Below are 144,179 nucleotides of genomic sequence, written 5' to 3'. Positions count from 1 at the left end.
CTGCGAGCGGGCTTTCTCTAGTTGCGGCGAGCGGGGGCTACTCTTAGTTGCGGTGCGCAGGCTTCTCATTATGGTGGCTTCTCTTGTTGCGGAGCACAGGCTCTAGGCGAGCGGGCTTCAGTAGTTGTGGCACGTGGGCTCAGTAGATGTGGCTCGCAGGCTCTAGAGCACAGGCCCAGTAGCTGTGGCGCACGGGCTTAGTTGCTCCACGGCATGTGGGATCTTCCGGAACCAGGGCTCGGACCCGTGTCCCATGCATTGGCAGGCAGATTCTTAACCACTGAGCCACCAGGGAAGTCCCCCACTCCTAACTTTGAACCAATGAAACCCTGAAGTTAATGAGGTTGCTCCACAAATCACAACAGGAAGGAGAAACCACTTTTAATACAGAAACTGACAAGGCTGAATAGGAAAGGAAAGGACTACAGAATGAATGAATGAGCAGAGCAATGAATTAATGGTTTGATGCTACATGCTTGAAGTTTGGGAAGTTAAAAATACTTCTCCTGGACGTGCCCAAGCTTCCAGTCTGTCTCAGTGTTTTCTGTTTTAAATATTTAGCCTTTGGCACACAATAGTTGGACTTCTTCTTAAAGAGCTCTGGAAATTGGGATGTATTTCATTTAACCCTCTCCAGTTTAAACATCCAATCCAGCCTAATAAGTTACACCACTGCACAGAGTTCACATCTGTCGGCTGGCCTTAAAGACAAAAAGGAGTCTTATGAACCGGTCCTAATTTCCATTAAGGTCAAAAGTGTGGCAAAAAATCATCAGTATAATTAATTTTTGTAAATGTAATTTTGCACAGCAGACAAATCTGTGAGGAACAACATCTCCATCTGTGATGTGCATACATCTCTCTGGGGATCACCCAGGTGGTTGTTACACACACAGTCATATAACTTGAACTTGAAATGCTCAAACACAACTCAGTGAGATAAATCTGGCCTCTGTTTATTTCATTCCATTTCATTATTTCCAGTTCTAGAGATAATCACCGGAACATTTTACTAAAATCCTCCTAAAGGAATTAGTGAATAAGAGGGTTGGGAGGGAAACCACGGCAACGTGAAGTGTCAGGAAAGGCATTTAACCCAGGGATTTAGACGGGAAATACTCAGAAGAACTGCAGACCCCCTGATGATGTGCAGTAACCTTATCTAAAGCTGGTCAAATTCAGAGTCAAGAAATTATTCTTATTTCAATTCTCTGGGGAAAAACAAAAAAGAAATCCTAACATAAACTACTAGGCAAGTGTTCAGTTATCCTGTGGGTAGTTCAATGCTATCACCATCTGCCAAGGGAGTCTCTCTAGACCCTGAAGGGGACACTGAATTACCCAGATCCCCTTTCAAAATGAAGACATCAGAGTGACAAGAATAAGACCTAGAGTCCCATATACAAAATGTGGTGCAGGTATACTAACCTAACTTACATAAGGGCTTCTCATCACCAGACCCAGCTTCATGTATAAATCAGACAGCTGAGCCCCACTTAACGATGCAAAACCAGTTTCCACCAAATCTTATTTTCTCTTGTTCTTTTTTCTTTCTTTCTTCCTTCCTTTCTTCCTTCCTTCCTTCCTTCCTTCCTTTCTTTCTTTCTTTCTTTCTTTCTTTCTTTCTTTCTTTCTTCTTTCTTTCTTTCTTTTTCTTTCTTTTTTTCTTCTGTTGTTGTTAATCAGGCTTATTACTATAAGAATAATCAAAACGAAATGAAAACTGGGTGGTCATGAGATATTTAAAATCCTTGCTCCAAGTTCCCAACCAGTGTCTTTTTGAGAGCTCTCAAAGCTGTGCCCTAAATGTTGCATTTCATCAACATCACTCCTTCCAGACCCAAGCTCTGAATTTACACACCAGGCAGAAGTGTTTCTTCGCCTGGGGATTCTCAGAATGCCAGGCTCAGCCAAATGGGAGCAGCTTTCCTTCTAGACCACAGTCTTGCGGCCCACCTTGGAGGCTGAAATAAAGCTACTGTACTCGGCCTCCCCACCTCACCCAATGCCCACTAATAACATCTGCTTTATAGCCGTCATTCCTGCAACCTGCTCTCTCCTGGCTCTCTCGCCCTCTCGGAGAGGATGTGCTCTACTATGCGGCAGGTCTGGTGGAAAGTTGACAGTCTCCAAGCCAAGAGCAAAACCAGCCAGCGCTGGATAAATGACTTGAAGTGCTTTCTCAAGGGACCCTTTCCAGGTACAGGAGCGCTTCTTAACCAGATTTGGCCTGTGCTGGCAGACAGCCTTGTTCAGGAGCACATTAAAAATCAAAATACAGACACCGTTTGGAAAGCATAGAAAGCTTGACTCTAACATCTTATGTATTAAAACACTGTTACATAAAAATGACCGCAAAGCTCCAAATTCATACTTTCCTACCTTGTGAGACCAGTTGCCACCAGGAATAAACCCGGGAAAAGTGTGAGGCCTACTGTGGAGCCTCACGAGGCCTGGGGAGAAGGCTGGAGCCACATTCCAAGCCTTGGGGGCAAGATCAATGCCCTGGCCCTTGAGGGCTGCCTCCATCTCACCACGCGAGTCTGGGGGCGAACACCCACCCGAGCCACGATGGAACCGATAGTCTCTTCCGAGGCCCCCTTTCATCCGCCTCATAAAGCCCCAGACAAACTGGCACAGCTCACAGTTTTTAATGAAGCTCCGGCTCCAGGCTGGAGCCAAAGGGGCATTACAGACTCAGAATGAGGTTCTTTCATAACCTCTGAGATGGTGATACAGAAGGCCACACTTCTGCAACAGCTTTCTGCTGCAGAACTCAGTACTGGTCATGTAATTCATTTCATTTTTCCTCATCAAGTCTTGGTAGCATCCAGAATGGATCACTTCCATCTTTGTTTTGAAGCAGACCTGAAGCAGGGCCTTGAGTGGTTGAGGTGACCAGACAGTACTAGGGCTAGGGTGCAAATCTCTTGAGTACTGACCTCGTGAGGACATTTATGGAAAGCTTACAAGAAGGCCAGGCACTGCTAAGCTTTACATGCATTGACTCATTCAATCACAGCAATATCCCTATGGGAAACCTACCATTTTTCTTTTTTATGGATGAGGGGCCCCAAGTACAGAGAATGTAAGGACATACAGTTAGTTCCATTTTGTCCCTCCTTCGTAAACATGGTGTCTTTCACATCGTTCAAATATGAATGAATAAGGCGTGATGTGCATGGTTGGACACTTGGAGGATAAAGTATTTTGAAGTCAGTTGACCCTTGTTTAAATCTTGACTCTAATACTTCTCAGTTTCTTCATTTATAAAATGAGGCCCTCTATAGACTCAGGGTCTCTGCACTGGACAGTATGAAACAATAGAATACAATCTAAATGGGGGCACTTAGAACCATGTAATTTGATGTTCCTGTCAAGACTTCAGCAACTCCAAATTATTTATAAATTGTTTGCCTTTTTTCCTCAAGAGAAAGCACGGTATTGGGAGGGTGGGGGAGGGAAGGGTGATGCACTTTGATTATTCTTAGGTTTGAGTCATGATTCATCCACATACTGGCTGTGTGACCTTGAGAAAGTCACAACCCCTTGAGTTTTCATATCACAGTCTGGAATTGGGAATAAACTTTTTCATCTGGAATAATTGTTATAAAGATTTTGTTACCTGGAAGTGGAGTACCATAACAGAAACCTAAAATGTGAGAAGAGCTTTGGAACAAAGCAGTGGGTGGAAACTGGAAAAGCTGTAAGTGTTCTGAGGAGAGTGTTTGTGAAACATTAAGGACCCTTGAATACACTGTTCACATAACTTTGGACTTTGAGGAAACTGCTAGGGGAAGACTTAAAGGACACTGAGGAAAAACTTACTGGAAACTAGGTGAAAGGAGATCCTTGTTGTGAAGTGGCAGAAGGTTTAGCAACACCATCACCTGCAGCTATAGGAGAAAGTAGAAAATAAATATATCCAATGAACTCGGGGATCCAGTTGATGATATTTCCAGCCAGAGTGTTAAAGTGGTACCTGTTTTCTTCTTGCTGTTTATAGGAAATACGGCTATCACATGAAAAAACTGTTAAATTGAACATGCCAGGAAACCATTAAAACCACTAAAAAACAGTGGTTTTGAATATTTTCAGCCTTCCAAGTGACAAACAATGATTAATTTTAGAAAGGGCTTTCGAGCAGAGATCAAATACAGGACACTTCCAGGAAAACACTGTCCCTCAGAGTACTATTCATTTAGATTAAGGCCCTGTAAAGATTTTAGGAGTTTTACTCATGTTCAAACAGCGAGACTTTTAAGATGTTTAGGGACATTGTCACTTCGTAGAAGCTTAAGCCTTTAGGAGGGCCTCTCTCAGAGATTTACGGGTTTTTATCTAATGGAGTAAACCCCAAGAGGATTCACAGAAAGCCCATAAATTTTTTTAAAGAATTATTTCAGCTTTGACGGAAAATTACAGAGTAAAGGATAACATGAAAAGAGGCCATTGGGTCCCAAACACTCTACTGACAAGAAGCAGGTTGAGAAAAATACTCAGCGGCAAACACATGCTAATTTTCATAAAAGAGTAAGGATGACCCAGGGGACAGAACCAAGAGTGATGCAGAATAACTCCTAGTCAGGAGTGTGACCGAGTCCTAATCAAGGAACTTCCATGTTGGCCCAACTGGGGTTCAGAACGGCTAAGGATTCCTCTGTGCCTCTTAATTTCCCCATTTTTGAGCAGAAATTTCTATGGTGGTTATCCCACGCCTACCTAAACATTGCTTGTTGAGTGTGAGTGTCTTTTTGTCCACAGGTCTACAGAGGGAGAGGAGCCATACTCAAGGTAACTACACCTGACAAGCCTCATCTGCACCTAGACCTAATTTAGATGACAATATTCTAGACTTTGAGCTGATGGTCTAATGGGATGAGATTTGGGGGACTTTGAGAAAGGGATGAGTGTATTTTGCTTGTGGAAGGGAGATGAATCATTAGGACCCAGAGAATGGACTGCTGTAGCCAGCTTCCAAGATGGCACCCTATCATTCACACCCATGTATTACCCTTCTACATTGCACCAGGATTTTTCTGTGTAATAGAATATGGTAGAAGTGGTGTTGTATCACTTCTGAGATTAGTTTATAAAGGACACTGTGGCCTCTGTCTTGTCCTCTCTCTCTTGGATCCCTCACTCTGGGGAAAGCCAACTGCCCTGTTGTGGGCAGCTCTATGGAGACGCCCACATGGTAAAAAACTGAAACCTCCAGCCAAGAGCTGTGAGAACGAGCTTGGGATTGGATTCTCCAGCCCAGTCAAGTTCTCAAAGACAACTAAAGCCCCAGCCAACATCATGATGGAAACCTCATGAGAAATTGTGAGCCAGAATTACCCAGCTTAGTTGCTCCTGGATTCCTGAACCTCAGAAAATGTGTGAATAATAATGTTATTTTAAGCTGTTTTAGAGTAATTTGTTATGCAGCAATAGATAACAAATATAGATAGCTAACACAGAAAAACTTCTTTAAAGTGTTGCATTAATGTGGTTAAAAACAACAAAGGTCGGAAACAACCTAAATATCCATCGACAGATGAATGGATACAGAAGATGTGGAATGGAATGGATGTACAATGGAATACTACTCAGCCATAAAAAAGAACAATGTAATGCCATCTGCAGCAACACGGATGGACCTAGAGATTATCATACTAAGTGAAGTAAGTCAGACAGAGAAAGACAAATATTATATAATAGTGCTTACATGTGGAACCTGAAGTATGACACAAATGAACTTATCTACAAAACAGAAACAGAAAACATAAACAGACTCACGGACATAGAGAACAGACTTGTGGTTGCCAAGGGGAAGGGGGGTGGGGGAGGAATGGATTGGGAGTTTGGGATTAGCAGATGCAAACTATTATATACAGGATGGATAAACAACAAGGTCCTACTTTATAGCACAGGGAACTATTTCAGTAACCTGTGATAAACCATAATGGAAAAGAATATGAAAAAGAATATGTATATATATATATATATATATATGTATAACTGAATCACTTTGCTGTACTGCAGAAATTAACACAGCATTGTAAGTTAACTATACCTCAATAAAATAATTTTTTTTAAAAATGTCTGTGTGGTTAAAAAGATTTATTACCTAAAGATGCATTTTACTAAAAGACATGGAATATAATCATTAAGACCCATTTGCTACATGTCACTCTGTGTATGTAAAGAACATGAACATAAAGAAATGCTTTCTGGAGCCAAGGTGTCATCTCTGGAGAAAGGAGCACAGACCTATAACCTATGAGTCTTCAGGTTGGTAAAAATCCTTGGCTTTTACCAATGTGCCAAGAATGTCTTCTGAATAAACTCCTATTGATATACTTTTGGCGCCAGAATGGCTCGATAATTGAAAAAAAAGTTAGTGTTTACTGATCTGCATGCTCCCCACCTGGGGGTATGAGGGGGACTGGATTTTAATCCACTTAAAAGGGCTCAAGAAGACATAGGCTTGGGTGCGAACAGGGGCTGGGCATTCTAATTACCACAGCACAAACTCTGGATCCCTACCCACTCTCAGGAAAGGGTTTTCAAATCCAGTGTGACAGACAGTCAGGGTGGAGCCTGCAAGGAGAGACATGGGGCTGGAAGAGCCTAAAAAGAGTAAATTCTGTGAACCAGAAGTTTCCATCCTATTGAGGATAACGGAGGCATCTCCCTAGCGCCTGACTGTGACACAACAAGCTGGAACTGGCTGTCACTAAATAAAGCAACAGGAAAGGGAGGACATTCTTGTCAGCGGTCCCCAGTTTCAGCGGGATGTTTTGACTACAGAGTAGCACTCGTCACAGCGAACTGACAGCAGCTAACCTTCTACATGTCAAAATACATCTCCTTGGGTTCTTTTCTTTCAGAAACCTCCATCTCCTGCCTTCTTCTGACCACATGAAAACCTGGGATCGTAGGACCAAATCTGTTTTTGAACCTATCCATGGAGCCCTTTAGATGCCTTTCTCTTTCATTACTCTCTTTCTCTCTTTCTTTTCCATGTGAGTTGAGTGCCAGTGAGAGAAACCAGATGGAAACTAAAGCTCTCTGTTGATGACTGAACAGGTACACCACAAACAGCAGTGTAAATGTTCCAGCCCGCCGTCTCCCACACACCCAGACTGCCCCAAACCCCACCTGGAAGGACCAGTTTCGAGCAGAGGGATGATGGTTCCATTTCTATGCTTATTGAGCCTGGTAATATTTGCTTAAGAACAACATTTGAATAGAGGCCCCTCAGAAAACTCACATTTCCACATTTACTGGGGGATTTTTGTTTATTACAAATGAGGTTCAGAAACCATTCTGTATACTTGCTAAGTGAAAATATGCAGCCTACAAAGGAGCAGGCCAGGAATCATAATATTAATAACCCTTCGTGAGCATTTACTATACATCAGGACCTGTGGCGGGCACATCAGGTCCGTATAGATGAATGTATGTGAGATGAGTTCAACATGCCCATTTCACAGATGAGAGACTGAGGTACAAAAAAAGGCGAAGGAACCGATCCGACTGAAGATGACTACCTCTGGGGAGGAGGGTAGAGGTGCGGTGGAAGAAATCTTGTACTCCTGTCTACTCTTAGAAATTATTTACCATTTTTTATCATTTGATGCATTTTAAGTGACAAGAAAATAATTTCATTTTTTTATAAAAAGCATTTGCTGAAACTCACAGAGCTGGTAAGCGACCCAGGAACTCCAGAGCCAGTTTATCAGCCCCCCAGCACACAGGTTCTTTATCGCTCTGCCATGTGACCCTACGGTTGCAAAAAGGAATCTGTAGACCACCGTATGCACGTTATTGCCCTCTGGGAGGGAGCAGTAGGACAGAGTGATCACATAAACGATTGTTCCAAAGAAATACTTGAGAGTGAAAGGAGCTGCTAGCAGGACTGGGTCTGTCCTGGGGGCACTGGTAGGTATGGTCTAACTGGGGGCGATTACAGTTTTTATTATGATCCACACATACCAAACATTCTGTCTTGAGCCTGGATCATTTTAATAAGTAGAGGGAAAGTGTTGTGCACCAGTTTTCTAAACAAAGACACTTCTAGTTCTGACTCTTGTGGATATACATTTTTTTCTTTCGAAGCACAAAACTCACATAATTCAGATTATTCACCACCATAATCCCAGAGCAACGGGATCAGCTACCACAGCCATCAGTGTGGCAATCATTATGATTGAAAGGCTAATATTTAATCAAAGGGCTTGGGAACGTCTCCGGAAGGCAACCCTCACCAGCAACAGGGCAGCGACCCTGGGATAATGGCTTCCACAGTACAGGTGGCCAAGCCAGAGGTTCTGGAGCACCTCCCAGAGGTTGCCGTGCAAGTTAGTCAGCCCCTGCCCCACCCAGCACCGACTTCCGCTGTGCCTCTGAGCTGGAAGACAGTTTCCAGTCCTCTGCGGCTATTCATAACTTTCTCCAAAGAAATAAAAGCCAGCTTTGGAAGAACATATGTGTTACCTTGGCCACATCATGCACCAATACACAAACACCCTTTCCATCTAGCCAAGACTATCAGTAAATAATGTCATTTGACTCAAAACAGGGCATGAACGTTTCTCAGTAGGGGCAGCCTCGTCTGGACCAGTTCAGATGACTAAGGAACCTCAGGAAGTGGAACCATGAATCAGAAAGCGACCTCCTTTCCTCTGACTCAATGCTGAGCTCATGAGCCCAGGTGGTGCTGACGGTACTGTGCTCCTGGAGGTGCTAACTCCTTGCAAACATCTGAAAACCAAGGAAAAACTTATGATCTTCACTGCTGCTCCCTAAACTAGGCTCTAAGATCACACTGTACTAAGTGCGGAACATGTATTATTTAATCTCATAACAGTATATGGTCCCTGTTATCTTCCCGTTTTAAAGATGGAGAAACAGTTTCCGAGAGCTTGCCAAAGGCTTCCAACCAAGTTCGTGCCTTACCAGTGGTCTTTCTGTGCTATGACGCTGCCTCACAATAAGAAGCAATAAGCAAGAATTAAAATGGTGTAAAACATCCTGCGAGCCTCTTACTCGTAATTTTGACTGTGATCTTCGTCACTTCAATTTTGATAAGCTCTATCAGTAGTAACATAGTTTAAATACTTACGTCATTTCTTCCATTCTATTCACAAACTTGGGAAAGTACTACTTAACTTTGCGTGCGGTTATGATAATTAGAGCATTACCTATTTTTCTCTCATATACCAAGAGGTCTAACATGTATTAATAAATTCTTAAGAAGGAACTAAGCAGTGAACTTTTCCAGGAGGTATTAGCACCAGCCTCAAAGGCAGTGCGTGAGTTGTCCACACCTTTGGGGGGTCCACTGAACCCCCCTAGGAATGACAGAGCCACAACTGACCTCACGTGGGCCCTGTGGTTACAGAGCCTGGGTTTTGTGTGCCTAACCCCTCAAAAGCAGTTTGAAGCCTCTCAACGTATGCACAATGCTTGCAATTCAGATTTTTCCCACTAGGTGGATGGTAGTGCTTTGTATACCTATTAATGGTTTTGCTGAATAACTAGTAAGCTTTCCCCAGGATCTGATAAACATTTAAGTTTATAAAATCAGTTATACCAGCTTTAATTAAGACAGTGAGCTCCACTGAAAAACAAGATTTTATCATTTAAAAGGGGCGAGAGAACAATAAAACCATGTGGTATAAAAAAAATCTCATCTATAATACCAAATCCCACTTAATTATGCTATTTTGTAAAAATAACCTTTTTGAAATAAGCATGAGAACTAATTAACCTGATTTGGGACAAAGAGAAGTCTTCAAATTGCTATAATTTGGTGCTTATCTCACTAAAATTCAATTACTGCTAATTATTACTGAATCTAATTTTGGCTTTACTTTTTCTAATTTTTAAAATAAATTTATTTATTTTTATTTTTGGCTGCATTGGGTCTTTGTTGCTCCACGCGGGCTTTCTCTGGTTGCTGCGCACGGGCTTCTCATTGTGGTGGCTTCTCTTGTTGCGGAGCACGGGCTCTAGGCACGCGGGCTTCAGTAGTTGTGGCAAGTGGGCTCAGTAGTTGTGGCTCGCAGGCTCTAGAGTGCAGGCTCAGTAGTTGTGGTGCATGGGCTTAGTTGCTCCACGGCATGTGGGATCTTCCCAGACCAGGGCTCGAATCCGTGTCCCCTGCGTTGGCAGGCGGATTCTTAACCACTGTGCCACCAGAGAAGTCCTCTCTATTTTTTTTTTAAATGAATGCCTCACCACCACACCTTTTTTTTTTTTTTATATTTATTTATTTATTTATTTATATTTATTTGGCTGCACCCAGTCTTAGTTGCAGCATGTGGGATCTTCATTGCCTAGTTCATGTGGGATCTAGTTCCCTGACCAGTGATCAAACCCAGGCCTCCTGCATTGGGAACACAGAGTCTTAAATACTGGACCATCAGGGAAGTCTCTACTTTTTCTATTTTTAAGAAGACAACTTTAACTTTTCTTCCCCCATATGTGGAACCTCAGTTGTCAGGAGAGTCTCAGGCTGCAAATACAACTGAGGTTAGAAGCTACTACAGTTTCTCGTGTTGCAGCTAATCCACATCGTAAAAACTCCTCGAAAGATTTTACTTCCCAGGTCCTCCTCAGTCTAGTTTTCACACAAGACTTAAGGAAGACGTAGGTGGCTCTTTGATTTGTTCCATTTCCTGGTGACTATCCCCATGACTGTCCTTTATAGGAAAGATTTAACTTCTCCAAGAAACTCCTTTCCATTTTAATTCCTAGATCTTTGAATCCTAGAGTCAGCATTAAACTATAATAGTGATACTAATAATAAATATAATAGTTAATGTTTAGGTTGTGCTTAAAATAGACCAGTCACTATACAAGCATTTTATACATTTTAACTCATTTTAAGCTATGACACATGAAATATTAAAGATTATCTATAAAACACTCCTAAAGAGCTCCATACCTCCTTTTTAAATGTTTATGCCAAATGTCTATTGAATGATGCCATTTTTAAACAGAGTTTATATGTTCATATAAATCTTATACCTTCATATACATAGATACATAATCACATATATGCACCTCTTCTCACCGCTTCCTGTAGCTTACTTTCCCAGGTGGTTTGTGGATCTCTGAAAGGTAATCTTCCCTTCTGACCCCACCTGTCATTCCTCCACTATACCTTTCTATTCAAGAGCATGGCTCTCTGATCAGCTACATCTACATTTACTAGGAGCTTGTGAGAAAAACAGAACCTCAGGCTCAATCTCAATTTACTGAATCAGAATCTGCATTTTTAAAAGCTTCCACCAGCTTCCCAGGTGGATTGTAAAGTAGAATCTGCATTTTTTTTTTTTTTTTTTAGTTTTTCTTTTATATTGGAGTATAGTTGTTGTGTGAGTTTCAGGTGCACAGCAAAGTGACTCCGCTATACATATATCTATTCTTTTTCAGGTTCTTTTCCCATATAGTTTATTACAGAATATTGAGTAGAGTTCCCTGCGCTGTACAGTAGGTCCTTACTGAGAATCTGCATTTTCTTTTTCTTTTTTTTTTTTTTTTGCGGTACGCAGGCCTCTCACCGTTGTGGCCTCTCCCGTTGCGGAGCACAGGCTCCGGACGCGCAGGCTCAGCGGCCATGGCTCACGGGCCCAGCCGCTCCGCGGCATGTGGGATCTTCCCGGACCGGGGCACGAACCCGTGTCCCCTGCATCGGCAGGCGGACTCTCAACCATTGAGCCACCAGGGAAGCCCTCTGCATTTTCATAAGATGCCCAGGTGAACTGAAAACACATGCCCATTCAGAAGCACTGCCCTTCACGATACATCTGAATAGGAAGACGATCACACAGTGAAGGAGTTATAGGCATTAGGAGGGACGGCAGGGACAAGGCCAGAAGTTAATAAGTGATGCAAGGGCTTCCCTGGTGGCGCAGTGGTTGAGAGTCCGCCTGCCGATGCAGAGAACACGGGTTCGTGCTCCGGTCCGGAAGGATCCCACATGCCGCGGAGCGGCTGGGCCCGTGAGCCATGGCCGCTGAGCCTGCGCGTCCGGAGCCTGCGCTCCGCAACAGGAGAGACCACAGCAGTGTAGGGTCCTGCGTGCCGCAAAAAAATAAATTAAAAAAAAAAAAAAAGTGATGCAGGATTACCAACTTAGCAGCCTAAAATGTTCCTAGCGCACTAAAAAGGAATCATACTTCACAGAGAATAGTAAATAGGGCAGGTAAGGCCTTTTTTTTTTTTTTTGGTCTTGGGGGTAAAGCAAATCTCCTTGTCCCAATGCAAATGAAAGCATAAAATTAATAGCCGAAAACAAGTATTTTCCTCAAATATTTGATCCTATGGACAAAATATTACATGTTAGCAATTTACCTCTTTTCAAAGATGTCTAATCAAAGTTATTCAATCATCTCCCCTTTTCCGATCCATTCATAACTACATGAAGCAGGAACCATCCATAAGTAATCATGTCTCATGAGTGGCATTTACTTCTGTGAAGGCCCCCATGGGCACCCTGTGCTTAAATCTGAAAATGTGGAACATGGGGCTGGGCACAGGAGAGGGTCACTCGGGTTCTGGGCTCTGTCTCATTGGCAACCTCAGCAAACTGCTTCAATATTTGAGAGTTAATTAAAACTGAGGAGCACGCAAAAGCATTCTTTAGATGCCGAGGAGTGATGGGTGTTTCTAGCAGCTGTGGAACTATGTGTTTGTGAAATTAAGACTTGGAAGAGGGGGTGAAGAGAAAGGGAATGTTCAGCTAGTTCCAGCCCCACCTTAAGTTAAGAATAGCAGCCCGCGGGTCTCCAATACTTTGTTGAGGGAATATGTCTCTGGAATTCCTGTTTGATGTTCTGTCTTAAAATAATTAAACATATATAAGAAAGTTAATGACAGGAATTAAATACATGTTTTTGATATTCTCAATTCTTGTTCAAGGAAGGAGAAGAAATTAAGTGAGTGAGAGACATCTGCAACAAATACCTTTGCCTTCTTGACTTTGTGTATGTGTGTGATTGGATTTTAAACAATAAGCTTGCATTGTTATTATTTTGAATTTTTTAAAGAATTTTTTTGGCGGCGTCGTGAGACAGGCTTTCACTCGGCAGTGAAAGCGCCGAGTCCTAACCGCTGAGCCTCCAGGGAATTCCCTAAAGAATGTTTTTTTAAATCAAGTCCTTGAGGTTGCTACCAAGGACTCAACTTTTTTTTTTTTTTTTTTTTTTGCGATACGCGGGCCTCTCACTGTTGTGGCCTCTCCCGTTGCGGAGCACAGGCTCTGGACGTGCAGGCTCAGCGGCCATGGCTCATGGGCCCAGCCGTTCCGCGGCATGTGGGATCTTCCCGGACCGGGGCACGAACCCGTGTTCCCTGCATCGGCAGGCGGACTCTCAACCACTGCGCCACCAGGGAAGCCCAGGACTCAACTTTTGAAGGAGCAAACTATCTTCCAAGCTATGATCCTTTGTCTCTTCTTCTTGGCCAGCTGACCTGCAGATCCACTGCCCCCAGTTCTCCAGAAATTGAGAGGTGTCCATACAACATGGTTAGTGCCGTCTGATATCCTAGTTCCGCTGCTTTTTTACCACAAAACCACTGAGCACTGAGTAAACCAGAGTTCTCCCTGGGATTAGAACTGCCCCCTGCGGGGCATTTTGGAAATTGGCATGGCATTTTGGTGGTTATATTTCCTACATTTAGTGCACAGTATTTCCAGTGTTATATATTCTGCAATAAATGGAACAGTCCTATGCAATGAATTATCCAGCATTCCATGCAACGTTCGTGTGGCCCAAAGACATTCAGAAAATTCTGTTTATAATTTTTCTTACCTAGAACCCAAGTCCATTTTATATACAGGCATCAACTATTTTTTTGCATAGTATGACTATATGCTGAATTTTCCAGAAATACAACTACTGTGTAAATCAAGAGCTGCTTGTCTTGATTTTTGAATTTTGCCAAGAGATGTGTAGTATTGTGGAAATCCACATCACCCCTGGCAAGGCCACAGCAGGTACTTGAATCACTAGTACAACACAGCTTTACCAGTCTGCATTTGTAGCCGTCACGTGCACAGTGATTCCTTGTAGGTACAAGTATCTGAGTACTTCATTGTCTCTTTTAGTATAACTGTGCCCAAACATGTACATATTGGTAAACATATTATCTATTTATAGATTATTTTCCTTTTATTTCTCCTTTCACCATCAGAGCATCATGATTTGTAATGAAGTGTGTAGGGAGGCTACATTATTTATAAACTACATCTCAAAGTAGAAGAGGGAACATTATAAAATACAATAAAAAGAAAGTGTTGAGTCTAATAGGCTTGAGGCACTAGTATAAGCAATTTTCTTGGAACCTAAGGTCCAAAAGGAGGGCAAAAGACCAAAGAGATGTCCAGCAGAAATGCAAGAAGGAGGACTTGAAAATTAGGAGGTGTTTCGGTTTTATGGACTGATGGCTCTTGACTTCTCAGATTCTCCTTCAGTGCCCTCTTCTCCTGCCTGCTTCTTGAACCTAGGTGTTCCCAGTGTTCCCTCTGTTGCCCTGTTTTCTCACTCTGATCCTCATCCTTGGAACATGTGTCCACTCATAAAGCTTCAGTCACAGCTGATTCCAAATCTACACACCAGGTCAGCCAGATCTGAGCATCTAACGCAGGCATCAATTTTGTTTTTGGATGAGACATATCCATGTTGTGTTATATCCCAAATTCATGTAGCAAATCACATTCATCATCTTTTCCCCAAAACTTAGTCTCCCACTGATGTTTCCACTATTGGCTCTAACAACATCCTTATCCTCCAGGTCACCCAGAGTTACAACTTTTGATAAGAAACTTCAGAAACATCTTTAACAATTTTTCAACCCCACACCTGCCCCAACCAATCATCAAGGCCTGTCATTTCTACCCAGATGTCTCTCTGAAATCTTTCTCAGTGGTGTGCTAGTAAAATGACATCAAAAAAAGTGGGGCTTCCCTTGTGGCGCAGTGGTTGAGAGTCCGCCTGCCGATGCAGGGGACACGGGTTCGTGTCCCGGTCCGGGAAGATCCCGCGTGCCGCGGAGCGGCTGGGCCCGTGAGCCATGGCTGCTGAGCCTGCGCGTCCAGAGCCTGTGCTCCGCAACGGGAGAGGCCACAGCAGTGAGAGGCCCGCGTACCGCAAAAAAAAAAAAAAAGTGAGGGAATTCTCTGGCGTTCCAGTGGTTAAGACCCAGCCCTTTCACTGCCATGGGCCCGGGTTCAACCCCTGGTTGGGGAACTAAGATCCTGCAAGCCTCATGGCGTGGCCAAAAAATAATAATAATAGAGGCTTCCGGGAAGACGGCAGAAGAGTAAGACGCGGAGATCACCTTCCTCCCCACAGATACACCAGAAATACATCTACACGTGGAACAACTCCTACAGAACACCTACTGAATGCTGGCAGAAGACCTCAGACCTCCCAAAAGGCAAGAAACTCCCCACGTACCTGGGTAGGGCAAAAGAAAAAAAGAAAAAACAGAGACAAAAGGATAGGGACAGGACCTGCACCAATGGGAGGGAGCTGTGAAGAAGGAAAGGTTTCCACACACTAGGAAGCCCCTTCGCGGGCAGAGACTGCGGGTGGCGGAGAAGGAAAGCTTCAGAGCCACCGAGGAGAGCGCAGCAACAGGGGTGCAGAGGGCAAAACGGAGAAATGCCCGCACAGAGGATCGGTGCCGACCGGCACTCACCAGCCCGGGCGGGCGGGGCTGGGAGCTGAGGCTCGGGCTTTGGTCAGAGCACAGGGAGAGGACTGGGGTTGGTGGCGTGAACACAGCCTGAAGGCGGCTAGTGTGCCACAGCTATCCGGGAGGGAGTCCGGGGAAAAGTCTGGACCTGCCAAAGACGCAAGAGACTTTTTCTTACCTCTTTGTTTCCTGGTGCGCGAGGAGAGGGGATTAAGAGCGCCGCTTAAAGGAGCTCCAGAGACAGGCGCGAACCGCGGCTATCAGTGCGGACCCCAGAGACGGGCATGAGACGCTAAGGCTGCTGCTGCAGCCACCAAGAAGCCTGTGTGCGAGCACAGGTCACTAGCCACACCCCGCTTCCGGGGAGCCTGTGCAGCCGCCACTGCCAGGTTCCCGGGATCCGGGGACAACTTCCCCGGGAGAACGCACTGCGCGCCTCAGGCTGTTTCAACGTCACGTCGGCCTCTGCCGCCGCAGGCTCGCCCCGCACTCTGTGCCCCTCCCTCCCCCCGGCCTGAGTCAGCCAGAGCCCCCAAATCAGCGGCTCCTTGAACCCCGACCTGTCTGAGCGAAGAACAGACGCCCTCCGGCAACCTACACGCAGAGGCGGGGCCAAATCCAAAGCTGAGTCCCTGGGAGCTGTGAGAACAAAGAAGAGAAAGGGAAATCTCTCCCAGCAGCCTCAGAAGCAGCGGATTAAAGCTCCACAATCAACTTGATGTACCTGCATCTGTGGAACACCTAAATGGACAACGAATCATCCCAAATTGAGGAGGTGGACTTTGAGAGCAAGATTTATGATTTTTTTCCCCTTTTCCTCTTTTGGTGAGTGTGTATGTGTATGCTTCTGTGTGAGATTTTGTCTGTATAGCTTTGCTTCCACCATTTGTCCTAGGGTTCTATCCGTCCATTTTTTTTGTTGTTGTTTTTTTAATTTTTTTCTTTTTTCTCTTAATATTTTTTTTATTTTAATAACTTTATTATATTTTATCTTACTTTATTTTATTTTACTTTATCTCCTTTTTTCCTTCCTTCCCTCCTTCCTTCCTCCCTCCCTCCCTCCCTCCTTTCTTTCTTTCTTTCTTTCTTTCTTTCTCTCTTTCTACTTCTACTAATACTTTCCTTCTACTTTTTCTCCCTTTTATTCTGCACCATGTGGCTGAAAGGCTCTCCGTGCAGTAGCCAGGAGTCAGTTCTGTGCCACTGAGGAGGCAGAGCCAACTTCAGGACACTGGTCCACAAGAGACCTCCCAGATCCACATAATATCAAACGGTGAAAATCTCCCAGAGACCTCCATCTCAGCACCAGCACCCAGCTTCACTCAACGACCAGCAAGCTACAGTGCTGGACATCCTAAGCCAAACAACTAGCAACACAGGAACACAACCCCACCCATTAGCAGAGATGCTGCCTAAAATCATAATAAGTCCACAGACACTCCAAAACACACCACCAGACGTGGACCTGCCCACCAGAAAGACAAGATCCAGCCTCATCCACCAGAACACAGGCACTAGTCCCCTCCATCAGGAAGCCTATACAACCCACTGAACCAACCTTAGCCACTGGGGACAGACACCAAAAACAACAGGAACTACGAACCTGCAGCCTGCAAAAAGGAGACCCCAAACACAGTAAGAGAAGCAAAATGAGAAGACAGAAAAACACACAGCAGATGAAGGAGCAAGATAAAAACCCACCAGACCTAACCAATGAAGAGGAAATAGGCAGTCTACCTGAAAAAGAATTCAGAATAATGATAGTAAAGATGATCCAAAATCTTGGAAATAGAATAGATAAAATGCAAGAAACATTTAACAAGGACCTAGAAGAACTAAAGATGAAACAAACAACGATGAACAACACAATAAATGAAATTAAAAATACTCTAGATGAGATCAATAGCAGAATAACTGAGGCAGAAGAACGGATAGGTGACCTGGAAGATAAAATAGTGGAAATAACCACTGCAGAGCAGAATAAAGAAAAAAGAATGAAAAGAACTGAGGACAGTCTCAGAGACTTCTGGGACAACATCAAACGCACCAACATTCGAATTATAGGGGTTCCAGAAGAAGAAGAGAAAAAGAAAGGGACTGAGAAAATTTTTCAAGAGCTTCTAGTTGAAAACTTCCCTAATATGGGAAAGGAAATAGTTAATCAAGTCCAGGAAGCACAGAGAGTCCCATACAGGATAAATCCAAGGAGAAATACGCCAAGACACATATTAATCAAACTGTCAAAAATTAAATACAAAGAAAACATACTAAAAGCAGCAAGGGAAACACAACAAATAACACCCAAGGGAATCCCGATAAGGTTAACAGCTGATCTTTCAGCAGAAACTCTGCAAGCCAGAAGGGACTGGCAGGACATATTGAAAGTGATGAAGGAGAAAAACCTGCAACCAAGATTACTGTATCCAGCAAGGATCTCATTCAGATTTTATGGAGAAATTAAAACCTTTACAGAAAAGCAAAAGCTGAGAGAGTTCAGCACCACCAAACCAGCTTTACAACAACTGCTAAAGGAACTTCTCTAGGAAAGAAACACAAGAGAAGGAAAAGACCTACAATAACGAACACAAAACAATTAAGAAAATGGGAATAGGAACATACATATCGATAATTACCTTAAATGTAAATGGACTAAATGCTCCCACCAAAAGACACAGATTGGCTGAATGGATACAAAAACAAGACCCATATATTTGCTGTCTAGAAAAGACCCACTTCAGACCTAGAGACACACACAGACTGAAAGTGAGGGGATGGAAAAAGATATCTCATGCAAATGGAAACCAAAAGAAAGCTGGAGTAGCAATTCTCATATCAGACAAAATAGACTTTAAAATAAAGACTATTAGAAGAGACAAAGAAGGACACTACATAATGATCAAGGGATCGATCCAAGAAGAAGATATAACAATTGCAAATATTTATGCACCCAACATAGGAGCACCTCAATACATAAGGCAAATACTAACGGCCATAAAAGGGGAAATCAATAGTAACACATTCATAGTAGGGGACTTTAACACCCCACTTTCACCAAAGGACAGATCATCCAAAATGAAAATAAATAAGGAGACACAAGCTATAAATTATACCTTAAACAAGATGGACGTAATTGATATTTATAGGACATTCCATCAAAAAACAACAGAATACACATTTTTCTCAAGTGCTCATGGAACATTCTCCAGGATAGATCATATCTTGGGTCACAAATCAAGCCTTGGTAAATTTAAGAAAATTGAAATTGTATCAAGTACCTTTTCCAACCACAATGCTATGAGACTAGATATCAATTACAGGAAAAGATCTGTAAAAAATACAAACACATGGAGGCTAAACAACACACTACTTAATAATGAAGTGTTCACTGAAGAAATCAAAGAGGAAATAAAATATACCTAGAAACAAATGACAATGGAGACACAACGACCCAAAATCTATGGGATGCAGCAAAAGCAGTTCTAAGAGGGAAGTTTATAGCAATTCAATCCTACCTTAAGAAATAGGAAACATCTCGAATAAACAACCTAACCTTGCACCTAAAGCAATTAGAGAAAGAAGAACAAAAAAACCCCAAAGTTAGCAGAAGGAAACAAATCATAAAAATCAGATCAGAAATAAATGAAAAAGAAATGAAGGAAACACTAGCAAAGATCAATAAAACTAAAAGCTGGTTCTTTCAGAAGATAAACAAAATTGATAAACCATTAGCCAGACTCATCAAGAAAAAAAGGGAGAAGACTCAAATCAATAGAATTAGAAATGAAAAAGGAGAAGTAACAACTGACACTGCAGAAGTACAAAAGATCATGAGATTACTACAAGCAACTCTATGCCAATAAAATGGACAACCTGGAAGAAATGGACAAATTCTTAGAAATGCACAACCTGCCAAGACTGAATCAGGAAGAAATAGAAGATATGAACAGACGAATCACAAGCACTGAAATTGAAACTGTGATTAAAACTCTTCCAACAAACAAAAGCCCAGGACCAGATGGCTTCACAGGCAAATTCTATCACACATTTAGAGAAGAGCTAACACCTATCCTTCTCAAAATCTTCCAAAATATAGCAGAGGGAGGAACACTCCCAAACTCATTCTATGAGGCGACCATCACCCTGATACCAAAACCAGACAAGGATGTCACAAAGAAAGAAAACTACAGGCCAATATCACTGATGAACATAGATGCAAAAATCCTCAACAAAATACTAGCAAACAGAATCCAACAGCACATTAAACGGATCATACACCATGATCAAGTGAGGTTTATTCCAGGAATGCAAGGATTCTTCAATATACACAAATCAACCAACATGATACACCATATTAACAAATTGAAGGAGCAAAACCATATGATCATCTCAATAGATGCAGAGAAAGCTTTCAACAAAATTGAACACCCATTTATGATAAAAACCCTCCAGAAAGTAGGCATAGGGGGAACTTTCCTCAACATAATAAAGGCCATATAGGACAAACCCACATCCAACATCAACCTCAATGATGAAAAAATGAAACTATTTCCTCTAAGATCAGGAACAAGACAAGGTTGCTCACTCTCACCACTCTTATTCAACATAGTTTTGGAAGTTTTAGCCACAGCAATCAGAGAAGAAAAGGAAATAAAATAATCCAAATTGGAAAAGAAGAAGTAAAGCTGTCACTGTTTGCAGATGACATGATACCATACATAAAGAATCCTAAAGTTGCTACCAGAAAACTTCTAGAGCTAATCAGTGAATGTGGTTAAGTAGCAGGATACAAAATTAATGCACAGAAGTCTCTGGCATTCCTATACACTAATGATGAAAAATCTGAAAGTGAAATTAATAAAACACTCCCATTTACCATTGCAACAAGAAGAATAAAATATCTAGGAATAAACCTACCTAAGGAGACAAAAGATGTGTATGCAGAAAATTATAAGACACTGATAAAAATAATTAAAGATGATACAAATAGATGGAGAGATATAACATGTTCTTGGATGGGAAGAATCAACATTGTGAAAATGACTCTACTACACAAAGCAATCTACAGATTCAATGCAATCCCTATCAAACTACCACTGGCATTTTTCACAGAACTAGAACAAAACCTTTCACAATTTGTATGGAAACACAAAAGACCCCAAATACCAAAAGCAATCTTGAGAACGAAAAACGGAGCTGGAGGAATCAGGCTCCCTGACTTCAGACTATACTACAAAGCTACATTAATCAAGAAAGTATGGTACTGGCACAAAAACAGAAAGATAGATCAATGGAACAGGATAGAAAGCCCAGAGATAAACCCAAGCACATATGGTCACCTTATCTTTGATAAAGGAGGCAGGAATGTACAGTGGAGAAAGGACAGCCTCTTCAATAAGTGGTGCTGGGAAAACTGGACAGGTACACGTAAAAGTATGAGATTAGATCACTCCCAAACACCATGCACAAAAATAAGCTCAAAATGGATTAAAGACCTAAGTGTAAGGCCAGAAACTATCAAACTCTTAGAGGAAAACATAGGCAGAACACTCTATGACATAAATCACAGCACGATCCTTTCTGACCCACCTCCTAGAGAAATGGAAATAAAAACAAAAATAAACAAATGAGACCTAATGAAACTTCAAAGCTTTTGCACAGCAAAGGAAACCATAAACAAGACCAAAAGACAACCCTCAGAATGGGAGAAAATATTTGCAAGTGAAGCAACTGACAAAGGATTAATCTCCAAAATTTACAAGCAGGTTATGCAGCTCAATAACAAAAAAACAAACAACCCAATCCAAAAATGGTCAGAAGACCTAAATAGACATTTCTCCAAAGAAGATATACAGACTGCCAACAAACACATGAAAGGATGCTCAATATCATTAATCATTAGAGAAATGCAAATCAAAACTACAATGAGATATCATCTCACACCAGTCAGAATGGCCATCATCAAAAAATCTAGAAACAATAAATGCTGGAGGGGGTGTGGAGGAAAGGGAACCCTCTTGCACTGCTGGTGGGAATGTAAATTGATACAGCCCCTGTGGAGAACAGTATGGAGGTTCCTTAAAAAACTACAAATAAAACTACCATATGACCCAGCAATCCCACTACTGGGCATATACCCTGAGGCAACCATAATTCAAAAAGAGTCATGTACCAAAATGTTCATTGCAGCTCTATTTACAATAGCCTGGAGATGGAAACAACCTAAGTGCCCATCATCGGATGAATGGATAAAGAAGATGTGGCACATATATACAATGGAATATTACTCAGCCATAAAAAGAAACGAAATTGAGCTATTTGTAATGAGGTGGATGGACCTAGAGTCTGTCATACAGAGTGAAGTAAGTCAGAAAGAGAAAGACAGATACCGTATGCTAACACATATATATGGAATTTAAGGGAAAAAAATGTCATGAAGAACCTAGGGGTAAGACAGGCATAAAGACACAGACCTACTAGAGAATGGACTTGAGGATATGGGGAGGGGGAAGGGCAAGCTGTGACAAAGCAAGAGAGAGGCATGGACATATATACACTACCAAACGTAAGGTAGATAGCTAGTGGGAAGCAGCCGCATAGCACAGGGAGATCAGCTCGGTGCTTTGTGACCACCTGGAGGGGTGGGATAGGGAGGGTGGGAGGGCGGGAGATGCAAGAGGGAAGAGATATGGGAACATATGTATATGTATAACTGATTCACTTTGTTATAAAGCAGAAACTAACACACCATTGTAAAGCAATTATACTCCAATAAAGATGTAAAAATAAAAATAATAATAATAAAGTGAGATTTTTTTAAAGCCCTAATTTATAGTGTTTGCCAGTTTCTGTGGTGTGAATATACCCACTATGACCAATTTTAAATTACCAAAACTTTAACATCTGGCTCATAAAATTCCTGAAATTTACAGTTAAGTCTTGAGAGCTGGTGCTCTTTTCTATTTCTATTGCTGCCACCCTGGTTCAGTTATTTGTTATTTATTTTCTGAACTGTTTAGAAGCTTATAAGTTAGTCTGCCTACCTCTCACTCCAATTACATGTGTGCATAAAGTACCTTTATATTTTTTCATTGCATATAAAATAAATGTCAAGAACCCTAGCCTTGTGTGCAAAGTCTTCCACAGTATGGCCCTAGTCTACCTTTTCCATTTCATTTCTACTAGTCCTCCCACCTACCATCACATCCTACACATTCACTCACAGACACACACACACAGCTCTTATGTTCCAGCCCCATAGGGGCACTTAGTATTCTCTGAAAAACAAGGCACAGTGCAGTTCAGCTCATTAGACATTTACTAAATGTCTACTATGTGCCAAATACTGTGCTAAGCTGAATAAGACATGGTCTCTGACACTCCAGCAGCATAGAATCCTATGTATTTCAATTCTCTTGTGGTTATGCTTGTACTGTTGCTTTAGTCAGAAACTCTTATCTCTGTCTTTATTCAAAAAGCCTTTACTGAGTGCCTAATAAGTGCCAGACTGTGCTATCTTCTAGAAATACAAAAATGAAAAAGATGGAGTGCCTACCTTCTAAGTCAGATAAGCATAGTGTGATGTGCAGGTATAGGGGTGAGACATCAATTGTCTTGCCCTGTTGGGTTCAAGGAAGTCTTTGCTGAGAAGATAATGGTAGAACTGAGGATGAGCATAGGAAATATGGCTCAAGAAAGAGACAGAAGTCAGATTGCTAAGGGCTGGGTATGCCATGTTTCCTAGTTGGGACTCCTTATACGTGTCAGAATCTACCTTGCTCAAGCAAAGAAGAATTGATTCTGAGGATATAGATGTCTTTCATGGAATCCAATGAAAAACTGGACAGCCAGCCCTCAGAAAGGGCTGGAACTAGACAGCTCCAAGACCTCAGCTGCAGAAGATGACAAACCCTTATTTCAAAGCTCTGAAATTGATGTGATTCAGCTCCCAACACCCTTTTCTTGTGTCTCTCAGTTTAAATGCTAAAGAAAATCTGACTGGCCCAGTTTTGGTCAAGAGTTCACTCCATGTCCAACCAACTATGACCAGAGCCAAAGTCACAAACCAAAATTCTCAGTCAGAGAACAGAGATCTCAGCCTTCACGGATATCTTCAAAATTGTCTACTTTAGTCAAAAACATAATTACTTAGGGCTGAGGGCAGAAAAATCATGGGCAGTTGTATTAGTTAGGAATGCTGTGGGCTGCAAGTAACAAAAAACAGGGTACAGTGGCTTAAACAAATGAAAATGAATTATTCTGACATCCCAAGAAGTTCAGTTATAGGCATCACTAGCCTTAAGACTGGTGCTCTATGATTCTTTTGGCCTCCCTTCGTGGCCCTGTGCTGTTGTAGTTCCAGTTATCATAGACTCATTTGAAAGTTAAAAGGAGAAAGAGTGGTACCATCTGTAACCGTTCCTGTTTATTAGGGGAGCCCAAAAGATTTCCCTGGACCTCCCAGGAGACTGTTGCTTAGTTGCCACTGCCACACCTGATTCATATGACCACTCCTCACAGGAAGAGAGGTCAGAAAATCAGGAAACAGTATCACAGTTAGCTTAGATCAACTATGATGTAGAACTAGCCACACAGAGACCCCGAAACAAAATTGAGGTCAAGTATGAGAAACAGACTCCAGACTCCACTTTCTGGTTTTCACACTCTTGTTCAATTCATTTTCCTTCAGTGTGGGAGGGACCTGTGACTTGCTTCTAGCCAACAGCATATGGCAAAAATGATGGAATGCCACTTCCATGATTATGTAAATTAGCAAACAATTCTGTTTTGCTAAGACTCATTCTAGAGACTCTCTCTCCCTAGCTGGCTTTGAAGAAAGACATGGCCGTGTTGGGAGGCCCGCATGACAAGGAGCTGCAGATGGCCTCTAAGAGCTGAGCTAGCAAGAAGCCAGGAGTCTCAGTCCTATAACCATAAGGACATGAATTCTGCTATCAACTTGAGTGACCTTAGAAGTGGGTTCTTCCCCAGTCAAGTCTCCAGATAAGAATGCAGCTCAGATAACACTTTGACTGCAGTTTTGTGAGACCCTAAATGAAAGATTCAGCTAAGTCATACCCAGACTCCTGATCTACAAAAATTGTTGGATAATAAACGTGTACTGCTTTAAGCTACAACGTTTATGGAAATTTGTTATACAGCAATAGATAACTAACATATCAAGGGAGAATTGGGAAATGTATATGGTGAGGTAACCAAGGGTTTCTCCCATATCAGTCAAGTTATGCTTGATTTCATTGTTTTTGTATATAAACCTTTTTTTTTTTTTTGCCTTCTTCCATGTTTTATTATCATTCTTAGGTCTAATCTGTAGGCCTGAAACTTAAATCAACAGAGATCACAAATTCCATTTTCTTCGACACCACTCCCCTCAGAAATTCCTTTCTTGACCTTGATATTTCACTGTCCTTGTTTCTTTCAACTTCTCCTCTAACTGTGGGTGTCCCTGAGGTTCACCCCTTGACCTGAGGCTCTTCTCTCTAGCTACATTTACCCAGTTCTTTTTGATCTTCTGTAGTTACTCTAAACTCAAAATGGCTGAAACCCACTATTCTTTCTCTCCCTGCCCCACAAACCAGCTTCCCTCCCAAGCCCTCTGTCTCTGTTAGTCGCACTAGAGTACTTTTAATCTTTCAGAATCAAAATCTTGAAATAATTCCCCCTACTTTCACCCCTCACCAAATCCTGGAGATCTTCTCCCATATTGTCTCTAAAAAGCTTCCATTTCCACTGCTACCAACCTGTTTCAGGACTTCAGAACCTCCTGTGTATTTTACCACAATTGCCTGCTAATTGTTCTTCCTGTCTCTACTTCCTTATACCTTAATCAATTACACATACCAGTACCTTGGGAAAATCAAAAATAATTGTATCATCTCCAAATAACATCTCCCTTCCTTAACTACTTCACACTAACTGCCGGTGTAGGGTAGTGGACATTTGTAGTTATCACTCACATTCTAGTTCCTTTTCCTTCTCCCAAAAGCTCCTTCCTGTCCCAGTCCCCTAGCAACACACACACACACACACACACACACACGCACACAGATACATCTGTATATCCTTTCTCTCATGTGAGGATCCAAGAAAGCTGATTTCAGCTCTGGCCCCAGGGGGAGAGCAGTGACCTTTGCTATAGCAATCAGCTCATTCCATACTCCTCAATTCCCCCAAACACAATGTCAGTTCAGTGCTACCTAAGCCAGTTCAATCAGAATGAATCTCAGAACTAACACAGGAAATGCTGTAACAAAGATGATCTTTTCCTCACTGGACGTGCCATCTTGAAACCACAAAAGCAGACAGCCTCGTGAGGACACTGAGGAAACCTCATACATGGTGATATAGTTAAACTGCTGGATCAAAACTTGACTAAAGTCTGTGCTATCCTTAGATTTCTCATTTATCTTCTATCTAATGATTTCCTTAATTGTTTAGGCCAGTTCATTTTGAGTTTTCTCTTACTCGCAGTCCAAAACATCCTGGTAAATTCAGCCAGCACCCAAGTAACATACTGTTCTAGGCTCTACTGCACTCATTTCTGGGTCAATGTATAATGTGACTATATGAACACCCTCTTTTCTCTAATTGCATTAATGTCCACATCTATCCCTGAACTAGACTTCAAGTTCCTGTTAGGACAAAGTTTTTATTTATTTTGTATTCCAATGGCAGCCATGCTAGTATTTGCTTAATAAATATCTGTTGATTAAGAATTTAACAAGTTCGGGCTTCCCTGGTGGCCCAGTGGTTAAAAATCCACATGCTAATGCAGGGGACACGGGTTCGAGCCCTGGTCCGGGAAGATCCCACATGCTGCGGAGCAACTAAGCCCGTGCACCACAACTACAGAGCCTGTGCTCTAGAGCCCACGAGCCACAACTACTGAGCCTGCACGCCTAGAGCCCATGCTCTGTAACAAGAGAAGCCACTGCAATGAGAACCCCATGCACTGCAATGAAGAGTAGTCCCCGCTTGCCACAACTAGAGAAAGACTGCACGCAGCAACAAAGACCCAACACAGCCAAAAATAAATAAAATAAATTAAAAAAAAAAGAATTTACCAAGTTTGACTTAGCACAAAATATGCTAGAATTTAGGACACTGACAGCTTTAAAACAATTAAGTGTCTAAGGGAAAAAGAGCCAATTTCTTCACCACACTGGCAGAATTCAGTTCCTTGTGGTTGTAGGACTGAGATTCTCATTTCCTTGTTGGGTGTTAGCAGGGGTTCACTTTCAGCTCCTAGAGGCTTCCTGCCTTCCTTACCACAGGGCTACCTGTATCTTCAAGCCAGCAAAGGCACACTGAATCTTTCTCATGCTTCTAATCTCCAGCTTTCTCCATTTCTGACCTCTAGACTTGGATTTAAAGGGCTTTTGTGATTAGGTCAGGCATACACAGAAAATCTCCCTATCTTAAAGTTAATTAATTTGGGACTTCCCTGGTGGCACAGTGGTTAAGAATCCCAATGCAGGGGACACAGTTTCGATCCCTGGTCAGGGAACTAGATCCCACATGCATGCTGCAACTAAGAGTTTGCATGCCACAACTAAGGAGCCCGTGAGCTGCAACTAAGGAGCACACATGCTGCAACTAAAGGAGCCCGCCTGCAGCAACGAAGACCTGGCGCAACCAAACTAAATAAATAAAATAAAATAAAAAGAAAGTCACCCATACCATTTTAAAAAAAGTTAATTTGGGATATAGCATAATCACAGGAGTGCTCTCTCTTCATATCTGCAAGTCCATATTCAAGGGGAGGAGATTATACAAGGGTAAAGAGCACAGGGATATCTTAGAGCTCTGTTTACCACAGACCCCTACCATTTAGCTTTACAGATGGATCCCCAAATACATACTACATCTCCCAGGCTCCCTTACAGTTAGGTACAGCCATGTCCCTAGTGCTGGCCAAAGAAATGTTGTATAGCAGCTTCCCAGGAACGTCCTTAAGATACTGCTGGTGCCAGTATTTGTCCCCTTGTTTTTGGATTCCTTCTTGCCACCTGGAATATGTAATTCAATGTCTGGAACTTTTTCAGCAATTGTGGACATGAATGACCATAAGAATGGGAATCACATACAAGGATGATGGAGCAGTAGGATAGAAAAAGCTTGGGTCCCTAATTCTGTAGAGAGTTATACCCAGAGGTGTGCTGTTAAATGTTAAACAACAGGCTCTTTGGAAGGCAAAACCCTGACTTGTAGCGTTTGCCAATTTCTGTGACATGACTACTCCACCATGGCCAATTTTGAGTTACCAATGTGACATCAGTGAACATAGAGTTGGGAAGAGATGTTAACAACTGGTTCTCACAAGCTGGAACAAGCCAGCCCAGCACACCATGGGCTGTACCAGCTCCACGCTGCCTGACTCCAGGCTTCTGTTCCATCAGAGAAAATTAACTTCTCTTGTATTTAAGGTATGTTACTTTAGGGTTTCCGTCCCATGCAAATACACCTAGTCCTACGGTAATTTTCTCTAGTTCTCTCTCAACATTGAAATTTTCTTCACTTGGAATTTTGTCTATATTGATGTGTCCAGCTCAAAGCAGGAGAGTGTATGGGCCCAGGGTTTACTCTACACAGCATTCACAGGAGCTGTTGTTTCATCCAGCCTCCTCCTAGTAAGATTGACCCCACTATTTACACAGTAGAGCTTGAATAACTACAAAGCTCAGAAGGAAACAGGAGGGTGATGATTGTGTCAGAGAGGCAATCACCATGCTTGACAGAGACCCCTGGGCAGGCACCATGATGGGAAACGTTCTGAAGCCATGCAACAAGTCCACGAGTATGTGAATCGAAACACCACTTTACAAAGCTGCCTTTGAAGATTGTGATTTTCAAGACCCACAACAGAGCAGAAAAGACTTCAGAACAAATAAACATCAGCACTACTAGAAAACACCTATTCACCTCTTGGAAAACAGAGCTGGGAAAAGACACAGACATGCCTTTTCTTTAGGTTTTAGTGGCACAGAATCACTGTGCATGAGTCTGCCCCAGCGCAGAGGCTGGCCATTTACCACCAGCCCAGAGGTGATAACTAGCATCTTCTCTCCGCAACAGGAATTTGTACCAGGGGTGCTGGCTACTCTGTTGCAGGACATCTTGGTGTCCCTACCTGAACCCTCACTCAGCAATGGCACCAACAATCCCGGGAAACACAGGGTGGTCTCTTTTATTCCAGTTCCCTTCATTCCAGCACATCTTCCAAATAAGTGTGGATGTGGACTTCCTCCCCTACTTCTTTGGTGTAAGCTGCTTTTGAGGAATGGATTTCCTTATTCAACTTCCACAATAATCCCATAGAGTGGATACTACTTTTACCCTTCTTTACAGATAAAGCAACTGAGGTCCAGGGAGATACAGTAAACTGACCAAGCCTATACAGCTAGAAAGTGGCAGGACTGGGAAGCAAACTCAGCCAGTCTTGCTCTGTAGCCCATGCTTTTAACCCTCCTGCTTGCAGCCAGGCAGCCACAGAGGGTCACATAACATGTGCCTTGCAGAACTGCAAGAGCCACCTTTGCCTTGCAAAGGTGCATGAACAAAACAGTCAGACTGGGTTCTCGGAGGAGGCAAAGAAATAAGGTGGGAATTGTATCCCCAAACCCCTCCTGCCACATAGAGGCAACCATTTCCACTAAAGCAGCATTCCCTGGGATGTAGTCTGGAAGGGCAGAACCCTACTGCCTCAGGTTGTCCCAAAGCTGAGGAAGAGATTGGAGCCATCAAGCTGAGGGTGAAGGGTGGCGACAGAAATCACAAAGGTGGGCTCCAAGTTCAAGGAGCTGGGCTCCATTAGATCTGGGCCACTGGCCCACAGAGTTGCCAGAGATCAGATGTACCAGCATCTAATTGGGTTTTTAAAGGGTTTCGTTGCCAAGGAAATGTTTATGGCCTGCAGACAGGGGCCTGGGATTCCACAGTGCCTATAGAGGGTCTCAGGCTTCCTCCCCACAGCTCCCATAACCCTGCCAACAGGAACGTGGCCGCCACCTGGGCACACCCATTCACGCACGGCCATGGAACACCCTGCTGCAGAGCAGAATCACGGGCTCCCAGATTGCCCAGAAACCCACTCCACCACCAGGGCCCTTGCCAGCCGCTACCTGCAGGAAGATGTATGCCATCTGGACAAGTGACTGTTGTAGGCCATTTCCCTTCTGCCTTTTCCCAAATGGCAACTTGTGACCTGCAGTGCCTCAGTTTCCTCAGCTGTAAAGGGGGGTAATATTCATATTTACCACATGGGATTGCTGTGAGGATTAAATAAGTTAAATAGAAAAAATGCCTAGATTTCCTGTCACAGAGTAAGTGCTCCGTTAGCATGGGGTGTGTCCGAAATAGTTAACTTCTTCGTTAGTTTATAGACTGCCAGAAATGGGTGGTCACCCATGGGCTTCAGAGGGATGGATAATCCCTGACAACCCTGGACTTGGGACTCAGTGAGCTGTGAGGTCACCTTTGGATACAGTAGCTGGATCTGATTTTTGATTGTTTCCCTAGGGGAAAAGATGAGTGTGTCTTTGATTTTTAATGGGGTAGTAGTAGTAGTTCAAGTTGGGTCATTCTTAAAATTGTATGTATAAGAAGGGCATGTGCATGCACACGTGTTCCCACAGGCGGGGCAATCAAAGGATAGAAGATGGGCATCAGCGACTTCCCTGGCGGTCCAGTGGTTAGCACTCTGCGTTTCCACTACAGGGGTCCTGGGTTCAATCCCTGGTCAGGGAACTAAGATACTGCTAGCCGTGGGGAGCGGCCAAAAAAAAAAAAAAAAAATGAAGAAGAAGATGGACATCCGTAGGCCATCATCTAGTAACTGAACCCCATTTTGTTTTCTGTTTTGCTTTGTTTTTATAAATTTACGTATTTATTTATTATATATTGGATGCGTTGGGTCTTTGTTGCTGCACGTGGGCTTTCTCTAGTTGTGGTGAGCGGGGGCTACTCTTGGTTGTGGTGCGTGGGCTTCTCATTGCGGTGGCTTCTCTTGTTGTGGAGCATGGGCTCTAAGCGGGCGGGCTTCAGTAGTTGCGGCACGTGGGCTCAGTAGTTGTGGCGCACGGGCTTCGTTGCTCCGCGGCATGTGGGATCTTCCCGGACTGAGGCTCGAAACCGTGTCCCCTGCGTTGGCAGGTGGATTCTTAACCACTGTGCCACCAGGGAAGCCCCTGAACCCCATTTTGTGACACTGACCCCCAGCTTCTCTCAGCCTCGCAGACAGCACCATAACTAACACAATAGAAAAGGAGTTGTGTGTTGCAGTTTTCCTGGAGTGAGGGGCGCTCACAACAGTGGGAAGTGGTAGAAAACATAGATTGTGGAGGGACACAGCTGCTAAACGGTGAGATTTAGACTTTGTTCTTTTATTCAGAATTATAAGGACTCAGAGACCCTCCTCCCCGATCCCTCTTCTCCCAACACTAGCAGCTCTCACGACATGCCCCACGTGACTCCTCCTCCAGCCAAATGCCACCTCTCTAACTGGTTCACGTGTTCGTCTGGGCTTCCAGGCAGTCAGGAGCTCCCACCGCACGGGCCTGTCTCACGCATTGTCTGCCTCCTCCCAGCCCTGAGTCCACAGCTCATACTTCAAGGACAACATACACTGATTCAGGACTATTTTATTTGAAGAGATTTTCTTCTGTAGTTCTAAACACAAAGGAATGCTGTTTGAATAAGTGCTTCATAGGCATCATTGTACTGAAATGAATCATGTGATGTGTTTACATTTTAAGCCACACTTGAAATTGAAGACTCAATACAACCTTTTAAACAAAGAATTCGTCATAACAAAACATAACTATTCATTCTACGGATTATCATTTTGCCTAAAATGACCACTAGATATGAAAACCTTGCAGAGACATCTAAAGAGCCCCCATTAAGTATTTTTTTAGAAAAATGACACAAGAACGCAGATGACATTTTCTTTCTCTTTACTAGTAAGAGACTGTGACATCCATTTGACAGAGCACCAGCCAACTCTATCAAGGTCATTACAGCACCCTTTGCAACTCAGAATTGACCGTCTTTTACATTTAATCTGTCTCCTACAGGAATGGATAAAAATGGTTACTTCAAGGGCAGAAGTCAGCCTGTGTCAACCGGTGTGTATTTTGTATCGTGTTCCTAAATTAACACCAGAAAATGAAAAATAAATACTCTCATGTGAATGAAACATACCCTTTGACAGTTATCACAAAGGCAAAAACTCAACTGACTTTCAGTCAGGACTAGTGTCTCAATGTCCATTTCTTTATTAATACTTTTTATGGAAGTGTGTTAAAGGCATAGGTACAAACGCACATGTGAACAGCTTGCTTCTCTCCCAATACCTGCTTCCCTGGCTTTGCTCCTCCTTTTCATGGGATCAAGCTGCTGAGCTCTCAGCTCCATAAGCTGTGGAGCCTGGTAAGTATTTTAAATAAAGCAGATCTCATATCATTCTTTTCTGAAAAATGAAGTACAGAGAAGACTACGGAAAGTAGTGAGAAAAGAGCATACTGTGAAAAACAGAAACCATAGGATGTAATGTTCAAATCTAGAGAAAAGCTGGTTCATGATGATTGTTAGTCAACCATAAAGTAGGGGACAGACTGGAACCAGGACTGAAGAGGCAGGAAGGCCAGGGAGCCCCAGTGCGTCTGACAAAAGTGGGCATCTTCCAGACAAACAGTCTAGTTACGACCATCACGACAAACATTTTCACAAGGCCGTAAGCTCTTCAAGGCCGGGGATGGTGGCTTACTTATGTCTGTATCCCCACTTCTTAGCACTTTCTCTCACATGATAGATATTTAATACATATTTCTGGGAACCAGGGAACTGAGCTGAATCAGCTCACTGCTTTCAAAGCCATTTTGGGTGGTGTCTACTCACGTAATTCATTCACTCCTCTGCCTAAGGCAGGGATGACAAATAGACTTCATCTCACTCTGATGCACTGGTAGTGGATGCCTGGAAGCATCAATGACACAGATTTTAAGACCAATTCCTGTCTGGGAGGAGAGGAGTGCCGCTCATTCACAATGCCTCCTTGAAAGAATGGTGGCACAGATGTTCTGTATTCCCACCCCTGGTGCAGGAGAAAGGCATCTGACAACTCACCCATATTCCCTTTCTGTTGCTATGCTGTCTCTCGAGTGCTCTGCACTAAGCCACTGCTTATTAAATCCTGGTCGACCAGGAAGGCCAAAGCCTTTCCACTTGATTTACCTGTGCAGCCAAACAGGTAGAGTCATGACTTTGCCTGGAAATCTGAAAACACGGCATCCACACTGCTCAGTAATGGTTTATTGAAAGAGAACAGGCATTTACTTGATTACTCTCTCTGTAGAGAAAGAGCTTTGTCCATCTCAGTACAATTTTAATTGATATCTAAGGCATTTGGAATGACTTGGGATTTTGGTTCAAAAAAAATGGCAGAGTGAAATTCTCTTTGGTATTCATGCTTAATCTACATCTACTTGCTTCTTACTAGTATCCATAACCTTCTCAGTACTTCTTTGTTAAGATTTAACACATACGGTTGAAATAGTCAACTCCTACACATTCATCAGAAAAACAAAGGGAGACGCCTCTGAAACTAAGGGTGCAGAAGAGAAAGCCAGAAGTATGACAGGAAGAATCAACAACCTTCCTCTAACAATTCACACTCAGGACTCATTCTGCCATTCAGACCATTCTCAGTGAAATAGGCCGCCTCTGGCAGGGTGGCCACCACTGGGGTCCTCCCAGTAACTCCCCTCCCTACAGAGAGGTCAGCACCCCTCAGAAGCATCTCTGAAAAGAAGGAGAACATGTATAGAGAAAGAGAGGAAACGCAGGGAGACTTCCAAAGCAACACTGCCTTCGTCACAGGTACAGCCTTTAGTGTAACATCGGCACCAGTGAGAGAACAGGGCTAAATTAAAATTACCCTCAAAATGCCGACACAGCTGACGTGTACAGCAGGAAGGATAATGTCCCAAGTCCACAGATCTGTTCTACTGCACTTTCCACTTTGCCTACGTACCACTGGCAGCCCCAAGGAACAGTCTTGTTAGGAGTCTGCGTATCTTAGAGAGAGCTTAATATGCCAGATGCGTGCAAATGCACACACACACACACACACACACAGATGCACATACACACACACATCAAACCTGGTTTATAAAAAGAGCTTTTTGGATCAGAGTATGCCTTCACTTGGTCCAAGCATCTAGTTGTCAGCATTCGGAAAATGGACCCAAAGAATATAATGAGGAAGAGAACTGGTTGGCAGGAATAATACTGTATTTTTTACAATGTGGGTATTTACGAGCTAATCTCCAATTGTTTGTCCAGAATTAATTCAACTGGCTAGAATCTTATGAATATATAAGGATAAGCCTTAAAGATGTTAAGATCTATAGTACCAAAAGTTAATGCTATCTAAAATAAATTAGATTTTTAAATATATGTAATGAAATTCTTGGTCACTGGAAATTCATTTCTATAATGAATATAAATTAATATAACTCTATTATTAAAGTACCATTTCCAGGAAGATTTCAGTTCAGAGTTGTTGTTTTTTTAAAAAAAGAAAAAAAAGGCTAAGTATTTGAGAACAAATGGATCTGGCTTAGAAACCCTTAAATAGCGTTGAAAGGAGAGTGCTGATAAGATTTGGTGACAAGATGCAAAGATCTGTCTCCAGGTCCGCAATAAAGACACCTCATTTTACCTAACGGAAGTATTCCTGAAAAGTTATGCAACTAGAATTTTTACAAGTAGACCCTAATTTTAAATATACCATAATATATGTACAGGACGCCACCGCTGCCCGGAAACCCTGGGGTGACTCCTTGGGTAAAGTGAAGGCTGTCGAGGTTACCGCCTCCTCTGTGACAGCTGCATGGTGAATGCATACTAGAGGCGCTCAGCACGTGTGCTGAGTGCATGAATTTGCTGCAACAGTTTTTCTTTTTCTACGGGAGTTTCTTAAAGCGGGGCATGCTGAAACTGGAATGTTAGGACAGAAAGATAGGGTCCAGCTCACAGTTTAAACTTATTCCATCACAGAAAATCAGGGAATCTCAGAAAGTGTTTCTCAATGAAAATAAAATTTCTTTACGTGCGTGTATACAGGCATATCTTGTTTCATTGTGCTTCACTTGATTGCACTTCGAAGATAACATGTTTTTGATAAATTGAAGATCTGTGGCAACCCCAGCTTGTCAGGTATAAGGGTTGGCATTTTTTAGCAATAGAGCATTTTTAAAGTAAGGTATGTACATTGTTTTTCTAGACATAGTACTATTGCACACTTAACAGACTACAGTATAGTGTATATATAACCGTTATACATGCTGGGAAACCCAAAAATTCTTGCAACTTGCTTTATTTGCTTTATTGCAGTGGTCTGGAACTGAACTATCTCTGAGATACGCCTGTATATTTTTAAAGAAATGCTGATCTGTAACTGGCAGAAGATTGTATTCATTTGTTAACTGACTTACTGTAACAACTGCTTGAGCTGGGTTCCACTTGATTTACCAACCAAGGCAAGCAGAGCACCTTACCAGATTCCAGAAATCCTACCAGATCCATTCCATCTCTGTAGGGGCTTCTTCCCCTCTCTCCAGCACAAACGTTTCAAAGCTACCCTCACCTTACCCCACAAAAGCAAAGCATGAATTAAAAAGCCGAGATTAAATTACAAAGGTGCCTGACCGAAATATAAAGTTACTGTTTCAAACTTTAAAAAAAGAACTAAGTCAAATACAGTCAATAAAATAACTCTCAAAGGCATTTTTTCCCGTTATTTGGTGCTTCCTTTCCTTCCCACTTAAATTTAAGACTCGATTTTAAAAACACAGAGATCTGTCCTTTTAAAAGAACAGAATGAAACAATATATCCTCTCTTTTAAGAAATACAGAATGCCTAGCAATACAACCCATCTGACCACATAAATCTGCAATCTGCTACATAAATGAAATAAGAGGTTATACCTTCCTATTTACTCAGCATTCATAACTGTAAAAAAAGACTGGTAAAATAGCTGAGAATGTTTTTATGCAGGTTTTGGGGAGGACTGGGTACTGGTTCCACTGGTGTAAGTTTCCTGGGAAGTCGTGTGCAAACAAAATATACGAACATAGAACCTATTTTAAATACACTGCAATATATGCGGGTGTGACCGGGGGAGAAAGACAGTGTTAATATGTTTGTCAAGTAAATTAAAAACCAAAAAAATAATCTCTCACTTAAGGTATCAATGATATTTCAAGTGACCTAAATAAAACTGATTTTAAAATCATCTTTACCATTCATGCCAATTATTGACTTTGGCCCTTTACCAAGCAGGCACAATGAATCTTCTTTTTGAGGATCAGTTTCAGTCACCGGCCGAAGGGTCTCACATTTGTATGAAAACATTATCATGGATTTGCTCCCATAATTTAAAAATCAATAATTAAAAAAATAATAAAGTTGGTCTCTTTTTTCCACAAGTTTTCAAGTAATTAGTTCAAGTAGGCGTATTTACAGCTTTTGTATAAATGACCTAAAACCCACATTTTCCCTTTAAAAATCAGTCTCTCTCGAAATTGGACATGGTTCTTTTGTTTTTTTGGTCTTGAACCAGGTTTCTTTTAAATACTAAGTCAATTCAGTCATGTCTCTGCTTTATTGGACAGATAAAGCGAAGAGACCAGCAAGTTGTGTCCAAAGGCTGGGAAACGCCTAAAGGCTTCCCAGCTATCCGAAAAGATGTTGTACTTGAGGAAGACTCGGTGTTCCAAGCTGGTGGACAGGGTCACGTCTCTGCTCATGATGTAGATGCCGTCATTGTGAAGCGCGCACGTCAGGTTGAGGCCCGACTTGGACGTGTTCTCCTTGAGGTAGAGCCACTGGCGGGTGACAGTGTTGTAGGACTGCACGGTGAGCATGTCCTCGCTCTGGCTGCCCCTCCGGGTGGGCCCCAGCTCGTGGAGACAGCCCCCCACGATGTAGATGGTCTCCTCCACGGACACCATCTGCTGCTTGCGGATGTGGACGTCGCACGTTTCAAAGAGCGTCCAGGTGTCAGCGGAGGGGCAGTACTGCAAGATGTTCAGGTTCCGGTCTGAAAGGCAGGAAGAAGCCGCATGATGACACAGCGACCGGGAGCAAGGCCGGCTGCCTGGGCTGGACATACACGCCTACCTCCACCTGAGTGATTGGCTAACACAGAGGCAAAACTATTTCAGGAAAGCCGAGGTTGGGGAAATAGTTTTCGAAATGGCTGGGAGGAGATCCGTGCAGAATCATCCCCACTGGCCTGCCGGGTACGTCCCCTGCCTGGGAGGCTGTCAGAGTGGGTCAGGCCAGGCCAGGCAGATGAGCCGCTGTGACAGAGCACCCCCTCCTCCCTGGGACCCTTGCAACTTTGAGAACCACCACAGGCCAACGTACAAAGAATCCGAGCCTCAGAACCCTCATCAGTATCTACTGAATGACTGACTGCTCTGACTGGCAGAGCCCCAAGAGGATCTATCCTTGGCAACAGATCCTACAAAACAAGCCAAGCAAGCCGAGCAGGATCTCTGGAGCCGTCTAAAGGAAAGGACGCAGAGCTGCATGGCAGGAGAGATGCAAGCAAATCTCACCTCTGACCTTCAAGCCACAGAATCATTGGCAATTCTGTTTCCCAACTGTAACACCAGAGACACACTGGCAAAGGCCGTTCCCCCTTCCCCACCCCTGTTTCACAAGAGATGGTTAATTATTGTGTGGATAAAATCGGATGGTAGATGAAAGACTACCCTGACATCATTTTGAAGAGCTTTTTCAAGGAAAATTATTGCCTACTCTCTTTTTGAAAAATGCTTGTGAAATTTAAAATATCTAGTTTCATTTTTCTTTTTTTTTTTTATTGTTCTTTTTTTGTTCTCCTTTTCTCCTCAAGGAAAGAATAAATGGAATATTTTAGACTGAGAAAAAAAAAACTAAAAATGCTCTGAATTAGCCAAAATAATGAACTGTTTGTTGTTGTTTTTTAAACAACAAAATCAGTGTAAGAGACAGTCCAGCTTGGGAACTGATGTCCAAGTAAAGCGCACAGCCTTTTGATGGCTGCAGAAGCTGGGAGGAGTACTTGATCCTGAGACAGAAGGACCCACTCACAGTGGGCAGTAATTAGAGCTCCACTGTGCTCTCTGCTACCAAGTCAAGTGTCTCCTAAGAGGGCACAGAGGGAAGGGAAAGGAGTCCAGATCCTGTGTGTGCACCCGTCCGGAGCCTGCAGAAATGTCAAAATTGTTACAACTTCTGTTTTCCACCAAGACTATGACCTCCCCTCTTTCTTTTCTTTGTAGCGATTGTGATACAGCTCATCCTAGGAGTCAGCCTTAGGGAGTTTGGTTACTAATCTATCCAACTAGTGCCCCTTAGTAACCCCTCCCCACCCCACGAATAAAAGGCTTATTCTAGCAAAGCTTCAATGTATTTATTTCTCAGGTCCAGGTCTGAAGGTCCTTCCAGGTCTTCTGTAAATGTTTTCTCTCCTCACCCAACAAGGGCTCAGACCATGATGAGGTCGTTTGAGTTGGCGGAAAGATCTTTCTGCCTTTACATTTAGAGTTGATTCTGACATTTAACAAATCACCTTTCTTCCCTTTAGTGGTTACTACTACTTTCTATCGAATTTCATTTCTTCAGTGCCGGCCAAAGAATTAAAACAATCAAAGAGCTATCATAAGAATCACAAACTCTTCCTTACTAAATTTTAAAAGTCTCACCTAACGTAAGAAGTCGGCAGGCTACGAAGCCAACCTTAAGTCCTGAATTATTTTTTTTCATGACAATTATGACTTCTTGTTTTCAAGACAAGGAACTATTAGGAAGTGCTGGGAAGAGCCCAAGCAGAGGAGGAGGGGGGCTTCAGAGGACGAGGAACTGTCCTGCCCTCCCATCGTAAAAAACTCGTTTTCAGTCCTTACACAAACAGTCATCCGTCCACGTCACCTAACCATCCCATTGTGGGGATTTGGCTCGGGGAAGCCGGGACAGGAATCACAGTGGGTGGCCCAAGTCAAGAAGGCACTTTAGTAGCGGCTTGTGAAACTAGAAAACACACAAGCAAGGGTTTTCCAGGTCAACTCTAAAGAACATTTGCTCAGCCAGGGTCATGGAAAAACTAGGAAATCTACCAGGGGCATAGCCTTCAGGCTACAGTGCTTCCTGTCAGCGCTTCCCAGCTCCTGGCTAGAAGAGAAGCCAAGGGATATGTGTGCACTGGGTCAGCCCACAGGGCGCATTCTGTGTCACAAAATCTAGGGAGGAACAAGAATTCTTAGAAATGTGCAAAAGTAAATAACTGTACTTACTTTCCTAGGAGAGAAGACACACAGATACACATGGAGGTACATATGCATGCACAGGAATTCACCCGGGTCTATGGTTTAGTCAAGTCTATAAAGTTGACCACTGTAACCTGAACACCAACGTTGACGGTGAAAGAAATGACTGCTAGGTCTCATTTTCTTTCAAGTATCCGCAAAGGAAAAACTGGCAATTATCTTATCATCAGTGGAGAGTCACTAGGGACAAGTAATGAAAACTTGGAGTGAAAAAGAAAAAGCCTCACTGTTCCCCTCCTTCCATGTCACCACTGCATCTTCTTAAACGCCTAAATAAACGCACCACCTGCAGAAAGCTGAATGGCGACCCTTGAAACATATGTTCATCTTCTAACCCCCAGAACCTTTCAATGTGACTTTTTATTGGAAAAAGGGTCTTTGCAGATGTAATTTAGTTAAGAATCTCAAGACGAGGTCATCCTGGATTACCCAGCTGGGCTCTAAATCCAATGAGATGTGTGTCTTTATAAGAGACAGAAGAGGAAGACACGGATACACACAGAGGGGACAGAGGCAGGGATTGGAATCATGCAGCCTCTAGCCAAGGAACACCTGGCGCCACCAGAGCCGGGAAGAGGCAAGGAAGGTTTCTGCCCTAGAGCCTTCAGGGGGAGCGTGATCCTCCTGACACCTTGTCTTCAGACTCCTGGTCTCCAGAACTGTGAGAGAATACATTTCTGTTGCTTTAGGCCACCAAGTTTGTGGTCATTTGTTAAGTCAGCCACAGGAAACTAAAACACCGCCTACCACCCTCCCCACCAATCAACTGTTTAGAGGTACTCTAAGAAGTGTTCATCAAAATCTTTCGCTGTCACCAAAAAAAAAAAAAAAAAAAAGTAAATCAGATGCTCATAAAATACCTTACATTTAACTTCTTCCTCAAACATATATCCCCAAAACAAGACACATCTGGTTATGTTGAAAGAATTTTTGCCACCTACTTCATATTATTATTATGTGGATTTCTGTTCTTTGCAAAGTTATAAATGGTCACATGCAGCTTGCTGGGGCCATCAGCACACGCCTGTTATCAGCCAGGGCTGGAGAGAGCTCTGTCCTGCCCATATCACACCATACAGGGGTGGCTAAGAGTCCAGTTATGCCTTTTCTAAAAGTTCTGGGCATTATACAGCCAGACAGACCAAAAGAAGAAATAAACTGCCTTGGCCATGAGATAACTTGGAAACAACTGCTTTACGGGAAGGAAAGAGATAACAGGAAAGACACACCTCTTCCTGGTGGTCCACCATTGCCTTTCTTACTGTTAATAATAGAAAACCAAGTAACAGAAAACCAAGCTGTGAGATGCTTCCTACCAAGACCAGCAGTATAAAACCTCTGGAGAAACTTTTTATTTCCACAACATTAACTATAAAATGCCCACCCACAAAAGTGAAAAACACATATGTACGGTTTAATAAACAGCACAACCCCTTCCCATCACTGGTCAGGAAAGAATTCTCTTCATGTACTTGCTCCTTCTATGATATGGGAACAACCGCCTGGAGCTGAATTTCTGGAATCTGTATCTGATATGCTTGTGCCCAAACACAAGGGAGAAAGTGAAAACAAAGATCTGCGAGAATGCTGTGGCACTAAATTTCATAGTGTTGGACGGGGCGGATTCAGTGTGCATTTGGGAGAAGGATGGGAGTTACCCAGCCAAGTCACAGGATGGCTGACCACAAGGTGGGGTTTCCAAAGCAGGAAGAAAATACATTTTGTCCACAGCCCCCCCTCCCCCTTTCAATTTTCATGCTCACACAAAGGCATCAAAGGCCCCTCCTCTCCAAACTGCCCCTGTCATACAGGATGCTCTTTTTTCCAGATATGTAAATATATACTATGTAATATATAAGATCACACTAGAGGGTTTCCTCCAGCCCCTGCTGCCCTTTCCCAGGCTGCCAAAGCTCACGTGTAGGAGGACCACTTACTAGGCCCCTTTACTTACCTCTCGTAGTATATCCTCCAATGACATAAATTTTCCCCTTACACTCACACGCAGAAAACTCAGCCAGAGGGTTTGGTAAGGGTGCCACGAAATTCCAGGCATCCTGCTCAGGGCTGTAACATTCAACGTTAGAAACGGCCTGCCCACCAATGGCATAGAGTTTTGAATTAACAGCCACGAGTTTGAAGTTAGACCTGAAAGAGAGACACAAAGGCCCACAAAGTCAGTTCTTTTGATCATTCAGAAGACAGGGACTTCCCTGGTGGTCCAGTGGTAAAGAATCCACTTTACAATGCGGGGGACGCAGGTTCGATCCCTGGTCAGGGAACTAAGATCCCACATGCCTCGGGGCAACTAAGCCCATGCGCCACAACTACCGAGTTCACACACCTCAACGAGAGAGCCCACATGCCACGAACTACAGAGCCCATGCGCCCTGGAACCTGCACGCCACAACTAGAGAGAGAAAACCCACACGCCACGACTAGAGAGAAGCCCACGCACCACAACGAAGAGTCCGCGTGCCGCAACTAAGACCCGACGCAGCCAAAAACGTAAAATAAATAAATAAATGATAATTAAAAAAAAGAAGAAGTAAGACAAAACGGACTTTCCCGGTCCAGTGGTTAAGACTCCGCACTTCCAATGGAGTGGGCACGGGTTTGATCCCTGATTGGGGAACTAAGATCCCGCAAGCTGCACGGTGCAGCCAAAAATAAAATGTACAGCTTTTGAAAGCAAAAAATTAAGACAGTATAAACAAGAAAAAAGAAGTAAGACAATGGCATGATCTGCTAAAGCAGCGTGAGAAATCTGCTGGATATTTGAAGGAAATGAGCTCTCCAATTTGGGTGCTATTCTGCCTGGGGACAAAGGAATGACTGAACGGCATGTCAAATTTCACTCTTGTCCCCAAGAATCCACAAGTTTGGTGCATTCTCCAAACTTTTGCTATTGAAGATAAGCAATTTTCAATATAACAAGGACTAATCTTGCTTTGCTTAAACCAAGAACCACTTTGTATATGCTAAACTCAATACCTCTATACTTCAAGAAAAATAAATGTAAAAATATACTTCAATAAAAAATAGAAAAAACCCACATTGTAAATCAACTATACTTCAAAAATAAATAAATAAAATAAACTCAATACCTCTTCCAAGAGTGGGAGCAAGTACCCACCCCATTCCCTTGCCTCTCTCTATTCCCAGTGGGTAGGCTCCATCCTAGGTACACACCAGTGCTTGCCTACACAGACAAGCACATGCAAAGGTTGTTTGCTACAGGGTGGTCCAGACACCCCTTTACCATGAGTTCACCTAAGCAGATCACTCACCCATCCTCCTCGATATGAGGGCGTCTTCTATATTGCTTCACAACATATATGGTAGGGGGAGGTAAGCAGTGAACTAATTAAAACTATTTTGATCTGACATTCTTAGGGTATTCACACATGTTAACAAATACCTCTATCAACAAATGATCACCTATAACAAGAGTAAATAATTTTTAGAAGAGAAATACATTGGTTTTAAGGCCCATATTCAGTAATACAACTAAACTCTGCTTATCGGCTTCAGATACTAAATAAAAGCCTCATGACTTTTGAATTGAAAAGAAAAAAATTAATTTCTTTCAGTGTAGTACATAAAGATTAATGGACTCTTTCAAGGCCAGGAAGGATATAAGCATTTGCAAGTGCTGGGTCAGCCGACTGTGATACGTGCAACCATCTCAAGTTTACAGTAATACGAGCAGCTTCGTATTACTGTAGGAGCAGAAGACCTGCTTCTAGACCCGCTCTGCTGATAACCAGCTATCTGACCTTTGTCTCTAGGGTGGGGACCATACCCATCACAGGGTGGTCGAGACAATTACACCACACAGCTTATCAGAAAGTACTACACAGAGAAAAGATACCATCACTAAAATTTCTCAGTTTTCTAGTGTTTGAAATAAAGAAGCTAGACCCGGTGAATTTAGAGGCCTCATCTAATGCCAACACAATGAGCTCTTCAAAAGTAACAACATCCTAAGAAAGAATGGGGGGTAGAGGCTCCAAATGGAAAAAGCATGTAAGAGGGCAGATTAAAAAGCAGCAGTGAACAAGTAGCCATGCCTGATCTCCTGACAAATGTTTAATAAACAATGGTGCATTATGATCTAGAACATATGTTAGTCACCTACTAAAAAATTAAGATTTTTTCCAAAGGTCCCTGTAATGTTTACATTACATTAAAAATGAGTTTTAGCTTAGTTTTGTTTTTCCAATCAGAGAGTAAATAGGGTACTCTTCATCAAGAACCTCATATTGTCCACTAAACTCAGCCAGCCACTCAGTTTTTCACGCCAATAGACTTCACTGGGGTGGCAGTTACTGGGGGGTCCTTGGTTCATTTTGCTTACCTTTCCTGCTGCCAATGGTCCTTAAAATCTGACCATGATGCCCTCTCTGTGTGTGCAAATCTGGGGATCCGAAGGAAATAAAGCTTAAAATTTTACCAGCCCACAATCTGTGTTTGCTTCCCAAAGGTACACAGATAGTAAATTTTGTAAGATCAAAACAGTTTTTGATATTCCTCCCACATAATCATTTGTCCTAAGCAATATGTAAGGGGCTTCTTTCTGAGGCTGAACGAATAGGCAGTTAAAAGTAAACAACTCTGTCTCTCCAGACCCCAACATGCTCAAATTCACTTGAAAAGAGAAACACTTTTCCAATATTGAATTTGTTTTATGATGCAATTGCCTCCCCAAAACAGGCCACTTGATGAGGAGGCAGACTGCCAAGGATTATGAACCCCGGCTTGCACAGGGAAGTCTCAGCTCCCCTACTCAACAGCTCTGTGAGCTTGAACAAGTCATTAAATCTCAGTTGATCTGAGTCTCAGTAGGGGAAAGAAAAGCACGTTGTAAGAGTTGAAAAGGGTAACTTGCAGAAAGGGGTCACTAGAGGGAATGCTTGCCTGCATGTCACTGCCTACGTTTCTTAACCTCAGGAGGATGGGTTTCTCATTTGTCAACTGCAATAGTCACTGGCTGTAATGGACAAAGTGCTGGACTTCTGTACAAAGTGCTTTCGCTTCTATAAATTCTTGCCTTTTCCCATTTTCTGAAAATAACTTTTCTACTCTTCACATTCTGAAGGGTAAAGGTGTGAATCCAAGCTATCACTTATTTTTAAAAAGTATCACCTCTACAGTGTTTTCTTTCTTTTTTTTTTTTTTTATAAATTTATTTATTTATTTTTGGCTGCGTTGGGTCTTCGTTACTACACGTGGGCTTTCTCTAGTTGCGGTGAGCGGGGGCTACTCTTCTCATTGCAGTGGCTTCTCTTGCTGTGGAGCACAGGCTCTAGGCGCACGGGCTTCAGTAGTTGTGGCACACAGGCTCAGCAGTTGTGGCTCATGATCTCTAGAGTGCAGCCTCAGTAGTTGTGGCGCACAGGCTTAGTTGCTCCACGGCATGTGGGATCTTCCCGGACCAGGGCTCGAACCCATGTCCCCTGCATTGGCAGGCCACTGCGCCACCAGGGAACTCCCTACAGTGTTTTCTTAATATTGATCCCTGACATACTCCATTCAGGAGGCAAAAAGAATTTTAAATCAAATAACGATTTGTTGTAGCTACACACTTGACTTACAGTAAATAGAAATGAAAGCGAGAAAACTGAGATGACGATCTAATTTCTACTTCACTTAGAAGAAATAAAAAGCTTTTGAAATCCTTAAAAGCTGAGTAACACGAACCAAGCCAACCACCAGCACACAGGTATCAAAGACTAACAAGAGCTATTGTAACCGTCGGAAGGGCAGGATGATTCGAGGTCTGAGTGGCTTAAAGTGCGGGCCCGTGATATGCGCAAGTTAATGAGACTCACTGAGCCTCAGTCTCCCCTTCGGGAAAATGGGGCCAATAATAATGCCCGTCTCAGAGAGCAGGACATGGGGAGGACATCTAAAGTAGTGACCACGACATGCAGCCCTGAGTGACAGCTCAAGACATGTAAACCACTGTGAGGATTTGTTGCTTAGAAAAGTTGTTACCATTAGGGTAAGACTTAGAATAAAAGGCAAGCTCCTTTCCCTAGCCCTTTCTCCGGCTCTCCGGGGAGGACTGTGCAGCCTGTGGACCATCAGGGCCTTTTGTCTCCTCTTTCCCCTCTGCCACTTCCCCCAAGCATTACCCTCCCCTAGGGACCAGGGAGGGGAGAAGGGAAGGTTAGGAGACAGAAAAAGTCATGGTTGGGCCTCCCTGGTGGCGCAGTGGTTGAGAGTCCGCCGGCCGATGAAGGGGACAGGGGTTCGTGCCCCGGTCCGGGAAGATTCCCACATGCCGCGGAGCGGCTGGGGCCGTGAGCCACGGCCGCTGAGCCTGCGCGTCCTGAGCCTGTGCTCCGCAACGGGAGAGGCCGCGACAGTGAGAGGCCCGCGTACCGCAACAAAAGAAGTCATGGTTGCTCCCTACTACCTACCACCTCTGAGCAAACCTAATGCACAAAGCAGTTTAAACTGCTGGCCAAAATTATACTGGGGGGAGGTGAATAGACATATAGTTTACTTCATACTATCCTTGTGCTCCACTGCAATTAACCACAGAGGACAAAATCTCTCGAAGGTTTCATGCCTCTAGAAATGCTCTAAAATACTAAACTTTGGCTCAGAGGAAAGGGGACAGTCAAAGCTGACAACTGTAATTCCTTCTCTGCCGGGAGACTTGTTTGTTAGGTTTCTCTCCCAACGTTGCTGTGTTCACACACAGAACAGGATGGCACAACACGACTCCGATTTCAGAGCAAGGGTGCAAGGCAACAGAAGATATTAGAGATAACTCTAGAAATACAGAAAATAATGAACTGATGGCTGCAACAGTGCCAGTTCCTGCAAGTTATTGCTAATTAAAGTGAGGAAGGGAAGCAAGCAACTCCGTGGGCACACAAGCCTTTACACGTAAAAAGTTATGTCCTGACAACGCCTGAGATCAAATTCACGTTCAGACCACCGGGCAGTGTTGTGTACTTGAACTTCAAAGCAGCCTCTCCAACAGTGCTGTGTACTCACACTGCTGTTTTCAAGTAGTGAGCACAGCACTAAACGTTTCTTTGTGTTTTTTGTTTGTTTTTGTTTTTGCACCATTTTCTCCAGGGTGCAAAGGGCTTTATAAAATCTCCCAGTCCCAGAGTTCCCGCCTATCTCTTGTTATTTAAGATTCTGGGATCACTGCACACTGTTCAGTCCCTGGGGAAAGCGGGTTGCTCTGCCTTTGACCCCTTTGTCAACCATCCGAATACATCGCAAAGGCAGTGAATCGAGGTAGATGTGAAATGCTGTGTAACCAGAGGCCTAAAGGTGCCCTTTGTACTCAAGGTTCTAAGTTTCCTCCACTGTTTTCGGAACCTGTGTTGAACGCATTATCCAGGGATAATCCCACTCTAGGTTTCATTTTTATTTGTCTCATCATCCAAACTCAACTATAAACTCCTTCTGGGCAGGAGCCATATCACCTTTGTTGTTTATTCCAATAGTGACTAGAATAATGCTGGCACAGAGGCTGAGGTGAGGCTGAGGCACACACAATGAAATTCTGAAAAGCAATGCAGTAGCATGAAATATCTGTGCTCCACTCCTTGGAAGAAAATCATTTTTAAAAGGAAAAGTTAAAGGTCTGCATGAAGATGGTCACTGTCAGTCATTAAGCCAAAACTTATAAACTCTCTAAACGATTATATCTAGTCAACGGATATTTACATTTCGGTTACTCTACTTTTTACACACCTTGAGCAATTTACTTTCTGTGCCTCGGTCTCTGCCTCTGTAAAATGGGAACCTGCCTAATATAATCCTTGTGAAGAATAAGTGAGAGGATACATGCAAAGCAGTAGGAACAGTACCTAGTACAGAGTAAATGCTTAATTAAATGTTACTATTATTTTTCAGCTATTCTAAATAACTATAATGACTTACAAGATAAAAATATTCACTGTAATGTTACATTTTAAAAGAACAAAACGTATATATATATATACGTGTTCACTTTTATTACAATAATGTAAAATATATTCCACGATTCAAAAAAGCCAAGTATTTTTAAGCATCCATTATTTATTGGACACCATGTTAGCAGTATGAATATACATAAGCATTGAATAAGCAATAGGCCCCAATTGGAAGGGAGAGAAACAAACATAAACAGAAGATTTCAATTCAAGGTGAGGAGTGTGCTAGAAAAGCATGAAGTTTGATCCTTTAGCCCAACTGAGGGTTCAGGAAGGGACTCCTGGTTGAGACCATGTCAGATCTGAGTCAAAGTATGAAGGAGATAAAGAAGGGTACAAATTCCGATATGGAACCCAATTTAAAAAAATATAATGAAAAAAAAGTGGAAGGATAAAAAAAGAACAATAATAACTAGAAAATACCTAAGAATAATTCTAACAAAAAGTACACAGACCATGCAAAGGTAATAAAAGAAACCTTTTCTGAAGGACCAAAAGACCCAAATAAATACATGGAAAAGCAAGCCATCTTTCCAGCTACAAAGTATCAGAAATCTGTGAATCCTCCTCCAGATTAACCTATGATACAATGTAATTCCAGTCAAAATTCCACCAGGACTTGACAAGGCGATTCTAAAGTATATCTGAAGGAGAAAATGTATGAAGAATAACCAAGAGAATTAAGATAAAACAAAACAGAACAAATGGGTGTCTGTTCTACCAAACAAGATTCCCAAGCGATAAAAATTTTAAAATGTGTCATAGGTAGAGGAATGGCCAATCTACCAGTTTGAAAACAGGAAAATTAGCATAGGATAATTGATTTGGCAAATCACAGTGAAGAATTAAGGCTATTGGGACATTCAGAGAACATGTTATAACCTTATAGTATGCCTTATATGGAAATAAATCCCAAGCAGATTCAGATGTCAAGGTAAAGTGGCAAAACTATAAAAGTAATAGAGCACGAGACAGATGAGTATTTAGTCTTGGCTTGTAGAAGCCTTTCATATGCAAGATAAAAAGCTCACAGGACCCACATGACCAATCTGACTACAAAATATTTAACATCTCTTCCTATTAGAATACCCTATAAACCTGAAGTCCAAAACTGGACGCTCACAAGGCCAGTTGTGGCCTACACTTTGTTTTGTCTACAAGGTTTGTGTTGTTGTTGACTTGTTTGCTTTTTAAATGGAGTCAGTTGCCAACATTTAAAAATCAGGATATCCAGGGGCTTCCCTGGTGGCGCAGTGGTTGAGAATCTGCCTGCTAATGCAGGGGACACGGGTTCGAGCCCTGGTCTGGGAGGATCCCACATGGTGCGGAGCAACTAGGCCCGTGAGCCACAACTACTGAGCCTGCGCGTCTGGAGCCTGTGCTCCGCAATAAGAGAGGCCGCAATAGTGAGAGGCCCGCGCACCGCGATGAAGAGTGGCCCCCGCTTGCCACAACTAGAGAAAACCCTCGCACAGAAACGAAGACGCAACACAGCAAAATTAAATAAATTAATAAACTCCTACCCCCAACATCTAAAAAAAAAAAATCAGGATATCTGGATGTCTGGTAACACCATTCCTCACGCCTTTGCGGCAGTAACCAGCTGTGGCCAAGAGGTGGAGCCCTCTTGCGGTGGGTCAGTAGCTCTCTGGTTCATCATAACTGTCACCCACCCCTCTACTCACTGACTTTACCTGCCTGGTCACTTAAGGCATTTCACTTTTGAGCCTTCTGATAAAGTAACAGCAGGGGAAAAACATGTGCAACATTACCTAAGAGACGAGAGACTAATATCTATATACGTGAAGAGAACTTCTAAAATGAATACGAAAAAGATAAGCCAATTTTTTAAAAACCGGCAAAGGCCATTTATAAAAGATATACAAATGGCAAATAAACATATGAAACAAACAATCTCTCTTCCAAGCAGAGGCATTCACACCAGTGTTTTTTGCCTACTAGATTGGTAAAAATTTTTAAATGATGATAATGTCTTATCTTGGCAAGAGTATAGGGAACTGGCAAGCTCAAACACTGCTGACAGGAGAGGAAACTAGAACAATTCTTTGATGGACGATTTGGCAGGAGCTACCAAAATTTTAAATGCATGTAAGCTTTGCCCCACCTATCCAGGGATTCTAGGCATTTGCCATACAGAACTAACTCACACATGCCTACTAAGCTAGGCACACGTATACCAAGATGTTCAACATGGCACTGTTTATTAATGGCAAATGGAAACGACCTAAATGCTCATGAATAAGGGAAGAACTAACTACAGTTCTGTGCATCCATAGGCTGGAACACTGCACAGCCATTAACAAGAGTGAGGTGGATCTACATTTGCTGATATAGACAAGACTCTCAGAGTGGAAATATCAAGGGCCATAATAATCAGCATAAGCTAATCAATTTTAGAGTAAAAATATGTATAAGATGCACAGACACCCCAACATGTACATACATATATGTATACATTTTTCCCTGTTAACCACTATCACCATATTTATAAATATACCTTTATAATGTATAAATATAAATGTTTATATACTTACATAACTATAACATGTCTACAGATACACATATTTTTTTACTCCGTGTTTTTTCATGTCATTTACAATTTTTCTAAGCATGTATTCATGCATTACTCAAATACTTTTTTTTTCCCCCTAAAGAGGACAGTAAGGGCATTCCTGGGGGCGGGGGGAAAGGACTACCAAGGATTTGTGGAGAAAAGAGAATCCCATGAGGTGCCGTGTTAGAGTTCTGGAGCTAGGGGTGGCGTGTTGAGCACCAGATGTACAGCAGGAGACACATGTGTAGAGGTGACAACCTGCTGGGCCTTGTACCCCTAATCTGAGCACCGCCCATCACCACTGCATGTTCCTTTGTTGCTTCAACTAAAGCTCTTAGAATATGTTTAAAAATAACACTCTGATATCAAATTTTGAATATATCATCACAATGGTGTAAATAATGCACTAAAGAAGGGCTGCAAGGGGCTTCCCTGGTGGCGCAGTGGTTGAGAGTCCGCCTGCCGATGCAGGGAACGCGGGTTCGTGCCCCGGTCCGGGAAGATCCCACATGCCACAGAGCGGCTGGGCCCGTGAGCCATGGCCGCTGAGCCTGCGCGTCCGGAGCCTGTGCTCCGCAACGGGAGAGGCCACAACAGTGACAGGCCCGCGTACCGCAAAAAAAAAAAAAGAAGGGCTGGAAGAAAATACGTCAACCTGTAGATGGTTATCAGAGGGAGTGGGAGTGATAGTCTTTTTGCTTCTTCATTCTTTGACATTTTCCCAGTTTTCTAGCATAACTATGTATTTTTTATCATCAGAAGAAAACTTTCCAAATTGAATTTTATATTATAGTAGAAATAACACCAGTGGACCCCTCCCCCCCTTAGGCTGGTGGCGGGGAACCTTGAGTCAAGTAAATATGTGTAATGACCTTCCCATTCCTGTTAAGAGTTTTTTGGGTTTGTTTTTTTTGCCTGGCTGTGAGTCCCCCAACTCCTCGTCCCACACTTCAGAGGAGGAACCATGGTGGGGCTTGAGATGGGTACAAGTGGACAAGAAGAAAAGGTATTCCTGTCCTTTCTTGGGTTACATTGACTCTTCTTCCCACTTCTGAATGGCTCTGGGCCATCTTGGGCCCTACCATCTTTTTTTCCCCTACCACTTCTTCCTATAATGCTCTTTGCTCTTATTTTCCAGTACTTTTCCTGGCTCTGTTCCCTCCTCCTCCCCGCAATCTCCTCCTTTTCTCTGCGTTTCTTCAAGTCACCCAAGTGCATGTTGGGAGGGATTTGCAGAATGGGAAGGGAGAAGGCTGGCGTGGATGGTAATGTTCTAATTCTGCAGGTGACCAATGCCAGGCTCAAGTCTTGGGTCCATAATGAAGACTGTCTGGGAAAAAAAGTGATATGCAAAAGAGAGGACAAAAAGTAAGAAAGGTAATCCTGTATAGCTAATATTAACACAAGTCCAATGATTATTTTCCGATCATAGCCTGGTGCCTCAGTGCGGAAAGCTTCAAAGTCATTAACAACAAGATCCTCCAAAGTCAGTGTTACAGGTTACTGCCCGTGTGTCATTATAATCACGATTAGTTCCTAAAAAACAAAAAAAGGTAAAAATACAAGCAAAATTAAAGAGAGCTTTCTTTGAAAGTATCCTTCTAGGAAACCACAGACATCTTTTTTTTCACTGAGACGCCAAAAAGAGGCAATTTGTCTAACGGCGCAATACCTGCAAGGAAACTACTCAGCTAGTTGACCTCACTAGGGCCTCTGCTTCCTATCAAGTTCTTAGTCCATCGGGAACTTTGCCAGAGTCAAGGCCAGCAACACTCCCGAGGATGTCATTCCCACCTCAGCACAACCTCCTGTGACTGCCCAGTAAACACGCGGGAACGGAGTCCCGAACAGGTGGATGCATGGGAAAGCAGCAGAGCGGCTGGGTGCTTACCTCTTCTGGTTCATGGAGGCCACCTGGAGCCACTCGTTGGTGCTGGGGTTATAGGAATGCGCCGCGGAGATCTCCTGGCTGGTGATCCTGTAGCCGCCCACGATAAAGAGGTAGTTGTCCAGGATGGCGGACCCGTAGCCCCTGACATTCACCAGGTCAGGAGGAAGGTTGTTGGCCAGCGGGAACCAGCGCTCAGTCATCTCCTCGTACCTGAGCATGGACGGGGGCTCCCCTTGGTAGGGGTGAGGGGCCAGGGGTCCCCCCAGGAAATCCCCCAACGCCACGAGGACAGGAGTCCCTGTCATCCGGGCCTCTCTCAGCCTCTGCTTCAGGCTGACATCCCCGGGGGCTTGAGGAGAAGAGCCCAGGAGGTGGAACTGGGGCTTGCACAGCACTTCGTGAAAGTGGACGGCCATGAAGCGCAGGCAGGCCTCCTGCAGGTCGGGCAGCCCGTACACCTGCGCCAGGCGGTACAGCTCCAGGCAGTTGGTGAGCCGCACCTGGGACAGCAGCAGCTGCAGCAGGGACGTGACCTGCAGGAACGAGGCGGCCTCCACCAGCTCGGACAGCAGACTCACCTCGTCCATGTCCTCCTCCTCCTCCCCGACACCGCCCGGCTCCCCGCGCCGGCCCAGGAGCCAGCCTTCGCGGGCGCCGCCGGCGTTGATAAAGTCCAGCACCAGGCGCAGGCCTGGGGCGCTGAGGCCGCGCAGCTGCTGCACCTCGGGGCCGCCGGCCTCCGGCCTCCGGGCCTCGCGCATGCCGGAGCGGTAGAGGGCGCGGAAGTAGTCGCTCTGCTCGATGAGCTTCCTCTTGCTCACCGGGTAGCAGCGGTCCTCCAGGCGGATCTGCACCATCTCCTCCGCCGACATGGCCGGGGGCCCGGGGGCGGCCGGGGCTCCAGCCAGCTCTGAGCGCCCGCCTCCCGCCCCCGCTCGCTCGCCGGGTTCCGGGGCGGCCGCCGAGCGCGGGCGCCGGGAGGAGGCGGCAGAGGCGGAGGCGGCGGCGACGCAGGGCCGCCCGCGCCCGCCCGCGCCCGCCCCCGCCCAGCCTCTCCGGGCCGAGACGGCCCCTCCTCCCGGTCCCGGGGGCGGTGGCTCGGCCTCGCCCCCCGTGGACCGGCGGCCCAGCCCCTCTGGCCTCCGTCCGCGCCAAAAAAGGCCCGGGCGGCGATAGCTCCCCACTCGGGTCGTCCCGGGCCGTCGGCCGGGAAGGGATCCCAGCCCCCCAGCAGGCAGCCTCCTCCCACGCCTGGCTTCTCACTTCCGACCGCAGGACCCCCGCCGCCCGGCTCCGGCTTTCGCGGAGGGTAGCAGGTGGCAGGCCTCGGCGGCGGGCCTCGGGAAGGCGCGTCCCCGCGGCCGCCCCCGCGCGCCGGGCGCCGAGACCCTACCGCCCGCCGGATCTGCAGCTAGGCTCCGGGCGCGCGGGAGGCGGGATGAAGCCGGTTGCCTTTTCTTCCAAGGCGCCTTACCAGCGGGAAGGGATAAGGAAAAGAAACGGGCGTGGGAGGAAAGGGATGAAATAAGTCGGGGTCCGGGAGTCAAAAAGACATCATATCGGGGATCGCCAGTCCTGTCGAGTCCGGCATCGTGTCCCGGGGGGGCCGAGGCACACGGGCCGTCTCTGAGCGTGTAGGTGGCACCTCAAGCTGATTCTTCGGAATGGTCATCGCGTAGGAGCCATCTTGCAGGAAGAAGGGCCAGCCAGATGGTAGCAGGTTCTGCAGGTCTCGGCGCACGGGGTGCCCCCGATAGAAAGGGCTGGGAAGCAGAGGAGCTTGTATTTGCTGCTGGGGCCTGTTCTCTTTATGCTATTAAAAGAAAGAAGTACAACTCTAACTAAATAAAGTTAGATCATGTGCCTTTTAAATATTTTCTAACAGCCATTGCATTCCCAATTTGTTTGGTTGGACTAGCCATCACGGAATGTTACCTCTGGGCAAAAGGTCTGGCAGCCTTTACGCATATTTGCCTGCAGAGGTGGCTTTTCTCGCCACCCTCTTACCCCTCCCTTACCCCTGCCCCTGCAGTCTGAGGACTTCATAAGGAAGGATACTTCTTCCCCATCTTCTTACACCGAACATTGCAAATAGAAACCTCACGCCAAATAATAAGGATCTTGTGCTGCTCATGAGCTATGAATTAATCCTCAAAAGGGAGAGTAGGCGGTAATAGGTTACCTTTGAGTAGAAGAAGGGATAGTATTGGGAGGGAGCACTGTGTGTGTGTGTGTGTGTTCACCCTTATCTTAACCAAAAACCGCTTGGAAACTTTCTCAGACCAGAGACTGAGAACCAAATAGTAGTCCTCTACTTGGGGAGAGAATATGTATTGGGACTTTTTTTTTTTTTTTAACAAGTTTTAGCTTTCTTCATGAATGACAAGTTGTTAAATAGTAACTTCTTCATAAGTACATTGCCCGGTATTTTAAACAAAAGATACCTCCTACAAAGCTAATTAACATTTTATGTTAGGAAGGGGAAGGGTTAAAAAACAGAGAAGAAAGTCATGTCCTAAAACATGAAATTCTTTCAACACATTGTTCGGTCACATTTGCACTTCTTTCTGTGTAACTAACAGCTTCACAGTGAGGTGTTGTCATCCCTTATTTTCTTTATAATACACCATGAACAAGTAACTAAAATTTTGAAGACATAGAAAAAAATTCTAGTAGATTCTGGCCTCCCTGGGAAAAGTGAAGGAAACAAAGATGGACCTATGACTTGCCTCTTTCAAGATATTTTCTTGGATCCTGGGAAAAACGTCTAGCTTTCACCTTGTTTCACCTGGCCTTTAAATCCTTACTGATAAAATTCAGTTCTCACCTGGCCCTTTCACACTTTTGTTCTCAATGAGCATGTAGTGGAGACATCTAAGGTTCTTTGGGGGTAGGTGGTCATGAATTTAGCATCCTCTAATGTTCCATGTCCAGCATTAGGCATTTAGCTGGGGAAATTTTGCTGGAAGTTGCCCCCTGTGTCAGAGTCTTGGACCTGGGATTTATTTGTCTCTCCATCAGCAACAGTGCCAGATTCAGTGGGGCAGCAAAGAACAGGCTCTTAGTCTCTCCTCGGTCTCTTTAGAATCTTTCACCAGTGGATGCTTTTGTTTCCCAGCCATCATAGATATGCCTCAGACTGGTATTTTCTTGCTTTTTAAAAACAGACCAAAAAAAAAAAAAAAAAATCATGTGCATTAGAAAGGCAATTCACGGACAGTAATATTATCGGAGCAGATCTTGGGCAGGTAATCTGGGGTGTCAGCTTGATAGTACCAGGCACTGATCCTGTAAGCTTTTTGGCCCCTGACATAAGGTCATTTAGAATTGAAAGCCTCTTAAAGATCAAGTCATTTTAATAACTCACAAAGTAAGTTTTCTGTTAAGCTAGAAATGCAACGTCAAAGCAAGATAAACTTTATTTACAAAAGACCTAAAATTATTTTTAAGCTTCATGAAAATGTTGCTTGTCTATAGCTGGAGGTATACTTTTATAGTTATCCACTGATTAATGAATAATAAAGAGTGGCCTTTGTGGCACCATGATTCACTTCAAACACATCATGATCTGTTTTACAAAAGCCTAAAGTAATGGTCTAATGGTCAAACACAGAGTTAGGCTATTTCTGCAAGAATCTTTATGGAAGGTATACCTTTTGACCTAGAATGGAAAAAAATCAAAGTACAAGATGTTTGTCACAGTGTTGCTTTGAATAATAAAAAAATTGAAAAACAATGTATAATGTTAGGAGTAGCTAACATTTATTGAAAGTTTATTACATGTTGTAAATGCTCTCCGTAGATTATAATCTGTTTTAATACTCTTTTACAGCTAAGGCTCAGAGTAAATTTTGGTACATGGGTAGAATGAAATACCATAGAGCTATTACAATTTTAGATGTAGAGCTTTCTTGAGAGACACTGAACATGTAATTTTACACTGAATTTTTAAAAAACAGTTTCTGAAACAGTGTGAATCCATTTTTGTAAAATTGTATATAAGTATCTATTTTTTGAATGGAGATGTCTGGAAGGATGTTTACCAAAATGTTAACATTGTAAGATCTTGGATGGTATTATATCTTATTGTACTGTTCGGTATGGTTTGGGTTTTTTAAGTGAATGCATGTCAATTTAATAGTTAATTCCAATTTCTCAGGCCCCATTTTACAAAATGATTTCCACCAATTTTATGAACTGATGAAATGAAAATGTTAAGTAAATACTACAATTAGCATCTTTAAAACAAGGATGACATATTGACTTTTTTTTAATCTTTTGAATTTAGGAAACCTATGCTATTACTTCACTACCACTTAAAAATTGTTTATCTCTATTTTTTAGTACCTCCAATACTTCTAAATCAACTTTGTTTCTTTTTTGTTTTTTTAATAAGCAAAACTGAAATATCTTGCTTTCATTAAAGCATAGGGGGCAATTTAAATGAGTTTAAAGTAGCACAGTTCTTAAAATGATTCTATTTAATTCAGGCTGAGCATTTCATGTACGCAAAACTTTCACTTATTTCAGTCACCTATTTCAGTGTTTTCCAAACATCTTAGGAAATCACCTGAGACACTTTTTATAAAAATAAGAATTCTGGTTCCCACACCAGAGCTACTGAATCAGGCTCATGCGGGGATGTTTCTGCTCCACATCTCAGTTGGTTGAAGTTTCCTCCCTCTGTCCCTGCTGTTCAGTTTTTAAACTCTCCTTTTCAAAATACCCAGCTCCAAGAAGTTACCTGTTTCCAGACTCAATGTTTATCAATCACCCCAAAATTTATTTTAAAAATTTTAGAGCCTGCTTTTACATTGGAACTTGTAGATTCTTTAAAATGCAACTTTGGTCTCCCCTTGAACATCATCTGACAGCAAAAGGATTAAACAACTGTGGATTGTTCCATTATCCCTGCAGGGAACATGAGAACTTCAAGGAATTATATATCACAGGAAAGAAACCACATTTAATGCGACTGAAAGATGTGGAGGTTAGAAGGTTAGAAAGTTGACTTTCCGGTTTATGTCCCCAGGGCATGAACTAATCAAAATAGCTATGGAACCTCATGGTAAAACAGGGAGTACTCTTTTGTTCCTCATCTGTCTCCTGTTTTGCCTTTAGGAAACCTCTCTTCCCTCTTTCCTCGGAACAGATGAAACAGTCAGATTGCTTGCAGGTAAGCAACTGAAACTTGCTTTCTAAGAGAAGTTCATTAGAATAAAATATTTTTAATTTTTAGTGCATTTTATGTGGCTTATGGAAGGTTAGGTGTTAGTCCATGATACAATTTTTGCTCAGAAGAAAGTGAAATTTTTTTAAAGTTATTCTGTCTTTTGACTGTCATCCTCTTTATTATCAATCGTTAATACTATGCTTCTAAAAATCAAAAGATATGATTATTAAACTTATTAGTAGACAGGTGAAGAGATGAAAGTTCAAAGAATGTTAACATTATTGTGTCAAGTGAGTGAGTGTGCAGAAAAGTATAAGAGAAACAGATCACAAGAGAGAAAAAGTTTCTTTTTTTTTTTTTAAAAGAGCAGTATGGTACCTTATGCCCCAAACTAATTACCACTAATGCTTTGTATAAAAATGGATACAAAAAAGCAACAGTTCCATGCTTTGAACTAATTTCATCTTGGAATGTATGGGATGTGGAACACACAGTCTTCACAAAGGAAGCCATTTTCTTTAATGTTTTTTTCAAATGTTTTGGCATTGCAGTGGAAGTAACTTTATTAAAATGTAGAAATTTTAAACTATTTCCCTAATGCGCATTTCTTGTAACTACATCTGCTTCAGAGATGCCTTTATGTTTGTGCTTCCCAAAGACTTCTTTGTAACTTGAAAACATAAATATCAGAAAACAGATTAGGCAACCCCCAGTTTGAACTTCATCACAATTTTCAATTATGCTTTTTAATCTTGATTGAACAAAATACACTTTAATGGGTGTTGTGCTCCATCTACATTATAAGGATATTCTTTTGGCTGGATCTTTAATCTTCTTTTTAAAAAGCTTGTGGCTGGCCTTTGCAAAAAAAATGCCTGGCACCAAGAAGTGACCAGGATTCATATTCAGTGTTTTCAAAATCACTGCAAAATTTAAATTTTTTATTTCATTTTGTTTTCATTTACTTTTGATTTTTTTTTTTTTTTTTTTGGTGAAAACAAAGAATTTAAACCCATGCTCAAACTAGTTTTCTAGTGAACCTGAATTAGAACTTCAAATCAAAGAAAATAAGATAATTGAAAAAAAAAACCCTGCAGTCACAAGTTTCTTAAAAAACTTTATAGAAGTGTCCTGACAAAATGATGTCTTGTTTCTGGTGAAATGGATCCTTCCTTTATCTGACATCAAGTGACTAAACTATTGTTTTCCTCAGAAACACTCTTGGCTAGGATTTCAACTTGCCTTTATATTTACTTAGTAAAAGGTGTCTGTGACTTCACTTTCACAGAAAGAATAAAAGCAGAGAAAAGAATCTACGTCTTCCAAAGGCTAAAGGACAGAGTATTGAAATGGCCTGGAAAGTGTTCAGCATTAACAGCAGCAAGTCAAATGTTCACCTGGGGTGCAACTGGGAAGAAACAAAAGAAAAATCAACGTGCAGTCAAAGAGCCGCTTCATTTTTCTAGAAAGTGACCCTTCACAGAGTTCCAAGGGAGCCTTCTCCCTTAGCAACAGCCCTGAAGTTCCAGAAACCATTCTAAACCCTGATGGTCAGCTTCAGTGTCTGTCTGGTCATCAGACTTATTGCCGAGTCTTCATCCCAGGGAAATGCATGTGGTGGTCGTGGCAGCAGACGTGATTTTGCTCTTAAGCATGGGGTGGACCTCAGACTCTCTCTGCTCACCCACTGTGTTTTACAGAGACTGCTGGATCCGACGCTTCCCAGGTCTCCTAATTGACCTGGAGGAGTCTCAGAAGCTGGGGGCCCAGTTCTTGAAGTATTATTCCGAAAGCACTGGTCAGAAGTGCAGTCGGAGCTGCTGTCTTAGGAAGGATGGTAAGTGTCGATGATAGACCTGAGCAAAAATCAGGGGAAACATCCAAAATGAGGACCTAAGAAAGGACCCTTAGGCAGAGGGTGCAGTGAACAGTTGATGGGGACTAGAGAAGATGCCCTGGGATGAGGCAGTGGGCAGAGGGGGAGAGACACTGAGACTGATTTTGCAGCTCGGGCCAGTGCAGGCTCCATTTACAAATCTAGTAATGACCCGGGAGGCTATGAACCTACAGGTAACAGAGAACCTCTTCTCTTCACTAAAGTGCTCAATGAAAATATTGCCTTGAGGTCTGGCTAACAATATTTCTATAGCCCAGAACATAGCATAAATGATTTCAAAACTATTTCCTTTTCAAGGTTCTTTTGGTGATATTGGTATCGTATCACACTTTTGAAATTGCTTGCTTGGGTTGACCAAGTGTGGGGATGTACTGAACAGGAATTTAGATTGTGATTCATGTTTTGAAAGAAACAGGGAAATATATGTCAACTAGAAAAAGAGGAAAGGAGGGAGAGAGAGAGAGAGAGAGCACGAAAGAGAGAGAGAGAATGAGAGAGAGAGAAAGTTAGTTTTCAAAATATCCTAACAGAATTTTTTTTTTTTTTGGTCTGAAATCTGGATTCAGGGTTAAATATCATTCATATAATATAATCAAGGCCTATAACTAGTAAAACATTTCATTGTTGCAGAATTTCAAGTTACATTTGATTAAAGACTTCATTTATTTTTCATTTTTCCAAGATTTGAAAGCGACTTGGAAAGAAACAACAAAAGGAACACAGCACTTTAAAATAATTCTCTTGTTGTTCCACATTTTCTTCCCGTGATTTCTTACCGACATTAATTGCCAATGCCTCCTATCCAATTATCCATGTAAGATTTCTGGGATGCAAATTGGAGCTCCTTGGAGAGTCTAAACCGACTGTCAAGAGACCACAGTGTGAGAAGTTGTCACAGGCTTAGCCCTCAAAAGTTAATCAGGCACAGAAGACAGCAATTAATTTATTAAAGGGAAATTTTGGAAAAGGTAGCAAATCTAGATATTCTGCTTTCAGATGCTTATAACCCCAGAAGCCTTCACTGAGAGGAGATGAGGGAGGGGTGATACCTTTTCAGCATTTTCCCGTGGCATGAATTTACCTGACTCTCCACACCAGGGAAGCTGTGGCCTCTGGACTTCCGGGGATACTAAAAGCATCCAGTAGAATTCCAGGATTTTAGAGCCTCTGTGGCTTCCAAGTTGTGGCTTTCTTTCTCCAGAAGAAGAAAAGGCATGAACACACATCCCTGTTTTTACCTAGAAGCCAGAACTTTAAAATGCACAATCCTGCAATAGCTAACCTACTCAGAACTGGGACTCTGAAATATGCATGAAGAATGTAAAAGATCTTGAAAAATTGCTCCCTACAGCATCCACTACTTTATCAGAAATTTAGGTGTCTAAATTTGAATATTCTTTCTTCCTTTTCCTTAAACTTTACAGCACAGTCCTCAGGGAATGTATTTGTAATCTATAATGTATTAGCAATGTATTATTAATTGACTTTTGTCCTATTCTGTCTCCTTCTGGAAAAATAAGAGTGTAGAAACACGGGGTGTCCCAGAAGTAATAGGGGAGACGTAACCCCCGCAGTTAACCTTACACAGAAGCAGAGCAGGTTCTGCCAGCAATTCCACAGCAGCTGTAGGCACACTCAGAGGTCTGGTAATCGTACACTCTCCCTCCGTAATCTCATTTTATTAAAGAAGCTGATACCTTTGGGCCAATGAATATTTCCCATCACATGGTTCCTACTACACTACAGCAGGAGGAAAATCTGTGCTGCACTTAAAGGAGGACAGACTGAAGATTTGCATTCAACAAATCTGACCTTCCAGAAATAACACGGTATCTTTTATGGAGCAAATCTACTTAGAAAAGGGGAGCCGGCAAGAGCAAGTGATGAGCCCCTCCCCACTAGAATCCCAAATGCTAACCACCTTGTCTGTCTACTCCCTTCCTCTCTGAATGACACCGATCAGCTTTTCACCGGACGTGGCTTTGCAGCATGGGGCTAGCACACACCTGCAGTCGGGGTCGAGGTAATGTTCACCCAGCCTGCTGCCTTTATGCCACCTGGGCCTCTCCCAACAACACGGGTCATTACCGTTTTTGCCCTTCCTATCACTCCCCCTTCTGTTACAGGCTTTGTCTATTTTTTTCCCTCTTTCTCTCTGTTCAACTTCAGTGCCTTAGTATTCTGAGAGGGTATTGCATCTAGAAATCTGATCTATATAAATCCCCAGAGGTTTTTGTAGCCAATTGGATTTTCCTGAACATAAAATACTGGGAAATGATTCCAGGTAATCTGTGTAGCATGGGATGTGTGAAAGATTACTGAGAATATTGGTAGCTATTTTCGTTTTTTTTTTTTTTACATCTTTACTAGAGTATAATTGCTTTACAATGGTGTGTTAGTTTCTGCTTTATAACAAAGTGAGTCAGTTATACATATACATATGTTACCATATCTCTTCCCTCTTGCAGCTATTTTTTTGAAGAGGCATTTTCCCATATTCACAGAAGCATTTGCGATAGTTCATAATGTTCTGTAAGATGTCTGAACATAGCCCTGCCACGTACTGTTAATCCAGTGCTCTTGAAAGAAATGTAAGCTACTCAGAGCTCATCAAGCTGCAGAAATCAAGACCATCTGCAGATGTACTTTGCCTGCTTCCTTTTCAGTTTCCTGTAACTTGGCTGTCTTCTTCCACGACCCTATTCATGGCGATGTCAACTGCCTCCATATTCACTGCCCAACCCTGGAGAGCTGCATATTGGAGCCCGGAACCAGCGCCATTTTATACAACATAACAGACGGTAATGATTTATGTCCTTTGTATGTATTTTGAAGAATGTCAGTAATATTTTAGTAGAGGCATGTAACCTAGAAATTGGTTGGCAGTAGCCATGTATGAATCTAAATCATTATTTCCCAGTGAAGTCTGTCTGGAAAAGTTTGGGGCTTCCAGGGCAGAAAACTAAAAGGAAGTTCCCATTCATTTAGCATGTTCAGCAAGGATGAGTTCATCCCAGATAACAAATCATATGTGGCTGAACAAGAGCATTGTATTTCATTTATTCCAAGAGCCTTCAGCAAGAACCAAAATAGGTATTTCTACTGTAGTGGTTAAGGATACCACTAGGAAATAAAGAAAATGCTAAATGTCAGTTTTGAGGTTCGCTGATGCTGTATACAAGGATTCTACAAAGATGGATGTCAGGGATGGGGAAATGCACTTAGAGCCACACATTAGCATAGCATTGGTCCCAAGATAACAACTGCATTTTCCTTTAGAAAAATACATATTTAAGTGTCCTTTCCCATGTATATAATCTCAGGGTACAAATCAGTAAACATCAAAGAATAGATTTTTGCCAACACGATACAAAGGAGGTGAATTTCTTGATCAGTCTGACTTATTGAACACATAATGCTCCATGCTGTGCTCCACACTGCAGGAGATTACAGCCATATCTCTGCCCTCGAGCTCCTTCTAATCTAGTTGATGCAACAAGTCTTACAATTAGTGTAAGACATAAAATTAAATACAAAAATGTGTGATACTGCCTCAAGTACAAAGGCTCAAAAGAAGGGGAGACTAAAGAAAGCTCAATTATTCAGAGGAGGCTTCATGGAAGACGCCAGGTAGAGGCAAGAAAAGGAGCTCCATATCACACCCCAGGAAAGCACAAACACTGGTGTGGCTCCAATAGGGGCACATTTGGGGCTGCAATGGAAATATGGGTAGGATAGGGTAGGCCAGGTAACAAAAGGACAGAGGAGAGTTTTGGTTTGACTTTGTCAGAAATATGGAACCAGCAAAGGTATTTCATGAGAAAGCACTATCATTAAAGTGATGTCTGGTTATCTTAGCCCAGGAAAATTATATGTAGGATGCAGATTAGAAAATGCAGTCAGGGTAATGTTATATCTGGACAAGGTGACTGTAGTTGCAATGAAGAGGAGGGATGGTTGCTAGCATATTGGGAAGGGCTTGGATAGCACTTAGTTGCTTTTTGGATAAAGAAGAAGAGAACTGAAGATTCAAAAATCCTGTTGCAGTGCAGAGTCCAGCACGGGTGACAGAAGAATGATGATGCCACTGAAAAAGACAAAGAGGCAGACCAGATGATGGTTTTGAGAATGCCAGCGGTGATGTGAGATGTTTAGCTGGGAACCTCCAGTAGAGCACAGGAGAACTGAGATCAGAGCTCAAGAAAGAGGAAAAAGTTGGGGATGTGGATTTCAGGGCCATCAATGTAGTGGTGACGGTTGATGAGGATAATCTTTTGGTGACCGGGGGTGGGAGGGTGGTTGGTATGGGATGACGAGAAATACAGCAGAAAACCAAGGACTAAAGACTAAAGATTATTGGACAATCAGTGAGGACCAAGGAGAGAACCAGCACAAAGGAAGGGAAAAGCGAGAGGCAGGCAGTCTGAGATAAAGTGCCAAAGGAATTTGGGGTCCAGGGAGTCACGGGAGAAGAATGCAAGGAGAGGTGGCCATCACTATCAAGAACAAGAGAGAAGCCAAAGCAATGAGATACAGTGATCAGGAAATAGGGAAAGTACTGATCACCCCAGAAGCAGAATTGGCAGAATAGTGAGGGTGGAAACAAAATGTCGGAAGGCACAAAACAAAGTCAGAAAGGAAAGGAAGGGAGTAGGTGGTGGTGTGTTGAGTGAGAGCACACTCAAGAGAGACTGAAAGGGAAACAGTGTGACAACTGTAAAGCTGTTGAGAGTTTTTGAAGCCAGAGGGAAAGGAGTTTTACAAGAAGAGAGAGGACCCTGAAGGCCCTCAGGCACTGGGAAGGGATGAGATTTAGGGCTCTGCTAATAATTCTGCATAGTTACACTTCTCAGGCCCCATTTTGTTTGACTTTAATTGTCATACATATCAAATGGTTACTGTTTCTGCAGCTCTTGCCCAATACTGCTATTGTTGCGCAAAAGCCCTGGCAGTTTTCTCCACGATGTGATGTAGCCAAGTGATGTAGCCAAGTTCGTTTGCAACAGAAAGTGTCTTAGAAAGTTAAGAAAAATTCAAACATGGCTAGTATGTTTCTAAGCCTTTCAGAAGTAGGCTGAAACTTGAAATTAGGTGGAACTTGAAATTAGCTTAGTTCAATAACTTATAGTGGCAAAATCCAAGACTTCTCCAAACTGTACTTTAAGGTCCTGTCTTCTAAATTAAAAATAAAATTTAAATGATGCCTTATTTTTATTTCAGGTGTAGATCCAGATTTGCTGGTTTTTGAACAATCACTGCCCACATATCTAAACACCCGTTATTCATCTAATATACGGGAGAGACTAAGGATTCTAAAAGCTATGTATTTAGATAAACAACAAACGACCATGATAAACCAAATGCTACCATCAGTAGAAGCTCCATCTTCAACCACATATCAAGATTTGTTTGCAACCACAAATAATACTAGGTATTCCAAGGAATTAACCACAGACTCTTGGGCAAGATTCATTTCTCTGAATGACTCCATTACCACAAACGTAAATATGGTGTCAGCCAGTACCAAGTTCATCAGCAATCCAGATAACAAGACTATTTCTCCTTTCTTTGTGCCGATAGACACAAAACTTTCTCATGTGCCTTTTCCATCCCAACTCAACAGTAGCAAACAAGTACTGAACAAAACCAAAGGGTACAACAGCAGAAACCGTACATCTGAGAATGAAGACACAACACCTGATGGGGCACCTGTGACTTCCAAGACATGGTTGGTTCCTGTGGTCCTCTGCACCTCTGTCACCTTCCTCTGCTGTTGTGTAGTCATCCTGGCATCTGGATGCTGTCGAAAGCACCAGGGCCAGTATAAACTAGGACAGAGAAAGTCAGGATCCAAGCAAATTAAAAAATGTACCATTCTGAAGGAGCGCTCTTAATGGTAAAAGATGTGAGCATTGTAAGCTTTTAAGAGTATCATTTGTAGTTTTCTGTAAGACGAGGGCAGTTTGGTTAAAAAAAATAAAAAGCACAGATACCCATTCTTACCAATCTCTAAAGAATGCCAATGTTTGATAAACATAATTGTCTTTTTATTTCCATTTTTTGAATAGTGTACCTTTTGCTGAAGTTCGAAAATTCTAATCTCTGCAGTTATTCAGCACCATGTAAGAGATAGTTTTAAGTGCTGTACATGTATTAACTTGTTGATTCCTTGAACTCTGTGAGATAAGTATACTACTGTTAACTATTAGACTGTTCTTATCACATTTTACAGATGAGGAAACTGAGGAAAGAGAGGCTAAGTATCTTGCCTAAAGTCACACAGCTAGTATGTAGCAAAGCCTGACTTAATAGGCAACATGGTTCAAAAGTCCACGTTCAAAATCACTGTTGGACTACAAGCCTCCATTTTCTCAATGAGTAGGGAAAAAAGATACAGGGAGGAAAACACCATAACATCGTATTTGGTTCCTGTCAAGGTCATATTATTGTCACATATTTTGATGAAATCTTTTAGTGGCTTGAGCAGAAAAGCACTATAAACGATTACAGTTACTAACCCATGAGCAAAAGTTTCCTGATTTTTATATAATTTTTTATGTTCAATTGATTAATCTTTCTCAATCTTAATCGATCAGCTTCTTTTTCAAAAACTGACATGCCTCTCAATAATTATGGCACTAAGATCTTTGAGTTTTCTGTTGACTTCTGTTGAATAAATCTTGGGAGTTGTTTAGTTTATGTCCCTCAGTTGTATAAGTTGTTTTCCCAGGTGCAAATATTAGCTCTAGGTATTTCAAGCTCTGTCCACTTACACCAGATTCACCCCTAAATCTTATACTCTGACTCTTAAGTGTAGAAAACTGTAATTCAAGTCTCTAATGATCTTAAACTTTAGGCCCTTAATCTCATCTCTGAAAATATTTTTTAATGTGAGGACATTAAAAGACAGCCATTTAAGCATAATGAACAAAGAGGAAATCCTATTATAAGATTAATAAAATAGCACTCTTCCCTCAGAATATTAACCACAAATAAGTCTGAATTTTTTAAATATAATCGATTTACATTAATTTGCTATTCATATTACATATCATAAATGTTATCAATTTCTTAATACATTAGAAAAAAACTCAGGCAATTTGGGGGGGATATCAAGATTTAAATTACCTTAAAATATTTAAGTTATTCAGGAAGCTGTCTTTAAAAATTATTTGTATATACATTCTTTTAAAAGGTTATTTAATTTTCTTTCAAATATATACAAACTGTTTGAAGGTTTTCCAACTAGGGCTACCAAAAAAAGAAGTTTTTTCTTCCTTGAGATTTCTCAGAATTTTATTTGTTCCCTAAAATTGATAACTGTTTTATAGAAATGACCATAATTTGGGAAAAACATATTTACATTTGTAAGAAAACAAACACACTCCTTCTCTTCTTCAGCCCCTACCTTTGACCATCAGATAAACTGAGTAAACTTAGACTGGAGAAGCGACCTGAACAGTCAGCCAAGACGAAAACGACTGGGCCTAGAAACCATGTCCTTATTGGAAGCCAAAGGGACCAAAGAGAACTTCTGAATAGAATTTAAAACATTAAGAAACAAAGATCACAGGGCCTAGTCAACAACTAAGGCTAAGGTTGTTACCACCATTTAGGAAATAACCATGATATCGAAATTTTTCCAGCACTGAAACAGCCAGACCTTTGGGGACAAAAATCTGTAATAGTCCAGTATTATGACACATTTACCAATTTTGGAAAGAAAATATGCAAAGAAAAAAACTAAAGCTCCCTACAATTAAGAAAACAGGTTTGTTCTATTTCTTAGTTGCCTATGTGTTTAAGCACATTCTGAGCTATGAAATTTAAGAGTTTGAAGTCAGAAGTGATTGCATATCATCAGTACAGCAAAAAGTGTCCCCTAGAATCCTCATTGTAAGGATGAGTATGATGTTCATTGTATACATTAGATCAATTAGAGCTTAAGGACAAGAGTCTAAATAATGACAAAAAATGCTGTTCAATTATTGCTAACATTATGACAGCAACGGTTACCCTTTTGAGGCAGTTTTGTATTAATCTTACAGCTCTAAGATTTTGCCATTAGGTGTCAATGCCACAGCCTTAGAGTCTTCAGGTCTTTGCTCAGAGTTAGCCAAACTGCAAAGGTTAAAAGGGCACAGTCTTCTACAAGACCACCCTTACTTGTGACACCAACTATAAGTTCGGGGGATGGGGAGTCCCCAAACCACTCTCAGGTTCAATAATTCACTAGAGGAATTCACAGAACCCAATGAAAGCTATTATACTCACAGTTACGGTTTATTACAGGGAAAGGATATAGATTAAAATCAGCCAAGGGAAGAAGCACCAAGGATGAAGTTCAGGAGTGTTCCCAACTCACAGGTTTTGGTGTCCTCTCCCCGTGGAAGCAGGATGCATTACTCTCCCAGCACCAATGTGTGACAGTATGTCTAGAGTATCGCCAACCAGGGAAACCTACCGGAGCCTCAGTGTTCTAAATCTTTATTGAGGCTCCATTACATAGGTATGACTGATCAATTACCTGGGCAGTTGATCTCAGCTGCTGGGTGGACTTACCAAGAAACTCAAAGCTCCCCAACCCTAAACACATGGTTGGTTTTCCTGGCATGCCTAGGACTATCAGGTGTAGCAAGCCCCACCTAAAATCCATTGTGACTGACTCCTGCCCTAACCAAAGACACTTCTATGAGGTATGACAGATTACCTCCCAGAAGCTGACGGGAGAGGCCAGATTCTCTTTGAGCAAGGTCAAATTCTTTATTACGTATCATTACTCCATCTGCTTCCATCTTCACTGTATTATTACTACGGGACTGAGGACCCTAATCTACCACCTCTTTACATGTTCCCAAATGACCACCTCTCCTCAGCTTCTACTGTTTTCAAATGTGTCCTTCTTCAATCCTGTTTCCACACCTGAGTTTTCCTCAACTCTGACTCTCTAAGAAATGTAACACTTCAATACACTTATGTATGCTTTAAACCTGATCTAGAAATTCAGTTGTATCTACTTTTTTATTTGCTATTTCCATCCAGTGGAATGGATGGAACTCAAGGCCCTATTGTTGTCCTTTATAACCTACGGACTCTTGGCCTTGCTAATACTAAATCATATCTTCAATTTATATAAATCTTTTGAGCAATTGTTCTGAAATTCATTTTGGCATTTTATGTTCTCAAATTCTGTCAAGCAAAATAAGTTTTAGGCAAATAACAGCCTCCATAATTCCTTTATTTCAATTTTAAATTAATCACTTGTCAACAACTTTAAGTGGTAAGAAATGACTTACAGATATACTTAAAAGCACTGAATTGACAGCTAAATTGAATGAAATGTTTCCTAGGGCAGTTATTTTGTCATTTACTCCAATTAAATTCAAGGTCTTTATACCTCATCTCTTTCCTGAGCTGTGGAAGTTCTAGCTGGGGCATCCATAGAGATGAATACCAGCTAATCTCCATTTCCACTTTTCTGCAAGCTTAGGCTTGGAGAAATGAGCCAAAGAAAATGGAAAGCAGGATGCTAAACAGAATTGAATCAACATAAAGTGACCCCCAAATAGAGGAATGGAACAAACTTTTAGGTTAGAAAATACTGCTAAGGACCTGCTTCTAATCAGAATCAGCATGTGCAAAAACTCACTAGGCAGATAGCAGTTATGTAGACAAAACACTGAACTTCAGTCAGAGGACTGGGTTCTGGGCCTAGCTTCCCAAGTAACCAAAATCATTACTCAAAAGCAACCAAAAAGTACTAATCTGTAGGGAAAGAAATGGAGCAGGTGACAAAACAACAACATTGTATATATATGAATACTAAAGTTGTTATGGTAGAAATAAAATCCAAACACTTTAGAACCAGAAGAAATCACAGAGATCGAATTAGTCTGATTGCCCCAGTGCATAAGTAAGAAAACTTCTGAATAATCACTGCCTTTGTACATTAGGATGAAAGGAGTAATTTTAACTCTGATGTAATAAAACAATGGTTTTTTAACATCTTCAACTGTATATCAAATTAGATAATGATTACATATATATCATAAAATTAATAAATCAAGGCAATTTTTCTATATAATTCATGTCAAATTTAATAGTCTCTTCACTGATTCTTTGTACTGAGAAAGGGTATTTTCATTGTCCCCCTCATTCTTAAGACTAACAACAGACTTTCTGTACTCTTCAACTTCTTCAGTACCAAGGAGCTCTTCTTTACTTAATTCCAGATTTTTCTCAGCAGCTTTAATTTGGAGAAGGGTTTCCAGGATGTTTTTCTCTGAGGAGCTATCTTTCCATACATACTCTTCCATGTCTGCTTCAGTCTTCGTTTTCTCCCATTCTTCAGTTTTCTGAAAGGAAAAAACAAGTTCTGAGTTCTGAAAATTATGACTCGAAGTCTGGTCCACACTCTGTGTGTACACCTTGCCTGACCTCCCTTATCCAGCACTGCTGTCCACCTGCACCAGCAGCTTTGGGCTGCACACTCTGTCACATGAGCACCTCGTTACCACTCACTAATTCTACCCACATAATTTACACTTTATCTGCCCTGCAAATTGCACTTACAAAGCAATACTGCTTCCCAAAAGATGTAGAAAACTCACTCCCTGCAACTTTCCAGTCCCTAAACTCTAACTCATCAAACATTTCAAATTTATGAGGTTCCAAATATGAGAGTTGAAAGGAGACTGTATTTACCTCTGTAACATGCCTCTGGGAATGACAGGGAAGACCAATTATTACAATAAATTTAAAATATAAAGTTCATGTGAGTTTTAGTCATAATGACTTGATAAATTCTGGAATTTTGTCTTATTATCTTTATTTTCTGTTCCTATAATGGAAACAATTTTCATTACTACTTACTTTTTCTTACAAAAATTATTACCATGTTATTTTAGGGAACACTGGTAGGTTTTAGATTAATATAATTCATATTTATGATTTAAATGAAGATGTAACACTCTGTGAAAAAAATCAAGCAACACAGCTAATATGTAATATGCCCTGGTTCAGAGAAGTGCTGAATAGCAGCCACATTCTTTCCAAATTAACACATAACAATATTCTGAGCCACAGGCTATTATGGAATGATCCACTAGTCTTACAACTTTTGAAGGTGGTAAACCCTTCTAAATTATAAAGTTTTTCAAGTATTAAAAGTGAGGCAGATTTGTAAGGTTGTCAGAAATAATATTTTAACTCTGAAAACTCCTCTTGAAACAGACCACAGCTTGAGCAGACAGAGCTCCAAGGCTCCTCAGAGCCAAGTGAGCACCAAGAAGGAGGCAAACAGTCTCCAGCCATGCCACCCTCCCATCCCCACTCCCGCTCCAAAAGCCCACGAAAATAGAAAAGCACTAGAAATTTGTCCCTCAAAGGATAAAGAGGATCCCCACCAAAGGCAAACAAGCCACTGCGGAGGCCACCGACTCAGCAAACCCCATTCGGATCACTGAAGCCCAGGAAAGGAGCTCCTCCACCACAGAGACCCACAAGAAGAAGAAACCCTCCTTTAATCCTTTAAACTGTGTACCCTTTCCTTTAAGAGAAACAAACCGATGTAGGGTGTTTCCTCAGATCCCAGATTCCTGAGCCGAAGTGGGGTCTCTGTACTTGCAGCTCCCCTACGTCTGCCCCACCTCCCTATACCGAATTTATGGCGGAGGACAATGTTCCAACTTACATTCTAGAAACATTGTATCTGGTTGAGAATCTGCTCTGCACCCTCTTTTTAGCCGGTAGGGAGGCTTTCGCTTGGCAGGGGGTCAGGGATAATATGAAATAACTTCCTGTTATGCCCCGCCCCCAGAGCCCTGTTGCAAATAACTCCTAACAGCCAAACTCTGAATTTGTACATTTAAAAAAAATAACTGACAAAATTACCCCACCATACCTAATTCTTACTGTAATATATGAGGAAGGAATAAATGTCAGCCCCTTAAAAAAAAATGTCCGAAATTAAATATATCACCGGCCTATCTACTCCTGCCAATGCTTTAAATGTTCAAGACAATGTCATAGTTTCTTCATAATTCTAACTGACAAGTGAAATAAACTTAAGAGGTCAACACATTTTATAAAGCATTAAGTAAAACAGTCACTCCATCTCATTCTGAACTGTTAGAAGACAAGAATTAAGAGACCTAACTGTTTAAAAAATTATGTTTCACCTAGGTGTTTCTAGATTTTAACTGACTTGAAATAGATGCTTAATCAGAGGAGATAACCAAAGTAAATCCACTAACAATTTTCAACATTTTTTATCTTCCCCTTATATTTGACATATACAGTTCTACATTGGTTTGCCAAGGTGTGTTCATAGGTATGCCATGATATTGATTCCCTGAGCACCCAGGTGCCACGTGAGCCTGGTGCAGCAGGGGCAGCCACAAGCATCCTCCCTCCTTTATTCATCTCAGCAGAGAATTTTTGTGTGTGCAGTGACATGAAAAAGGTTAGGAAATCCTAAACTACAGGATAATGCACATTTATACTTACTGCTGTTCTAAATAGTCTTTGGTAAGGGAAAGTCACTTATATTCTGTGAAGGGCATGGCTTCCTACTAATCCTGTACAGATACAATGCAGTGCTGGGCTTCAGCAACAAGCTAAACAAAACTCTAGTTTTCTACATATTCTAGCTTTAGGATCCAAACTCTGCACAACCAAATATAAATTCCAAGATAATAATAGTAACAATCTCCCAAACTGAATACTTACTATATACCAGGTACTTTAATACTTACACGTATATGTTAATTATTTAATATAATTCATATTAAGACATACTGGGTTAGATCTTGACATCTCTACAGATAAGAAAACTAAGTATTACAGAAGTTAAATAAAGGGGCACAGTCACCTGGGAATGTTTCAGATTTCAGAATTTTTGTATTTTAACTTGTAAAGTTAATGCAGCACGCACACAGTAAATTTTGTAACATCTCCAGAGGAGGTCTACGGCAGCACCCCCTAATCAAATATATTACTACTTTTCTAGTAACATGTATGAATAGTCACACTAAATGGGATTAACAAAGGCTATAAATAGCTTCTCATCCATTCAGAGTTCATTTTGCCACCAAATAAGTTATGAAAAGACTAGCAATTTCCAAAGCTTTTTCATTTCAGAATTACAGGTAGAGGGGGGCTTTATATCTGTGATTCCCTCAAGGTCACACGGGGGGGGTACGGCACAGTATTTACCATGGGCTTTGGGGTTTTACAGAACTGAGTTTAAATCCTACCTTCATCACTTACTACTGTGATAGGCTTTGCATTTCTATAAGAACTGACTCCCCAGAACTGTTCTGAGGATTAAAAGGAATAGCTACATACTTAGAGTACCTGGCTCATAATAAACACTAAATAACCATCTACTACTAATATCACAACTTATTAAGAAGAAGAATAAATAAGAGTAGGATTCAAACCCTTGCTGGCACACCTCCAAAATCTATGTTCCCATGTCAAGGGCGCCACTACCACCATCAAGCAATAAAGCGAAACTTTAAAGGTAAATATAAACACAAGAAGTGTCCAAATGTTTTGCCATCATTATTCCCACTCACAAAATCATGAGACTGATATTTATCAAATGTAGATTAAAAAAATACAGAAACAAAAGGTCTTTATTTATCACTGATAGAAAGGTAATATTTTTCATGCTTATTACTTCTTGATAAATGTTATCACTGATTAGATTTAATTTTCTCAGTTAATAGCGTGTTCTTAAAAATAACTGAATTATCTCCAGTTTTCCAGCAGTCTCCTTTGGGTGAAGGCTTTTTATGTCTAAGCAAATGTAGAAAACACAAAACCACACACACAGAGAATTTACCTCTTATAAAGACCTGTCTCAAGAAAAAGAAAGCTACTTTTTTGAAGTCCTATGTTACATGTATCAATAAAAAAGATCTTTAGAATTTCTGTTTTTCAAGCAGGAAAAATAAAGATTGTTAGCACTATATTTACCTTTTGAGGGAAATCTTTTATAGTCATTAATACATAAGTTTTCACAGATGGCTGCCATCCAAATGGGGCTTATCATTGAAGAAAGAACAGAGCTAAATGGAAGAGCTGTTGGTTTAAATGATATATTAAGAAGCAATCCCAATGGACCTTTCACAGGGACCCCTTGAATTCTGGCTCCTGGTTCGGTTTGGCTAATGGGAGGCAGCAGCAAGACACCTAGAGAATGATGGAGAGTGAGGTCAGGGTTGTCCTTCCCAACTCTCTCCCTGTTGTGGGGGATGCCCCACAGTTCTTGTCAGGTGGCCCATCCATACAACTCTCTCTCCAGTTCTGCAGCTCCTCCCTCCCCTGCCCCTTCAGATATGCGGTGTGATGGCACCCCACTCTCACCACCCCTGAGAACTGCACCCTCACTTGTTTCTGTTACTGAACCTTTGTAAAATGTCTCCTTAATAAAATATCCTGAAAATGAAGAAAAACCAAAAAGCAATTCCAAAATCATCTTCTAGTAATGATAAAAAGGTAATAACATTGTATATAATGCTTGTCACTTGAGAATATTTTTCATATAAGAGGTATAAATATAAAATCCTTGAGGGAAAAAAACCTCCAAATTTCTTTCTTTTAATTTTACATTAAGATTTCCACTTTCAAATAGGATGTAACAGGTCACAGGATGCCTCTGCTTTGGCTACAACTGGAAAAAAGCCAGGTAATCAATATACCAGAGAGTTTTATTTTTTTAATTTTTAAAACATTTTATTTTATTTTATTTATTTATTATTTATTTTTGGTTGTGTTGGGTCTTCGTTGCTGTGCGGGGGCTTTCTCTAGTTTGAGTAGGGGCTACTCTTCGTTGCAGTGCACAGGCTTCTCATTGTGGTGGCTTCTCGTTGTGGAGCACGGGCTCTAGGCACCCGGGTTTCAGTAGTTGTGGCACGCAGGCTCAGTAGTTGTGACGCACGGGCTTAGCTGCTCCACAGCATGTGGGATCTTCCCAGAGCAGGGCTTGAACCCATGTCTCCTGCACTGGCAGGTGGATTCTTAACCACTGCACCACCAGGGAAGTCCCACCAGAGAGTTTTAGAATCAATTCGGACTAGATCAATGTGAATTCCAGGCTGCAAGCATATGGGGAGCATCCTTCTGAAAATCCCTAGCCATTTTCTTCCCTGAGTCCATTTTCCAATTCTGTATCAGACTGGCCCTTGGCCCACACAGAAGAACTCTACTCGGGAAAAGAGAAATGAGCAAGGTTTGAGCTGTTACCCAGGGCTTGTATGACAGATTGGAATTGAAGAGCCCCAAACATGACTGGTTTTAGCTCTGGGGCTACTTATGGGAAGCTGGGGAGGCTGAATCAAGCTTCTGAAGAGCAAATCTCCTATAATCTCATAGTGTTTAGGAGACAAGGTCCTACTAGAGGGAGGAAGTCCTGTTTCACACAACCAATCTCCCTCTCAAGACATCTTCCAGATTCTGCTGAAGGGCTAGAAGTTAACAAATTAAGCTCAAAACTTCTGAAGAGCACAAGTGACTCTTAAGCAGACTTTGAGATGTGGAAGCGGACTCACCAAGTTCCCAATCAAAATGCCTGAGAAGAGACAAAGGTGAACTAAATCTTAAAAAACTGTAACCCAGCCCTGCTCCAGCTCAATTCTGATTGCATTAAAAAGATAAGCCCCTGACCCTCTCTGCCCAAGAGAAAAAAGAGTAAATTCTTTCTGATGGATGACATCAATTGGAGCTTCTATGGATCTTTTACATACAATGTCTGGCATGCAATAAGCAATTACCAGACACTTGAGACATTTGAAGAAAATAAAATTAATCAATACTTGTGATATTTGCTGCGTGTCCTTCTAAATTCATTTTTTTAAAAAAGCACAGCTATGATTACATTTCATTTATAATTTCGTACCCTGACTTGTAATTCACTGCCAAATTTTTATAGCTTCTGAAATTACACCCAGGATTGAAGTGGGCAATTGTTTAAGAGTTTCTTTTTTTGTACTGTAGTTGACATGTATTAATTTTAAAGCATAAACAATAACATATTCAAATTACTGGGGGGGCAATTAAAAATACCAATGTAAGCTCAAATTGATCACCATTCAGGCAGTTTGATTAGTTTGTAGACTTCAATTTTAATAACTTAACTATTAAACATTTACAATTTCACCGTTTAACTTATGTATGTACACAATAAATATACATATATACAGTCTCTTTTCTTCCCTGCCTACCATGAGAGAACCTGCTCTGACTACAGCCCTAGAGGAAGGAGCCTTCCATTCCACATGATCCTGTTCTCTTTTCTCCGCAGCTGGCTCAATTATTTACTCACTCATTCGTTCACTCAGTACATATTTGTTACACAACTACTGTCCCAGGCACTGTCTTGCCCTAGAACTGCCAATCTAGTAGGAAACCTAGAGTTGAGGAGGAACCGGGACTGTGATCCCAGTAGAGGAAGAGCATCCATAAAGGCTGGAGGCAGGAACGAGCTTAGGACATTCAGGCCTGAATGAAGGCCAAGGTGAGGAAAGTGGCATGGGATGAGTAAGCACCTTACATATATTAATTCATTTAACTTTCGTAACAACCCTATGAGGCAGTACTATTACTACCTGTTTTCAAATCAGGAAATTGAAGCCCAGAGCAATTAAATAATCTGCCCCAAATCATACTGCTTCTTAGTGGTAGAATGTGTTCCAAGGAACACAGAAACACGGAAAAAAGAACAAAAGAATAACTTAATTTGACCCTATCATCTTTTTTCTCCTTGTAAGCATGAATTCAATACAAAGAAAAACACAATAGCTACTTCATGCAATGGTCAGTGAACTCCAATCTAATAGAAAGCAAAGAAGTATCTGTTCCACTAAATACACAAACGTGTCACCTTCTACCATCTTATTTATAACTCCCTTTGCCTAGAACATGAATCACAGTAATATTCCACTTCTCATGATTACAAGTAAGGCATTGTGCTAGATGAGGAAAAACAGTTTTACTAATTAAAAAAATTCAAGTTACTTGAAAATCATAAAAAATAGGAAAAAGTAAATATCCATAATGGATTAAAAAGCTACTGCCAATACTTTTAGTTATCAAAGCTGAATTTTTAACTGAGCATGTCAAGGAATTCAATTCAAATCAGATCAATTTTTAAAAAATTTACTGAATGCTGATATGCCAGACATTGTACTAGATGCTGGGAATATAAAGATGAATGAAATACACAGTCCTGTCCTCAGTGACCTCACAGTCTAATGAAGCTGGGCAGACATGTATACAGGCAATTACCATAAAAGCAATAAAAGGAATGCTAACTGACAGAGGGAGAAGGGAAAAAGGATGGGAAGAAACATCTGAGACAGGTTACATCTGAGGTGTATTAAAGGATTCCTATGAATTTGCAAGTCTGATCAATTTGAAAAGGGATATAAGCAAAGAAAACAGCATATGCAAAGTTATGAAAGAACACATTATATTCATTATGGTACAGGATACATAACCTACAATTCATGAGTAGCTGGTAATGAGGTGGTAAATTGCTGTGAATAGACATACTAAGTAGTTTAGATTTTATGCTAGTTAATGGGGAACCACTGAAGGATTTTATAAAGGGATATTTTATAAAGGGATATGATATCTTGCTAGGAGTAGCCAATATTATCCTACAGATTCCATTAACATATTAACATTGTCAAATATAAATTAGCATCATGAATTAAACTCATAGAAGCAAATGTTTGTAGAGAACTTCCAAAATAATATAGCATTAGAACACTTTTCCTTTAAATATTTGAAAAAACACATAATCAAATGAAAAGCCTGACCTACATATAGCCCAAAATCATACATCCATGAAAATTAAGTATCTCAAACTGCTGCCAAGATATTTCTTAAAATTTGGGCATAATTACTGATTATTAATAATTTTATTAATAGATCATTAAAAAGCTATACCAGTAAGCTAATTATTGCTAACATCTAACAATTATGCTACATTTTAAATTACTGAAAAGGGAGTTTCTTTGTTACTCTGTCACTTTACTTTTTAAGTTGAAAACCTACTTCAAAAGTCCATTTTTGGATCTCCAAAAGAGATCCTACAAAAGGCAACTTTTGTAGTCAAGAAAATAAGACAGTATAATTTGCCATCTATGCAAAGTAGGAGTCAAAGAATAAGAGGCTCAAATATATCTGATAAAAGATTAATATCCAAAATATATAAAGAACTCATACAACCCAATAGCAAAAACAAAACAAAACAAAACAACCTGATTAAAAAATGGGCAGAGGATCTGAATAGACATTTTTCCAAGAAAGACATTCAGATGGCCAAAAGGCACCTGAAAAGGTGCTTAACATCACTAATCATCAGGCAAATGCAAATCAAAACCACAATGATACCGCCTCACACTCATTAGAATGCCTATTACCAAAAAGACAAGAAATAACAAGTGTTGGTGAGGATGTGGAAAGAGAACCTTTGTGCACTGTTGGTGGGAATGTGAAGTGGTGCAGCCACTATGGAAAACAGTATGGAGGTTCCTCAAAAAACTAAAAATAGAGCTACCATATGATCTAGCAATTCCACTTCTGGGTATTTATCTGAAGGAAATGAAAACTCTAGCCCGAAAAGATATCTACACCCCCATGTTCACAGAAGCATTATTTATAATAGCCAAGACATGGAAACAACCTAAGCGTCCATGAATGGATGAATGGATAAAGAGTAAGTGGTGCATATATATGCAATAGAATATCATCCAGCCATAAAAAAAGAAGGAAATTCTGCCATCTGCGACAACAGGGATGAACTCTGAGGGCATTATGCTAAGTGAAATAAGTCAGACAGAGAAAGACAAACAGTTATGATCTCACTTATGTGTGGAATCTAAAAGAACAGAAAAGAAACAAAAAAACCCTGAACTCATAGAAGCAGAGAACAATTGGTGGTTGCCAGAGGCTGGGGGTGGGAGGTGGGTAAAATGGGTGAAGGTGATCAAAAGGTACAAACTTCCAGTTATAAAACAAGTAAGTCATGGGGATATAGTACAGCCTGGTGACTACAGTCAAGAATGCTGTATTGTATACTTGAAAGTTGCTAAGAGAGTAAATCTTAAAAGTTGTCATCACAGGAAAAAAATTTTTATTAACTTTGTGTGGTAATGGATCTTAAGCTGACATATTGTGGTGATCATCTTGTGTTTTATATATACACACACATACACACAAAATCATTACGTTGTATACCTGAAAATAAGATATTACATGTCAATAATATCTCAGTTAAAAAAAAGAGGTTCGAGTGGGTATCAAAGCCTCGAAGGATATACAAGAAATAAATAAGTAGAGAAAAATAAAAAACTAAATAGTAAATTATATAACCTTTATAACGTTTTTTATAGTATTTATTACTAAACCAACTTGCTTCTACTAGTGTTCCTCAACAGAAGACACAGTGTTTTCTCCTTAGGTATTAATCTCCATATCCAACAACACCAAGCAAATAAGAGGCAACCAGTAAACATTTGCTCATCAATCAATAAACAGTTCATTTTAATGAAAGCACGCTTAATATTTGCCATGAGGATGGTTTACTCTTTCATAAACACTAAAACACTGAAAGAGGTGCCTTTTCACACACCTAGTAAAATGCTACTACATCAGTTCAATATGTTCACAGCCTGGCTCTGAATTATTTTTCAGTCTCATATCCTACCTCTGCCCTGTTGGTCGTGTACCCTGGCCACACCAACTTCTGCCTGCTCTCTAAACCCACCAGGCCTAGAGTCCTTCACCTACTGCACACTCCTACTCATCTTCCAAAACCAGTCACCACTTCCATGATGCTTCAAGGGAGAATTAATCCTTGTATGCGCCTCTCACAGCACTATGTTCCAACCTCCCTTACCTAGTGAAACAGACTACATTATAACCACCAAATCCCTCTAGGAATAAAGGTACCTAAAACAGAGGCTCATTCATTTTGATAATCCGAACGATACCTATCACTGTACCTTGTAAACAAGAACAAAATCATTGATGAATGCTAAGAAGAGAAAACAATAAATGTCATTCAAGCATTCTCTGATAACCTGGAAATCTATGTGTATGTGAGCACACACAAAAGATCACTATGAACTCATAACCACTAGACTAAATGGCAAGTATGGCTCTGCAAAAGGATTGATCATTTTTATCAGAAATACTTGCAATAAGGTCCCCTTTAAAAATAAACTCTGAGTATAAAATTATCCATTTTGTTACATGACTTTTCAGAACCACTTTAATACAAACCTAGATATATTTCTGACTGGCAACAAGACTATCATGAAGTCCAAATTAGACAGCCAAAAATTCAAATTTTAAAAAGCAACCATTAGTAATTAAATATCACAATCACCCAAGAACCCTCTGAATCTGATTTCAGATCTCTACATTTTCTAAAGCAAGTGTTTATTTTCTTTCCTCCACCACTGTCTGTGTTTTAGTCTATCTTTTGTGCAAGTCACTTTGTAAAATGCTTCATTCAATCATCTCTTAACCAAATCACTTGTGGAAGGTTTAAAGAACAACATGCAACAAAGTTAACATTTATTATCAGTTGTGCCAGAATGTGAGTCAGATACATGTTGTAAAAATTCAAATACAACAGGGCACAGAGCTGACTTGATCTGCATAAAGTCTTTGTCAAGTTAACTGTGAGCTATACATAGAAATTGGAAATAAATGAATTTGAAATTCTAAGATAAATCTTTCTTCATTTTAGTAGTTAACAATGTTAATAGCCACAATTTAATGAGCACCCACTATTCACCAGACATTTCACATAAATTCTCCCTGATCTATCCAAAAGCCCTTAGAAGAAATCTAAGCCTGACGTTAAAAGGATAGCCAAGGTTACACAGGTAACAAGTAGTGGGATTCAAATCCAAATCTGAATGGTTCCAAAGATTAAAACCTAATTCACTTCTATGCCAACATTGTGTAATACTGAAATATTAAACCAAATTTCTACATGTCTTTTTGCTTCTCTGAACAGCTGAAGAATAAATGGTTTAATGTATATCTGTTTCTCAGTACCTTCTTAGCACTGCAATAATCATTCTGTGAAGCATTACTAAGACTCTATGCTTGAAGTCTATGCTTTGTGAAGTCTATGCCTTTTGAATATGTAAATTAATAAAGAAAACCTCAATTAAAGTTAGAGTTGGCAATGGCCTGTAAAGGGAGGTCTCATGCATTCTCACACTCCATTATTTGCATGCACTGACCTTCACTTTCGTGCCCCACTGGAAGAAGCACACCCTGCACTCTCAAACAAAAAGTGCAACTACTTTACAATCCCAAAGGAAGAATTTCTCCTTGCTCAGCAACAGCCCAGGCAATGAGAAACATCTCAGCTCCGCAAATGAAGTCATCACCACCCTAAACTCCTACTTTCCTCCCTTGAACTTTCATTTAGAACAGCCCCTCCCAACTCCCTCCTTTTCCCTATAAAAACAGGCTCCCTTTTCTTTGTTCTCTGGACTTACCTACAGTTCACCATAAACTGCATGTCCCAAATAGCAATTCTTTGCTGTTCCCGAATAAACCCATTTTATTGTTTTAGAAGTCAACAACTTCTACTTTAATAATTCTATATAGTTAAACTGTTTTGAATAGCACACTACAGTAACTTTCTTATACTGGTCTAAACGCATACCTTTTCAGAGAAGTTTCAGCATTATGTTACCTAAAACTACCAACTACTTTCTCTCAATGCTACTTAGAGGTAACCTCCACAGAGCTTAGCTTTTAGGTATTAAATGCTCTGAAACTAGCCTTAAAAATAAAGGAATGAATTAAAAGGGGCTCTTTAAATATTTGATTAAATACCAGGTGGTAACATCAATTTCAAGTATGAATTCCATGCTGGTGAAGGAAAAAAGAGTTTCAATTCAATAAAAATTCTGTTCCACCAGCTCTGCAAAATTTCATGGCTCATCTGCATTCTCTTAAAGCTTCTTCACTGATGGTACTTGTTTAGAAAGGATCAAGAGCCAAGTTTAATATAGGAATTATTTAATTATGTTTAAGACAGTTGTATGTGGCTACTTACTCTGGCATCAAAATAATTAGCATTAAGATCAAAGGCTTCTTGCATGAATCCAGAATACAAACTTGTTTGGATTTTATGTCATGGAACCATAGAAAGAATCCAGTAAGTCAACTTTCACTGAATTTATTTATGCCTGTCATTTCCTTTGGGGCAAATTCATTTTACAGGCTGCTGGCAAAATAAGAGACTCAAAACTGGTTGGCTTTTATTGTTTGGTATTAACTCTTTAAGCAGCAGCCACAGAGCTGAAGCTAATTCAGCCATGTTGCTGGTTCAAGCCAAAAGCATTTATGACCACAAGCCAAAAGCATTTATAAAATCAGTTGATAGGAAAGAGATTAACTGCTATTATGATGCTGCTCCTGAAGCTAGGAACTAGAAAACCTCGATGAATTATGATAATTAGAATACCTCAAAAGCAGAGAAGAGCTACCAGCTACTTTCTGTTCTTTACTAACCTCGCAACAAAGTTTTATTTTTTTAAAAAATTTTCCACTCATCCCCTTGTGCTACAACTGTTTTATTATTACCATCAATGAAATCTGTAAGAACAGCTGTACGTGTTCACAGAATTTCTTAGGGATGAAAGGAGATTCCAAAGATCATCTAATGCAACTAACTAACATCCAAAGAGTACGTTCCTTTTGTCATATCCCCACTAAGTAGCCAATGGATGGAACATCTTCTACCTATTAAAGCAGCCCACTCCATCTTTAGATGAATCTTGTAGAGACATTTTATTCAGTAAATAAATCTGTCTCACTATTGCTTCTACTTTGTTGTACCCTTAAAAGTCATGAAAAACAAATCTAACTCTTCTTTCATATGAAGTCCTTTGAGCATCTAAACAGAGTGACTCTTTCTCCAGCTACCCCCATTCCTTCAAATGTTCCCAACATGAAATGCTATTAAGTTCCATGTCTATGTTGGGCAAGCTTCAAAAATTTTAATATGTGTGCATATCTAAAATTATTTTAATTTTTAAAAATATTATATAAAACTGTGAGTTACCAAAACATATTAGTTATCAACTTTAAATGAGTTGATGCTCATTCACAGCAAAATCTTCCTCATAAATGTGTATATTTATACTAAAACTCAATAAATTTAGTCAGACACAAGACTGTTTTTATACTATTTAAATAATTAATTGCCCTTAATTGTCTCTAATGTATACCAGTGAAATGTTCACATGAAAGGCTATTTGATAACTAAGATTTTAATAAACATTTAAAGTAACTTTCTACAGAGTTTGGGAGCTTCGTTCTATAGTTTATTTGAATAACAGGATGAATTATATAGTTCAAGTAATATAGATGATGACCTCCCTTCCATAACATTGACAACTTTCACCTAAAGTCATACAAACAAACAAACAAAAGGTAAAAAATTCTGAATTTTTTAGCCTAAGTCAGAAACTCTGAACTTTAAAGGCATTTTAGTCATCTGATTTCTGAAGGTCCTCAGATGGACTGAATTATCTATTTCAAGATCCTCACTTTCAATGTCAGTAGGAGTTATCTATAACATTTCACATGTCCTTAGCTTAAATAGTGGTTCATTAAACACTCATCTGAGTGCTGGCTACACAGACTGTTTTGAAAGGTTAACATATCCAAAGTACAATGACAAAGTTATTAAACATTCATACACAATCACTTACCCAAGACTCATGGTATAAAACTGTTAGTAGATACATTGCATAATCATAATTCTGTCTCTTTAAGGGGCACCTTTAAAAGACAGAGAGAGGGAGGAAGTCAAAATTCTAAAAATTCAGTACATGGAAAAATTTGCAAAGTATACAAATACAAAGGATAACTCATATTCAGGAATTCCGTATCTGACTTAGGAAAATTCCGTTATTGGAATAAAAATGATCTATGTAGTTTATGACTTGAGGATATTGAACACTGATGTTATTTTTACCGTTATTTAGAGGATATCTTTGCTTTCATCACTAACAAAGTTACTTATATCTGATAATAGTTTTACACTATTTTTAATATGAATGTGTCCAATCCAAGTGTCCTTCACGATCTCAGGGCTAAGTGTCTGCGATGGTGTGAACATACCTGCTGAGTTCATTTAAAGAATACAGAGAGACTGATGCTAACCTAAATGTTCACCCTGATTTCCCCAGAGCTGATTCTTTTAAAAATGAGCTACACTACACAATGCTATAATTTTTTGCTATCATATTTAAAATGAAACTAATGACCTAATATTAGATAAAATTTCTACATAAATAAGAGCTGGCATTAACTTTTAGGCTAATAAAATAATATAGAAAAGGAAATAATTACTTCTAATTTCTTTAAATATAAAATTATATGAAAATTGACTTTAACTGGACTCTGTTTATTCTGTACTTAGGTTTAATAGTCCTCTATTCTATTAAGTTGTTACCATAAAACATACACACACACACACACACACACACACACACACACTGACACTTATAAACTTAGCAAAAAAAAATTATCAGAAACTTACAGAATTTCTAACAATAACATTTTAAAAGTATTTTTAAAAATTGCACAAACTAAAAACATAGCATTATTTCACATTCTCTAAAGCTAAAGCTAGCAAAAAGATATTATTCATAAATTTCACATTTATTTCTCCTATATGGTAATAATCTAAAATCACGGTTCCCAAGCTTTTCCCACCTCCACACTGTTGCCATCTCTGTATGTATGTCATGCTACTTCTTTATACCACTAAGAAGCAGAACATAAAACCTAATTGATATTGACACCTCCAAATGCTTTGAAATTAAGATAAGGAGGGAGAGAGGATATCTGCCCACTTATTTTTCTCTATATTTTGACATAATTTTGAAACAACCAAAGAATAATTCTAGAAATAAAATAACCATTTAGCAAAAACATACCAATAGCCTTTCTTTACCTCAAATGACCTAATTTATAAATTCATATACAATAAATTTAATACTGCTTTTACAAACTTCTACGCTAGCACTGAAATTCTGCTTATTTACAAAAATGCCTTGATAAATTAATTTCCATATTTAATAATTTTGATTTTGAAATATAAGATTTCTATACTTTGACTTTGCAGAAACCTGTTTAAGTATTACTCACTGGCAAGTCATTCTTTCGTTTCCGTCTAACATCTTCCCTGAGTTTTACATACACAAATATATTAAAAATAACAATTTAACTCAGCTAGGCAAGCCTCTCCATGCACATAAAGATCATAGCAACAGGAGGCTAGTGTGAGGATATTAAAAATATGAATGAGACAACTTCTCTGACCTAACAGGTTAATACAAGGACTGCCAGGGGACTGGAGGACAATAAAGCAACACATGTGACAGATCTGCTGAACTTTTCTTCCTTTACCTATCTGTCTTGATGGTAAGCACATCTGTGCTCTTGCAGTATCGATCTCCTACAAGTTTAATAAGTTTCTTCTTTGCGTGATCATCTAAATTCAAACTGGAAAGTTTAACCTTAAAAATACAAGAAAAAAAATTCTTTTAATTACTTTATAAACTTTGTATAATGAGAAAACAGTGGGAAAATTATTTATACTAACATTAAAAAAGAAACCAAAAGAAACTTTATCAAACTCCTTCCTTTACAGAATTAGTAATTCATAAGTATCATGAAGCCTGATCTTACTCATGGAAAAAAAAAAGCGGGAGCAAAGTGTTTGGAAGCAAACTTTCTTTGAAAGTTCTGGGCATTAGTACCTTTCCTAAAAGAACCAATGACATGTCTCTTAAATAAATGAAATGACAGTGCTTATGAGTATTACTAACTAGTAGAATTCAACTCAATTAGTGTCAGTAAAGCTGTTTATAAAAATAAATGGATGGGGCTTCCCTGGTGGCACAGTGGTTGAGAGTCCGCCTGCTGATGCAGGGGACACAGGTTCGTGTCCTGGTCCAGGAAGATCCCACATGCCGCAGAGCGGCTGGGCCCGTGAGCCATGGCCGCTGAGCCTGCGCGTCCGGAGCCTGTGCTCCGCAACGGGAGAGGCCACAACAGTGAGAGGCCCGCGTACCGCAAAAATAAAATAAGATAAAATAAATGGATGAAACATAGGGGCTTTAAGAATTTCTACCATGCAATTATGAGACCCATATCACTGCAACAGTTTAGGGGCTTTTATTTTATTTATTTATTTTTATTCTTGGCTGCACTGGGTCTTTGTTGCTGCGTGCGGGCTTTCTCTAGTGGCAGCGAGCGGGAGCTATTCTTCGTTGCAGTGCGCAGGCTTCGCATTGTGGTGGCTTCTCTTGTGGAGCACAGGCTCTCGGTGTGCGCACTTCAGAAGTTGTGGCATGCAGGCTCAGCAGTTGTGGCATGCGGGCTCAGTAGTTGTGGCTCACGGGCTATAGAGCACAGGCTCAGTAGTTGTGGCGCATGGGCTTAGCTGCTCCGCGCATATGGGATCTTCCCCATCCAGGGATCAAACCCATGTCCCCTGCATTGGCAGGCAGATTCTTAACCACTGTGCCACCAGGAAAGTCCCAGGGGCAATTATTTTAAAAGCTACAGATGTCTCGTGGAAGCTAGAATACAACATCCATGAAGGGTCAAAACATTTGAAATAATTCAGCTCAACATTTCTCAAAATGTTAATACTAGTCCCACAGGCTGCTAAAAAGAATGATTTCTTTAAAAAGGCTGTTTCTATTGAGTCCATTTAGGAAATGTTGAGTTAAATGGGTTCTTCACAGCAGGATTTCTTAGAGGAGGCAACATGTTAAAGAGCATGCTGAATTTCAAGATGCAGCATTGTTATGTAATAATTCCAAAATTTATTTAACCTCAGATTCTACTTTTCAAGGGACAATTCATGAAATTAGTCTTCCTTAAAACATATTTTGGAAAATGCTGGAATAAATGAACATACTTTTTAATTGGCAGAGAATTATGGCTTGGGCTGAAAAGTATTATCTAGAGATGAATAGGACTGATCCAGGAAAACAGGTTAGAGACTACAATACAGGTAAATAAGGTAAACAACAGACTAGTTTTCCATGGAGAGCATTAAGAATAAGCAAAAATCAGAACTGTATGAAAAGGTTAAATAAGATTTTGAAATCCCACCTATTTCTGCCCTCTAGCTTCAATAACCCTGCATTTCACTCAAGACAACCATAGCATAAGAGCTTATTTATTTTCCCACTAGACTGCAAACCCTTGAGAGTAAGAACAATAACTGTCTTGTTCCTGGCAATGACCTAGCACCTAAAAAGCATGCAACATATTGGCTGAATGAATACATAAATTTAAAAAAGGGAGGATATGTTGTTTCTTTTTTAAGCACAGTGAATTTTTTTATTTGGATAGAAAAAATAGGAAATAAAAAAATAAATATAAATGCACTCAAAGAACATTAGTAAGAACACTGATATTAAATATCAATCCCACAGGTAGGCATGTGAAATTACCACAGTTCCCTGAAAAGAATTTATGTCAACAACCAGTTATTAGCTTGATGGATAAAATAAGCAGTTTTATGATGACTCTGATTGTTAGCAATATGGAGAATTACCTATAAGAAAATCATAAAACGTACCTACGTTATGATTATAATTATGAAAATGTATGTATATCTGCATGCATACAGATACAGTACAGAGAAAGAAATAGATTTTACATTCAGATACTAAACAGGTAGTGATTTTCCCTTTTAAAACTCTTTCAATAAAATCATGATGTTTAACAATACATTTAAAAATTTACCATTTAAAAAATTTGTGTTCTAGTTTTTTATGTAAGAAGCAGTCAAAAACATGTGGCAGCAATGCTGATCATTACTGTGGCAATTGTTTTAAAACTCATTCTTCACATTAATATTTTAATGGTCAAAAATTATATAGTTTTATGCCAGAAGCTCATAAATATTGCGGAAACAGCTGTGCAGTGCACTCACGCCACCTGCTAGCACTCAAAGGCACTGCAAAATTGTAGTCTTTAACCTGGACTAGTATTCTTACATTTAAGTTGAGTGACATTTATTTGTCATTCTTTTTCCAAAATTCAAAAGAATCCTTAGGGCTTCCCTGGTGGCGCAGTGGTTGAGAGTCCGCCTGCCGATGCGGGGGACACGGGTTTGTGCCCCAGTCCGGGAAGATCCCACATGCCGCGGAGCAGCTAAGCCCGTGAGCCATGGCCACTGAGCCTGCGTGTCCGGAGCCTGTGCTCTGCAACAGGAGAGGCCACAACAGTGAGAGGCCGGCGTACCGCAAAAAAAAAAAAAAAGAATCCTTAGGCTTTACTTTTTTCAAGTTACTGTATTTTAAAGAGTCAACACTGTACTATGAACATTATCCCCAAAACAACGTTCACATTTCAAATCATAGTTATAGGTGTATCTTCAAATGTCTCATTTAAAAGAAGTACATAAATTGAAAAATGTCTAAATGTGTAAAATATTTTCTTCATTTACAAGAATATGCAGTTAATTAAAGAACTATGGTATTACACATAAGACAAGAATTGGGTTTGATGTCTAGATTTGCTACCTATCAGATAAGTGACCTTAAACAAATCATGTGATCTTCCTGTCTGTTTCCTCATTTATAAAATAGAAAGGATTCACAGAATTTTTGTCAGGAATAAATGAGATTAAATAGAAGAAAGCACTTTTTCTTTTTGTATTTTCTCATCTTTTTTTAAATTTTCTTTTATTTTTAACATCTTCATTGGAGTATAATTGCTTTACAATGGCGTGTTAGTTTCTGCTTTATAACAAAGTGAATCAGCTATATATATATACACATATATCCCCATATTCTCTCCCTCTTGCATCTCCCTCCCACGCTCCCTATTCCACCCCTCTTAAAATCCTATACAAATGTTATTTTAAATTCTGAACTACTTTTATGACTATCAAAAAAATATGATACCAACTTTCCTTCTCTGAATTTAAAATTTTGAGCATCTCTGAATATTATTTTATAATATTTGATTACCTTCACAGTACTGCATTAATTCATGCTGGACTACACATGGTTTAGTCTTACTGTTTTACCTACTTTTACCCTTGAACCACATGACACCAGTCTGGACACCACCCCTGAGCCTCAACCGTCAGCAGGTAGAGTGAAGAGTCCAGAAGGGCCGAAAGGAGTCAGGCAGAAGGGATACAAGGGGTCGAGGAAGGTATGGCATGGTGGCTTAAGACAAAAAGGAGACAAGCAGGGATGGCAGCATGATATAATAAGTGGTAACTGGTGGCATACTTTAAATAAAGTGTGAGATTATAGTACTGAAGACAAAGGCCCACAAAAATTAAGACCAAAAACATGAATTAGAATCTAGGATTCCTAGGAATTCCCTGGTGGTCCAGTGGTTAGGACTCGGCGCTTTCACTGCCTTGGGCCTGGGTTCAATCCCTGGTCGGGAACTAAGATCCCGCAAGCTGCACAGCACAGTCAAAAAAAAAAAAAAAAAAAAAAATCTAGGTTTTCTAACTCTGAGTTCAGAGATTTTTTTTTTTTGTCTTAAAACAGAGCTCAACTGTTTGCTGTTGCTACCATTATTATTAAAAAGAGGTAACATTTATTACGTTCTTAAAATGTATCAGGTATTATTATTTTATAATAGGGATACTCTATTAACCTGTGGAATGATATCAGCAAAGTGAATTTTAAGTTCTTTTTCTGTTTTCCTTTTGTTGATCTATATTTTATGAAATGTATACAGTAAATCTGTATTATCTTTTGTGATTTTCAAATATTTTCAATGTCTCTAAGTACATAAATATATTGCTATGATATTTAAACTGTCCTATGGAATTGAAAAAACACTGGAAAGCTTCATAAATTCATTTCATAAAGATGGTACAACCCTGATACCAAAACCCAAAGAAAGAAGATTACAAATCAATTATGGCCATATTACTGAAAATATTTCTAAAGCTTAAAGTTTGTCTATTTGTTAGCATATATTGCAAAGACGGTTGCAGAGATTTTCAACATATTTTTGCAGCACACTTGGAATGTTCCAATTTAAAATACAGATTACATGGAATGGAGTATGAAAATGAACTTTTTGTACTGTAAGGCCCCTCAGAAAGGTGGGCAGTCATCCTCCAGGATAGGTGAATCAGAAGTACATTAGTCAGGGCTCCCTGGAGAAATGGCTGGGAATGGTACAAGGAATATATAAAATGAGCTAGGAGCATTCTGTGGTGCCAAAAAATAAGGAAGTGTTTAAAAAACAAATGATGGGGCATGACAAAGGAGCAGAGGGGCCAGCTGAAAGAGTGCCCAACTACCAAAGATGAAACAATCTGAGCAACAAAATAAAGTATTATTGGACCATAATCCAAAGGATAAAGTAAAAATCCATGAATCCACACTGATACAAGTAAGTGACTGAGTAAATAAATGAATGGAGGAGAACAGACAAATACTGCACATAAAAGAACTCCAAATAATCTATATTTCTCCCTCGAGGCGGTGGAGCATAACTTCCATAAGTGTGGGCTGTGTACAGTGGCTTCCTTCTAAAGAGTACACTATGGAAAGGAAGGAAAAAAAGAGTAATTTTATAGTGGAGAAAACTGGCCAACACTATCTCAGCCAGGTGATCTAAGCTGCATCATCAGTGGTAAGTCATGTGAGGAGCCTATACCCTTGCTATGATGTGATGAGAACGGCACTTAACTTCTGAGGTTTTCCTCCCCAAAACACCTAACAATCTAACCATGAGAAAAACATCAAACAAATCGAAACTGAAGGACATTCTGCAAAATACGTAACTGGTACTTCTCGAAACTGTCAAAGTCATCGAAAACAAGGAAATTCTGAGAAACAATCACAGCCAAGAAGAGCCTAAAGAGACACAATGACTAAGTGTAATGCGGTACCCTGGATGGGATTCTGAACAAAAAAAGGACATTAGGTAAAAACTAAGGAAATCTGAATAAAGTATGAACTTTAATTAATAATGTATCAATATTGATTCATTCATTAGTTATAACAAATGTACCACAGTACCATAAGATGTTAACAGGAGAAATTTGGTGTGAATATGGCAAACTCTGTACTATCCTTGAAGCTTCTCTGTAAATCTAAAACTATTTTAAAAGTAAAAGTTTAATTTAAAAAAAGGTTCATGGGGTAAAACTGCACATAACTGCTGTGTGAAAAAAGACATGTGATGTGCATCACTACTCCGTTAACAAAGGTTTCCAATACTAACTTAGGAGTTAGTTACTAGGGCACATGTGCAATGGCATGTGGCATGTTCCTGGTAAGTGAGAGGAGGGATTTGATATTTCTCCAAAGCAACATGAGATTAAGACAAATAATCCTAAATAAAACATTATCACAGCAAATCAGTCAGTGGTAAAGTAAAAGAATAACGTACCATAAACTGATCAGGGCTCAGAAATGGTTCAGTAATTGAAAATTAATTAATATAATTCATTTCTTTAAAAATTCAAAGGAGATCATTTCAAAAATGCTAGTAAACTAGGAACAGTATACATCGTTAACATAGTAGGGATTATTATCTCTAAACTGAAATCCAATCTCAGAGGCTAAATACTAGAGGCATACCCATTAAAGTAGAGAACAGCACAAGGGACTACATAAACATTTTAGAAACTCTGTCTAACGCAAAAGACAAAAAGAAAAAACAAGCTATAGATATTTTAAAAGGAGAACTAAAACTACCATTAATTATCATTTATTTCTTAAGAAATCACCCAAAGAATCAACCAAAAAGTCCTAGCACCCCAATTTTGGTCTCCAAACATCAATGTTCACTAAAAGGTATCAGAGCTCCTGGAGAAATAGCTAATTCCAGGTCTGGGATAAGGAATATTCTATATAGTAAGCCTGGTCCACCTTGTGCCAGAAGGCAAGGAAATTTTCCAATGCTAATGGGCTTGTAATAAAAGGACATAGGAATCAGTTTAGAAGAGATCCTACTGGCCAAAGTTAGGACATACTTTGAACATCAAAAAGAATATGACTTTACTTGATCAAAATTTGCTGAATATACCCATCTACACATTACCTGTTCAAGGGAAAAGCAAAAAATGACAACCCATAACCTCACAATGGAAAGATTGGGTTGTCAGCCTCTTAACCAAGAGATCAATCTCAGCATACTAAGAATGAGGCAACCAGACTTTACGTGCCCTCTCATGTAATGCAATATAAAATACATAGCAACATCTATCAAGTATTCTTGTCAAAATAGTTTACTATAATCTAATCAGTCCCTTAAATCTAACTTCCACTTTATAGGAAACACAGGAGATAAGAGACATAAGGTAAATGACACCAGGATGCATGGAGACAAATTCAGAAGGTAGGAAGCGCTGCAAGGATAAAATTTCTGTCTCTTTACCATGTCTGTGTCATGATGGGGGTTGCAGCTTGGGGGAGCAGGAAGAGGAGGGGTGAGGCCCTTTGCTGTTCTAGATTTTAAAAGATCTAAGTGACATTTTAAGCAAATGTAACAGTGCTTGACTGGATCCTGGTTTAAACAAAAAAGCTATTTAAACATTTTGGTGAGACAACTGGGGAAATCTGAGCATGGAGTACACATTTTAGATGGTATTAAAAAATTACCGAAAATTTTATTAGCTGTATTAATTATACTGGAATTATACAGGACATTTTCATTAATTTTTAGAGATAACACACTAACATATTTTAGTATGAAAAGTCAGATATTAGTAATTTTAAAGTAAACACTTAAACCAAAAACACACAAATAAATACACAGGAGTATCTGTATAAGTGTATCAAGCACTCAATATTTTAAACTCATCAAAATATTAATTATTATTGATACAACCATGTGCCATGTGTATGGGTATTTATTATACTACTCTCTATATACATTTGGAATTTTTGATAAGAAAGGTTAAAAAACAGAATTTGGTAAAGTAGCCAAGTAAAAAATTAAAAAATAACTACACCATTTTTGACAAGGGTGTCAAAACAATTCAATGGGGGGAAAATAGTCTTTTCAACAAATAGTGCTGAGACAGATGAATATCCACATGCAAAATAAAGTTGGTTCCCTACCTTACACCATATATAAAAATTAACTGAAAATGAATCACAGACCTAAATGTAAGAGACAAAACTCTCAGAAGAAAACATAGGAATAAATCTTCATGACCTCGAATTAGACAATGTTTTCTTACATATGGCACCAAAAGCACAAGAAACAAAGAAAAAAAATGCATAAATCGGACTTCACCAAAATTAAAATTTTTGTGCTTAAAAGAACACCATCAAGAAAGTGAGATGATCAATGCATGGAATGGGAGAAAATATTTGCAAGTCATATATCTGATAAGCAACTGGTATGAAGAATAAATAAAAAACACAACTGAAAAACAAGAAGTCAAATTACTCAAAAGATGGGCAAAGAATTTAAAGACATTTCCCCAAATAAGATATACAAATGGTCAATAAGCACATGAAAAACTGCTCAACATCATTAGTCATCAGGGAAATGTAAACCAAAACCATAAAGAGATACTTCACACCCATTAGAATGGTGAAAACTATAAAGACCAACAACAATCATTAGGGAGGATGTGGAGAAATTGAAACCCTCAAACACTGCTTATGAAACAGTGCAGTCACTTTGTAAAACAGCTTGGTAGTTCCTCAAAATGTTACACATGGAGTTACCATACGACCCAACAATTCTACTTCTAGGTATATAGCCAACAGAACTAAAAACCTATGTCCACACAAAAACCCGTACACAAAGGTTCACAGCAGCATTATTCATAACAACCAAAAAGTGGAAACAACTCAGATGTCTACTGACTGATAAGTGGATAAATAAAACATGGTATATCCATAAAATCAAACATTATCTGGCAATAAAAAAAATGAAGAACTGATACATGCTATAACAGATGAAACTCTGAAAGCATTATACTAAGCCAAAGTATACATACTGTATGATTCATTTATAGGAAATATCAATAGGTAAAGTAGATTAGTTGTTGACAGGAGCTTGGGGGTAGTGAAGAGCAGGGTAGAATGCGGATTGACTGATAATGGGTATGGGATCTCTTTTTATGGTGATGAAAATTTCTGGAGTCAGGCAGTGGTGATGGTTGCACAACTCTGATATACTAAAAACTACTGAGTTGTAAACTTTAAAAGGATGAATTCTACAGTATGTGAATTATATCTCAATAAAGCTGTTACTAAAAAGGAAAAAGAAGTATATAAGAAATCAGTATACCATCAAAATGGGCAAAGGAGAAAAAAAATAAGCACTTTACAAAGGAATACATTCTCACCTTCATTTGAATTCAAAGGCATACATATTTTAAACATAAGATATATTTTACCTATCAAGCTGATAGGTAATAATAATATCTAGGCTGGTGAGAGTACAGGAAAACACGCTTTCTCACAATCTGCTGGTGTTGTATTTGTTACATTGCCTGCAGGAATTTTATAATATATAATCAAAAACCTTTCACAATATACATCAAAAATCTTCAAAAGATCTATATCCTTTGACCTAACTTCTCATTTTAGTAAGTTATCCTAGGAACATAATCAGGATATATACAAATATTAATCTCAAGAATATTATATTTTTCTAATAAAGAAAACTGTTAGAAAGCCTAAATGTCCCATGATATGGGTAATTTAAATAAATTATGGTAGATCTACGCTATAGAATTACTTGTCTCTCCCACTTCAGTCTCAGAAAAGGACTGTCTGAATTGATCAGTGTTGCACCCCTAGCCTCAAACATTGTCTTGGCAAATTAACAGACCCTCATTTACACACTATTCATTAAATAGTGTTTAATAACACTATTAACATTAAACAGTGTTTAATAACATTGAAAATTTTAAATCCACATTGTTAAACAAAATTTGAGCAACTAATCAAATATAGTATCATCCCATTAATATACACAAAGGCTGACTGTCTATATACTAAAATGAGCTCCTGTAGTCAACAGTGGTTATTTGAGTGATGGAATTACAGGCAATTTTATTTATTTATTTATTAGCTGTTGGGGGTAGGAGTTTATTAATTAATTTATTTATTTTTGGCTGTGTTGGGTCTTCGTTTCTGTGTGAGGGCTTTCTCTAGTTGTGGCAAGCGGGGGCCACTCTTCATCGCAGTGCGCGGGCCTCTCACTATCACGGCCTCTCTTGTTGCGGAGCACAGGCTCCAGACGCGGAGGCTCAGTAGTTGTGGCTCACAGGCCTAGTTGCCCCGCGGCATGTGGGATCCTCCCAGACCAGGGCTCGAACCCATGTCCCCTGAATTAGCAGGCAGATTCTCAATGACTGCGCCACCAGGGAAGCCCCAATTTTATTTTATACTTAAGAAAACTTTTATATTCTCCAAATTTCTATGATAAATATGTGTCAGTTTTATAATCATGCATACAAAATACTATTATAAAATAATATGTTCCAATAATTCTTATTTTTAAAAAATTAACTCTTACCCTTAATGTCACTACTCGTGCTTTGGGGTTTCGAACAGATGGTCCCGCTGATACATAACCAGCTGTGTCAATTTCAATTGGAAAATGCTTCCTGCACTTCTCATCACTGTCTAATGCAGCTGGCCACTCGGTGCAAAAATCTGAGAATTAAAAAAAATTATCTCATTTATAGTTTTGTAAGTAAATTCTCCTTATAATGTATGCTAACCGACAAAATCAAATTATTGAGGGAGATCACCTTTCAAGATACATGAAATGAAACATGAAATGAAAGAACAGAGTCTCTTCTGCACTTATATATACATCATCATCCTGCATGTGTCCCTTTTCTTCCTAAGTGAATCCTATTTAGGGAATTAAGGGAATGATTTGGATAGTTCAGGTTTGGTGGGGAGCAGTTAAAAGGGAGCTATAGACTTGATGGAAGTTTATTATAGCTTTGCACATATCTGTTATGAGAGTTTATTTCCTCGCCAACTAAAAGCAAGCAGTTCATAGTGCCCTGAGAATTACTGTTTTTGAAAAGGCAATAGATAATATTAGTTCACACCCAAATGAAGGTTACTAAAAATCAGCTGAAGGGAAGTGAAAGAACCTCTGAAAAAACTCTAAGAGGGAACTGCCTGGAGGTCCAGTGGTTAGGACTCGGCGTTTTCCCTGCTGTGGCCTGGGTTCAATCCCTGGTCAGGGAACTAAGATCCAGCAAGCCTCACGGCACAGCCAAAAACAAAAAAAGAAGCTCTACTGAGATGTGGTCAACCTTCTTTCAGAAACTGAGTTCAATAGGGCCTCTAACTATAACAGGTACAAAAGCCTCGATCACCTTTAAATGATCCTTCCAGTAATTCATGTTTCTTCGATGTGACTTCTGAGCCACTGGGGCTCAGTGGAAAAAGGAACAGACTTGTCCTCACCTTCAGGCAAGACAGATAGCCTAGAGAGGAGTGGGTCTGGGTCTGAGACCTGGGCTACAACCGAAGTTCCAAGCACTGAGAACACTGCTCACAGCACAGAGGTGTAAACTCAGGCCTCAAATGAAAAAAAAAATCTTTAAAGGAAAAGAGAGAACTCCCAGCCTCCCGCAGCTATCAGTACTACTAGTATTGAGGGACTTCATAGGTGGTCAGCTGATTTTATTTTGCCCTATTCCTATCAAGTTAGTGTGGTACAGGGCTCTCAGCTTGGGATGAAAACTTCTGGCATTATCAGGTTCCCCTCAATAGAAACCTCATTTCCTAAATAGCCTCATTCTAAGAAAAAGTAATTGGTTTCTTAGGTCAAACACATTAGACCCCATGGATCCGTGCTTTCTCCAATAACATTTTCCCTCAGCTAACAACTTTCTTATAATAAGCACTATATTTAGCTCCCATTTAGGCTTTAATATCAGTCAGCAAAAATGTCACTCTGGATTACAGAGACTTTCCAAGATCTGGGACTAAATATGTGTTAGCAAATTAAGTATAGCTCACACTATTCCCTAAAAACTGTGTTTAAGAGATCAATACTCACACACTTTGAGGGGAAAGAAATATCTTTGCCATTAAGAACATTTTGACATTTAAGTAAAATGAACAGAGCAAAATTACTGGGGTTAAATTTCATTCCCATTATGAACTAATTCCAGTTTCCTGTACTATAAGATGCAACACTGCCAGGCACTTTATAAGACAGACTAGTTTGGGGAATTTTATGAGTTACTGGATTTGTACTGACTTTTTTTTTTTTTAAACTTTGGGTAAGTCATTTCAATCACCAGATGATAATTACAGCTTTTAAATTAAATTACCTGATTATATGTTCAAGAAAACACAGCCAACTGAAAAGTACATAATAGACCCCTATTAGCCTTTTATTCATCTGATAGGTAGAGCAACAGACTAGACTTTAGAAGACCTTGGTTTTTACTTAACTTCTGCCACGACTATTAAAGTTTTGGTAAATTACCTAACTCTCCTGTGCTTCAAATTTTCCATTTGCAAGTTAGATACAAAATCTGAACTGACCTACTTGAAAGAAAACTCAAAAGAAATATTTGAAAAGCCTTTGAGTTATTTGGAAGATACAATCTAAATCCAGAAGCTGGCAAAAGTGTAAAGGCAAAATTAAGGAAAGATTAAAACATTCACTTAAATACTGTAAAATATAATGCTACTCTTCTAAATATGCTGTATGAAAGCCTTTCATTTGAAAATTATTAAGTATTTTAGAACTACCTCATTACAATGACCAGTTTCTAAATTATAAATGCACATTTTAAAATATTGTTTAAAAAGGAAAAATACTGAATTTATCACAGGGTAATGCATTTGGTAACTGGCTTTACAAAGGACCAAAACATGATATATGATTTGCGTCATATGGGGCACAAATGTGCAACGGTGATCTGTGTCAGTCTAATATCAGGCTAATATCAACAAATATAGAAACATACAAAGGGACAGAAATGCATCATAATGTCCCAAAACAAAAGACCACATAAATGAATGAAAATAGTAAGAGATTTTTCTTCCCTCATTTCAAGAGTAAGGTTATTATTCCTACTTTTTAGCCCTCTTTTTAAAACCTCTTTATTTTCTCTTCTTCCTTATAATTTTCAGTGGAAGGCCCTCCCAGAAGCTCAAATTTCATCATAATCATGTTCACTAACTTATTTCTCCTTTTAGCATAATCAGGCTACCTGTGAAGTTTCCAGGTTTCATTTTCTTTCCTGAAAAGACTTAACAAGTATACTGAGCATGTATATACATCACCTTTAAATCAGCATACATTTAAGACTTCAAAGGTACTAACTCTTGCATTAAACTACATAATCAATAAGTAATAGCTACAAACCTAAAACAACTCAAATTTGCTTACCTATAGTCCAATACAACTAGAACAGAAATTGAATTGGAATATTGTATATATTATGAACCATGAACAAAAAGTGCTCTTTGCCTTTACCTCCATTTATGTGGGAAGAAGAAAGATGGTATAGTACAGGTGAGTAAAATCTCTATTTACAACTAGCAATCAACAGATATTGTTGAAATTTAACAAGTCTAGAAATGGAGGTATAATCATATTCAGGTGATTAGTTCCATTTTATATATATCAAACTATACATATAATTTACATTTACATATACTATGTATAGAGTGTATATATATTCTTTATTTATGTGTTTAAAGAATATATAAAATTATACGTGCGCGCGCACACACACACACACACACACACACACACAAATAATAAGACCTAAATAATGACTAAAAGAGAACACGTCTGGAATGAGGGGCCAGGGAGGGAAAGAAGCAAGAGACTATTACTTTTCATCATCAGCTCTTGTACTATTTAATTTTACCGCAAGTATATATCACTTCTAATTCCTTTAAAATTTTGAACAATTTCTTCAGGATAACCCTTTTCTGCAAAGTATCCCATTACTGGCCCCACTGACTATTCAGCTACTCAGCATCCTTCCACACTATCTTCAGTTTGGGCCATATTGATTTGCATCTGTTGTTAACACTCTACAACATTTTCTTCAGCCTTTTTATGTATATGATTTTTATAATTCAACAATAAGTCCCTAACCTACCTGAGCAAAGATTATGGTTTCTGATCCCCAGAACTTATTCAGCAGATAACTGCAAGTTTGTACTCTTTGAAGATCTCCCTTTTTCCTCCACTCCTCAGTCCCTGGTAACCACCACCCTAACCTGTTTCTATGACCTCAGATTTTTCAGATTTCAAATATGTGATAATTATATAGTATTTGTCATGCTGTCTGACATATTCCACTTAGCATAATGCCCTCAAGGTCCCTCCACATTGTCACAAATGGCAGGATGTCCTTCTTTCTCGTGACTGAATAATATTCCACTGTTCGTGCGTGCGTGTGTGTGCGCGTGCGCGTGTGCCTGTGTTTGTATACACCACATCTTCTTTATCCATTCATCCATCCACCGATGAACACTTAGGTTGTTTCCATATCTTACACAGGCCTCTCACTGTTGTGGCCTCTCCTGTTGCGGAGCACAGGCTCCGGAAGCGCAGGCTCAGTGGCCACGGCTCACGGGCCCAGCCGCTCCACGGCACGTGGGATCTTCCCGGACCGGGGCACGAACCCTTGTCCCCTGCATCGGCAGGCAGACTCTCAGCCACTGTGCCACCAGGGAAGCCCTGTTTCCATATCTTGACTGTTGTGAATAATGCTGCAGTGAACATGGGAGTTGAGATATCTCTTCAATATTGTCTTCATTTCCTTTGGATACATACCAAGAAGTGGGATTGTTGGATCATACAGCAGCTCTATTTTTAATTTTTTGAGGACCCTTCATACTGTTCTCCACAGCGGCTGCACCAATTTGCATTCCTACCAACAGTGCACAAAGGTTCCCTTTTCTCCACGTCCCCATCAACACTTGTTATCTCATCTTCCTGAAGAGTCATTTTAACAGGTACTGTGGTTTTGATTTTTTTTTTTTTTTTTTTTTGATTTTGATTTCCCTGATGATTAGTGAAGTTGAGAATCTTTTCATGTACTCACCGGCCATTTGTATGTCTTCTTTGGAAAAATGTCTATTTGATTCTTCTGCCCATTTTAAAATCAGATTGTTTTTTTACTATTGAGTTACATGAGTTCTTCATGTATTTTGGATATTAAGCCTTATCAGATATATGATTTGCAAATATTTTCTGCCATTCCACAGATTGCCTTTTTATTTCACTGATGGCTTCCTTTGCTGTGCAGAAGGTTTTTAGTTTGAGGTAGTCCCACTTGCTAGCTATTTTTGCTTTTGTTGCCTTTGCTTTAGGTGTCAAATTCCAAAAAATCATTGCCGAGACGAATGTCAAGGAGCTTACACCCAATGTTTTCCTCTAGGAGTTTTATAGTTTCAGGTCTTATGTTCAAGTTTTTAATTCATGTCAAGTTGATTTTTGTGTATAGTGTTAAAAATATGGTCCAGTTTCATTCTTCTACATGTGTCTGTCCAGTTTTCCCAACATTTATTGAAGAAACTATCCTTTCCTGCTTAAATATTTTTGGCTCTTTTGTCATAAATTAATTAACCAAATATACATGAGTTTATTTTGAAGCTCTCTGTTCTGTTCCATTGATCTATGCCTCTGTTTTCATGACAATAACATACTGTTTTGATTACTACTATCGCTTTGTAATACAGTTTGAAATCAGGATGTGTGATGCCTCCAGCTTTGTTCTTCTTTCTCAATATTGTTTCGGCTATTTGAGGTCTTTTGTGGTTCTGTACAAATTTAAGGAGTTTGTTCCATTTGTGTGAAAAACACCACTGGAATTTTGACAGGGATTACACTGAATCTGTAGATTGCTTTGGGTTTTATGGACATTTTAACAATATTAATTCTTCCAATCCATATCTTATACTTACTTGTGTCTTCTTCAGTTCCTTTCACCAATATTTTACAGTTTTCAGTGTATAGATCTTTCACCCCTTGGTTAAAAGTATTCTCTTATTTTATTTTGCGTTCATGTATTTTGTTTTTCTTCCAGTTTTACTGAGATATAATCGGCATGCAGCACTGTATAAGTTTAAGGTCTAGGGCTTCCCTGGTGGCACAGTGGTTAAAAGTCCGCCTGCCGACGCAGGGGACGCGGGTTTGTGCCCCGGTCCGGGAAGATCCCACATGCCGCAGAGCGGCTGGGCCCATGAGCCATGACCGCTGAGCCTGCGCGTCCGGAGCCTGTGCTCCGCAACGGGAGAGGCCACAACAGTGAGAGGTCTGCGTACCGCAAAAAAAAAAAAAAAAAAAAAGTTTAAGGTCTACAGCATAATGATCTGACTTGCATACATCATGAAATGATCATCACAAGAAAGTCAGTGAATATCCATCATCTCATACAAATACAATATTAAATAAATAAAAAAAATTTGTTTTCCTCATTATAAGTACTCTTAGTATTTATTCTCTTAACTTTCATACAGAACATATAGCAGTGTTAATTATATTTATTATGTTGTACCTTATATCCCTAGTATTTAGTTACCTTATAACTGGAAGTCTGTACCTTTTGACTGCCTTCATTCAATTCCCCCTCCCCTGACCCAGTATTTTATTCTTTTTGATGCTATTGTAAATAAAAGTATTTTCTTAATTTCTCTTTTAAGAAAAAGAGAAATTTAATTTACAAATTTAAAAATTACATTAAAAGTTAAAATTAAATTACATTTAAATTTTAAAAATTAAATTTTAAATTAAATTACAAATTTAAAAAATCTCTTTCTGAACTCCCATGTTCACTGCAGAAAATGCAACTGATTTTTGATACCGACTTTGTATCCTGCAACTTTACTGAATTCGTTTATTAATTTTAATAATTTTTGGACCTTTCAGATTTTCTATGTATAAGATAATGTCCTCAGCAAGTAAAGACAATTTTACTTCTTCCTTTCCAACGTGAATGCCTTTTATTTCTTTTTCTTGCCTAACTGCTCTGGCTAGAACTTCCAGTACTATGTTGAATAAAAGTGGTGACAGTGGGCATCCCTGTCTTGTCCTGATCTTAGAGGAAAAGCCTTTAGCTTTTCATGGTTGTAATATGATATTAGCTGTGGACTTGTTATATGTGGCCTTTATTATGTTGAAGTTTGTTCCCTCTATATCCACTGTGTTGAGAGTTTTCTCATGAAAGGGTGCTAAATTCTATCAAATGCTTTTTCTGCATCTACTGAGATGATCATATGATGTTCATCCTTCATTTTGTTAATGTGATGTGTCATGTTGATTTACTTGCAGGTGTAGAACTACCTTGCATCCCTGGAATAAATCCTTCTTGATCATGGTGTATGATCCTTTTAATGTACTATTGAATTTGGTTTGCTAGTATTTTGTTGAGGATTTTTGATCTATGCTCATCAGGGATACTGGCCTGTAATTTGTCCTTATCTGGCTTTGGTATCAGGGTAATGCTAGATTTATAAAATGAGTGTGGGTGTTCCCTCCTCTTCTACTGTTTAAAAGAGTTTGAGAACGACTGGTAATTCTTTATATGTTTAGTAGAATTCACCAGTGAATTAGGAGTTTGGGATTAATATATACGCATGAATATATATAAAATAGATAACCAATAAGGACCTACTGTATAGCACAGGGTCCTATACTCAATATTTTGTAATAACCTATAAGGGAAAAGAATCTGAAAAAGAATATGTATATATTCTTAATATAGAATAAATGTATAAATGTATAACTGAATAACTTTGCTATATACCTGAAACTAACAAAGCACTGTAAATCAACTATGATTCAATTAAAAAAAAAAAAAAAAAAAGAATTCACCAGTGAAGCCATCTGGTCCTGGACTTTCCCTGGTGGGAGGTTTTTGATCAGTGATTCAATCTCCTTACTAGTAACTGGTCTGGTTCAGATTTTCTATTTCTTCATGATTCAGTCTTGGTATATTACATGTTTCTAGGAATGTATCCATTTCTTCTAGGTTGCCCAATTTGTTGGCATAAAAATGTTCACAGTAGTCTCTTAGATCCTTTGTACCAATATTTCTGTGATACCAGTTGTAATGTCTCCTATTTCATTCATAATTTTGAGGCCTCTCTTTTTCTTGGTGAGTCTAGTTAAAGGTTTGTCTACGTTGTTTACCTTTTCAAAAAACAAGCTCTCAGTTTCACTGATCTTTTCTATTGTCCTTTTAGTCTCAATTTATTTCCACTCCAACCATTATTTCCTTCCTTCTACTAACTTTGGGCTAAGTTTGTTCTTCTTTTTCTAGTTCCTTGGGATCTAAAGTTATGTGGTTTATTTAACATTTTTCTTTATTCTTAATGTAGGCATTTATTGCTATAAACTTCCCTCTTGGAACTGCTTTGGGGATATTCCATATCTCAAGATATTTTTTTGATTGCTCTTTGATTGCTTCTTTAAATCAATATGCGTTTAGGGGCATGCTATTTGATCTCCACGTACCTGTTAATCTTCTAGTTTTCTTCTTGTAATAGATTTCTAGTTTCATATCATTGTGGTTGGAAAAAATGCTTGATATGATTTCAATCTTCTTAAGTTTATTAAGACTTATTTTGTGGCCTAACATATAATCTATACTGAAAAATGTTTCATGTGTACTTGAGAAGAACGTGTATACTGCTGCTGTTGGATGGAATGTTCTGCAAATGTCTGTTAAATTCACTTGATCTAACATGTAAGTTTAAATCCAATGTTTCCTTACTGGCTTTCTGTCTGGATGATCTACCCATTGTTGAAAGTGGAGTACTGAAGCTCCCTACTATTACTGTATTGCTATTTCTTCCTTCAATTCTGTAAATATTTTCTGTATATTAAGTGCTCCCACTTTGGGCACACAAATATTCACAAATATTATATCCTCTTGATAAACTGACCCCTTTATCATTAGAAATGAGATTCCTATGAAACTAATAAAGTATTAAGTTCATATTACAAAACAACCACATACCTTTAAGAGCTTCACAGTGCCTTTTAATTGCTACAGGAGTCAAATGCAGAAAATTGGGAATCTAAAATAGAGAATTTTAAAGAATAAATTAGCTAAGTGTCTTTGTGTGTGTGTGTGTTTGGGGGGCTATGCCACACGGCTTGCAGAATCTTAGTTCCCCAACCAGGGATTGAACCTGGGCTCCAGCAGTGAAAGTGCCGAGTCCCAACCACTGGACAGCCAGGGAATTCCTGCCTAAGTGTCTTAAAAACATGAAACAGACAATTTTCTCATAAAACTAAATCATAAGGCCCACAAACCTTGTAATAAATAAAATCTGGTTTTCTTTTAAACAATACTGATTCCATGTCACAGGTGTTGTAAATTCAAGAAATGAATTTCCTAAAATAAAGATTCAGTACCAAGTATCTTATGAGAATGATGGTGGAGAAGAAACATTATTTTTATAGTATTATTCTTGCCACAAATCTACAGGAGTATATACTTCCCTTATAAAACTGAAAGCACTTTAGGACACAGACCATTGTTTAATAATCCTAATTCCCCTGGAATACATATCACTGAGATACATTTTCTACTTTATACTTAATAGACATTTTATGAATTGAATGGATGAATAAATGAAGCGAGCAGATCTTAAATGAACAGTTTAATGAAGTTGGGAATATCTTTATGATACACTGAGAGGTTCTCTAAACATTTATAGGGCCAATGGAAATTTAGGTAAGGTCAGACATTTGATTCCTTCAAATAATGAACATTTCCTAGTATATTTCTTAAATAATGTTAAGCATCTAAAGAGAAAATTTAGTTTAAAGAAACTCACTTGGAAAGAAACTTTGAACAAACAGAAAGTTACTCTAAACATTATGTCTGGAATCTTAAGCGCTAATCAGAAAATGATTATTTTAATCAAGAGAAAACAGGCAACAAATATTGGGATTATGAGGTGGGTGACTTCATTTTCTATACTTTTATTTTACTTGTTTACTTATTCTATACTTTTATTTTTGAAACATGATTCAAAATCGTAAAAGGAAAAAAATAATAGCTAATGCTTACACAGCATTTACACTGGCACTGTTCTATGAACACCATACATATTACCTCAGTTTACAAGCTTATTCAATGGCACTTACTAGGAACAGATCGTATCATTGGGCTAAGCATTAAGGTGATTCTTTTTTTTTTTTTTTTTTTAAACATCTTTATTGGGGTATAATTGCTTTACAATGGTGTGTTAGTTTCTGCTTTATAACAAAGTGAATCAGTTATACATATACATATGTTCCCATATGTCTTCCCTCTTGCGTCTCCCTCCCTCCCACTCTCCCTATCCCACCCCTCCAGGCTGTCACAAAGCACCGAGCTAATATCCCTGTGCCTTGCGGCTGCTTCCCCCTAGCTATCTACCTTACTACGTTTGTTAGTGTGTATATGTCCGTGACTCTCTCTCGCCCTGTCAAAGCTCACCCCTCCCCCTCCCCTAAGGTGATTCTTAAAAGGGATGGCATGCATTAAATGTTTGGATTTTTATGTTTATTAAAATTCCATTCACAACCATCATTACAAATACATTGCTATTCTCTTTCACCAAGTGATATTTTCCACAGACCTTTTCTTTAAACTAAGTTCAATTCTTCTCTTCATTGAAGAAAACATTAGTTTTATAGGCGTTTGTTTTCTTGTCTCTTGAAACATTCCCATTTCCAAATTTCATCTGCCTATCTCCAGCAGCAAACAAACCCCTCTTCATATTACGATCTCATTTTTTACCAGCAACTTTTAGCAAATTTTTGTTTTTCACGAAGACTCTTATTTAGCAGAAAATACAATTCCTTGATGATAATTTCACTGTATATAAAAGGAAACCATCTAAGATATGCATTCCCAGGCTATGCATATTTGTATTTTCTTTAAGAAGTCTGTTTTTCAGAAATCATTATAGATGCTATCAACTCATTACAGATGCTATCAACTGAAGCATTTAACATGACCTATTTTTCTTGAAGAAACAAAGAAGTTTAAGGACTATAACAATACTACTAAATAATTTTCTGTAGAAGTTTTAGATCTCTTTTTCAAAAGTAAAAACTTCTCCCAGTTCTCAAACTCAAATTAGGTTATTTCACTTTTCTTAGTTCTGCTTAAAAGACACAATATAGAAAATATACAATAGAAACGAAAAAGCCAAAAGGAAGCCATAGGACCAATCAATTACATTCTTAAATGCCTAGGGTTCTTTGAGCCTTCTTTGCTAAGGATAACCAAAACATAATATCCATTATTATCTGGAAAAAGATTGAATTAAAATACAGTAAGCTGCTATGCACTGAACCTTGAAGTGTTGGGGGAGACGGTAGGTGTCAGAGGGAGATCAGCATTTATTTAGATATAAGTTTTAGTCAATGAACCAGAAACTTATCTTACCTTTAAAAGTTCCAGATTTCCCTCCTTAGCCATGGGCACCCCTCTTTTTACTGGATAACCCATTCGAACAGGGAGAGGTACTGCTGAGGGTTTAAATGGCGCTGCAACAGGGTAAACACTAGGCCAGTCCTGGTCAACAGCCATTTTCTCTGTCCTAGGAGGTAGTGCCTGAGGAATGTAAAATAGTTTAATATTTTAAATATAAACATATTCTTTAATGTTAAAGCAAAAAAGCTGCAATTAAGAGAAACATAAGAGGACTTACAACCTACATAAAATCTGACCTCCCACAGCTAATGTCGCTGAAATGAAAAAACACTAAACGTACCTAAATATCTCTGGCACAGTTTCCTTAAACCCAGTAGCAAGGATCCCCTTTAACAGCACATTTCCTTCGCAAAAAAATTTCTCTATCTTATTTATTTACTTAGACTTTTAGCAAACTTTCTACATATTGTTTATGAAGGGGTAAGTAATGATATATTTTGAATAAGTTTTAAAACTTTGATGAAAGTCAGTACATGAGGTGACAGTGATACAAACTTGGAAATAAAGGAAGTAAGAAAAAGGAACATAACGAATAAGAATTCAGAAATAAATAAATTAGGATTAAACTAAATGAATAGATACATAATGAGAAATAATATGTTTCCTAGGCCCAGAGAATAACTACATGATATTTTAGTCAATCACATTAACATATTTATTTTTTAAACTGTATTTGATAGACAGAGATGCCCAGCATTCCCTTTAAACCCAAAACGAAGGTTTGAAGAGGCAAAACTAGGCAACACCCATCTAAGTAATATACATGTAGTATATGTCCTGGAAGCAGTTAATATTCCTGTGAAAATGACTACTCTATACAATTATAATTGGTGCCATTTAACTTCCAACTAATGTGCCTTTGTTCTGACTCCATGCTTCCTAAGTGACCGTATAATTTGGATTCCTCCATAGAGATACCTACAGGGTGAGACCAAACTGGTTAGATTAATGCATACGTCCCAGGCTGCATGACTGTTCAAGGCATCATCAAAAACAGTTCTTTATTCTGGTTTATATACCTATTTCCTGGGAGTATGTGAGTGAGTCCACCTCTCAAAGATGATCCATCTCAGGGAACTGACAAAAAGCAGTGGAAGACTAGAGCCAGGGCTGTGGTAGTCACCCAGTCAACAGCCCCTTGAGAAGAAGCCTTCTCGTGCAGTGCCCTTCTGCCTCATAATGAGTATCTGCCTCACTTCAGAATTTCAGAAACCACTAAGACAGTCTATACTAGAGTACATTAGCTGCTTACCTTTCTTCTTAGTGGCCTTCCATATCTGGATGTTCTTTCTGTTGTAGCTAAAAGACAACACAACAGTTACAGAGAATTTTATAACACAGAGCTGTTCAACATTGTTCATGATCCCACAATTCTCACATAATTTAAAGTATTCAGTAATATAAAAATGAAACAATAATCCATCTTCTGTAAGTTCAGGGACTAAATCATTTTAATGAAAATGAAAATTCAGAAATAGGTAAGAAAATCCAAGAGTTACTTGAATATAAAATATATTGTGATTGACGATATGGTGAACTCATCAACTAGAGCAATATCTTCAGTAACTTTTAAGGTTCATCATCAAATAAGCTTACTTTCCCAAGATAAAATATCTAATTAGAAATAAGTATTTTACATCTTTAAAAGTAACTGGCTTGAAATATTCTAATATATACTTGCTCATATTTGGAATTATTCTGTTCTTTACACACACACAGACACAAAACAACCTTCAGTTTTCCTTCTCTACTGTTTATTAGCACTGCCAATGCTACAATAATAACAAAACTCATAGTTATTCCTAATAAATCACATAACTGTACAAGAGGGTAAGTTACTTACATACAGTATCTACCTTTTAAAATATTAACTTATGTCTCTCTAAATTAATGTTTTGCTCTACTAAAATAATATATAATAACTGTATTTATTCAGCACTTTCACATGTCCAGACACTGTGCTAAATGCTTTTCATTATCTCATTTAATCTTATTCTTCACAATAACTGTAAGTACTATTATTATCCTTATTTAGAGGTCTTTTAGCCAAGAAAACTAAAGACCAAGTAGTCAGGGTGATGACAGCATAGCACAACAAGACCTCACATTCTGAACCACTAACTCAAGCTTCACAAGCTCCATAACTACACCGAACTTCCAGCACCAGGTCCCTGAGTTTTTCTCTGAACTTTCTGTTCTGTCTGTCTACAATGTGCCTCCCTTTCATCTGCCTGCCTTCTATCTCCTACTCCCTCTCCACTTCATCTCTTCATCTGACAAATTCTTATTCATCCCTCAAGAGTAATTCATTGATTTATTCAAAAACTGTTTGAGTGATATTGTGTACCAGCAACTCAGAAGGCAGCAATGAACAACAGAGACACAGTCCTTGCTCTCACTGAATGCAGAGTCTGTCAAATAAGATAACTATTTAGCAAGTAATTTCAATAAACAGTTATAAATATTAATGAAGCACACAGCAGGGGACCCAACCTAGTCAATTAGTTGGGGAAAATATCCCTGAAGAAGTGGACTTCAAGCGAAAACCTTAAACATGAACAGGAAGTAACCATGGGAACAGGCAAGTAGAAAAAGTGTTCTAGAGTGAGAGAGAAGACGGAAAATCAAAGTAAACAAGTTCAATATGGCTGAAACTTAAGAGTAGGGCATAAGGAGCGCTAAGAAAAGTGATATTTAATAGGTCAGAGATATATATATATATATATATATATATTTTTTTTTTTTTTTTTTCCGGTACGCGGGTCTCTCACTGTTGTGGCCTCTCCCGCTGTGGAGCACAGGCTCCGGACGCGCAGGCCCAGTGGGCAGGGCTCACGGGCCCAGCCACTCCGCGGCATGTGGGATCTTCCCGGACCGGGGCACGAACCCGTGTCCCCTGCATTGGCAGGCGGACTCTCAACCACTGCGCCACCAGGAAAGCCCTAATAGGTCAGAGATATATTTAATAGGCGTCTCAACTAAAACACATCATAGGCAGAGCTCTTGATTTCCTTCTTCCAGTCTTCCCAGTCCCTCTAAATGGTATCACCATTCATCCAAGTTCTCAGGATAAAAATCGAACATGCTTCCTTGAGACTTTTCCTCAAGCTCCATATCAAATCCATCAGTAAGTCCTGTTAGCAGTAGTTTCAGAATATATACCAAATCCAACCACACCAGCTCCACTATTACTTCAATCCAAGCCACTATCATCTCATTTGGAGTACTACATCAGCTCCCAACTGGTCTCCTGGCTTCCACTCTTACCCCTGGCTCTCTACACGGCAGCCAGTGATCTTTTAAAAGTATACATCATATTATATCACTCCCTGTTCCAAACCTACCAATGTGATCCCAAACTTATAACAAAATCCAAGCCAAATGCCCATAAGCCTTTACCAGATGAGGTCATTATGGATTTTTCTGATATCTTATACTTCCACTCTTCTCTTTACTCACTTAGCTCCAGCCACGCTGGCCTTTTTTCTGTTCCTTGGTCACACCCCTAAGCTTGTTCTCACTTTTGAGCTTTTGCACTTGTAATTCCCTATGCCAACAATGCTCTTCCCGCAGATCTGCTCAAATGTCACTCCCCCAGGAGTTCTTTCCTGACTACCCTATCTTACCTTATCCTACAGCCACTATTCCCCCAATCCATCATTCTCAAGACCCTGCTTTATTTTTCTTCATAGCACCTAACATCGTACTGACACTGTTTCCCTGTTTATGATTTCCCCCCAAGAATGTAAGCTTCATGAGATGAAGGGCCCTGCTGTAACCCAGTATCTAGAACACCACCTAGTACACAGTAGGAGTCAAGAATTTGTAAAATGAACAGATGAATGAAAAATTAAAAAGAGTGTTAAGACTAGAAAGAGCTACTATGATGCATTAAGGAATTTATCTCAAAGCAATGAAAAACCATTTGTAGATTCTGAACATGGGAGTGGCAAGTTAACATTTGCTTTTTGCACACCTCACTCTGGCTGTTGTGAGAATTCAAGGTAGGAGAACAAGAGCAGAAAGAGAGACCAGTGAAGAAACTATCGTAGAAGTGAGAGTTAGTGGCTTAAACTGGACAGTTAGTAGTATGAACATTAGACATATTACAGAAAACATCACCAGGATTGGACCTGGCGAATAACTGCACGCGACCCCTCGACTGAGCTTTTCCTAACTCTTGCGGGCTGCTCCTCGGTGCCCCCCGCCCCCTTACTGTATTCACGCTTCTATTACAGCACCTCACACTGCACAGCACTTCTAGTCTATGCATAACTAGACTTTTCCACTAGATTCCTCCAGGGCAAGAACGGTATCGGGCATCCCTAAAATCTCTCTTGAATGAAGGTCACCTCAATAATGCCTACTGAATAAAGGTCAACCCCATTTGGTGGCATAACTAGCCCTGGAATTCAGAGCTGTAGTTTATTCTAGGACACTTGTACGCTTCTCTTAAATTTCGGAAAAATCCATGGTTCAACACTGCCCAACAAACACTACGAGCACCAGCAACCAGAGAGAGACCTGTGCCGGTGGCCTCAGGAGGGAACATCTGAAAGCGCAGGTCACGCAGAAGGGAGGGAGAAAGCTCGCGGCGCCCAAAGGACCTGCAAACAGAAATTGGCTGCCAAGAGCCAGGCGACACTCCGCACAGAGGGCAGACCCACATCCGCGGCTTTCCTACTAGGCGGGCCAGCGACAGACAGGCAGAGGACGTACCGGCCTCCCTGAGGTAAGGTAGCTCTGGCTCCGCCACCGCGGCGGCCATCATGGGCCTGTATTCCGCCCCCTCATTTCCCCAAAAGCCCGGAAGCGACGGGGCAGACACTCACACGGGCTTGGTCTCGGAGAGCGAGTGGCCGGAGACACAGAGGTGGAAAAGGCTCGAAGGGTTCTGGCCCGCGGCTGCAGAACCAGGGAGGCAGAGAGCCGAGCGGCCGCCATGGCTGCGAAGACGGCAAGCGGGAGAGGACAAGCGCGCTACCGGGTCAAGGGGCGGGTCTGAGGCCCTATTGCGCAGGCTCGCCGCGTCTTGCCCCGCCCCTCGGAGGGAGAAACAGAAAACATGTGGGCCTGCGAATTCAGAGCCCGAGTGAAACGTGCAAGAAAATACCTCCCCGCATAGAGAAAGTAATGAAAAGAAAGTAAAAAGATTTTTTTTTAAAAAATCGAAGCAGTCAGTCCAAAGACAATTGTAAATAAGGACCATAGGGATGGGGGAAATGTGGCTTACAGAGGGCAGGTGAGGGCAGAACCTCAGATGGCCCAAGAGTCAGGTAGTCTACCCTAAACCCCTGCTTCTTCGCAATTGCTGCTTTTCTGCACTTTCTTGAATTAAAGGAAGTCTTCAGCTAGTGCAAGTGATATGCTTTGAGGAGAGAGGCAGTATCCAGTAGTAATAAAAGGATGGCCTCTTGAGCCAGACTAGTACTTGAGTTTAAAACTTGACTTCACCATCTTTAGGATGTGTGGTCCTAATCAATCAAACGTCTGGGTACACTACTAGCATACACTGAGCGCCCCGTGCGCATAGGCTGCAACTGCTATCAATGATTTGGTTAGCTTGTTTGCAGATCAGGTTAGAATTACAAAAAGGCAGAACTCATCAGGACCTAGAAAATAATGGTTATCCTTTAATGAGCGCTCTTATTTTCTACCATAGAACGGATTAACATACAACTCTTAATAAAATTATCCTCTCTTCTTTTCAATCGGTATGTATAATACTCAAAGCACAAAAGTATGATAACAACTGGGAACAAACACAACTGTCTCTTGGTAAGCATACCAAGTAGAGCAGAGCTGTGCCGGTGTCCCAGGGTATTCTACCTGTGAACATCCGGTGTGCCATGGGCATCAAGCAGTATGTGGCATGATAAGGACAAATACTTGTAATAATCACCATCCTCATCTTTTCCGACCTCTTACTATCCTATTATTGCTTCAAAGCAGAAGTATGGTGTATTAGGTGTGTATTTGTTTGCTAGGGCTGCTGTAACAGAGTACCAGAAACTGGGTAACTTAAAAAAGAATTTTGGTCTTCCCTGGTGGCGCAGTGGTTGAGAGTCCGCCTGCCGATGCGGGGGACATGGGTTCGTGCCCTGGTCCGCGAGGATCCCACATGCCGCGGAACGGCTGGGCCCGTGAGCCATGGCCGCTGAGCCTGCGCGTCCCGAGCCTGTGCTCCGCAACGGGAGAGGCCACAACAGTGAGAGGCCCGCGTACCGCAAAAGAAAAAATAAAAAAGCATAATTTTATTTTCTTACAGTTCTAGAAGCTAGAAGTCCAAAATCCAGGTGTTGGCAAGGGATGGTTCATTCCGGATGTTTTGAGGGAGAATCTGTTTATGCCTCTCTCCTGGTTTCTGATGGTTGCTGGCCGTTTTTGGCTTTCTTTGGCTTGTAGACACATCACTCCTATCTCTACCTCCATCTTCACATGGTATTATCCCCTTTCCTCCATTTTTAAGATTAAAAGCATGGCCTTTAAATCAGATGGATGTGGGATTTGAATCCAGGCTCTGTTTCTTTGTGATCTTGGGCAAGTCCACCTAACCTCTCTGAACTTCAGTTTCAGAGAAAATGGGAATAATATTATCTTCTTGAGGACCACAGTGATTAGGTGAGTAATGTTTCAGAAGGCATAATATAAAGGTGGCCATTAGAATTAAGCTCAGGGTCAACGCAGCAGCCACTTATTCTCTCAATTTTGTATATTTTAGTAGGATAAAGTACAAGGCCTATCCCATAGAAATTTATGGACAAATGAGTATGAATCCTTATAGAACTAGTTCATATCCAGAGACTTCTCAATTTCTGAGCAAGATGCTAAGAGACTTAGTTCCTTGTTCAAACTGCTTATGCTTTCGTTTTACTCTCTCCCTAAGAGTAAAGTAGATCGATATGACTGGAATTAGAAGAGCCAGAAAAATACTTATTGTTTTCCCTGATATCAAGTACTATGAAGTTCGTTCTATATTGAAAGTTAAAAACTCACCTGTAATGCTATCAACGGGCAATAATGCTATCTGTTTCATGCAGTGTATAGAGTAAAGCATGTACTGTCATGTAAATAGGAGTTAGTAAGAATAACATACTCTTTCAGTTAGAAAAGATCTTAGAGGTGCAATCACTCAATCATGATAGAAATCTTTTCATTAGCCTTAGTGACCAAATAACCCAGTATACTGTAGAAGCTAGGCTGGTTTCATGGGCTTGTGACATATACTTAGAGGAGCCCTGTGCTTGGCTTAATGCTCTGCTGTCCCTGTCTTGAAATTTTTAATAGTTTTTAAACAAAGGGCTCCATATTTTCAGTTTGCCCTGGGCCCCACAAATTATGTAGTCAGCTCTGTGTAGATCAATTTTAAATATTAAGATTTTTAATAATTGGTATTTGAAAACTGCATTAATCCAATGACTTTGTCAGAGAGCTATTTTTAATCAAAACTAACTTTATAAAAAGTGAGTGAACCAAACTTCCAGTTATGAGATAAATCAGTACTTAATGATGTGATGCACAGCATGATGGCTGTAGTTAACACTGCTGGATTATATATGGAAGCTGCTAAAACATAGATCCTAAAGGTTCTCCTCACATGGAACACTTTTTTTTTCTTTTTTTTGCATCTATATGAGATGATGGATGTTGACTAAACTTATTGTGGTTTCCATTTCATAATATATGTAAGTCAAATCATTATGCTGTATAAACTAATACAGTGCTGCACGTCAGTTATATCTCAATAAAACTGGAAAACACTAACTCAAAAATAAATAAATATGCACTTACAGAAAAAAGTGAGTGAACAAAGTATGTCTATTCACAAGCATGGTAAATGGACAATATGCAAATATCCAGGTATGCAACTCAAATATCCATCAAAACAGTATAGATTAAATACATTATGGTGTATACATACAACATAGAATACTACTTAGACACATACATCTTAATCCCAGTTGAACATTAGAATTATCAATACTTTAGGAGGTTAAAAAAACCTGTCTAGGCCTCTCTCTGAGATGCTGGTCAATTGGTCTAGGTGTGTTTGCAAACTTGGTGGGTTTTTTTGCTTTTGTTTTAAGTTTCCCAAGTCAATCTAATATGCAGGCAGGACTGAGAACCACTGATGTCAGCCTTATAAAGGATGAAGTGGATATAAATGTATTAGCATGGAAAATTTTTCCACAATATATAGTTTTTAAAATGCAGGTTACAAGACACTTATAGATATAATTCCATTTGTGTAAAATACTTTCCATATGCACTACACATTCTTGAAGGGTAAACAGTAAACTGGTATGGGGTGTTGGTGAGACTCCTGAAGACTTAACTTTCTATACTTCTGTACTTAAATTTTTACATCAAAATGCAGATTTAAAAAAATGAGAATACAGTATTTTTAAAATCAGCCAATGCTTCACATCTTTATTTTCATTTAGAAAAACATGGTGAGTCTTTGACATATCTTCCAGCTATTTATTTTTTTAAATTTATTTTAAAAAATGTATTTATTTTTGGCTGCGTTGGGTCTTCGTTGCTGTGCGCGGGCTTTCTCTAGTTGCGGCGAGCGGGGGCTACTCTTCGTTGCGGTGCGTGGGCTTCTCATTGCGGTGGCTTCTCCTGTTGTGGAGCACGGACTCTAGGCGCCTGGGCTTCAGTAGTTGCGGCACGTGGGCTCAGTAGTTGTGGCACACGGGCTTAGTTGCTCCACGGCATGTGGGATCTTCCCGGACCAGGGCTCGAACCCGTGTCCCCTGCATTGGTAGGCGGATTCTTAACTACTGCACCACCAGGGAAGTCCCTCTTTCAGCTATTTATAACACGAATGTTTACAATTTGTATTAGACTTTTCAAAATTTTGGTAGACTTACACTTCAGTATAGAAAATGTTGTCACAGGCATTGTCTCCTTTGAATTAGTTGAAGTCATTCACATTTTACAGATAAGAGAACGAAGAGTTAAACCACTAGACTCTGTTCTTACGAGAATTGGGACTCAAACCCACATCTGATTCCAGGTTGAAAACTCTTCTTACTCTGTTACACCACCTTCTGGATAGCTTACACTACACAGCTTTGCTGCAGACAGGGGTCACTATACCCAAGGAAACGTAAGTTGACCGAGTATCATAACTTGCCAGGCGCATTCCAAGTAACAATAATTCTTGCTTGACAACTTGAAGAGATGTCTCTCGTGCCTATTTGTCCCTGCTTATCGAAGACAGAGGGCTAAAATGCTTTCCTTGAACTTTTGGTTTCCTGGAATGAAGGAATGTCATATTTAAGAAGTTTGGAAATCAGCGTTCTAATTGTGATTATATTTCATCCAATCATCAGCCAATGACGTAAGCTTTACCGTCAACTGCTCCTAACCTGACCTCTTCACCCCTCCTCCTCTGCCACTTTGGTCCAGGCTACTCTTTTCTCTCCTCTGAATTATTATAACAGTTTCTTAGCTGCCCCCACCCCGGGATCTGCCACTCTTTTCTCCCTGCAATCTAGTCTCCACCCAGCAATCAAGTGAGGTTTTTAGTGTGTAAGTCAGATCAAGGCATGTCTGTCCCCATATCACTCAGAGTAAAATCCAGAGTCCTTACAAATATGATCTGCTTCTCCTGTTTGCTGGCTTCTTCTCCGACCTCATCTCCTAACAATCTCCTTCCGGGTCACTCTGCTCCATCCACACATCCTCTGTTGCTATGCCTCAAACACATCAACTCCACTCCCGTGTCTGGCCATTGGCACCTGCAGTTTCCTATGCCTAGAACACTCTTTCCCAGATACCTGCACTGATGCTCTCTCTCCATTCAGATCGCTGGTAAATTGCCCCCTTCTCTCTGAGGCTTCCCTTAACCATGTCATATAAAATAGCATCTCCTTCACTCTCTCTCCCCTTACCCATACTTAATTTTCCTTTACCACCCCTGATATTTATTTAAATATGCATTTAAAATATATGTGCATATATTTGTTTATTGTTTATCTTCCACCATTAAGAGGAAAACTCCCTGAGGGTGGGGACTTTGTTCTTCTTAATGCTGGACTGGCAGGGCATGGAACAGGGCCTACCAAGTAATAGGTATTTAATAATCATGTGGAATGAACTGATCTTCCATGTACACTTTTAAGCATTTTTTGTTTTGTTTTTGTTTTGCTTCTGTCCTCTAGAAGCATAGAGGGAAAATTATGTTTCCTTCCCTACAGTGCTGTTATAATCCCACCCAGGCTTTTAAGTAAAGATGTTTTTTATACGTGAATACACTTTCCTTACTGCAGATGCTAAACAGATGTTAATCATTATTACGAGGGATAGTTAAATGGGTCACTGTGTTTAAATCATAGGTAAAGCTAACACTTGAGTCCCAGAGGGATCCCACCAAGGTCCTCTCTGTGCAGAGGAAGCAGCTTGGGATGAGGTGGGATCAGGGTAGAGAGGAAGAGAGCCAGGCTAGGTTTTGCTTAGGAGTCCTGAAACGAAACCGGTTTTGTAAATGTAATTAAACCTGTTCTACCCACTTCCCACGCACAGAAGTCAAAACACGCTTTACACTTTCAAATGCTAGACTTACTCTATCAACCACACAATTTGTTTTTCAAATCGAACTTTAAGGGTGACTTTATTATCCTCTTTTCCCACTTTAATTGTTGAATAATAAATAAAAGATTAAGCTAAATTGTTACATTTTCCCTGAAATACAGGCAGGATTTTTTCTGTCCATAATCATGATACTAAGATGTTTTGACCCAGGTGATGGTTTTCATTCAATGTGGGGTCAGGGGAGAGGAGAAAAAAGAAATCCCATGAGGGGATGATGCAAGAGGATGAACTTGCTTATTAAAATAAAATATTTTTTTCCTTTTTATCTTACAGGCCAGTCTCATCTCACATAGCCAGTTCAGAGGATGCTAATATAAACCTTGCCCACCTCTCTCAGCCCGTCTTTCTTACTCAGACAGTTTCCCAAGCAGTTCCCTGATGGAGACACAGTCTTCAGTTTCCAGGATGAATCGTGCCACGGCCGTCCCTCCCGGCAGATGGCCCCTCACTGTCTCACGTTTGATACTGTCCAGGACAACAGTATGTCTGATGTCCTTAGGCTTTCCTGGCACACCAAAGATGATAAACAGGCCCAGACAATCCTCTCCTATCAAGTTACAGAATTCTTCCAGCTTATCAAACCTACTTCTATTGCTGAAAGACCCCTCTGCCCTGGGTTCTGGATTGGAGGGGTCACAAGGCTCAGATTCCACGGGAGGAAGAGAAGACAGCTGTAGAGGGGTCTGTACTGCCAGCTGGAGCCTTATTTGCTTATCGGATGCCCAAAATGTCCAAATCCAGTTCGCCCCAAACAGTAAGGCTTGGTGTTTGGTCATCTTGGTGGTAGTAAGCCAGTTGTCAATGCCTTTTTCATGGCAGAAAGTGACGAAGTGGATTAAGAAGATCTCATTGAGAGTGTTTGGAGCTGGGCATAGATTAGTCAGCGTGTCTTCAAATCCAAGATACTCCTTCAGTTTCTGGGCTGCACGGACTATAGCTCCACTGACCACCTCACAGATGCCGAGAACCTCTTTGCCGTCCTTTAGAGCCAACTGCTGCGATGGTTTTTGCCCCGTTTTCCCTGCACCCACTCAGCACTACTTCCGCATATCAAACAGGCGAACTGTCCTTTCTCAGAGTAAGAGTTTTGCAGTGAAGTCACATCTGCTAACATGGTCCCAGTTTTCTAACTCTTCAGGGAAGCATATATACACACAGCTAAACAGACATGTAGGTCTTCCTGTTGGGTGCGTTGTACTCATACAGATTCCTGCTGGTTTATTAAGTTAGAGATATTAACTTTCACAAAAAAACCATCTGTCTTTTACTTGTATTCGCTCTACTTTTAATATTTGGTAACCCCTTCCAAGACATGTTTCCTTTTCCCAAATTTTAGTTTAATTAAGAATAGTACTTAGTTCTTTAAAGAACCATACATATAGAACTCACTTCCTTCTGCAACTAACTTCTCCAAACCTGTAGGCAAGTCATTTCCCTTTGCTTTTCTGGTATCTCTCTGCCATGAGTCCTCATCCCCCAGCTCAGCTGCCTGTGTTTCCTTTCATACAGAAGTTTCTCAAGCAAAGGCCTCAAATTTCTATGTGTTGACACATGCTATAAATCCTACTCAAACAAATTTATGGGAGTTTGTGAACTATAAAGAGTTGGTGTTACTATTCTCTATAGCAGAAATAAAGGCTACTGGTTATTCCAAGCAAAGGAAAAGAAAGTAACAGACGATAAAAATATGAGGCAATTATCAATTGACTTTATTTCTTTTCATATGGTAATACCAGCAGTGCATAATATTTTGTAAATAAAATATATATCATCAAAAAAATTTAACCATATCACATATCATCAGTGATGTTACATTGTCCTGAATAAAGAATACTTGGCATCTATAACTGTCTCCTGGTATTTTTAACCAGGTTTGAATAACAAATTGTTTTTCAAATGGTGACACATATTCACATTAAAATAAAACACAAATACGGTAAGAGTCCAATATGGTTACCAAATAATGAATGATAGGGGGCAAAAGATTATTATTAGCATTGAAGTATTTTAGTTATGAATAAATAGTAATTTAGTATCACAGGTTCCTTGATGAAAAGCCTGGTAACTTGTTAGCTTGAAAGATCATACCACTGACATTCAAATACAGTTTATTAAGCAAGTCCACTGACATATACTGAACTACCCACCCTATGCCAATTTGTGAAAACCTGTCTTTACCACCATTGGCTATCATGAGTAATGATGAAGTACTGAATAAAAAACAGAATATTCTTTCTAATGCCCCTAGAAAATAATAAACATAATAACAGTTTTTGTTGCAGCTTTCTATTTTCTTTATAAAGAATGTCTGGGACCTGTGCTACAGAAAAACATGAACTGCATTTTATCATCACAATATAGCCATTATGAAACTAATTTTGCAGGCTTTGAGTTACTGAACTCTGATTGAGACAAAATATTCAGACAAGTGTTCAGCTTTTTAAAAAAATCCCGTTCACTAATAGCCTGAGAAATGTACAATTAATAACATTAGGAAGACTGTCAGTATTTTGATGTAATGATATATTTAGCAAAGAGGAAGGTAAGAAGCTTAATACTGTAAAGGGCTTTGTTTTGCTTTGTTTGTTTCTTCAGAAATTACCTCTACAAAATTTGGGGGAGTTTCTGAATGCATTCAAGTTAATAGTATTTAAATGTCCCTCAAGTTCTCCCTTATGAGGTAAGAGGATCCAAGATTAAGGTTGAAATTCTTAAAAAGCTATTCAACAATTTTGTGATGTATCATCAAAGAAGGGGTATGTCATACATGCTAATTTAGTCTGCATGATCAACATCATTAAATTCAGTTTTGGAGAAAGAAAGATCATTTATGACCTCTCCAAGAACCAGCTGGTATACGAAAATTTTGATCACTGTATTTTTTTTAATGTGATCTTTTTTACCATCTTCCTTATGTCACAAAATAAAAGTTCTATGTTCTATGTACTAAGTATATACATATATTTAGAAAAATATATAAAAATGGGACAACATGTGGAGGCACGTGGAGGTGTGGCTGGCATTTAGTGGGCACACTGAATGCTTAAAGAAATTCCACATGTTGATTTTGAAAGCATATAACGTCCTGCTTCAAGGGCTGCAGTGCTGTCAAAAATCATTCCCTCACTGGTTACTGCTTCCCAAATCCTCCACGCTGTGAATGTAGATGGAAACACTATGTCAAAATACTCATATTAAATGCAACACTTTAAATATAATATATCACAGATTATTTTTCTTTACATTAAATAGAGGAAAAACAATTATACTCTCATTCACCAGTGTCTTATTTGTCATGGCAACTTTAGCATCGGCACCTATTCCCTGCTTTCCATTTCCACTTCTAAACGAGAAGTGGGAAGATGAACAATATACAATCTGTTGCTTATTGTAGATACTGTGACCGTTTGAGAAATAAAGTGGAACAAAGATGAAGGGTTCCCCGTGCTCATCCAGGTGCTGCGGTCAGACATTTGAGTCTTCATCGGTGATGCTGGCGCTGGGGGAACGGGCAGCAAAATCTTTAAACATCTCGTCTTCCTTTAACATGTGCTGGAAGACAAGGAGGTGGGAGTCATACACACCGAGTGCCATGCACTCTGCACCACCCGCTCTCCACTACACAAGCAGTCCTTTGGGGTCACTGTCAAACTTCTTTTTAGAAGAACATTTGAAATTCGTTTTACAACTTACGGTTAGATTGTTGATGCCCTCGGAGAAGGCGCCTATCTGTCTCACTGTCCCTTCTGAGTCTTCCATCTGCAATGAACATACCATGACATGACTACTCATTTGCAATAATTTCAAGGAAAGTACAGCAAAATGAACACAAACCTAAGAAGAAATAGTGCAAGTGGTACTGAACGGGATGGGAGCAACAGAACACTTCTGTTGCATCTCCTCCCACTAATGCAACTGGATGTTAAAGATGAGAAGAAACACTTTACTGGCACATGTAGCCTAATGCTCTGATGTTGACAATGGCACCAGCAGACTGTTAATTAGAAGGCAATATTCAGATGCATGCCCTCATACTGAAAAGGCTAAGGAGTATGAGCTGTCCATTCCTGACTTGTTTTAATACATAGATTTCCTTAATACCGAGACGGTATAACATAGGTAAAAATAGCACAGGCTTTGAAACCAGCCGGGCAGGTTAGAATCCCAGTGATTCTACCAGCTCTTCTATCTTGTGTAAGTTACTTAACCATTCTGTGTCTCAGTTTTCTTATCTCTAAAATGAGGATAACAATACTCCCCATGTATTAGGATTACCCTGAACATTAACATGTTACATGTTTAGGGTAGTGCCTGGGATGTAGAAAGCAATCTGTTAAGTGCTCACTTTTATCATTATATTATTATCTTTATTTGTAGGCATTTAAGGAAAATGTCTTTGGTTAGTAGACACAGTGCACTAAGTTTTCATTTAGTGTTTCAATACTGGAAGAACTTTTTTTTTTTTGTGGTATGCGGGCCTCTCACTGTTGTGGCCTCTCCCGTTGCGGAGCACAGGCTCCGGACACGCAGGCTCAGCGGCCATGGCTCATGGGCCCAGCCGCTCCACGGCATGTGGGATCTTCCTGGACCGGGGCACGAACCCGTGTCCCCTGCATCGGCAGGCAGATTCTCAACCACTGCGCCACCAGGGAAGCCCAATACTGGAAGAACTTTAAAACAGGTACATAGGGTTACGTTCACCTGCTCTAACCGGTCCAAGTCGTCCTCATCATACAGGTGCATGTCCAAACCAGGCTTAAATCCTTTCTTAGATGTACCTCCTGAGGCCTGTCCCAATTCCATTGGACAAACATATTCCTCCCCATCTTCCTGTTTCTTCTTTCTCAGATTCCCAAAATTGCTGAAGGTAAGTTTCTTTGGCTTTAAAAGAAAAGCAAACAAAAACATCCAGGGACTTGATAAAATTCATACGAAAAGGACCAATAACACGTATAATTTAATTATTCACACTACAGAGAAAAGCAATTGGATGATTAAGTGGGTATAAGAAAAACAAAGGCATCCTAGGCATATGACTGACATCCAAATGTGATAAAGGATCCTTATTATGACTCTCAGAAGATTAGCCTTGTCCTCCTTATTCATACCAACTAGCTGGGTAGTCACTGTGAAAAGCAAAATATGCCAAGAGCCTTAGTTTTGATAGACAGACCTTAATGCAATGAGATTTCTCAGGGCTGAATTCAATTTTGCAAGGTTTTCGAATCTAAGATCAGCAAAAGAAAATGTCCATTACTGTATTTTCTTTTTGGGTAAGGCTATGATTATCCTGTATGCCTGTTATGCTTCCATAACAGGACTGGTAACTGCTGAAAAGGAACCTGCTCTACTGGAGAGAGAATTTCCAGTGAGAGAAGAGAAACTCCATCTTTTCACTGGATAGTCCCTGAGACTACATGTTAAAAGGAGACGGTGATCAGGCTGACGCTGAGAATTTAAATAGAACAGAATCTCTCAGAGGTTTCAAATCTGGTACATCTTTTTTTTTTTTTTTTGCAGTACGCGCTGTCGTGGCCTCTCCTGTTGCGGAGCACGGGCTCCGGACGCGCAGGCTCAGCAGCCGTGGCTCACGGGCCCAGCCGCTCCGCGGCATGTGGGATCTTCCCGGACCGGGGCATGAACCCGTGTCCCCTGTATTGGCAGGCGGACTCTCCACCACTGCGCCACCAGGGAAGCCCCTAAATCTGGTACATCTTTTTTCGTTGTTTTTGTTTTTGTTTTTGTGGTACGCGGGCCCCTCACCACTGTGGCCCCTCCCGCCGTGGAGCAGAGGCTCCGGACGCGCAGGCCCAGCGGCCACGGCCCACGGGCCCAGCTGCTCCGCGGCACACGGGATCCTCCCAGACCGGGGCACGAACCCGCGTCCCCTGCATTGGCAGGCGGACTCTCAACCACTGCGCCACCAGGGAAGCCCCTGGTACATCTTTTAAGGGAGCTAAAGAGGAAGTGTCGGGTAGGTAAAGGTGGTTTTAAAAAAAAATAAAAGTTTGTGGAGGAGCCACATTTGTGGAGGAATCAATAAACCCCACCTCTACATTCCGTTAGTTGAGATAACGGACTCAGAAGAGCTCACGGAAGAGTGATTTAAAGAAGAAAAAGTGATCTGAATTTGGTATGATCCATGAATCCAGGTAAATCTGGAGATACCCATTCTCTGCTGGTCTACTGTGGATCATTTCTTAATTATCTTTTCCTAGCTTGCAAGGCTGGTTAATGATAAGTATGAGAAGAAATCCTCTTATGCTTGATTTATCCATAGGATAACTGCAATCAATACTGGGCCCAAGTCATGGGCTTTCTGCACTGGCAAAACATCAATTATAGAAGCCAACATCAGGTTCCTTATACTGTTAACTCTAATAAAATAAATGATTTGAGCAAAGATTACCCCCAGAAGGAAACCTTCAAAAATGCATTTTCCTAATTACTCTTAAAGATGCATTTACCTGCAACCCATCCACAATCAGAAAATGGGATAGCCAGGTAACAGTCAAAACTGAGCCTTTGCTAAAGGCAACTATTAAATGGTAGGAGCTTGAACCAACCTTCACTTTGGCAGTAGCTGTTAAAAGTACATAATCGGGTAACTCCATGGCATCCCGTTTCTGGCGCTGGGCCTCAGCACCGATCAGAAGGTTGAAATGAGTGGCCAAATGTCTTCGCAGCAGGGTCTTGCTTGGTGGGATGTTCAGTAACTGAGCCATTGTTTCCACATTAAAACGAGGTTCTAGAACCTACAGGAAAAATTAAGATTCTTTAAGACACCAGGTATCATACATGTCTGCATTGTGCTTTATAATCTGCAAAGCTCTCTCATTTAGTTACCTCCAATGGCCCTCTCAACAGCCCAGTGAGATACACTATGGACTTTGATCTTCAATTTAAATATCTTTTCTTTGTTTTGCCTAAGCTAGTGAGAAGTAGAGCTGGTCCTGACATCCAGGCATTACAAAGTTGGGGCTTCTGCCTCTCTGAAGTGGTACCTTTGGGAGCCAACTCCTTATGCAACATCAACGTGCAGAAATATAGTCTGTATCTTTGCAGGGATTTTAAAACATGACCATATGAGAGCCAGTGGCCAGATGTTATCCAACATGAAAGAGGATAATAAAAGAGAAATGGGTTTAAATCCAATCTAGAATTATATGATATAAATAAAAAACATGGGACAGAATACTCTGAAAGTAAAGATTCACTAGAAATGTTGCAGGAGAGTTCAGTTAGATGACTTTAGGATCATGACCAGCCAACAGGTAATAGCCTACTCATTAGACTAATGGAAACTCAATGATAAGAAGTTGGTTTTAAATGAAAACAGAGTTTTACCATGAGCCCACCATGGACACCACTGCCTCTGAGATTGGGGGCATATTCCGCCAAGTCCACGGAGCGCAGCCACTCCATCACGCGATGATTGGTCCACTGCTGAACCTCTGATGGGGTGATGCTATTCTGTGGGAACAAACCACCACCCAGAGCTTCAGTCACTGACTATGGGGTTCCAAATATTAAACCTGCATGTTCATTCTGAAGATCCTGCCTCATGGAGCGGAGTTGTTCTACATCCCACTAAATGTTGATAGAGAAAAAGGTAAAAAGGTGTTTGCTAGTTTGAATTCTCTTTTAAGGAATCTGTGTCCCAGAGTTTTAAGTTTCTTGCACACTAATAAAGCAGTGTTTTAGGAAAGGTAGTCTTTACAGTGATACTTAACTTTGGGGCTTAAGGAGGCAAGAAAATAAAATACACCCAAGAAAGGAGGAAGGAAAACTAAAACACAATCCTTGGCTTCAGTTATACAGGTAGAATCATCATGGGGGGAAAGGAAGGAATATAGGAAGACAAAGCCTAAGAAGTAAATGAGGCTGGATTTGAGGCTCTGAGGGAACCAGACGCTTTCCTTCCCTGAAGCCTCCAAGAGGAAATGGGTCTTAGTGTCTCCACACGGGCAGTCACATGCACGGAATGTGTATGCTGTGTAAACCTCAACCTCAGATGCTACCTCGTCAGAGGGTCGCCTCCGCAGACAGTTTGGTTCAAAGTTATTGATCCTCAGGACCTGGATGGCCCTCTTGATACTGAGATGATGGAGCACGCTCATGACCTTCAAAGACAGTAAGTCATCCTGCAAAACAAAACAAAAAGAGGCGCTCACTGAGCAGACCTAGAGCAGGAGAACCTTATCAGGGAAACCTTAGAAAACTCAATTAAAAGTAGAAGTGCACCTCTAACAATAGGCCTCAAGGGCTTGTCAGGATTCTCAAAGCTTTTAGGTAGTAACAGAACTCTTCTTCCTGGGCTGAACATAATTTTCTCTAGGACCCCAGTATACAATAGAAGGGAACCAAAATTCATGTTGTCCCAACTGAAGCTGACTTCAACCTGTTTCTCTCTCTTCCACTGAGATAAGATTGTGGGACTGCACAGCTCTGAAAAACACAGTTCGAAGAGCACTCGCTAGGCTACTACAAAAGGTGACCTGCTATGATTTGATTTGATAAAACAGATAACTGAGAGCAAGCAATGTTTACCGATGACCAAGAGCTGGTTTTCTGAGCTAAGGCACATCACAGCTTGGGGGAAAACCAGAAGAGTGCTCCTATTACACTATCCCCCCAGCCTTGAGAAATCTCTGGTTCTAGAATATTGTGCTTTATCTAGCAGACGCTGTGAACAGTTTTGGAAAAATTATATGTTAATCAATGCAAAGCTTCTGGTGAGAAGCAAGAGAGAAGAGAAATGAAGAAGTTATATGTAGCAACATATATCACCAAGTGATTCCTTTAAGGAATAACTTTCACCAGTCTGTGGCTACTGGGAACTTTTCAAACACACCAAAACAAATTATTTTAGAAGAAGGTGATTTGGGGGAGTGGGGGGCCCGTGTCAAGAAAAGCACCAATCTACTTCCAAACACGCCCAGAAAATAAACAAGGAAAACATCCATTTTAGGCACACCTTACCGAGAACACATTTCTTATACAGGAAAAAAATTAAACTATTACAGAGATATTTTAAAAATAAAATTATAAAACAGTTTAAATCCTTAAGACTACTTACTGAGGAAAAATTATTTCCTGAATTTTTTTCTAGATTAGTGTCTTAAAAACAGTGCCTGAGGATAAGTTAGAAAGGGCATTTAACATATTTTAATCTAAGATTGAGACACCCATTCAAAACATTTCCCCCGTGGGTTATGCATAATGTTTACAATGTAAATAAAATGTTCATTATTTTAGTTTAAGGGATTTTAAAAGTAGGGATTTCTTTTAAATCAAGACACACTTTTTTGAGGGGGAGATTTAAAAAAATCTTTTAAGTAATTTTAGATTTACAGAAGAGTTGCCAAAGATAGTACAGAGTCCCACAGACCCTTCATCCAGCTTCTTCTAATGTTAACACCTTATATAACCGCGACATTCAGCAAAACTAAAAAATTAACACAGACAATAATAAAATTCAATTAAACCCAGGTTTTATTCATATTTCACCAGTGTTTCTACTAGGTCCTTTTTCTGACCCAGGATCCAATCCAGGATACCAATTTCGAACAGACTTTTTGTGACTCAGGATTCCGGGGTCAAATTTTCTAAGGTAATTTATTCTTTTATAGCCACAAAGGTTATACATTTGCCTTTTGTGATTTTCAGCCTTAATTTGCTCACATTCCCAGAGGAACATACCCATACCTAGATAGGCAGGCAAACAGGCACAAATGCTCTATGACTTCCTACTACTTTCTAACAGTGGAAACTTGGCTAAGTTACCCAATTTCTCAATTCTTTCGTTTCCTCATCTGAAAGCTGGGGATAACAGAGTGCTGAGAACTGAGTATTAATTATGAGCAAAGTGTTTGAAAGAGTGTCTGGCACACAGTAAGTATGCAACATGCCACACGCTCGTGTTATTTTACCTTCAGTTTACATGATGTGCCCACCACGGTTCAGACTCTGGTTCAGGGATGGAGAAGAAAATGAGCTGAACCCCAAATTTCTTTGATATTGAAAAATTCCTAAATGAGTTAAGTTAGCTGTTTGAAACTTTCAACTTATTTTAAAAAGATACTTGTGGTAGTTGAATCCACAAAAGGCCGTTTAAATAAAAGCATCTTAGGCAGAACACTCCTAGTACCGTGGAGTCTAGAACAAATTCTCCCGGAACCCATCTTTCCCCACTGCCATAAAGTAGGGAAAAGTCCTTCTACCCATTGGACAGAGGCTAAAAATATGAAACAGTAATGAAGGAATGAGAGTGAAGGCCTATCTCTGCTTTACTCCAGTAAATCCAGCAGAACTGGGCTGAAGTGAGACGGGCTGGGGGTTTCAGGAAACAGTGCTCAAAAGTGGAAGGGAAGGGAAAAGAAAGTCCCAGTGGAAGACAAGTCCCAGCCTTTTGAGCGGTCACTGCTTGTAGGAACATATCCCTTAGAAACTGCCAGGGCTGCAAAACTTTACATTCTCTCATTTTCAATATTTTTATGACATATAATTCACATAGCATAAACTTTACCCATTCAAAGTGTACACTTCAATGTCTATGTTATTGAATATATACAAAATCAACTTTTTGGATAACTTAGCTTCAATTAGGTTTCACGTAGCTTAAATGAGGATTTCAACATTTCCCAAGGCTACTGCAATCACCAAATCCTACAACTTCAACTTAGAAAAATATGCCTGCCCCTCTCCTCAAGTTAAAACAACCCCTTCAAACTCCAGTGGAATCACTGTGAAAACACTGTATTTTGCTTACCCTATTTCTGTGTTTTTCAGAGAAAAACAGTTTATCCCCCCCAAACCCCAGGAGTGAGTTACTTACAACAGTCATGTAATGAAGCATTCGACCATCTACCCGTCCTTCATCAAACTGGGTCTTGTATTGGGGGAGACCAATATCATCCAACCATCCTAAGGATAGAAATGAGTGTCATTAATGAGCCACAGAACAACCATTCTTGTGATGAAAAAGAGAAAACCATAATTCAAAAAGAGTCATGTACCACAATGTTCATTGCAGCTCTATTTACAATAGCCAGGACATGGAACCAACCTAAATGTCCATCCACAGATGAATGGATAAAGAAGATGTGGCACATATATACAATGGAATATTACTCAGCCATAAAAGGAAATGAAATTGAGTTATTTGTAGTGAGGTGGATGGACCTAGAGTCTGTCATACAGAGTGAAGTAAGTCAGAAAGAGAAAAACAAATACCGTCTGCTAACGCATATATATGGAATCTAGGAAAAAGAAAAAGGTACTGATGAACCTAGTTGCAGGGTAGGAATAAAGAGGTAGACATAGAGAGTGGACTTGAGGACATAGGGTGGGAGGGGGAAGCTGGGGCGAAGTGAGAGTAGCATCGACATATACACACTACCAAATGTAAAACAGTTGGCTGGTGGGAAGCAGGTGCATAGCACAGGGAGATCGGCTCGGTGCTTTGCGATGACCTAGAGGGGTGGGATAAGGAGGATGGGAGGGAGGCTCAAGAGGGAGGGGATATGGGGACATGTGTATGCATATGGCTGATTCGCTTTGTTGTGCGACAGAAACTAACACAGTAATGGGAAGCAATTATACTCCAATAAAGATCTATCAAAAAAACCAAAAAACCAAAACAAAACAACAAAAAAGAAAAAGCAGCCGTGTGTGTGTGTGTGTGTGTGTGTGTGTGTGTGTATAAAATTCATTCGTTCACTCATTCATGGATTTAAAACCTCTTACTAGTGACCCAGTTGAAATCCAGCTTTCCATGATTGGTTTCTTCTTCGGATCCCAGGGCTTGCAGTGCCAGCTGGAGTTTCTTTCGATGAAGTAAATGCTTGATTCCAAGTTCCTGAATTAATAAAAAGAAACACTGGCATTACAACTCTGTCAACATGGGCTGGATGCCACTGGCAAAGGATGCAAATTCCTCGAAAATCAAGCCAGCATTGAAGACCCAATAATTACATTAAATCAGAATACTAACACAGGCTGTAAAATGTTGCTGAACAAAAGGCCCCTAGAAAGACCACTGCAGTTGTTTTAGTGGTATGTTAGATATTCCCCACTAGGCTCCTTCCTTTGCAAGATAGGAACTGTAGCATGCATAACAGAAATTCTACCCCTATTTTGTACTAAATGTTTTGTACTAAATGGGAAGAAATGTTAAATAGCTGTACATTAAGTGTACGGCTCTTTTTTTCCCTTTTGCAAAGTGAAATTGAATTGCATATATTACACTGAAAAGATGGACCAATGATAAAGCCACAGAATGGTTTTGAGAAATATGAACTGAAGCTTTATTATTATGTCTATATAATTATTTTTTCATTAAAATGCCCAGTGGCTTAAGTGTTTCATAAGGAATCATTAAGACCAGGTCCTCCCTTTAAGTCCATGAGATAAAATAATCATGAAGCAGGAAACTCAGACTTTTTCTAGAATACTTACTGGCTCTACCCACTCCCCTTTTTGGAATATAAAACAAATCTACATTCATATTCCTCTCTCTCTCTCTCTCCATTGTGCAAACAAAATAGAGAAGCATTCACCTTCTCTAGATCTTGTTGAGAAGCCTGCAAAAGTGTTTGGCCAGATGCAATCCAGCGCTTGCCAGAGTTCAGGTAGGACCCCAAGCCCTGTTCCACAAGCCAATTGCAAACCTGTTCCTTGGTCCACTTGGCAAATGGCATATCCAAGTCACTACAGGAAAATGAACAATCGCATGAAAAACAATTAAAAGCCAATCCGCTAAGTTACCATCAGGGCTGAACAACTGCATATTCAATAGACATGGAGATTCCCTGGTGATACACATTTGACTACGGGAAGCCTAATTTTTAGTACATATTTGGTGGAGTAAGTGATACTGGAGATGAAAGCTCCCTTGTAAGACCACAGTCTTCATGTCAAACAAAACCACTAAAGATTCATCATGATTTAACATGTTTTATAGAAGAAGACTGAGTTAAACCAACAGCTCAAGTTATTATACTACTTTCAGCTAATGTTGTTTAGAGATTGAATTTACAATCAGAAAACACTAGGCCAGACTGAAAGAAACTCAAGTCTAACTTGAATTAACTTTAGTAGAATTACGGTTTCTCTCCAGATGGTATTCAATGAGAAGAGGGCAATATGCCATCACTGAGTATGAGAAAGTACAATCAAAGCAAATTTCTGCTTTCTTTTACTATTTTTTTAATTAATTTTTTTCTATCGAAGTATAGTTGACTTACAATGTTGTGTTAGTTTCTTTTACTGTTTTTACAAGTAGTGTTCCTGTTTGGAAAAAAAATGTGGCGATGAACAAAATTTTTTTTTTTAAACAGCACAAGCAAGTCCTCTACTGTGTACAAAGAGAACATATGGCAAATGAGACTGTTTGGTATTTGAAGAAGGCCAAAGAGAGTTTCCTCCTTGATGAAACTTGTGCCCAGCATTCTGCCTGGGTGGGAAGGACCATGTGTAAAAGGTTTCTAGCCCATTATCATCTTAAAAGATTTAGTATCAATGACTTGTGCTATATATTTGCCAACTCCACCCTCTTTTATGTTGAGCAAATCAACATAGCAGTTCCAAAACAGCCCTAAACTGTGATAAGGGTGTAGGAAAAGTTCTTAGAGTCTTAATAGATAAAAACATTACACAGTCCTGATAAATTGAAGAATTCGGATAGAATATATGTCTTTTAAGTGCTTTCACAGACTGTATCAATTACTAATGTTTACTGAACAGTTATTATTTGCCAGATACTTAACACACGTTAACTCATTTAGTCGTCACAATCATCTTTTGGGGTAAGTACTAATTCATACTATGGGAAACAGAGGCGCAGAGCATGGAAGTAATTGCTCAAGGTCACTCAGCTTGTAGGAAGCGGTGAAGCCAGAAATCAGGTCCAAGCAGTCTGTCTCTAGAACCTATTCTTTTTTTTTTTTAAAGTAAAGTACAGCTGAGTCAGTGTTGTGTTAATTTCCAGTGTACAGCAAAGTAATTCAGGTATACATATATATCTATATATATATTACTTTTTCATATTCATTTCCATTCTGCTTTATTACAGGCTGTTGAATATAGTTCCCTGTGCTACACAGTAGGACCTTGTTGTTTATCCATCCTATATATAATGGTTTGCATCTGCTAATCCCAAACTCCCAATCCATCCCTCCCCCTTGGCAACCACAAGTCTGTAGAACCTATTCTTAACCACTATGCTATCCCATCTTGCCAGAGCTATGCTTTAGAGTACTAATAACTGTTTTCTATGTAAAATTTAAGAGCCATTCTAGTACAGATGCTGCTGATACTTTAGCTCTGGGTCCTCACCTAGCTCACAGAGCCCTCATCTTCTGTACAGTTTTTCACCAACCACAGCCGAATTGCACTGCCCTAAAGATGATGGAGCCTTCCACAAGGCACAGCAGTAAGCAATGGATTTGACTGTCTAACCCAGGGTCAATACTAACACCACAGGTGCTCACGAGACCTTGATGCTTGGGTAGAGATGCAAAAGACCATTTGTTTGACTGTTCTTACCTGTTAGATTGTCCCAAATCTCGAGACCAACCCAATCGGGGTCCTGCAGTTGCCCTTGTCCCTCCTCTTTTGAATTCAGGCTCAGACATGTCATCTGGGTTAAATGTAGTTGATTGACTTCTTCTAAGTCTGAAAAGAAGACACAACACATTAGACCTGAGGAAGCCTTCGACTTTAATCAGAACATTTTAAACCGACGCTTACGTATGGTTAGAATAGACATTTGGATTTAAACTTTAACTGAGATTCAATGAGTTAATGAATCCCAATCTCCATCCATAAAAGGATCACAAAAGCCTTACAATTTCGTAACTATTTTCAGCCAATTTTCCATTTACTCCTACATTTGAGCCACATATAAGACAAAGCTCTGTTACTTACTTTCCAAAGAGTCTCATGATACCCCTAGATTTCTTTTTGGAATCCGGCGATGGTGGCGATATCTGGAAGGGACTGCTCCCCTGTGGATCTTTTGGCTGAGACGACACACCAGCCAGATCTAAGTGCTCAGGTGTCTCCTTCTCTGTTTCAGCTATTCCAAGAACAGGAGACAAACTTGGTGAATTTTAAAATATGGAATGAACATGACCAGATGTTAACCTCCTTGGTTTAAGCAACTGTTACGAATTCTTCTGTTGGTCTATAAACCAGTGACTTACAAAGAACACCCTGCAAATATTAAAAATGGAACACAAATCTATGTTCTGCTCTACAGCCTACTCTATTGTGTACCAAGTTCATTAACTTACAAATTACAACTTCTTCGAGATTCAAAGGTGGGATAGGATTACCATATTCTTTCCTTGACTGATCTGAATTCGTAATGAAATTATACTCAATCTTGCTACAGCACTTGGTACTGTTGACTACCTCCTCCAAAACTGTCATCTCCTTTAGCTTCCTGACATGACATGCTTCTAGATCTGTCATCTGAAAGTTTCTTTGCTGTACCACTGTTTTCTCTTCTTCTTCCACTCCAAGATTCTGTCCTGGGCTCCCTCTGCACGATCTTTTGACAAGATCACGCACTCTATGCTCAGCACGAAATGATGGCTTTGCTCATTTATAAGTAGCTGGTATCAGAATCTCTGAGCCTAATAATCTCTCTCCCCAGCTTCAGTATCTGAATGTCTGTGGATATTCCCAATTTGATGTGCCAGGGATATCTTGGACTCAACAAATCCATCCAATTTTCCTGAGAGTCTTCTCTTACATTTTTGTATTTCATATTGCATTAATACTAGTTCATTTTCTCCCTGTTATTCCAGTCCAAACTCTTTGTCATTTTCTTTTCATTCCCTCCTTTCCTTTGGCATTTACATCAAATTGTTTACCAAGTCCTGGCAATTCTTTATATAAGAAATGTATTCCTATTTATAATGTAATGTTTCAGACACTGAGAGAAGAATGAACTGGGTCTTCATAAATTTTTCACTTGATATAAATCAATGCCAGTTGATTCTGCCATAAAACAATAACATCCAAGTCTGCTACTCTCAGACCTCCTAGCATCAACTATCCTAGTTCTTTTAGCTGTCTTTTAACAGACGATCCCACACTAGCAAACACAAGGAATGCTGTTTCCTCAATGTGAGAATGTGCACTTTTATACAGCAAAGTAAAAGTTGTACAAAAACCACAGGGACAGTGTTTCAGCAAGATCTAAAAGTTGCAGAGGCTGACTTTTCTATGAAGCAGAGCTGTGATTACAGGTTATGGTAAGCAGCATTTGCCTCTTAGCGTTGACAATGTGTTTCTTCTAAGAAAGATGCAAAAACATTTGAAAATAGTTGTCTGAAGAGATCATTTTTATTCACCCTGTGTTCATTCTGGACATTTAAGGGTACAGAGAGAAGTCACCTTTGCTGATCTACATGAATACCTCTGTGGATATCTATACAGATTTTGGGAAAACCCAAAAGAACATTTCCATTCAAACCCTACAGCCATGACGGTTACAGGTGTCCCTGAAAATGCTGCCCAGCCCAGCTTTATTTTAAAAGCATCCTGTTTTTGTTTTTATTTTGAGGGTTTTTCCCCTACTGTATTCTGCCCTTTAAAGAGGAAAACTGAGCTTCCCCTCTCCTAAAATCGCTTTGGGGGTGACTCCTCAGATATCGCATAAAGTTACCTCTGCTGTCACTAAATGTCACCCGCATCTTCAAAGCAATAATGCGTCAGAAGAATGTTCCCCTAAGAGAAGTCAGTCTAAAATGAACGTCTTCAATGTCTTCCACAGACCTGTTTGGCTACAAACATTTCTTTCTGGAGGCTGGGGAAACGTTACCACGGAGAAGGAGTCGCAAGGCCCCGAGGGTTAGTGTGATGTGATATGTGCTTCGGGGTGAACGAGCTGGATTTATGACACCAGGGCACTCCTGCCCTGCACTCGGATGGCCACTGGGCACATCTAGGTCCTCGCAGAGCTGCTCGCAAGGTGCCATTAGCATGGGTTACAGCAGCGTTTAGGCTTGGAAGCAAAGGCTCTATAGAGAGTCCTTTTGAGCGGAAGGTGGAAGGAACACTCTGGAGTAGAGGACTCCGTTTTCTGATGCTGCCAGCTCACTTTCTAGAGATGACAGACGCCCAAGAGCAGGGATTAGCGCGGCTGGGAGCGAGGCGCCGGCGAAGGAGGCATGCAGGGGTACGGTACCTAAGGTGGGTGCACTGGCACTTCGCTTACGATCTTCAGAAATCCCAACAACGCACACAATCACACGCAGCCCAATGGAGAGAACACAGGGGAACGACAAAATGAGACACAGATCAAACTCCTGCTCATAAAATACACACGGTGGGAGGGAAGGCGGGCACCGCACTGTGCTTCTGACGCTACACACAGACTCCATTAGCAGTGTCAATATGGGGTTAATTTTATCCTCTTTCGGAATAGATGGGAAACTGCTTGTAATGACGTCAGACAGAATCACGGTTTTTGGTCTTTCCTCTAAGTTTACACCCAGAACAGAGAGCAGGGTGAGAAAGTCCACACCATCTTTACCTCTGAATTAAGCCCATGGAAGCATTTTTTGCTAACTTTTCCCCCAAGTCATTCACCGTCATTTCTGAGAAAGAGAAATGTACAAATAGATGAATAAGGGAAAAGATAGATCTTTTCCTCATTCTGGAAGAATTAAGGCAAAGGCATTTTGGCCACACATACCCAAGTTTGGCGCACTTGCTGTCCTCTTGTTACTTTTGATTTTAAAAAAGCCACGACCAAAGGAAGATCTGGTTTTTCGAGTGCCAAAGGGATTGTCATCCACAGAGGCATCATGTCCCGGAGCTTTGTGAGGGAGGCTCCCAAATGGGCTACTTTCTACCAGAGCTTTAGCCTGAAAGAGAAGTGATAATAAATGTGACACAGCACGAATGTGCATCATTATTAGTACATGCCCGGCACAGTACTAAATATGTTACACACATGATTTTATTTAAAAGAATAACTGAACTAACAAATTGATTACGAATGTCACATGCCTTGTTAGAAATTAAAAAAGGTCAGTTCTGGAAGCTACTTAAGGAACAACAACAAAGACATGTTCATCACTGATCTTAATCTATGTATTTAGGGCTTTAAATATTTAGGACAGATTTAGACATTCTCAAATTTTATTTTAATTTTATTTGCCTCATAGACATGGAGATAAAATATTATGTAACTAGCAGTAGATTTCCTACTTTTCTATCATTTATGACAAAGATTTGGCTATGATATAGTTCTCAGTCTTTACAACTACATCGGTAGAAGCCCAATATAATGTAATTATTCTATAAAGTAGGCATTAGTCCCAAGCTTCTATACAAGCAGTATAAAGAGTTTCTACTCCAGTTATTTTAAATATTCCTCTCAAAGAATTAAGAATAAAATGAAAGCAAAATCAGCAACTGCTTAAAAAATATATTTTTTGAAACAGGATTCTGGGTTATATTCACATCTTGCCTGTGAGTTACCAAACATGGATCACCAGTTTCAAAGACTGTGATACGTTCAGATACGCTTAACTAAACCCACTAAAATTAAATTTTTCTTGATTGATTCAGAAGCCACTTCAGATCTTTACAATATCTCAGGATCGTTTTCAAGAACTTCAATTGTGATTTTTAAATACAGGCATACCTCATTTTATTGCATCTCGCTTTATTGTGCCTCGTAGATATTGTGTTTTTACAAACTGAAAGTTTGTGGCAACCCTGCATTGGTGCCATTTTTCCAAGAGCTTTTGCTCATTTTATGTCCCTATGTCACATTTTGGTAATTCTCACAATATTTCAAACTTTTTCATTATTATTATATGGAGATCTGTGACATGACTTTTGATGTTACTATTGCAAAAAGATTACAACTTGCTTAAGGCTCAGATGAGAGTTAGCGTTTTTCAGCAATAAAGCACTTTTTAATGAAGGTATGTACATCGCCTTTTTTTACACATACTGCTACCGCAGATGTAACAGACTACAGTATAAACGTAAATTTTATATGCACTGGGAAACCAAAAAATTTGTGTGACTCACTTTATTGCAACATTTATTTCATTGCAATATTTGCCTTATTATGGTGGCCTGGACCTGCACCTGCAATATCTCCGAGGTATGCCTGTAGCTTATTTTTGAGCTTTTTGGTTATTTGAATTGGCAGTTATCGTAACATGGTCTCTTATACTGTTTTAGTACTATCCAAGGATTCTTTTGTTTGCATGTTCTCATTTCTTGAACATCTCTTGTCCTCTCTTTCTTTTTTGAAGAAGTGGAGAGAAGGGTGAGGGGATACGGGCTTTTAAGGTGGTTGTTTTCCTCTATGTATCTACCATTCATAGTAACTAAAAATGTACAAATGCCACAATGTAGTGGTACTGTTATCTATGTCTTAATGCTGATGCCAAAATCATTTCACACCACTTATTGAATTAGCAAGACAAAAAGAACAATGGCTTGAATTACAGCTGTGTCCACTGTCTGTGTTTTGTCAGTTACATCTATATCACGACTCAAGGCACTAAGAGCCAACAGTCAAGGGACTGCATTTGGGGATAGTATGTCTACCGGACTGTGACCTGTGCAAGGTTAATGACCGAAAATCAGACGAAAGAAGAACCAGAGCCCATGCCGATGATGCGTTTAAAAATACCAGAATGTTAGCTGTAGATGGACAGTGGCTACATAAAATAAACAGCTGGTGATCTTTCTAAGAAGGGCTTTCTGTGAAGTCTAAGGAAGGCCGGGTATGGTCATTATGATCATCAAGTAGCGTGAATGAGAGTTTGGGGCTTTGTTTTTGTTGTTTTCAATAACTTGCTGAGGTGAAAGTCATATAACATAAAAGTAACTATTTTAATATTCTTTTTCCCTTTTTTTTTTTTTTAAACCCCACATTTGTTTATTTATTTATTTTTGGCTGTGTTGGGTCTTCGTTTCTGTGCGAGGGCTTTCTCTAGTTGTGGCAAGCGGGGGCCACTCTTCATCGCGGTGCGCGGGCCTCTCACTATCGCGGCCTCTCTTATTGCGGAGCACAGGCTCCAGACGTGCAGGCTCAGTAGTTGTGGCTCACAGGCCTAGTTGCTCCGCAGCATGTGGGATCTTCCCAGACCAAGGCTCGAACCAGCGTCCCCTGCATTAGCAGGCAGATTCTCAACCACTGCGCCACCAGGGAAGCCCCAAAAGTAACTATTTTAAAGTGAGTAATTCTGTGGCATTTATCACATTCACAGTGTTGTGTCACCAACACCTCTATCTAGTTCCAAAACATTTCCATCATTCTAAAGTAAAACTTACTCACTAAGCAGTTTCTCCCCATTCGTCTCTCGCCAACCTCTGGCAACCATCAGTCTGTGTTCTATCTCTACGGATTTACTTATTCTAGTATTTCACATAGATGGATTCATGTCATATGTGATCTTTTGTGTTGGGCTTCATTCATTTGGCATGTTTTGCAGATTCTGAGAGTTTTGGTTTATTGGAGACATTTAAGCAGTCTTACGTATTATGTATTAAGAAGTCTACTATGTATACTAGAACTCCCAAACATTTTTACATTGTAATCTGGACATAAAAATTACCTCTGAAGTCTTCGGAATAGACTCCTTTTCCTGTTCAAAACAACAACAGTATTTAAGATTGTTATAGGAATCCTTTATCTAGTCAGAATTTCTCACATATATATAATTCAACAAATTAAAATCAATTTACATCTATTCCTAAGGTACAAAATCTCACCTTCATTTATTTCCTACAATGTTTTATTAAAGTCTCCACTTTGGGCTTTACTTTCAATCTTTTATACTCATATTTCTTAATATTTATCATTAACTATGGTATCTAATAATTTTCCATTATTGAAACCACAAACAGGGAAAGATGAAGATTCCTAAATGTTTTCTTCTCAGGGTAACAGACAGAAAAAACACAGGACCAACCCCGTCTGATGACTCTTTCTTCAGATTGCCCAGGCTGCTAGACTTTTGCAGACTTGAAGTTCTAAAAATAACAATAATAACAACTATCATTAATAATAAGCGGCTCTGGTGTCCCTGTTTCTAAGTAGAATGCCTGGGAAAGAAACTAAGATTGTATGTGAGTGGAAACCTGGAAATAAAAGAAAATCTGGATTTAGGCGGTCACTTATGTGCTTAACTAAATTATAATGTTCAGTTCTTTTAAAAGCAGGGGTGGTTAACGGCCCTGCCAATAACTCTAAATGTTCCGCACATGTCAGAATGGCTGGAAAAACACTTAGGACTATCCTGTGATGTAAATATTTGAAAATAAACCAGTGTTTTCCATGGACTAGTGGCGTATCCGTTGCAAATACACATTCACACCAGGGACTTTTAAAATACTCGTGTACTTTTTATATATAATCCTCCTAATGAAAATACAGGACAGACGTTTTACTTTCCAATTTACAAAGGAATCAATTTTCTGAGTCTGGCAAAGCACTTCATTTTACAGTTCTAATCAAGCATCATAGAGGAATCCCTATTGTTGCCTATAATAACTCACTTACAATCCTAGTAAAGGCAGAGTGACAGTGTGAACATCTGGACAGCCTTTCTCTTTCACATAAGTAGCATTCAATTATACGGAGCTGGTGTTACTCAAAAACTGAAGGCAGGAGTATGTGACCAGTTTAAAAACAGAGGGAAAAAAGTAACATCTTTGCTCTAAGACACAGAATAATATACTACACCAACAAAATCTTTACAAGGCATTTCTCATGTATTTATGTGTAAATAAGTTGCTAGAAATGTCGACTACCAAATACAGTAAAAGATAATGGAGAGCAAAGAAAAGATCTCATCTTGGAGTACTGCCCTGAAAATAGATTTTCCTAATGTAATACAGACATTAACTTGGATAAACTTAGCTATTAGGTCAGCTTATTAAGTTGAAAGTGCAAAAAACCACGGCAGCCTTGCCAGCCATCGCATCATTCTCTGTGATGCTTTTCTGATACACTTATATCCAGAATATAAGTCAGTACAAAAATGAAATTAAAAGCACTGAACTTCAAATGAAAACTGATGAAGAAAGGCTACGATGGCAGAAACCTGGCACGAGATAATGGTAAAAGAGCCAGTGTTGATGTGTTACTTTACAAACCCCTCTCCACGCCCCCCGACCCGATCATTACGGCTGCATTAGTTCATTCAGGCCTCAGAGTCATTTGCTTTTAATACTAGTCATTGTTAGTGTAACAGAAGCTTCCTCTTTCCCAAGCATCAATCATATTTTTTTACATTTGATAAAATAGAACTTACGAAAGACTATCGCATAGTTGAGTTTCAACAGCAGAACCAAGGATTAGTTTCCCATCACTAAAATATTAAAGAAAAAAGGTATTTATGAGCTTCATAAAAAAAAAAAGACCATACATATTCCAACTGAACAGAATTGTCAAAAACAAAAAACTATGCAAGGACAGTTATTTCTCTATTTTTTGATATTCTATTTAATTTTACTTGATCTAATTGTAAGATTAGGCAATTAATTTGGGAATATGGTCCCCCCAAATTCTATTTGCCTACAGAGGAACTACTGTATCCCTCTCCTGTCTCCTACACAGCGTCTTCCAAACAGCCTCAGGCACATACATGACTGCCTCTATTCTGCTTGCAATCCTTTGATGGCCACCTATGACCTAGGATATAAAATCCAAGTTCCCTAAAATCCCTCTCTAACCTAATCAGCACACCTCCCCAGTCTCATCTCCAGTTACTTCCTACTTCACACCATTTATTTTAATAATACAGAACTGCATGGGGTTCCCTGGTACAAGTCTTGCTGTTTCTTGCTTCTCTGGGTAAAAGATTATGTCTGAAAATAAATGCAGTGCACCCCTGCTTTTGGTGGATCTACTTTTCTGGGTATTTATATCGCAGTGTTAGATCATAAGTGACATATACTTCTCCTCAAATGAAGTCTCCGGCTTAGGAGGTAATTTCACTTTTTCAGAAGTTTCCAAGCCTTTAGATGCTGGCAATAATGAAGGGATTGAAACTTGCAAGATGCTGGTGTGGAACTGTAATATAATAATAAAAGGCCAAAAATCAATCCAACAAACAAACAAAACACAAGCCACAGAGTAACAAAAGATAAGTAAGACAATTAAGTGGTCTATTTATGGCTAAGATTTCATACACCTGTGTTTAGAACTCTATTCTTATATTTATAAAATGGTTTCAGTACATAAACACCTGTAAATGTTAATCAGAGAAAACATTCTGGAAGAAAGTAATTTTTGAACTTGCTTCTGAAGAAGACACTGAATATTGAGAATAAGACATAATAAATACCATTAAGTAAGTTAATAGTAAAATCTAACAACTTTAAGCCCTGGTTGAAATCTTGGCCTTGACACACTTGCCTAAGTGACCTTGACCTTAGGCAATCACTTAACTGCCTTAAACTTAGGCAAGTCAGTTTTCTCCTCTGTAAAATGACAATGACAATGCCTACCTTACAGGGTTGCAATGATTTTAGATGAGATTTGGTTAAAGAGCTTCGTAAACAAAGCACTATTTCCATTTTAATTTCTACCACTAGTCTAATATAGAACATTGGTCAAGCCAGTTAATTATTATTCTATATGTGAACAAGCTGACTAACTTCGATGAACAGAATTGACAAAAGGTGCAATTAAAACAAGTTATAGTAGACTTTGTGGCTACACCACTTAAACCACGTTGATTAATAGTAACAATATTATAGCAAAAACAACAAAAAAACATAATACATTTCCCCCCAGAAATGCTTTGTATATCCTAAAGATGGATTAGTCAAAGGATTTCTAAACACTGGTTTTCAGTAATTTCTGACAACCAGAGAGGAGTGAGATTGTGAGCCACTCCACGAAGCAATAAATGAAACACTTCAAAAAATATTCCAGTAAAAAAATGAGTGAACTCACTTCTGCAAGTCAACCAATCTGAGATAGCTCTTGGCTTCTGCGAGTCAGCTAGCCAGGTAGGGACTCACACCAGGAACACACTTCTGAGTGCCAACCAGTCAACAACAGCCTCACCTTCACAACCACACACAGCTGACGTCAACTCACTCCTGCCTCTGAAAGCCCAACCCCTGAGCTCCTAGCAACCTAAAAACCCTCCATATGATCCACTCAAAGAGAATGTCCTTGACCAGCAAAGTTCACTTTCTTAAATAAGCAATAAATTCAGCTTTGTGATTTTTGTTTCAGTTACTGAGTGGTATTCTCACCCTGTGATACTATCAAAGGTTATAAAATGTGCAGTCTGTTAAAGTAACCAGACTGGGCACAAGATGGAGTCACTCATGCTAAGCCCCATGTTAGCAAGCCTGAAAATAACTAAATTTTCTCTGCTTGGCTCTCCCAGAAAAGGAAGGCCTAGGTCAACCAGTCAGCACTTCCTGCTCAGCACAAGTTACCTGGCTGGGCCCCAACACCTCTCTTTGCTCCATGTAAGGAAATAACCCTGCTTTAACCAATCAGCAAATGCCAAGTAAGACTTCGCTGTTCCTGCTCCCTTCCACCTACAAAAGTCAAGGGGATGCTGCTGGATTCATGAATCGCTGAATAAAGCCAACAAGATCTTTAAAATTTACTCAGTTGAATTTTGTTCCTTAACAAGTTGTATTATTATAAAATAGGAGATTACTTCACTATCAATTTTTCAGTTTGAATCTTTACGATTCATCCCGGGCAATCTATTTAGGCACCATCCCCGTTTCCGGAAGTGCGTGTACTTCCTTGGGTTCCTAATCACAGGGAAAAATAGCTACACTAGCAGACTGACCCATTCTCTTCATTTCCTTTCAAACTTTAGGGCTTTCACTTCATGCTCAAATCACCATCCTGGCTTTTCTTTTAAAATGTGGCTGAACACCCTCAGTGCTCCTCAAATCATTCTTATTCCAAACTAAAAATCTGTGATTAAACTACAATTCACAAAGCAAAGACTTCTTTTGGTAAGGATATGAGATTATCTAGGTGTATCCTATGTAAAAGCAGCCTCTTTCTATAAATGTAGCACATGCCTTGGCTACCATACATTATTTTTTTCTTTCAGTATAAATATTTAACAATTAGGGGATTTTTGATGGTGAGCCACAGCCACCCCCTCCCTGCCTCTGCAGGAGACCCTCCAACGCTAGCAGATAAAGAAACAGAAGCCAAAGACCTGGTTAGCAGGAAAGTCAGCACTGGAACTGAGAACTTTTGACTGCAGATACCACCCACACACTTCCAAGTCTTCTGTCTCTCTCAAGGCCCAGCCCTGTCTGCTGAAGAGAGACCGTGTGGCTGACAGGGTCTTGGTGCTCTGGCCGGGTGTCAGGCCTGAGCCTCTGAGGTGGGAGAGCCGAGTTCAGGACACTGGCCCCATGTAATACCAAGCAGCAAAAACTCTCCCAGAGATCTCCATCTCAACACGAAGACCCAGCTCCACTCAACAGCCAGCAAGCAACAGTGCTGGACACCCCATGCCAAACAACTAGCAAGACAGGAACACAACCCCACCCATTAGCAGAGAGGCTGCCTAAAATCATAATAAGTTCAGAGACACTCCAAAACACACCATCAGACGTGGGCCTGCCCACCAGAAAGAAAAGATCCAGCCTCATCCACCAGAACACAGGCACCAGTCCCCTCCACCAGGAAGCCTACACAACCCACTGAACCAACCTTACCCACTGGGAGCAGACATCAAAAACAATGGGAACTACGAACATGCAGCCTGTGAAACGGAGACCCCAAACACAGTAAGTTGAGCAAAATGAGAAGACAGAGAAATACGCAGCAGATGAAGGAGCAAGGTAAAAACTCACCAGACCAAACAAATGAAGAGGAAGTAGCAGTCTACCTGAAAAAGAATTCAGAATAATGATAGTAAAGATGATCCAAAATCTTGGAAATAGAATGGAGAAAATACAAGAAACGTTTAACAAGGACCTAGAAGAACTAAAGAGCAAAGAAACAATGATGAACAACATAATAAATGAAATTAAAAATTCTTTAAAAGGAATCAATAGCAGAATAACTGAGGCAGAAGAATGGATAAGTGACCTGGAAGATAAAATAGTGGAAATAACTACCACAGAGCAGAATAAAGAAAACAGAAAGAAAAGAATTGAGGACAATCTCAGAGACCTCTGGGATAACATTAAATGCACCAACATTTGAAATATAGGGGTCCCAGAAGAAGAAGAGAAAAAAAAAGGGACTGAGAAAATATCTGAAGAGATTATAGTTGAAAACGTCCCTAATATGGGTAAAGAAATAGTCAATCAAGTCCAGGAAGCTCAGAGTACCATACAGGATAAATCCAAGGAGAAAAATGCCAAGACACATGTTAATCAAACTATCAAAAATTAAATATAAAGAAAAAATACTAAAAGCAGCAAGGGAAAAGCAACAATTAACACACAAGGGAATCCCCATAAGGTTAGCAGCTGACCTTTCAGCAGAAACTCTGCAAGCCAGAAGGGACTGGCAGGACATATTTAAAGTGATGAAAGGGAAAAACCTACAACTAAGACTACTGTACCCAGCAAGGACCTCATTCAGATTCGACGGAGAAATCAAAACCTTTACAGATAAGCAAAAGCTAACATGATTCAGCGCCACCAAACCAGCTCTACAACAAATGCTAAAGGAACTTCTCTAGGCAGGAAACACAAGAGAAGGAAAAGCTTTACAATAACAAACCCCAAACAATTAAGAAAATGGTAATAGGAACATACATATCGATAACTACCTTAAACGTAAATGGATTAAATGCTCCAACCAAAAGACACAGACTGGCTGAATGGATAAAAAAACAAGACCCGTACATATGCTATCTACAAGAGACCCACTTCAGAGCTAGGGACACATACAGACTGAAAGTGAGGGGATGGAAAACAGATATTCCATGCAAATGGAAATCAAAAGAAAGCTGGAGTACCAATTCTCATATCAGACAAAATAGACATTAAAATAAAGACTATTACAAGAGACAAAGAAGGACACTACATAATGATCAAGGGATCAATCCAAGAAGAAGAGATAACAATTGTAAATATTTATGCACCCAACATAGGAAGCACCTCAATACGTAAGGCAAATGCTAACAGCCATAAAAGGGGAAATTGACAGTAACACATTCATAGTAGGGAACTTTAACACCCCACTTACACCAATGGACAGGTCATCCAGACAGAAAATAAATAAGGAAATACAAGCTTTAAATGATACATTAAACAAGATGGACTTAATTGATATTTATACGATAATCCATCCAAAACCAGCAGATTACACTTTCTTCTCAAGTGCTCATGGAACATTCTCAAGGCTAGATCATATCTTGGATCACAAATCAAGGCTTGGTAAATTTAAGAAAATTGAAATCATATCAAGTATCTTTTCCGATCACAATGCTATGAGACTAGATATCAATTACAGGAAAAAATCTGTAAAAAATACAAATACATGGAGGCTAAACAATACACTACTAAATAATCACTGAAGAAATCAAAAAATATCTAGAAACAAATGACAATAAAAACATGACAACCCAAAACCTGTGGGATGCAGCAAAAGCAGTTCTAAGAGGGAAGTTTATAGCAAAACAATCCTACCTCAAGAAACAAGAAACAACTCAAATAAAAAACCTAACCTTACACCTAAAGCAATTAGAGAAAGAAGAACCAAAAAAATCCCAAAGTTAGCAGAAGGAAAGAAATCATAAAGATCAGATCAGAAATAAATGAAAAGAAACGAAGGAAATGATAGCAAAGATCAATAAAACTAAAAGCTGGTTCTTTGAGAAGATAAACAAAATTGATAAACCATTAGCCAGACTCATCAAGAAAAAAAGGGAGAAGACTCAAATCAATAGAATTCAAAATGAAAAAGGAGAAGTAACAACTGATATTGCAGAAATACAAAGGATCATGAGAGATTACTACAAGCAACAATATGCCAATAAAATGGACAGCCTGGAAGAAATGGACAAATTCTTAGAAAAGCACAACTCTCCGAGACTGAACCAGGAAGAAATAGAAAATTTAAACAGACCAATCACAAGCACTGAAATTGAAACTGTGATTTAAAATCTTCCAACAAACAAAACCCCAGCACCAGATGGCTTCACAGGCAAATTCTATCAAACATTTAGAGAAGAGCTAACACCTATCCTTCTCAAACTCTTCCAAAATATAGCAGAGGGAGGAACACTCCCAAACTCATTCCACGAGGCCACCATCACCCTGATACCAAAACCAGACAAAGATGCCACAAAAAAAGAAAATTCCAGGCCAATATCACTGATGAACATAGATGTAAAAGTGTGAAACTTCAAAAATAGTTCTAAATATAACTAATTAATACCATACATATGAGACTTTATCTAGAAATTCCAAAATCCTCAACAAAATACTAGCAAACAGAATCCAACAGCACAATAAAAGGATCATATACCATGATCAAGTGGGGTTTATCCCA

General features: G+C 40.0%; 5 protein-coding genes across 20 annotated transcripts in view; 1 reads left to right on the top strand and 4 right to left on the bottom strand.

The window, feature by feature from the left end:
- Window positions 1-36,321: 36,321 nt before the first annotated feature.
- KLHL42 (kelch like family member 42) lies at window positions 36,322-52,501 on the bottom strand. The gene is made up of 3 exons (XM_029206177.1): window positions 51,512-52,501; window positions 41,051-41,244; window positions 36,322-36,821 (listed from the first exon to the last, which is right to left on the bottom strand). The coding sequence occupies exons 1-3, from the start codon at window positions 52,381-52,383 to the stop codon at window positions 36,370-36,372; spliced, it is 1,518 nt and encodes a 505-aa protein (XP_029062010.1). The 5' UTR covers window positions 52,384-52,501; the 3' UTR covers window positions 36,322-36,369.
- MANSC4 (MANSC domain containing 4) lies at window positions 51,519-65,447 on the top strand. Of its 7 annotated transcripts, none has more exons than XM_029206181.1 (6): window positions 51,519-51,621; window positions 56,633-56,687; window positions 57,973-58,521; window positions 60,545-60,604; window positions 61,248-61,382; window positions 63,802-65,447. In XM_029206181.1, exons 3-6 carry the CDS (start codon window positions 58,293-58,295, stop codon window positions 64,473-64,475), a joined length of 1,098 nt encoding a protein of 365 aa, XP_029062014.1. In that variant the 5' UTR covers window positions 51,519-51,621; window positions 56,633-56,687; window positions 57,973-58,292; the 3' UTR covers window positions 64,476-65,447. The 7 variants fall into 7 exon arrangements, with proteins under 7 accessions (XP_029062014.1, XP_029062016.1, XP_029062012.1 ...); XM_029206183.1 differs by lacking the exon at window positions 51,519-51,621 and adding an exon at window positions 52,640-53,145; XM_029206179.1 differs by lacking the exon at window positions 51,519-51,621 and adding an exon at window positions 52,640-53,240.
- Window positions 65,448-66,289: 842 nt separating this feature from the next.
- On the bottom strand, window positions 66,290-110,073 carry MRPS35 (mitochondrial ribosomal protein S35). Of its 2 annotated transcripts, XM_029206329.1 has the most exons (8): window positions 109,906-110,073; window positions 106,326-106,372; window positions 105,026-105,193; window positions 102,596-102,656; window positions 94,144-94,283; window positions 84,052-84,161; window positions 82,347-82,416; window positions 67,805-68,936 (listed from the first exon to the last, which is right to left on the bottom strand). In XM_029206329.1, the coding sequence occupies exons 1-8, from the start codon at window positions 110,015-110,017 to the stop codon at window positions 68,667-68,669; spliced, it is 978 nt and encodes a 325-aa protein (XP_029062162.1). In that variant the 5' UTR covers window positions 110,018-110,073; the 3' UTR covers window positions 67,805-68,666. The 2 variants fall into 2 exon arrangements, with proteins under 2 accessions (XP_029062163.1, XP_029062162.1); XM_029206330.1 differs by lacking the exons at window positions 82,347-82,416; window positions 84,052-84,161 and having other exon boundaries at window positions 66,290-68,936; window positions 109,906-110,035.
- A 5,882-nt stretch (window positions 110,074-115,955) lies between these two features.
- On the bottom strand, window positions 115,956-117,869 carry REP15 (RAB15 effector protein). The gene is given in 3 exon segments (XM_029205367.1): window positions 115,956-116,042; window positions 116,044-116,696; window positions 117,854-117,869. Coding segments are annotated over 3 exon segments (738 nt in total). The 3' UTR covers window positions 115,956-115,973.
- The window catches only part of PPFIBP1 (PPFIA binding protein 1), a 177,522-nt gene continuing 150,838 nt past the window's right edge, over window positions 117,496-144,179 (bottom strand). For 5 of the 9 annotated variants that reach the window (XM_029205895.1, XM_029205898.1, XM_029205899.1 and 2 more), the window contains 17 exons: window positions 138,625-138,740; window positions 137,980-138,036; window positions 136,636-136,696; window positions 136,279-136,308; window positions 133,386-133,557; window positions 132,876-132,908; window positions 130,604-130,754; window positions 130,223-130,351; window positions 128,236-128,386; window positions 127,424-127,535; window positions 126,513-126,601; window positions 123,697-123,819; window positions 123,023-123,148; window positions 122,242-122,430; window positions 120,377-120,556; window positions 119,369-119,434; window positions 117,496-119,227 (listed from right to left, as the gene is read on the bottom strand). In XM_029205895.1, coding sequence (XP_029061728.1) covers window positions 119,141-119,227; window positions 119,369-119,434; window positions 120,377-120,556; window positions 122,242-122,430; window positions 123,023-123,148; window positions 123,697-123,819; window positions 126,513-126,601; window positions 127,424-127,535; window positions 128,236-128,386; window positions 130,223-130,351; window positions 130,604-130,754; window positions 132,876-132,908; window positions 133,386-133,557; window positions 136,279-136,308; window positions 136,636-136,696; window positions 137,980-138,036; window positions 138,625-138,740 — 1,872 coding nt within the window. In that variant the 3' untranslated portion in view covers window positions 117,496-119,140. The remainder of the gene's footprint in view (window positions 119,228-119,368; window positions 119,435-120,376; window positions 120,557-122,241; window positions 122,431-123,022; window positions 123,149-123,696; window positions 123,820-126,512; window positions 126,602-127,423; window positions 127,536-128,235; window positions 128,387-130,222; window positions 130,352-130,603; window positions 130,755-132,875; window positions 132,909-133,385; window positions 133,558-136,278; window positions 136,309-136,635; window positions 136,697-137,979; window positions 138,037-138,624; window positions 138,741-144,179) is intronic. The other 4 variants (XM_029205900.1, XM_029205904.1, XM_029205902.1 and 1 more) reach the window with 1 other exon arrangement.

This window comes from Monodon monoceros, unplaced genomic scaffold (genome assembly GCF_005190385.1).
Source record: "Monodon monoceros isolate NGI ecotype Baffin Bay Population unplaced genomic scaffold, NGI_Narwhal_1 Super_Scaffold_6, whole genome shotgun sequence".
In the NCBI taxonomy this organism is placed as follows: domain Eukaryota; kingdom Metazoa; phylum Chordata; class Mammalia; order Artiodactyla; family Monodontidae; genus Monodon; species Monodon monoceros.
This window is presented reverse-complemented; position numbering and strand designations above follow the sequence as displayed.

Bases quoted from the DNA above. Each gene is read 5' to 3' on its own strand.
- KLHL42 (XM_029206177.1), bottom strand. From the start codon at position 52,383: ATGTCGGCGGAGGAGATGGTGCAGATCCGCCTGGAGGACCGCTGCTAC. The intron at 41,245-51,511 runs GTAAGCACCCAG...TCTCTCTTTCAG, and splicing joins GCCTCCATGAACCAGAAGAG to GTCTAACTTCAAACTCGTGG. The intron at 36,822-41,050 runs GTAAGTAAAGGG...CCTGCCTTTCAG, and splicing joins TGGAGGATATACTACGAGAG to ACCGGAACCTGAACATCTTG.
- MANSC4 (XM_029206181.1), top strand. From the start codon at position 58,293: ATGCATGTGGTGGTCGTGGCAGCAGACGTGATTTTGCTCTTAAGCATG. The intron at 58,522-60,544 runs GTAAGTGTCGAT...GACACCGATCAG, and splicing joins CTGCTGTCTTAGGAAGGATG to CTTTTCACCGGACGTGGCTT. The intron at 61,383-63,801 runs GTAATGATTTAT...TTTTTATTTCAG, and splicing joins TTTATACAACATAACAGACG to GTGTAGATCCAGATTTGCTG.
- MRPS35 (XM_029206329.1), bottom strand. From the start codon at position 110,017: ATGGCGGCCGCTCGGCTCTCTGCCTCCCTGGTTCTGCAGCCGCGGGCC. The intron at 106,373-109,905 runs GTGAGTGTCTGC...GTTGTCTTTTAG, and splicing joins CTCTCCGAGACCAAGCCCGT to CTACAACAGAAAGAACATCC. The intron at 102,657-105,025 runs GTAAGATAAGTT...TCTCTATTTTAG, and splicing joins GAAATCTGGAACTTTTAAAG to ATTCCCAATTTTCTGCATTT.